Source organism: Crinia signifera, chromosome 4, assembly GCF_055691185.1.
Source record: "Crinia signifera chromosome 4, ASM5569118v1, whole genome shotgun sequence".
Classification (NCBI taxonomy): domain Eukaryota; kingdom Metazoa; phylum Chordata; class Amphibia; order Anura; family Myobatrachidae; genus Crinia; species Crinia signifera.
In genome coordinates this window covers 208,287,713-208,431,891 of record NC_139220.1, presented here as the reverse complement: position 1 = coordinate 208,431,891, position 144,179 = coordinate 208,287,713, and the positions used below count along the sequence as shown (strand labels likewise).

At 43.7% G+C, this 144,179-nt stretch overlaps 3 protein-coding genes and 1 pseudogene across 11 annotated transcripts; 2 read left to right on the top strand and 2 right to left on the bottom strand.

Annotated features, from left to right (window-relative positions):
• Positions 1 to 32,441: 32,441 nt before the first annotated feature.
• On the bottom strand, positions 32,442 to 32,648 carry LOC146076323 (U2 spliceosomal RNA; annotated as a pseudogene).
• A 1,836-nt stretch (positions 32,649 to 34,484) lies between these two features.
• ANXA2 (annexin A2) lies at positions 34,485 to 69,456 on the top strand. 4 transcript variants are annotated; one of them, XM_083183641.1, is made up of 13 exons: positions 34,485 to 34,562; positions 50,421 to 50,479; positions 51,537 to 51,639; positions 56,586 to 56,680; positions 59,892 to 60,005; positions 61,564 to 61,654; positions 62,296 to 62,375; positions 62,923 to 62,982; positions 63,553 to 63,646; positions 65,591 to 65,686; positions 67,181 to 67,239; positions 67,517 to 67,639; positions 69,247 to 69,456. In XM_083183641.1, the coding sequence occupies exons 2-13, from the start codon at positions 50,432 to 50,434 to the stop codon at positions 69,304 to 69,306; spliced, it is 1,023 nt and encodes a 340-aa protein (XP_083039767.1). In that variant the 5' UTR covers positions 34,485 to 34,562; positions 50,421 to 50,431; the 3' UTR covers positions 69,307 to 69,456. The 4 variants fall into 4 exon arrangements, with proteins under 4 accessions (XP_083039767.1, XP_083039764.1, XP_083039765.1 ...); XM_083183638.1 differs by lacking the exon at positions 34,485 to 34,562 and adding an exon at positions 41,062 to 41,208; XM_083183639.1 differs by lacking the exon at positions 34,485 to 34,562 and adding an exon at positions 41,104 to 41,227.
• A 9,896-nt stretch (positions 69,457 to 79,352) lies between these two features.
• SIN3A (SIN3 transcription regulator family member A) lies at positions 79,353 to 134,860 on the bottom strand. Of its 6 annotated transcripts, XM_083183636.1 has the most exons (23): positions 134,706 to 134,860; positions 113,370 to 113,578; positions 111,713 to 111,889; positions 111,451 to 111,557; positions 109,040 to 109,319; positions 108,308 to 108,574; positions 107,842 to 107,964; positions 106,972 to 107,124; positions 105,927 to 106,085; positions 105,459 to 105,548; positions 104,753 to 104,871; positions 104,140 to 104,350; positions 101,184 to 101,300; positions 100,808 to 101,046; positions 100,067 to 100,250; positions 99,175 to 99,757; positions 98,790 to 98,959; positions 96,353 to 96,526; positions 94,723 to 94,815; positions 87,993 to 88,087; positions 86,867 to 86,960; positions 83,466 to 83,664; positions 80,213 to 80,349 (listed from the first exon to the last, which is right to left on the bottom strand). In XM_083183636.1, exons 2-23 carry the CDS (start codon positions 113,544 to 113,546, stop codon positions 80,342 to 80,344), a joined length of 3,819 nt encoding a protein of 1,272 aa, XP_083039762.1. In that variant the 5' UTR covers positions 113,547 to 113,578; positions 134,706 to 134,860; the 3' UTR covers positions 80,213 to 80,341. The 6 variants fall into 6 exon arrangements, with proteins under 6 accessions (XP_083039757.1, XP_083039758.1, XP_083039760.1 ...); XM_083183631.1 differs by lacking the exon at positions 86,867 to 86,960 and having other exon boundaries at positions 79,353 to 80,349; XM_083183632.1 differs by lacking the exons at positions 86,867 to 86,960; positions 134,706 to 134,860 and adding an exon at positions 132,557 to 132,770 and having other exon boundaries at positions 79,353 to 80,349.
• LOC146074921 (uncharacterized) lies at positions 121,330 to 124,226 on the top strand. Its single transcript, XM_083183630.1, has 2 exons — positions 121,330 to 122,502; positions 122,870 to 124,226. Exons 1-2 carry the CDS (start codon positions 121,923 to 121,925, stop codon positions 123,241 to 123,243), a joined length of 954 nt encoding a protein of 317 aa, XP_083039756.1. The 5' UTR covers positions 121,330 to 121,922; the 3' UTR covers positions 123,244 to 124,226.
• Positions 134,861 to 144,179: the final 9,319 nt, after the last annotated feature.

Genomic DNA, 144,179 nt, shown 5'->3' with positions numbered 1-144,179 from the left:
ACCACTCATGGGTTGAAAGGATTGTAAACAATCATGCAAGGCCTGGGAGAAGATGCTGGGGCTGTCTATGAACCCCTGGGGGAGTCGTGTCCAGGTATACTGTACTCCTCTGTAAGTAAAGGCGAACAGATACTGGCTGTCAGGGTGCAAAGGGACGGAGAAGAACGCTGAACACAAATCAATGACTGTGAAATGAGTACAGTGAGGTGGGATTTGCATTAGGATGACAGCTGGGTTTGGCACTACGGGGAATTGGCTCTCAACTACTTTGTTTACCCCTCTTAAATCCTGCACTAGTCTGTAGCCCCTCCCCCCGCTCTTTTTCACAGGAAAGATGGGACTATTGGCCGTGCTGGAAGTTCTAACTAGGATTTCCTGTTGGAGCAATCGTTGGATCACTGGGAATACTCCTAGCTCAACTTCAGGTTTTAAAGGGTATTGCGGTATTTTTGGGGCTATCCTGCCTTCTTTTAAGCGGATCTCTACTGCAGCTACATTTGCCATCAGCCCAGCATCCTGTCCATCTTTAGTCCAAAGGGAACCCGGTATTTGTGCTGTAATTTCAGCTACCCTAGATGGATTTGACTCTACAACAGTGGAATACAACATTAGCCTCTGAGGACTGTCCAGCATATCTTGCACTTCTTGTGTAAGATTTTTAGGAGTGTCTAGGAATACCCCATCGGGAGTGCAATAGATGACACATCCCATTTTACATAGTAAATCTCTACCTAGGAGGTTAGTCGGGGCCGCTGCAGCCAACAGAAAAGAGTGTTTGGTATGCAGAGGCCCGATTGTAACCTCCGCTGGTTTCGTCAGTGGGTAATGTTGTATTTTTCCTGTTACCCCAATTGCCGCTACTGATTGGTTAGTGAAACCCAAGTGAAGAGGAGTGTTGAGAACAGATCTGGCCGCCCCTGTATCAACCAAAAAGGTTTGCCTTACTCCAGCTATATCAACCTTCACCTGAGGTTCCTCTCTAAGGTGTTGAGTTAATCTAACTGGCTGTAGGATACAGGTATGACCTGTTTCCTATTGTCTGACCTGGGTTGCCCTTAGCACAGTGTCAGCCATCAGATGGGGAGGAGGCATGTTGCGTGACCTGTCTGTCTCCTCCCATTGTCTAGGGGCTGGGTATCTCCGTGTCTCACCTTTGTGAGATTCCCATTCTCGCTTATGTGTCTGATAATTCCTGGGGTTTCCTAACCTACAATGAGCTGAGTAGTGACCTTCCCCATTGCAGTTGTAACAGATAATTGGTTTTCTACCTGTGTCCCTGGTGTTTCGTTGGTATGCAGCTTTGTTTGGGGCATTAGTAAGGGCTTGGATGCTAACCATCATCAGTTTGTCAGTTTGCAGTTCCCTGTGCTTCTTAATGTTGTGGTCGTGGTCCACAGCAGATTCCCGTAGGGCATCCACTGTCATTCCACGCCAATTTGGAAAAGAAGTTTGGACTCTGGCTCTCAGGTTTTCCCTAAGCCCTTCCACCAGCACAGAGACAATCATCTCCCTCAGGTGGGGGTCGTCCTTAGGCTCGGAGACACCAGTGTACTTTGATACCTCCAGTAAGGCTTTTGTAAAATAATCAGCAGCAGTTTCGCCATCTTTCTGTTTGATGGTGAAAATCTTGCTATATTCTACTGCTGCAGGAAAATACACTCCCAACTGTAAGTTAATCAGGCGTATATTCTCCTGGTTGATCTCATCATTTATCTCCTTGTCCACTTTCAATCCACTATCCTGAATGAATTTCGGGATGTCAATGTGAGTGGGGAGACAGGCCCTCAACATGATTCTCCAATCCTTGTTGGTGGGCTCATCAGAGTTTCCTAGATCCCTTACAAATTTCCGGCACAATGCCAGATCTTTCCTTGGGTCAGGGAAATCTGTAATGATGGACCGCAGCTCTAACCGTGTCCATGGGTTTAGCATGGTCATCTTTCTGGTAGGTATCACACCCTCTCTGTCTGCCTTACCATAGGGAACCTCCAGTGTGCGCATAGGATATGTTTGTACCACATTCGCATTACTGGGACCTGCTTGGGAGTCATTTGTGTCTGTGCTGTGTGGTGCATCATTACCTGAGTCCAATACTATGCTGTTGGCATCAGCCGTCTCCTCCTCCTGTGCTGGGGCCTCAACAGCGGGTTGAGCTTTTCCCTCAATCATATTAATTGCATGAGAGACGGCCAGTGCCAACAGCTGCTCGTTTTCCTCTCGGGTTTCCTTGTAAGGGGATAAGACAGGGTACAGGTTAGCAACGGATACATTATTACTTATACCTTTCTTATGAGTCATTATCCCCTTCGGCACATATGGGGGTGGGGGAGCTGATTCTATTGTGGCAGCGGTTGCATTTATATTGTGGCTGATTGCGTCTGGTATTGCCAGACCTCTGCTTCCCCATTGTTCCTGTCCTTCCTTCTGCCACAATTTAAGAATATCTATATGCTTCACTCTCTCCTTACGACTGGAGAGTAGGCATATTTCATCTTTTACTGCCGATAAGATTTCCGGATCGAAGCTACCAACACTGGGAAATTCTAACTTGCTGCCTTGTGTCATTTTTCTCCATTTATTTTGGTAAACAACTGCGAGTTCACCGTGCTTCCTGCACATAATAAAAGCAGCCGATCCTTTTGGCCGGCTTGCTTCCTCCCTAACATGCACGTTATCACAGCGTGACCCGTTATTACCCATAATTACAGGAACAAACGTTCACAGCTTAATAGATATCGGTGGGTTATTACTTATCTGAGAGCTCCCCAAACACTCACTTCTACAGCTTCCTAGAACATCCCACAGTCAAGCAGGTGCGAAGGATACGAGGTACGATACTCAATCACCAAGTCTTTCAACTAGCAGCGAACTTCTAGCCAACTTGCTTGGTGCGGCACAATTTTTCCAGGGTATAACAAACTTGTTTTCCTATACCCCCAAAAATTGGATTTCTAAAGTAGCTAATCGGAAACAAGTGCGTTCCGATGTATCTTCTTGTACCCTCCTAGCGGAATCAATTCCACTGAAGGGGCAGTTCCTATGGGCACGTCGTCACGTGAACCCTGTCCTACCTGGACTGTCCTACACTGGACTACACTGCGCTTGAGTCGTGTCGTCACACACCCGTTCGCCTCAGTTATTTTTCACACTGGGCGCTGGTTACACCTTGGTCTTATGCATATATTTGAAATATTTCTGTACAGAAAATCTTCCCAGGCTGGTAGCTTTTCACTAGATACTTATGCAGGTATAAATCCCTTATAATACGCTATAGGAATCTATTAAAATAATGCTTGAGTTGCTTGCTTATGAGAAAATGAACAAAAGAAAAAAAAAACTTATTTTCTCTTTATTAAATCACCGCCCCATCCACAGTATATTACTATACTGTTTTAAATAAGGCTAGTGGTTTAATACTGTTCACCTTTGAGTTCCTATGTGTGCTGCATGTGCAGTACCAATGAACAGCCACGTGTGTACATGCGTTGTTCACAGGCCGCCGATGAATCGGCCACCCGCGTGTTCTATAGTGTATTTGCAAGGTTGCACTCGGGTTTCGCTATACGCAGTAATTGCGCCTAAATGTGGAATAAATCCCTTAACTCCGTCCGAAAGTTACGTATCAAGATGCGAAATAAATCCCGCTCTTAATCCGTAAATCACGTACAAAGATGCGAAAATTTCCCGATATGGGCACGTGCGCGCGCACCTTGCGTATTACACAATAGACGCTTTACGTTACTGCAAAAGGCCCAGGGCTTGTCGCCACGTGGCGGAGTCTCTGGTTTTGCAGTAACTAACAATAAAAGTTATAGTTTTGCACAGAGGGGATCCTCTATGTACTATAATAAACACAGACTCCACGTGTGCGAACCTTATCGCACGTGGTACATATACTGTAATAAACAAGCAACTCAAAACACTATACCCCGTTAAACTACTTGTGGCAGGCAGAAGTACAGTTTACTAAACACTTAATATATGTTTTAAAACACGTGGCTTTCACTCATTGTACTCCGGGTTCAGCGCTAGCACTTCCCGAACCCCGCACCGCCGCGGACTCGGCCTATCCAGCAATGGAAACAAATAAATACTTCCACCCTTTTGCTGGTATAGGTCGGGTCGCACGCCTGGTACTGAGTTCTGGAATGTGGAGCGGACGGACGAGCCCTCAATTGTTAATGACGATTAAATATGACCAGAGAGACAATAAGTGAAAAGCGCTGGTTACGTAATAAGTCCGCAACCAACGTACCCTTTATACCTAACTACGTGCGAACAAAGCGTAGCGCAGCGTAGCGTACCTTTTATTGTATTATGTACACCAAGAACCAATACCTTAATCAGAGATTCCTTCGCAGTACTTTGTCTCTAATCTGCGAATATACCTTATCGGACAGTGTCCGTAATATACCTTGTCGCTATTATGCGAATAAACAGACACGACCACTGTATAGAAATAAGGAGATAAGAACTCCAGTAAAAAGGTTGTATTTAAGTCCCTAATGGACAAAAGGGGGTTACAGAAATAAGAATAAACAGGTTTAACAAGTGATACAATATACTAACAATGAATACTAAACAGGCTCAGCTAGGGGGAAAGAAAACAGATACAAGACACAATCAGCCAATCAATACAATAAGAATAAATACCGTTAATGCAACCGTTACCGTTCTCATCAAATATGCGAAGTGCAGTCCGGTCAGAGCTCACTATCGTTCAGGGATGAACTATAGTCCGGTGGTAAGTCAGGGAAAGGTAGATGTGCCGAAGAGACTTTGGCTGCTCTGGGTCGCCTATCTTATAGGGTCAGAAAGGGGAGGTCAAAGGCCGTTCTCATTGGTCAGAGGTCGAATGTCAGGTCAGCTGTGATTGGGGGGTAAGATGATACACCTGGTTTGGCTAGGTCCAGGGGAGTGAACTTTAAGAGTCCTTTGTTTGGTGGCTTCGGCGTCAGCAGTGATAAGAACCGGTTTCATCTAGATTCCTTTGTTACATACTTTCAACAGAAACTGTCCCTGGAATATGGATTATGTCCATAACTGTCGAGCCGTGTATATTGCGGAATATTCGCAATGACCGGAATACTTCGCACAATGAACGGAACGGAACGGTACTAAACATGATACAGACAGATGTATGCAGGGCTAACTAAGCTATGTGTGGCGTTCTAAACCTTTAACTATATTTTACTTAGTGTCAGTATGTATTTATGAATTTATGTGTGATAGTATGACTACTCTTCTGGTCCACTTTGTCACACATACTCGGGTATGGAAACTTTATTTGCGCAACTCTGCGAACCAAAATGGCGGCCATACTATCCTAAAATGGCGTGTGTGTAACTCGACTTCCATACATTTATTCACTGCTCTCTGGCCTTGGGCGGTGCAATGAGATCACATCGCACCTCCCGCAAAATCGCATGTGATCACATGCGATTTTATAGGGTGCGATGCCATTTAATGTACTATACACTTGTATGACATCCAATGGGATTTAGGCACCCCCCCCCCCCCCCCCCACACTATACACGCCACTGGAAGCATGGTGAGTGCAGCGGAACGCGTCCTCCCAACCTTTTCATACCCCCACTATCCACGTCGGCGTGGAGTTGATTTTATATAGTGTGGCGAGCGCATTCGGAATACATGTAACGTAATTCGCGTCTGCTTGCCACGCTTCGGGCTCGGTGGCTCGCTGTGCTTGCCACACTATATAAAATGATCTCCACGCCGACGTGGATAGTGGGGGTATGAAAAGGTCGGAAGGACGCGTTCCGCCACACTTCGGGGTGGTGTGGATAGTGGGGGGGGTGCCTAAATCCCATTGGTCATACAAGTGTATACTACATTAAATGGCTTCGCACCCTATAAAATCGCATACGATTTTGCGGGAGATGTGATCACATGCGATGCGATCTCATCGCACCGCCCAAGGCCAGAGAGCAGTGAATAAATTACATAGGAAAATCGAATTGCATGAAAAAAAATGCATGAGATGTAATGCGATTCGATTTTCTTATGCAGAATCGCCCACTAAGCTATTTGCTTAGTGGGTGCCTGGCTACTACATAAGTACCGAAAAAAATCCCCATAGCATAAAATAATTGAGGCTAATAAGATAGCCCCAAGCAAGGTTATTAGCCGCAGATGGTTATATGCAACTAATACCCCTTTCACACAAGCCTGAATTCCCGGGATGGTGTGGGGACAAAAAATGACAAGTACAGCACCAATCATTTTGATTAACTGCAATCTGCAAGGCAGCCAAGAGGGGGAGGGGGGCGGGTACTAATATCCTGGTGAAGGGGTCTGGTAGTGGCCCAGGTCCGACCCCTCCCTTTCCCCTCCGTCCCTGGTCAGCAACAGCAGCACACAGGCTCAGTATGAGCAATTCACGGACAGCGTGAGAGCTCATGCTGAGCCTGCTGTCAGCACAGCACATGATGTAGGTGTGTGCTGCTGAGTTTAGAGTATTTGGAGTTTTCTTTCACCCCCCTCTAAACATTTTGGGGGTGGCCTAAGCGAGGGAGGTGGCCACACCTCCCACACTTAGGCCACGCCCCAAAATTTTTACCAGGGCCCGGCATTCCTCTTGGCTGCCCTGGCAATCTGATGTATACAAGTGCAAGTGAAATGAATAGATCCAGATATAGTGCAACTCTGATGGTTCTGTAAACAACTACAATGGGAACTAGTAAATGGACTCCCCCTATACACGCGCACACACACATATTTGCTGGGTCACTAAAGCTCCATCCTATCCCATTATACTTCTACCATACCTGGTCCTCTTCGGTCCTGTTATTATTGTTGTGACATGCTGTGTCATGTGCTGTGCACATTAGGTGACACACGTGTTCTTCATAGCCACAATTTTGTCATCTCATCAGGTGAATTTTAGATAATTCATATAGTACCCTCTGAAAGACTGGAACATTTTTGTACAGTAAAAACAGTGTGATAGCTGCTCAATCAAATTAGTAGTGCTCCTTAGTTGCTGAAAGGGAGGTGGTGTTAACCCCAGCACACAAAAGGGCATTAGTGATAAGATTTCAAAAACCAACATAATAGGATAATTCTGAGATCTTAGTTACATATATTTTGTAAAAAATATAACAAGCCTCCAGCATACCTCCCAACTGTCCCGATTACAGTGAGGCAGTCCCGCTATTTGGAGACTGCCGATCACGGCTGCTCTGCAGATTGTTGACTGCTGAAGAGATGCCATGCACCCTGCTCACAGCATCTTTTCAGTGCAGGTTGGGAACTAGGGGCTGCCCAGCTGCAAGGGGAGTGCCGGACAGGCCACCCCGAAAATTACAAAGATGGGGATCATGGCGCTAATCCTCTCCGCCTTTTCCTGAAGCCATGCCCATCCATCCAGTAGCTCTGCCAGCATGGCAGGTCCCCTTTTCAGATCATCAAATGTTGGGTGGTATGTCCTTTGCAAGGCTTCTCTGATACATGCACCAATAAGCAGGGCCTCCATCAGGAAATTCATCCAGGCATATTGTAAAGGTAAAAGTTTTTGGCTTTGTTTTGTTTTTGTGGGGGGGGGGGGGGGTTATGTAACCGTTTCCATACTACAGATTTGGAGCTATTTTAGCATGTTCACCACTGAATTTAAATTGGTTATCATGCTGGTATCATAGGCGAATCTAGAAATATGGTAATGGGTGGTCCCAGATCTAGACATAATAGTAGGGGGACCTTTGTGCGGCGTAGCCGCGTGGTAAAAAGGGTGTGGTATTACACTTTAGACCATACACAGTAATGCCCATTACACATTTTAGCAAACTCCATAAAAACCATTACACATAAAGCCACACGCCGTAATGCCAATTACACATAAGGCCACACACCATAATGCCCATTACACATTGTGCCACACATCATGATGCCCATTACATGCTATACAACAAACCGTAATGCCCATTACATATTTGCCACATAAGTGCTGCTTACTGTACCTTCGTGCTCATTGCTAGGGGGTTCTTGCTTGATGGCACCATAGTACCCATTACACATGATGCCGCACACCATAGTACCCATTACACATGATGCCGTGCACCCAGGGCCGGCCACTGGAGGGCGGCAGCTCGCCCCTCGCCCCCCGTGCAAAGGAGGTCCATGCCGGCTTCTGACAGAAGCCTGCAGTGGTGGCCTTGCTGCGTGGGTACCTCCTGCGACGCTGAGTATAAAGCTTAAGCTGGAGGTGGTGGGGGGTCCCTTCAGTGAATAAGAAATCACTAGCGCTATGCGGCGGCGCGGGAAGCGCTTCTGTTTTGAAAACACTGGCAGCACGGCGCACGCTGATTGGCTGAGATTCAGCCAATCAGCGTGCGCCGTGCGGCCAGTGTTTTCAGAACAGAAACACTTCCCGCACCGCCGCATAGCGCTATTGATTTCTTATTCACTGAAGGGACCCCCCACCGCCGCCAGCTTTATACTCAGCGCCGCAGGAGGTACCCGTGCGGCAAGGACACCACTGCAGGCCTGGCTCTTGTCAGATTCCAGCCTGGACCCCCCCTGCCCGCTCCGCAGACGGCGCAACAGGTACCCCGGCACCGGGGCGCCCCCACCCCGACTCGCCTGGGGCGCTCCGGTGCCTTGCACCGGCCCTGCGTGCACCATAGTAACCATTACACATGATGATGCTGCACACATAATGCCCCTTACACATAATGCTGCACACCGTAATGCCCCTTACACATTAAGCCACACATTATGTGTAATGCCCCCACATACCGCCACTTGTAGCGTCCCTTAAGCAATGCCCCCAAAAGTGCCACTTACTGTAAATTTTTATATGAGCCTTCACTGATGCTGCATTGAGAGATGGAGAGCGGAGCAGCTGCTTCTATGGGGAGAGGAGCAGAGCGCAGCGCAGAGCACGCTCCCACTCCCCTCCTGGTGTCCCCTTTAGCCGAGTGGACATTTGAAATATTGTGTGTGCTGTTGTTGTGCGTGACTTCGGGGGAGCAAGCCGGGCGCCGGCACCACATGATTAAAGGGGGGGCGGGCTGAGGTGAAAGCGGGGAGAAGAATTGGAGCGGAAGCTGCAGGGGTGACAGAGAGCAGGGGGCTGCCCGGCTGTATTCAGAGCACTGCAGGTCACGGCTGTTTGAAATAATACCCCTTTCACAACAGAAAATGCAGGGATTTACCTGGAAATATGGTCCTAGGATCATGCAGGGACATTCCCAGGCTGACCCCTTATACACCAGCCTAGTCCCTGCATTTTCTGGTGTGAGGGAGAGAGACAACCACTCCTCTCTCCCTACCCCCCTTTAACCAACCAGCTATATCTTCGGAACCAACTGACCCATTTACATGAGACCAGTATCATATTGAAGAACTTTTGAGTTGGCTTCGAATGATTTTGGTCCCGTGAAACTGGGCTGTTTGGTTCCAGAGAAATCTGCCCTCAAAGAACATTTAAGAAATGAAAAAAATGGTTTAACCTCAATATCCCTGGAACCAATTAACCCATATGGATCCAGCCTGGTATCAGATTGAAGGCCCAGCGATTTGGGTTAGACTGAGATCAACCTCGAGCTTCATTGATGCCGAACTGGCAGCCGTTGAACTGGGTGGGGGTCGGAATTAGCGGGTCCCATGTTATCCTATAGGGAAAACATTCCAGCTTTGCCTGGCAGTATCTTCGGTTCCCAGGGGGCTAGAGACACGGGGCTGGGCTCATTGGAAAGCCCCATCCCTCGGCTACAATATAGCCTAATGGGTGATCCGGTGCACCCCCGGACCACCCCCTAGATTCGCCTATGGCTGGTATTGCTGGTATCTGAATGCTGCTTTAACTTTAGCAGATTGCATGAAGCACAAGAATATACTGTAGATGCATCTCATGTTGACTCTGGAGAGGGGAAATAAATGGGTACAGTAGCTTATGGAGGGTATTTTGGCATTTCAGGAATATGATATGTTTGCTCAAATAGGGGAGTATTTAGGGAATTTATGGATTTGAGGCTAGGTGAAACTCTTGTTGTGCAGGGGGGGTGTTTCCATTGAGTGGATGCATCCGGAAAAAAAGTCCTGTGATATGTAGGTAATGCTTGTAGATGATGCACAATAGGGAGGTCGAGCTGGGAAATATTTACTGATAATATATGTTGGTGCAGTACTGTGTCATTTTTTTGGAGGAGGAATCCAGTCGAAATGCTGCATTCAAAATACAGTGGATAGTTTACTGGTCTTACCCTAAATGTACCTTCTGACAGTAATAATGTGGTGCATAACTGAAGGCATACTTGCCTATTTTATTCAGGAGATGCTGCTGAAAGATTAACCATGGGGGTTATTCTCCTTGATTCTCAAGTCTGCAAATTCGCATATAGATTGAATGTGGGTACTGATAGGGAGCTCGTAGGGTATGACAGAGGAGTTTGTGGTTTAGGCTGCTGTCTTTATTACAACAGTAATATGTTATTACTACAGTTGGTGAATTTAAAGCGGCAAGATGATATTCAGGATAAAATGGTTGGTAGATATTCAGTAACATGGGCAAATGATAGTAAGAAATTTCGGTACTTATGTAGTATCTGGGCGCCCGATTTTTTGATTGTATGCCTTAACTTAAGGCATACAATCAGTGCGATGCGATGCGATATCGCATCGCATGCGATGCGATGACCCGATTTTCCCATAGGATTTAATGTTAAAATGGACTGAGTCCATTTTAACATGGAATTCAATGGGAAAAAGGGGTCCTTTTCATACCCCTACTATCCAAGTGGGCATGGAGTTGGATATAAACCTGTGGCGAGCCACCGAGCCCGAAGCGCGGCGAGCGAACGGTATTCTGTGTCCCCTCGCGGGGCTCGCTACGCTCGCCACGCTTCAGGCTCGGTGGCTCGCTACGCTCGCCACAGGTTTATATCCAACTCCATGCCCACTTGGATAGTGGGGCAAGGAACAGGACCCCTTTTTCCCATTGAATTCTATGTTAAAATGGACTCAATGGACCATTTTAACATTGAATCCTATGGAAAAATCGGGTCCATCGCATCGCATCCGATTTGGTCGCATGCGATGCGATGTGCCCGATCCGACCCGATTACTAAATCGGGCGCCCAGATACTACATAAGTACCGAAATTCCATAGGGTTGGAAAATGTATGTATTATCTGCATAGAGGAAATACTGTAACTCAAAAGCATTTTTCCAAAAGAAATTGTATAGAAAAAAAAGCAGAGGACCGGGACTGAGTCATGTTACCTGCGCAGAGAGAGTTAGATTTGGGGGAGTTATTTTGTTTCTGTGCAGGGTTAATACTGGCTGCTTTATTCTTACACTGCCATTTATATTTCAGTTTGAACACAACTCTCTCTGCCCCACCTGCAGTGCACACAGGGGCGGGCTGGGCCGAGGGGCGGGCTGGGCCAGGGGGCAGGGTGCCATGTGCCCCCCGGGCCGCTTAGCCAGTCACTGGCTGCGGGCCGCGCTGGATCACCATCCACCTTCTCCAGGCAGCCCTCCTTCGCTGGCTTCCAGAACACGGCCGCGGCTACAGGAAAATGGCCGCCGGCCTCCTGCACTGAGGACATTTTTTGCACTGTGGGGGCATATGTGTATCTATCACTGTGGGGGCATATCTGGCACTGTGGGGGCATATGTGTCTCTGGCACTGTGGGGGCATATCTGGCACTGTGGGGGCATATGTGTATCTGGCACTGTGGGTGAATATTTGGCACTGTGGGGGCATGTGTGTCTCTGGCACTGTGGGGGCATATCTGGCACTGTGGGGGCATATGTGTATTTGGCACTGTGGCGGAATATCTGGCACTGTGGGGGCAAATCTGGCACTGTGGACATCACATTGTGCGGTGTAATGGGCATCATGGTATGGGGCGTAATGGGCATTACGGTGTGGGGAGCATTGGGTAATTGCCATCACAGTATGGGGTGCAATGGGCATCAAGGTGTGCGGCATAATGTGTAATTAGCATCACAATGTGCAATCTGCAGGTACACAATACAATCAAGGTACAGGCCACGTCCCCTTATGATAGGCCACACGCCTAATTTTTCAGCGCGCGGGGGGTATGGCCCAGTGCTCTGGGCTTGCCCCCTAGGCTAAAAGTTGCCTGCCAGCCAGCCCCTGAGTGCACATGGTTTTGTCCATTTGAGAAAAAAATGTGCTTTGCGATCAAATCTGAATTAGGCCCTGGTAGAAAAGCGAGGAGGTGGTTTCAGGAAACCACAATAAATTAAATGACACAGTTATGATATATTTTGACTTCCAGTCAAGCTAAGCAAAGTGCATGTAGTCAATGAATAAACTTGTCTGGAACATTATTTATATGCCAGTCTACATCTCCGTGTCACTTCATGTGGTAGATTTATCTGTAGGCAAAAAAAAACAATTTTAACTGCCAAAAATGTCATCATGGTGCCAATGACATGTTTGTCAATATTCCAATTCATATTTCTTATTGGGCAGATTCCTATAACTGCTGCCTACATGTAAAACACACAGCACAAATGGTTGGGGTGCTTTTGTGAATGAATAGAATGGATAATGTAAGTGGTTTGTGTTATCAGAACATCACATCAGAACCCTAATTCTTTCATGTCGGTTTTAATGATGGTGCTACTAATAAAGAATTACAATTCTTATTAGCCTCCAAGGCCTCTTCTAGCATCAGACTTGCATTAAGATGCTTACGGTGCTCAAACAAGAGTTTGGGCGGGAGACTTGGGCAAAAGATAAATAAAAATGCATTATAGTCTGTAACTTCTTTACAATATTCGCAAAGTTGTAGCTATTGTGGACATTATATTCTTTGTTGATGTCTATCAGACCCAGTGCCCAAATGTGTCTTATTTGCTAGGATAGGGTCATCAGTTACTTATATATCTAATGTTCAGAAGGTAGAGTAGTGTGCATATTCTGTCCCATGGTACAGCTATGCACTTTAGTGCACAATACAACATCAGCACACTGTGTGCCAGTACCAAACTGCATATGGCCTTTGCGTTCAATTGAATCTCTTACTAACAAGGGATCCGCAGCTCCAAATAAGTAAAAAACAGTGACTTACAGTTGAATACAATAAAAAACAAGTACTGGGTATATAACCACAGCTGAAAAAAGTATCATATTGGCAAAAATAGCAGGATTTGTTGCCATCAAATGTGGTTTAACCCCTTCCCGACATTTGACGTACATTTACGCCATGGTCGGGATGTACTTCCCGACACATGACGTAAATGTACGTCATGACAGTGTCACCGCGTCTAGGGACGCGGTGACAGAGGGACGATGTCTGCTGTCCCTGACAGCAGACATCTTCCCTCATTGCCCAGGGGGGGCAGCGATGCCCCCCGCCATGGGCGATCGCTGCGATTGGCTGTTCAAAAGTGAACAGCCAAAAGCAGCGTTTACGGTGTGATGTGCATAATTTTGACTCTGCAGCCCCCTAGTGTCCAAAAAAATTAAAAGCAGGTTGAAATAATGATGCTGCCCCCTAGTGTCCAAAAAAATTAAAAGCAGGTTGAAATAATGATGTAATAATAAAGTATAGATATGGTCTTTGTTAGTTATTAACTATTTTGAGTGGTATGATTATTTGTCTCACAAGCAGAAAATGTAACATTTTGCAAATTGCAAAATGTTCATTTTTTTTACGACATTTTGGTATTTTTCACACAAAAAAAAAAACTGTATCGACCAAAATTTATCACTAACTTAAAGTACAATGTGTCACGGGAAAACAATCTCAAAATCACTGGGATAAGTAAAAGCAAAAAAAAGTTATCCCCACTTAAGTGATACCTGTCAGATTTGAAAAAAAGGCCTCTGTCAGGAAGGCAAAAACATGCTGCGTCGGTAAGGAGTTAAGTAATAAGGAAAAGCACATGAAGGAAGAGGGCCCTGCTCTTGAGAGCTTACATTCTAAAGGATGTGTGTTATGCTAGGCGTACACTGCCTGATAGTTACTGATCAGCCGACAGTAGCATCTGCACAATAATCGGAGCACTTCCCACACTGCATGAAGTTTGAAGACGATCTCTACTAACAATCTCAGGGCTTCATTACCAGATATTTATAAACATTAGTGCTTTACAGAGACATTATTTATTTATACAGTGTTTTTTTTTACATGCACACCAGCCACTGTCTGAGTGGAACAAGAACTCAGTGCTGTGAGGAAGTAATGCCGGTACTCTTTACTTAGAAGGGCGCCCACGATTTTGATCGTGGGCATCGTTAGTAAAAAATCTCGGGCATCTTGGGCATTGAATGCACTAAAAAATCGGGTGCGATCAACCGACGAGATGCCCGAGATTTCCCATAGGGAACAATGTTAAATGTCTCAATTGACCCAATTTTCCTGTTCAATGCCTCAATTGACCCGATTTTTCCATAGGAAACAATGTTAAATGGGCCACAGAGGCCAAATAGGCACCCTGAAGTGTATAATGGCCACCCGAATTGTTAACGCCACCCCACGATCAACGTCAACCCGATGCGTGGCGAGCGCAGCGAGCCCGCGAGGGGCGGCGGTACGCGTCCTACGACCTTTTCATACCCCCACTATCCACGTCGGCGTGGAGTTGAGAATAGAAAGTGTGGCGAGCGCAGCGAGGCGAGCGTAGCGAGCCCCGCGAGGGTACGCGGACAGCTCTGAAGCCCGCGAGGGGACGCGGATACCTGTGAAGGTATCCGCGTCCCCTCGCGGGGCTCGCCACGCTTCGGGCTCGGTGGCTCGCTGCGCTCGCCACACTTTCTATTCTCAACTCCACGCCGACGTGGATAGTGGGGGTATGAAAAGGTCGTAGGACGCGTACCGCCGCCCCTCGCGGGCTCGCTGCGCTCGCCACGCTTCGGGTTGACGTTGATCGTGGGGTGGCGTTAACAATTCGGGTGGCCATTATTCACTTCAGGGTGCCTATTTGGCCTCTGTGGCCCATTTAACATTGTTTCCTATGGAAAAATTGGGTCAATTGAGGCATTGAACAGGAAAATCGGGTCAATTGAGACATTTAACATTGTTCCCTATGGGAAATCTCGGGCATCTCGTCTGTCGCATCGCACCTGATTTTTTAGTGCATTCAATGCCCGAGATGGCCGAGATGGGCGCCCTTCTAAGTAAAGAGTACCGTAATGCCAACCATTACTTCAACCAGGGCTATTTTTGTGCAGGCTCCAGCAGGAACTGAGGCCCTTACCCTAGTTCACTCTTTCATACAAAATATTTCTTAGATGGACAAAACCATGTGCACTGCAGGTGAGGCAGGTGTTACTTGTGCAGAGATAATTAGATTTGGGTGGGGTTTTACACCTTCCTCACCTGCAGTGCACATGGTTTTGTCCATCTAAGAAATATTTTGTCTGAAAGAGTGAACTAGGATAAGGGCCTCAGTTCCTGCTGGAGCCTGCACAAAAATAGCCCTGACTTCAACCATTAATTAAACAGGTATGAAAACCAAACTGAATGAACCAGGTAGTTTTAAACTGTTTTAAGCTGTGAACAATCATAACTTAGTACCAATTATCATCAAATAATTATCAGGTAAACCAGCCAATCAAAAGCTGGTTTGCACTGTTATGGTGTATTGTGTGGGGAGCTTAAATTTCATTTTCTCAGAAAATGAGTTTAGCATGTACCTAAATCATGATAGTACTCCAACTACACAATGCTGGCTAAATCAGCACAAACTGTAAAGAAAACACTGTATGTTCTAAAGCAGGGGTAGGCAAGTAATTTTTAACAGAGTCTGAATATTTCCATATTCCAATAGGTCCACAAACATAGGCCAGGGTTGCCGACTTTCTTCTTCTTCTCTCCGGGAGAAGCCCGGAGAGGAGAGATTCAGTAGCCGCTCAGGGGGCGGGGCTTAAGCTTGACATCACTAAGCCCCGCCCCCATGCTGTTAAACCAGCTAATTCAGTGATCTCCGTGGAGGGGGCAGGGCTAAAATGACGCGATTGTGTCATTTTAGCTCCGCCCCCTCCTCTGAGACCCGAGGATTGCGGCATTTTAATGCCGCGATCCAGGGGACAGCGGGGGTCCCCCCTGAATCCGGGAGGGTTGCCCACCCTTCCGGGGGGCCGCGAGGGAGCCCCGATTTTCGGGAGACTCCCGGAAATTCCGGGAGGGTCGGCAACCCTGACATAGGCGTGCGCACATAGAGTGTTAGAGGTGCACAGGCACCCCCTAATGCTGTGCCCACCCTTATATACTTTAGCTTTTTAGAACTGGTATTGCGTCATCCATATATGTTTATGACTTTATTTGCATGTACTGTTACACAGAGTAATTAGAAGATTAAAACTGACTAGGCAGAAGATTATGGTGTGGCTGAGAGATGTTTTATATTGTAGCAAGTGCGAATAGCTGATGGTAGACACGTCTGATTGGTGGTGTTAGACACACCCAATGGGCATGTAAGACACCCCCTAATGAAATGTGCTGCGCACGCCTATGTCCACAAACACAAAATCAAATATCTGTTTTATATATATATATATATATTATATGGGCACAGAGCAGACAGAACTCCAACCCATTCACCTTAGATGTACTACTTTGAAGAGAAGCCCCTCCCCATTCCCCTCCCACTGCATAGCAGCCATAAAAAAAAATATATAATACTCCCATCATATATCTCATTATCTCATGCATTGATTATTGCAATAGTCTCCTTATTGGCCTTCCCCAATACAGACACTACCACTACAGTCCATCATGAATGCAGCTGCAAGGCTAATTTTCCTAGCCAGACGTTCATCGTCTGCAAATCTACTCTGTCAGTCACTTCATTGGTTACCTGTATTCTACCGTACTCAATACAAAATTATTTTACTTACACACAAAGCCATAAACCAAACTACACCAACATACATCTCTGCTCAAAATATCTTCCAACATGACCTCTATGCTCCTCCCAAGATCTGCGTCTCTCATCCACGCTCATTACTCGCTCCCAATCCCGACTGCAGGACTTTCTTCGGGCTGCACCCACTCTGTGGAATGCCCTCCCAAGCACAATAAGACTCTCCTCCAGTCTCCAAACCTATAAACGTTCCCTGAAAACTTCTTCAGGCAAGCTTATCAAATTCCAGAACCAGTCACGGAACCTTGCATTCTGGTGGAATTGATGCAATAAAGAATACAGTATCTATCCTTATGTATCAATGCCTATTTTCCTATAGATTGTAAGCTTGCGAGCAGGGCCCTCCTACCTTTTGACTGTCTGTAAATACCCTGTTTGTTGTATCACTGTCTCCTTTGTAAAGCGCAATGGAATATGCTGCGCTATATAAGAAACTGTTAATAAATAGATATATAATAAATCATTAAAACACAGGAAGTTGTCTATTATGATCCCCGCTGCACCCTCCTGCCGCAGCTGCTCGTGATGGGCCCTTTTGCTGTCACTGTTCCCTCCTGACACTGCTGCTCCCGCTGGGCCTTCAGCTTCGCCACATGGAGCCGACTGAGCTCCTTACAATCGGCGCGCAGATGCGCGGTGATGTCACCCACGCACCCGCCGCAATGAATTCCTGGGACTTCTGCAGTTTCAGGAGTGGGTAGGCGGTCTGCATCATAATTTTGCACCTTGTATCTTATCAAAAAAATGATAGTGGACAAGCAATCATTAATGGCGCTAACGCCTATTGTCCTCTTACACAATGTACTTGTGCAGTGCTACAGATGCATTATAAAGTGACAAGTTATCAGCATTGTCATACTTTCTGATGGATCTTTGTATTTACTTGAAGCTTGCTCTAGACACAATGTTATCAGAGTGTTTTATCTGAGCACAATGGCCCTTATTCAGATCTCGGCGGTACGGTCCGCGTGCGGCCGTACCGCCGATGTTTTCACTCTGCACATGCGCAGAGGTCACTCTGCGCATGTGCAGGCGAAATCGCCGCACACAAATTTTATACGCCGCAAAGGGGGCGTATAGGGGCGTGAGGGGCTTAATACCCTCATTTCCCTATGCATACGCCCCGCGTTTCATGGGCGTTCCCATGCAAACGCGGGGCGTATGCATGGTAATGAGGCTATGACGCCAGTGATGGGGGCGGAAAGCTGACATCGCCGGATGTCAGCTCTCCACCCCCATACAAGCTTTCACACGGACGATTGTCCGTGTGGTCTAAGCTTGCGTGAGCGGGGGGAGCGTGCGGCCCTGCCTTCGATGGTCGTCGACTATCGAATGCAGGGGGCAGCTCCCACCATGGTGGAGGCGTACGCCCCACCATTTTCATGCGGATCGCCAGCCGTCCGCGTACGGACGGCCGTGGCGATCCGTCTTGTAGGCGGGGATTGGTTTGTGCGGCCGGAGCAACGTATGCGGCTCCGGCCGCACAGATCAGAATAAGGGCCAATATGACAATGTATAGAGGAGTTTGTCTGGCTTATGAAACAATAGTAAAGGTTCTTGACATTAACACAGAATTATTTCTGATTTGGGATGGAATCGCCTTATCTATGAGCTCTTACTATCAAAGACAAATGAGGTAATCCTACTGTAGAAAGGTCAGTCTGCTGTGGAGGCTAAAGCTAGGTACATGCCTATACAATTGTTGTACAGCTCTTCCGATTCCCCATCTATTTGTTATCTATCTGAAAAGAGTGTGTATACACCTACATTCATGCTTAAATGGAAAGAAATGTGATTGCATCTGAAGATCTGGTTTTATGACCATTCATATACTCATCAGATGCAATGGTAAGGGTGTTGGACCAACCTAGCAATGTGTATGCACTAATCACTGTTGCACCACCCCCATTCTCTGCATGCAGCTCAATGTGACAAACAATATCGTCAGTGGTTGCATGCCCAGTGGGGGACCCAGTGACATCACTGAACAATATCATTACATGATATTGTTCAGTGGGATTCAGTATTAAATCCCGGTGGTCGGGATCCCGGCGTTCAGAATCCCGACAGCCGAAATGCCGACAAGGGGGGGACGTGGATCGCCCCCCCTTGCGGGCTCGCTGCGCTCGCCACGCAGCGGGCCCGGTGCCTCGCTACGCTCGGCACGCTAATTTATTCTCCCTCCAGGGGTGTCGTGGACACCCCAGGAGGGAGAATGTGTCGGCATTTCGGCGGTCGGGATTCCGGCGTCGGGATTCTGAACGCCGGGATCCCGACCGCCGGGATTTTAACTGCATCCCGTTCAGTGTATATGTGGTTTATCCTTGGGCATTATTGTTGTTTGTCTTCCTTTGCTTCCTAATTTATCCCCACATTGGCAATGGCTACTGCACTGTTTATTCCAGATGATGCGTTCCATCACATGTTTTGTAACCCAATCATTTGGAAACTAAAAATCTAATGAAGGCTCTAAAAATTTAGAAAAAATGTTAATACCTTTTGAAATGTTTGCAGAAATTTTCTTTCATTTTAGATTAGATTAGACCATATCGTCTGAATTTGGAATTTTTTTCTCATTTTCCTAGTTTCACTTTAAAAACTGTTTTTAATCTCTGATATTACTTTCTTTTCTGTCATCTGACCATGCATACGTGTTCTGTACACAGGGCCGGTGCAAGGCACCGGAGCGCCCCAGGCGAGTCGTGCTGGGGGCGCCCCGGTGCCGGGGGGGGGGGGGGGGTGGGTGGGTGGTGTGTGTGAGGTGTGTGTGGGGTGGTACCTGTCCTACCGGCGCTGTCTATTTCAATCTGGCGGCGGAGGCAGCGGGGGTCCCTGCAGTCTATTAAAAATCACGAGCGCTATCCGCCGGGCTATGCGGAAGCGTTTCTAGTGTGAAAACTCTGGCAGCACGCTGATTGGCTGAGATCAGCGTGCGCCGTGCTGCCAGAGTTTTCACACTAGAAGCGCTTCCGCATAGCCCGGCGGATAGCGCTCGTGATTTTTAATAGACTGCAGGGACCCCCGCTGCCTCCACCGCCAGATTGAAATAGACAGCGCCGGTAGGACAGGTACCCGGGCGGCATTTTCCGCCCTCCAGTGGCCGGCGCCCTAGGCAAATGCCTAGGTTTGCCTAGTGGTGGCGCCGGCCCTGTCTGTACACAATGATAGTCATATTAATTTAGGATTGTAACCATCACATCCATCTAATTTCTGCCATTGCTTTACAGAAACTCTTCTTCCATCTGCTGCCATCTCTGCTCACACTTCCTCCAACCCTTCCTTCGCTATTATTCTCTGCTCCTCCTACCATCTTCTCATGTACTTATCCAAACAGCCTGGCTCCTCTATAACAAACATGGATGGGGGTTGGGTTTTCAGTTGGTATTGACCAGTAATAACCCGTTTAGGATGGTTACCATCAACACCTTTAGGAAGACATTAAATTCCAGTGAGAGAGTTGTATATATATATATATATATATATATATATATATGGAGAGAAAAGGTGTAGAGGTGCGCTCAGAGATAGTTTCACCAATCCACAATTGGGAAAATATAAAACATTTATTACGAACAGTAATACAATTAAAAAACTTTCATAAAAAGCTTCTCATTTAGAGTACATTATACAGTTTCATGGTGTGTTATTGTCATCCACTATCGTTTTGATCATAGGTGTTGAAAGATCACGCAGAACCCGTATATATATATATGTGTGTAAATATAACTATATTTAAATCATACTTGCCTACTTTTGAAAACCAGTTTCAGGGATTCCTGTTGCATACCTCCCAACTTTCCAGACGCAGCCGCATTGAGAAGGGGCGGAGCTACATGGCATGTGGGTGTGGCCTCTATAATCAGAACAGTTTGGATGTATACTATAGTACTAAAAGCAGCAAAAAGAAAAAAAGGAGAATATAAGTATTGTACTGTATCCATACATAGCATCTTGAGCACAGCATCAGTGCATTACATTTTAAGGTGTGTACACAAATGGTAATATAATGAACATATCACTTATTTTGGTCTTTCTGAGTGATATCATTAATAATATATAATATTGCCCAGTGTGTACGCAATGAGCGCTCATGATAATATACTTGCAGATATTGCTGATGAAGGGAATCATCAAGTGTATTAGAGTAACACAGCAAACGACGCTCTTCCTAGCATTACACCCACTACACACAGCATACCCAGCCCTCTTCCTAGCATTATACCCACTACACACAGCATACCCAGCCCTCTTCCTAGCATTACACCCACTACACACAGCATACCCAGCCCTCTTCCTAGCATTACACCCACTACACACAGCATACCCAGCCCTCTTCCTAGCATTATACCCACTACACACAACATACCCAGCCCTCTTCCTAGCATTACACCCACTACACACGGCATACCCAGCCCTCTTCCTAGCATTACACCCACTACACACAGCATACCCAGCCCTCTTCCTAGCATTACACCCACTACACACAGCATACCCAGCCCTCTTCCTAGCATTACACCCACTACACACAGCATACCCAGCCCTCTTCCTAGCATTACACCCACTACACACAGCATACCCAGCCCTCTTCCTAGCATTACACCCACTACACACAGCATACCCAGCCCTCTTCCTAGCATTACACCCACTACACACAGCATTCCCAGCCCTCTTCCTAGCATTACACCCACTACACACAGCATACCCAGCCCTCTTCCTAGCATTACACCCACTACACATAGCATACCCAGCCCTCTTCCTAGCATTACACCCACTACACACAGCATACCCAGCCCTCTTCCTAGCATTATACCCACTACACACAGCATACCCAGCCCTCTTCCTAGCATTATACCCACTACACACAGCATACCCAGCCCTCTTCCTAGCATTATACCCACTACACACAGCATACCCAGCCCTCTTCCTAGCATTATACCCACTACACACAGCATACCCAGCCCTCTTCCTAGCATTACACCCACTTCACACAGCATACCCAGCCCTCTTCCTAGTATTACACCCACTACACACAGCATACCCAGCCCTCTTCCTAGCATTATACCCACTACACACAGCATACCCAGCCCTCTTCCTAGTATTACACACAGTACACACAGCATACCCAGCCCTCTTCCTAGCATTACACCCACTACACACAGCATACCCAGCTCTCTTCCTAGTATTACACACAGTACACACAGCATACCCAGCCCTCTTCCTAGCATTATACCTACTACACACAGCATACCCAGCCCTCTTCCTAGCATTATACCCACTACACACAGCATACCCAGCCCTCTTCCTAGCATTATACCCACTACACACAGCATACCCAGCCCTCTTCCTAGCATTACACCCACTACACACAGCATACCCAGCCCTCTTCCTAGCATTACACCCACTACACACAGCATACCCAGCCCTCTTCCTAGCATTACACCCACTACACACAGCATACCCAGCCCTCTTCCTAGCATTACACCCACTACACACAGCATACCCAGCCCTCTTCCTAGCATTACACCCACTACACACAGCATACCCAGCCCTCTTCCTAGCATTATACCCACTACACACAGCATACCCAGCCCTCTTCCTAGCATTATACCCACTACACACAGCATACCCAGCCCTCTTCCTAGCATTATACCCACTACACACAGCATACCCAGCCCTCTTCCTAGTATTACACACAGTACACACAGCATACCCAGCCCTCTTCCTAGCATTATACCCACTACACACAGCATACCCAGCCCTCTTCCTAGCATTACACCCACTACACACAGCATACCCAGCCCTCTTCCTAGTATTACACACAGTACACACAGCATACCCAGCCCTCTTCCTAGCATTACACCCACTACACACAGCATACCCAGCCCTCTTCCTAGCATTACACCCACTACACACAGCATACCCAGCCCTCTTCCTAGCATTACACCCACTACACACAGCATACCCAGCCCTCTTCCTAGCATTACACCAACTACACACAGCATACCCAGCCCTCTTCCTAGCATTACACCCACTACACACAGCATACCCAGCCCTCTTCCTAGCATTACACCCACTACACACAGCATACCCAGCCCTCTTCCTAGCATTACACCCACTACACACAGCATTCCCAGCCCTCTTCCTAGCATTATACCCACTACACACAGCATACCCAGCCCTCTTCCTAGCATTACACCCACTACACACAGCATACCCAGCCCTCTTTGTAGCATTATACCCACTACACACAGCATACCCAGCCCTCTTCCTAGCATCATACCCACTACACACAGCATACCCAGCCCTCTTCCTAGCATTACACCCACTACACACAGCATACCCAGCCCTCTTCCTAGTATTACACACAGTACACACAGCATCATAGGGCCTGATTCAGATCTTTTCGCTAAGCTTCCTGTAATCGCAGCCTAGAGAACAGATAACGCTGCCCACACGCACTTCTTGTCGCCCAAATCCCCTCTCTAGCATGTGATTTGATGTGTGCACGAACACATCCCTCACATGGGGCTGCACGGGAGAGAAATCATTCCATGGTCACTGACCATGGAATGATATCTCTCCCCTTCAGTAATAAAAGTCAGTGTAGACTGACTATTATTCCGGCCACTATACACCGAATTCGGGGTGTGCGCTGACGTCTATGTCAGCCAGTCGCCCGCCCCGAGCAGGCATCGCCACGCCTGCATTCTCAGGGGGAAGCCCAATATTTTTATGGGGACACTGGGCGTTCCTCTGCTCCAGTCCGCTACCCGCCCCCTTCCCTCTCCTGACCGTGTGAATACCTTGGTAAGTGTGATACTCACCCAAGGCGATCGCACAGGGGGTCCGCACATGTGCATATTCGCACATGCACAGACCCCCACCATCGAAATTGGTGCTGAATGCAGACCCTACCTAATGGGTCTGAATTGGCCCCATGGTGCATTATACACAGTCACCCCCATATTACACACAGAGCCATATTACATTATACACAACCCCCCATATTACATGATAAGCAACACATGTTTTGATATGATTTTATATATACAGTGACTAAATAATAGTTAATTTAAAAAAAATTAAATGTAACATATGCTGCAGGTTACAGCTGTACTGGTGAAGGGGGAAATATGTGAAAATGTTAAATCAGTGTAGATTGACCCCTATGTGCAGTGATGTAACTATAAATTTTGCTTCCCCCTGCCAAAAAAATTGTGGCGCCTCCGGTGCTCAGCCAGTGGGCAGCAGCAGGTAGCAGCATATAAGTGCTTTGAGCGGATGCCGGCGCCCACACAGACCCCACTGTGGCTCGCTCCCCCAAGCAGCAGCTGGGGCTGCCTTACAGTAGTTATGCCACTGCCTTTGTGTTCGAAACACATTATGAGACACATGAGTAGTGTGCAGTCTACAATTCATTTATACTAGTTGAATGTATTGACTGTGGGAATTGTGCAATAGTTGTTAATTGTATCCTATTTACAGACTTTTATCATGACTGGAATACAATGGCAGTATTAAAAGAATTTCTTTGAGAACTACAGGTCTTATCCCTGCTTTTGGCAAACCAAAAACCAAGTGCAAAGCCTAATCCAACAGGCCAAAGAGGGTGAAGGCTGATGAAGGATAATACTGTTTGAATTTTCACAATGCCAAGCCAGGTCAAGGGGTAACCACAGTTCTGCTTGGCCCAGGTACAGGGAGGGGATATGACCAATGGGGGGAGGTGTGGCCATATCTCCTCCTTAAAAAATATAAAAAATTATATAATTACATTGGTCGACAATTTTGAGGAGGGGGTCTCACTACACCTCTAATTATTAGCCATATCCCCTCAAAAATATGAAAAAAATATATAATGTGTTCACAAAGTGGGCACCCATGTCACACAGGGGGCCCCGGGATGTGATTTCTTTCTCAAGCAGGAGGACAGAGGACTGACTGCTTTGCATTATTCCCCAGTCCAGGGCCGGTGGACATCATTACCAACTTTCCAGAGGTGAAAGTGTGGACGTGGCGTCTTAGAAGTGCAGCACCTACGTTTACATTAAGTTCAACAATGATGCCTCTCTTGAGTCATCCTTAATTTTGTGTTGATCAGACTCAGGGGGCCCCTCAGATTCTGGAGCCCCCAGACAGCTGCCCCAGCCCATCACACAGCACTGAGCAGCATGTGGTGGGCTGCGCAACGAGGCATCAACAGCAGCAGTCAATTCTCTCCCCCTGTCTGAAGTGCAGCTCTCATTAAGGTGTAGGCAGCAAGGCCTCCAAAAGGCCTGGAAAAAGAGTATCCACTCCCCTCCCCCTCTTGAGGTCACTTATTGGGTATATTGCTTTCAGCTCAACCCGCCGTGTGTATGCCCCGGCAATGAGCGGTGAACACTGCTGCGCGCTCCCGCATCATCACCGGGAAAGCCGCTCATCTGCTGGTATTACCAGCAGATGGGCGGCTTTGTGGACAGCTTTGCATAGCGCTGCGCTATGCAAAGCCATACACCACCCCAGCGGGCGCTGATGACACCGAGCGGGGAAAAGCGGCTCAGTGTGTACGCACTGAGAGGCTTTCCCCCCATCAATGACAGTGGTCATCGCTATTCATACATGATGGGCATGTTCGCCCAGTGTGTATGGACCTTTAGTGTGCTCAGTGCATCCTCACTAATCACCTGGCCCTAGAGGCAAAATCTATGATTCTGCTTTAAGTAGTGAGTCGTTTTTTTATGGCAGGATTTTAAAACATTCACGTAAAGTGAAAAAGCTTCATTAGCCATAATCACAGCACTTGAAGTATAAGCATGTACCTACATCAAGTATTTATTAAAAACAATCACGTTCCAGATGGGACCGATGTGTGTCCTTTATACTGTACATAGATAGCATCACTTTCAGAATGAGTGTATCAACTTTTGTGGATTTGCATTTGTGTGACACTCAGGCTGGATATTCCAGTTGCGTGAGTGTCATCCCTTCCCCCAGCCCTAACTTTGTAGTCAAATTTTTGGATATGGATTGAACTATAAATGATTGTCATCTAGCAAAATCTAGCAAAGCAATTAAGTGGCCATCATCTCACTCATTGGTCGTCTTACCAATATATTGCTCACACGTTCAGCAATCTGCCAAAGCTCCCTAGAGGGAGTTGTGCTATCTGGGCCTGGGGTAAATATTTGGGGTGAGGTTGGATTTGTCAACATTTATCTTGTCTACCTGGATGCCGACATGAACGATCAACAAATTGTCCCTGTAGACTTGTATTCCCTTATCTTCTGCTGACTCTAGTGGGTGTTCCAGCTGTGATGCTGCAGCGTTTGGGTGAGTGATTTGCCTCCTATCTCTAACAATAACCCTACCCTGGTACCTAACCCTAACCTTCCCATTCCTCTGAAACTAACCTACCCCTACAGTCTTACTCTAGTGATATTTCATATATTTCTATGGGGAGGATGTCGATCTGCTGACTGTTGACAGTTTGAACCATGTTGACATGATTACTGTTGACCTTGTGACTGGAAAGTGACTTTGTTGCGAACTGATGCTGAAACAGTAGCCCATTTTGTATGGGTCTCAGAACTTCATTTACTGTATTCTGTACTTCTCTAAGCCCAAAATGTGTAATGGCCATTTTAGTATTTTTTTAAATGTAAAAAAAAACAACATCTCCTAATCTGTGGTTTGATCTCCTCTTTTTCACCTTCTTTTGAGCAATGCGTTCCTCCATGTTTATGTACCATGCACAGACCTTAAATGAATGCTTTCCACCTGTGCACACTTTGTAATTACTTATTATTGTATTTTAGTGAACCAACACAGTCCCATCCCATGTGTTTAGTTCCACTAGTTTACAGTTTTGCCATGAATCATAATGCGTATTTCACTGTGTCCTCACAGGACCTCTTACAGCTAAATTATTTTTACTAAAGACAAAAGTGTTGTGGACAGTCCCAGGCAGTGAGTAATGAGGAGGTGAAACAATACAGGAATTCAGCTATCTGGCAATAGTACAATAACTGAGTCCAGAAATCAAAAAGGTCTGAGGTTTCTTAGAGGACAGGAAAAAAGCAGAATGGGTGGGATAACGATTATTGTCTAACACAAACAAGTTCAGTCAATTTATATCATTCATTTAGAAAGCAGCACAGTAGAATATGTGTTATTCATATCAGTCCCTGCCCCATTGGAGAAAACAATTTAAATACCCTAAAACCCCTTTTTTACACCAAAAATCCCGGTTCCAACCCTGCATTTGGAACACGGATCCAAGCCAGGTCAGATCCGGGATTTGCACCATTTACACTGCAGTGCCTAATCATAGGGTAGACGGAGGCGGCGCTTGCAGATGACATCATCAGCTAGGCGTGCGCTAATGACCCTCCTTGCTTGGATTCAAAATTGGGAGGTATGATGTGTGTGTGTGTGTGTGTATATGTATGTATATATATATATATAAAGAAAAAGGGGGGATCAGAGTGCGCTCAAAGACAATATACGTCACTTATAAGGTAGTATATTTAATATAAAAAAAAAAAAAAGTACACATATACATTATGTACAATAAAACACCCTTCTTGGGGGTATTACAAACATGTACAGTACAACAAATGATGAACTTCAGTGGAAATTGCTGGTTTCAGAGAACTCGCGGATACAAGGCCCAACGCGTTTCGTCAAAACAATGACTTCATCAGGGGCAAGATATTGCAGTAGTCACTATGGAAAATCAGTATAATAAATACCATAGGAATCAAGTGTCTCAGAGACAGTCCGGTATGTTTCCAGCAATCAGAAAAAATAAATAAAGATTTTTCTTAGTTTGGTTTAACCAATCAAGGCAGAATGGCGAATGCAATGGAATCCTCCAAACAAATAAGTAAGTGTAGGAGCAGTCACACACAGCCTGGGTTCACATTGGTGAACCCAGGCTGTGTGTGACTGCTCCTACACTTACTTATTTGTTTGGAGGATTCCATTGCATTCGCCATTCTGCCTTGATTGGTTAAACCAAACTAAGAAAAATCTTTATTTATTTTTTCTGATTGCTGGAAACATACCGGACTGTCTCTGAGACACTTGATTCCTATGGTATTTATTATACTGATTTTCCATAGTAACTACTGCAATATCTTGCCCCTGATGAAGTCATTGTTTTGACGAAACGCGTTGGGCCTTGTATCCGCGAGTTCTCTGAAACCAGCAATTTCCACTGAAGTTCATCATTTGTTGTACTGTACATGTTTGTAATACCCCCAAGAAGGGTGTTTTATTGTACATAATGTATATGTGTACTTTTTTTTTTTTTTATATTAAATATACTACCTTATAAGTGACGTATATTGTCTTTGAGCGCACTCTGATCCCCCCTTTTTCTTTATGTCTATTTGATTGGGTCTTGTCTAGCAGAAGACCCTTCAGAGTTGCTGCTCTCTTTCTATAAGCGCAGGAAAGGGCCTTTCCTTTGTATATATATATATATATATTTATATATTAGGGCGGTGTGAAAAAACTGAAATTGAGAAATTCAAAATTGGCTAGTGTGGGAAAGTAGTGACTTGACCTGAATAAGAAACATGCAAAATCTGTTTGATCTGAGTCAACATCTGTTCTGGCAAGAGGCCTTAAGTTTCACTTTTTTGGTGAAAATGACGAAAACCGTAAAGCTGCTCCGATCACGTTAAAATTATGTCATGATGTCTTAGAGTGGTTTATTAATATACTTTAGCTTAGTAAAAGAGAGTACGAGCTTGTCCTAGTGCAAAGTGACTGACTTTGGCGGGAGAAAAATCCCTGATAAATTACCAATTTTCATGGTTTCAATTGTGAATATGGTGTTTTCTCCGGAACGTGTTTTTAATGTTTTTTTTTTTTTTTTTTTTTATGCTCCAGTAAATTCAGTAACAGTGCATTACACTCTGTTTTTAGGTGCATGATTTAAAACACTTCTGTTTATTGTCTTTACTTGTGGCAGTTTATTTTAAACATGAATTGGTCTGAAAAACAGTTTTTCATCACCTATGCTGGGAACATGAAAGGGCTGCATTACGGCATATAGTTATGCCAAAGATAAGTCAATATATTAACAGTTAAATACATTGAAGTGTATTATGATGTAATAAACAAATACTTCTAATGTTTAGTGAAATTTAAAATGATACATTAAACAGTTTACACTGTTACTTGTAATACTTATTGTAACAGTTACTGTTTTTCAATAACAGACTGCAACAGTTATTTCTTATTAGCAAGATCTGACAACCAGACACTCTTATTGATAAGACACAATATACCGCACTCACAGTGCTCCAAACAATGCTAAATAGTATGTTTTTTTTATTTACAGATATATATATATATATATATATATATATATATATATATATATATATATGGAAAGGAAAGATATAGATTGCGCTCAGTGATGTCCACCACCTTAGGATTGCAATTATCCGGTAGACAACAACACATAAAATTTAATAAAATTAATTATTTATTTTTCAGACACAGGTTTTGTATTGCAGGTCTTCAAAAACAGATACCCGACGCGTTTCGGGGCAGTTTGTTATTTAAAATTGCAACATTTAAAAAGTAGATGCCGTGACCATATTAGAATTGATACATACCAAATTCTTTAAAACACATGTTTAAGGAATGTATCCTGTTTTGAGGATTGACTGTATGCCAGAATGACTTTAATCTGAAAAAAACGTATAATTCGATTTAGAGGATAAGCATGACTAAAGAATAAGAAGGAATACTTATGGGTATGCCACTTATGTAAATACATACCCAGCCGGAAAGGATTTTCCAGTGAACGATAATGGAAATAAAATTTTCAATCGGTGGCAAACAGTGACCTATATAATAAATAAAAAAATCCAGTTATTATATAGGTCACTGTTTGCCACCGATTGAAAATTTTATTTCCATTATCGTTCACTGGAAAATCCTTTCTAGCTGGGTATGTATTTACATAAGTGGCATACCCATAAGTATTCCTTCTTATTCTTTAGTCATGCTCATCCTCTAAATCGAATTATACGTTTTTTTCAGATTAAAGTAATTTCTGTCATACAGTCAATCCTCAAAACAGGATACATTCCTTAAACATGTGTTTTAAAGAATTTGGTATGTATCAATTCTAATATGGTCATGGCATCTACTTTTTAAATGTTGCAATTTTAAATAACAAGTTGCTACATGTCTGTATATACTTCTTTTAATTATTTAGAAACTGTCCCCTGATGAAGTCGTATAAGACGAAACGCGTCGGATTTCTGTTTTTTTGAAGACCTGCAATACAAAACCTGTGTCTGAAAAATAAATCATTTATTTTATTAAATTTTATGTGTTGTTGTCTACCGGATAATTGCAATCCTATCAGCCTATCAGGCACGCAACGTCAAGCCGTGCAGATCATCGCACATTGCACAGCCATCATGTGGAAACACAGTTTTATGCTGCAATTTTCACTAAACAGCAGCCCTAAATGATGCATTGTACATCTCTTAATATATGTCTGTTATTGTGTTTTTAGATTGTACATCATTCTTTCTGCACGGGAGGCAGGACCTCTCGGTATCCCGGCTGAGCAGACTCCAGTGACGTCATCATTGGACGTCCCGGGGACGCTGAGCGGAGAGGACCGACGGGTGTCTGAAGGGATTTATTCTTATTATGTTGTTGGTTTGCTTTGCACTTTGATAAAGGGGCAGCACTGCTCCGAAACGTTAGTGAGAAGAAGTGTCTCCTGTGGTTTTTCATGCGAGTGCCGCCGTCCCCCACAACCCCTACATGAGTGACAGAACACTCTGTCAGTCACCGGAGGGCACCGCAAATATCGTCAGGATAAAGTACAATCATTTACAAGCTCACCTTATACCTCCACCGTGTGTAAGAGGTCCGCCTCCCGCTGGCAGCCCATCCGGGTACAGCACACCCACACTGCTGAACCCACAGGAACCTTGCGCACTGCTGACACAGCTGGTAACCCCTGGCCCTGAGGACACAGACAGCACTCCTTCACAGCCGACACAGCTGGCACTCCTGCAATGCAAGCACCTCCCGCACTACCAGGACCTCCTGCACTGCCCAGAAGCATATCTGCAGTAGTGACGTCTGCACGTCTACTGATGGAATCATGCACAGAGAGTACCACACAAGATCACCCACTTTACTTTTTAAAGAAAAAAATAACACTTTTATCACCATCCGACACCCAGGTGAATAAAATGATGAGAAAATGACCTAGTTTAGACGAATATTAAAAGGCGTGAAACTTATCACCAAACATTTGAATACGAAGACCATTGAAAATGACTGTTCAATAAACTGTCAACTTTTAAAAGATGGGGAAGAACTGAATACCAAGCTAATATCACGACACATAAATGTTGTGGGAAAAAAGGGTGAATAGGCGTGAAAAAAAGAACAGACCAACATTTGAATACCCCCCTGAGTATCACAGCCTTACAGACTGCTGCAGGATCTTTCACACTCTGAGATGTTTGTTTTTGTTCATGAGTTTGAAAAAAACTCAGGAACCCGAGGTGTGCTACCTACCACCAGTGCTGTGCCTAAACACGTGCAAAGGGGGCCGTGCGATCGAATGGGCTTATCTCCCAAAGGAGAAGGGCCCCGTTTTTCCCCTAACCCCTCTCAACCATAAGGCCGAAGAGGGGAAAATAGGGAACGGTGGGTCCTCTTCGCCGAAGCTTAGAGAGACCCTCATTCCTCAACCCCCAGAAGGGTTAGGACGGTGGGTCCTCCGCACCCGAAGGTTTGGAGAGACCCTCAGTGGACTTCCCTCCGCCTTGCGGCTCAGGGTCATCCTCGGGGGACCGAAGCTCTCCCCGAAAGGCGAGAGCTTCGGCATATTGGTGAAATGGAAGGCCCGAAAGGGTCGACCACACTACCCAAAAAAATGTGACAAACTACAAAAAAAACAGAAAACGTGAAAAGTGACGAACGTGAGAAGGAAAACAAATAAATAATAAAGAAGACCCCAGCCAGAAGGCCGGGGTGGGGGGGTGAAAAATTGTCCTACCCCCATCCAAAAAGACGAGGTAAGGACGTGAAGCGCTAACCTAGAGGGAAGTGCGCAGTGCTAGTGCATGGTGATTTTGGGATCACCCGTGCATGTTCGGCACCCCCGAGTTTCCCCGGGGGCACAGTGCAGCCTCGGACTCCAAGCAGCCGACCGATCAGCGTCCGACCAAGTGTTTCTCTGCTCCCATCATAGGGCACTTTCCAGCCCCTGGCATGGGAATGGGTACTCCACTGGGCTTTTCGACTGACTTCCTTAGGGGCTGCGCCCCCCTCGGAAGAGCAATCTACTCAGTCTCAGTGTTTCTCCGATCCCAATGTTAAGGTACTAAGCTGGGCCTTTTGAGGTCTCCCCATCAGAGGCTACGAACCTCTGGAACAGGAGCCATCTACTCAGTCCCAGCCTTTCTCCGCTCCTTGGGAATGGATACTAGACTGAGCCTTTCGCTGTCTCATCCTTCGGGGGCTACGAACCCAGTCATGAGAGCCAAACTACTAGGCCCAGTGTTTGTCCCCCCCTCTCACCAGTGGGTTTATGGAAACAACACCTCCTACCACTGGCAGAGGTGAAGGTACTCAGCCAGACTTTTCACCACTCCCAGGCAAAAAAGAGGGGTCGCACACCCTCCGCCCATCAGAGCAGCTACTCAGTCCAGCCTTTCTCTATTCTCTGCCAGAGGCCAGTCCATACCCACTGATAAGAACAGATACTACACTTGATCTTAGCCAAAAGGCCGAGACACCATGTTTTGTTCATATGTTTGTAAATCCAGTCATAAGGGCACAGAGACATGTGTGAGTTCACTGCTGTGCTGTTTTATTCCATCCAACTCCAGACACACTGCTTCAGGAACACCCACTTCCCAGCATTCCCCTGGTCCTAGGGACCATCACCAAAGATTCAGGCTTACACATATTAGTAAGGGAGTGTCTACAAATATTAAGCATTCTAATACACTAACATCACACCAAGGACTTGTTTTCATGATTTCAGTAATGAGCTGCCCAATGTTTGTTTTCTTTAAAGAGATGTTAATTCAGATTGACAAACAGTACATCTATTGTGCTTTAGTTACCTGCAGATCCTCTGTAAAAATAATTCCACAAACATACCCTGTGTGCAATATAACTTTGCAGGAGGCCGTTTACGGATGTCTTCAGACGTTGTTGATAAGTAATCGTAAAGCAAACTTTGTTAAAAACCAATGTTGCTTTATCTGAAATTTATGAGTGTGTGCTGTACTGTGTGAGTCACAGTACGTTTGGTGTCATTCTACAGCTAAAGTATAATTTTCCAGGTTATTATTTACTTAACTTACTAATGTCACTACCCACCTTGACATCAATAACATCTAAGCACTTACAAGACTGTTTGGTTGATTAACTCCTGGGACAATGAGCAATCATGCATTGCTTCTTCTATTTGCACAAATGGTATGTCTAGTGCATTCATATGTGCACAGCCACATCCATGAAACTATTCATATGACATATTCAAGTTCATTTACTACAACTTTTTAATGGCGACTGGCAATATATAGAGTGAAAAAAAGCAGATTACTAGGTTTATTTTAAACAGTTTTATTTTTTTATTATATACACCTTTGTATAACCTCATTTATGCCCTATGTTAATTATGATAGTAAAGGGGGGGAATTTAATTAGTGGAAATAAACATCCCAATGTTTCTCCTATATTTTTGGGGGGCTATCATATTATGCAGATGACGGGGCAGACCTGTTAGATCACAGAAATAAGAACATTGTGCATTTGTGTTACTTGATGTTTCAGTTTTGAGAGTAGTTGGCACAATGCACATGTGACAGTTCAAGCATACAAATAGTTGCTGGAATAAACAGGCTCACAAACATGAGATAGAAACAAAAGGAAATACATTTCAAACAGAAGTATCCCATACTCGAGTACTGAAGGATCATGGCAGTAAACATATTTTTATTGTGGAGGAAAGAACAGCAGAATACGAAAACAAGAAGAGATGGGATTGTGAACATTCTAAAGCTGGCCATACACTAATGCGATTTGGACACTTTTCATCCGATTCTGAAGGAAGGGGCCAAGAAATCAGATGGAAAGTGGCAAATCGGATGTGTTTTTTCTCTGATTCCAATCAGATGTGCTGCCCCGTGTTTATAGGATCGGAGGTGCTGCACGTAAGATCTGTCGTATTGGACAGCCTCCGAGAGTGGTGAATGGGATTGCATACGATATATCATATGCAAAAGGGTGGCATATGATATATATCATCTGCGATCCAGCTGTTGGTGAGCTCAGAGGCGTTTAAGTTGAGTTGTTGTCTCTCTCGCCAGGCAACCTCTCCCTCTGCGACTCCTCCCCTCAGAGAAATTGCAATTCTCCTCAGGCAACCGACTCTCCGCTTTCTCTGTACCCTGCTAGGTTGAAGGAGCAAGCCCCCCCCCCTTCCCCTTGGCAGCTGTCTCAGGACCCTGTCACTCCCAGAAAAGTCGGTGTAGCAAGCCCACCCTTTTCTTCTGCTCAGCCAGTCCCCACTTCCCATCATCCATGCCCTGTCTACCCAGCTCTCTCCTGGGTGCCCTGCCTTCTCCTTACAATCTAACATGTGACAGGGTCCCATTATTCTGCTCTGAAACTCCTTAGGACAGATAGAAAACTTCACCATGGTAACTAAGTTCATGTGGAGGGTGGAACAAACAAGTATGTGCTATTGTGGTGATTGTAGTCCAGTTATGTAATTCAACATATAGGTGGGATGTAGTGTTGTAGTGCGGAGTATAGGGTGGATGTAGTGTAGTAATGGAGAGCGCAGTATAGGGTGGATGTAGTATAGTGAAGTGCTGCATATAGGGGATATGTAGTGTGGAGTATAGGGTGTATGCAGTGTAGTGATGCAGTGTGGAGTATAGGTTGGATGTAGAGTAGTATTATACTGTAGTGCTGCGTATAGGGTGGATGTAGTATATTGATGTAGTGCTGCGTATAGGGGATATGTAATGATGAAGTGCAGAGTATAGGGTGGATGCAGTGTAGTCATGTAGTGCTGCATATAGGGGATATGTAGTGATGTAGTGCGAAGTATAGGGTGGATTAAGTATAGTGATGTAGTGTGGAGTATAGGGTGGATGCAGTATAGTGATGTAGTGTGGCATATAGGGGATATGTAGTGATGTAGTGCGAGTATAGGGTGGATGCAGTGTAGTCATGTAGTGCTGCATATAGGGGATATGTAGTGATTTAGTGCAGAGTATATGGTGGATGCAGTATAGTGATGTAGTGCGGAGTATAGGGTGGATGCAGTATACTGATGTAGTGCTGCATATAGGGGTTATGTAGTGATGTAGTGTGGAGTATAGGGTGGATGCAGTATAGTGATGTAGTGTGGAATATAGGGGATATGTAGTGATGTAGTGCGAGTATAGGGTGGATGCAGTGTAGTCATGTAGTGCTGCATATAAGGGATATGTAGTGATGTAGTGCGAAGTATAGGGTTATTTAAGTATAGTGATGTAGTGCAGAGTTTAGGGTGGATATAGTATAGTGATGTAGTTCTGCCTATAGGGGGATATGTAGTGATGTAGTGCATATAGTATATAGGGGATATATAGTGCAGAGTATAGGGTGGATGTAGTATAGTGATGTAGTGTAGAGTATAGGGGATATATAGTGATGTAGTGTGGAGTATAGGGTGGATGCAGTATAGTGATGTAGAGCGGAATATAGGGGATATGTAGTGATGTAGTGCGAGTAAAGGGTGGATGCAGTGTAGTCATGTAGTGCTGCATATAGTGGATATGTAGTGATGTAGGGCGAAGTATAGAGTGGATTAAGTATAGTGATGTAGTGCGGAGTATAGGGTGGATGCAGTATAGTGATGTAGTGCGGCATATAGGGGATATGTAGTGATATAGTGCAGAATATAAGGTGGATGCAGTATAGTGATGTAGTGCAGAGTATAGGGGATATGTAGTGGGGAGTATAGGGTGGATGCAGTATAGTGATGTAGTGCTGCATATAGGGGATATGTAGTGATGTAGCGTGGAGTATAGGGTGGATGCAGTATAGTGATGTTGTGCAGAGTATGTGGGATATGTAGTGATGTAGTGCAGAGTATATAGTGGATGCAGTATAGTGATGTAGTGCGGGGTATGTAGTGCTGAGTTTAGGGTGAAAGTAGTGTAGATATGTGCTGCTGCATATAGTGTTGTGTATAGAGGGGTGTAGTGTAGTGATGTACTGTGGCATATAAAAGGGAATGTACTGTAGTGTATTGATTTAGTGCAGCGTGTAGTGAGGTTGTGCAGAATATAAAAGGAGATACAGTACAGTGATGTGTAGTTGTTGAAAAGAGCATGTCAGGGAGACTGGGGGCATTTTGGACACCCCCTTGTAATTAGACCACACCCCCTTTTGACATGCACCTTCTGCATGCACAATTTCTTCAATTCCAAATTGTGTGTGTGTGTGTGTGTGTGTGTGCGTGCCTGGGGGGGGGGCATTTTCAAGTATTCACACGGGAGACAAATTGTCTAGAAACACCCCTGCCCATGTCTAGTTTGTACACTGATCTCAATCTTTTGGTGCTTTACCGCTTCCTATGAGTTTACTACCTATCTGGATAAAAATGATTTGCACAGTCTGATGAGAAATGGATTGGATTAGAGCAGCTAAATCTTGATTCACGATCCAACTAATTACAGGGTTGCCAGTTATTTTGAGGCAGGGGGGCAGTGGCAGCTGACGGGGTAGGAAAGGGGTTGGTTGAGTGCGGTACTAGAAAGTTATGATGTGTTTGGGGCATGGCTAGCGTGATTGCGTCCTTGTAGTCACGCCCCTACCGTGCAATGCCAGTATCTCAGGCATTGCACATCAGGGGGTGGGGCTACAATGACACGTTATGCGTCATTTGGTCCCACGGACCTCCTAGCCGACGGGTGGGTCATGGAGGACGGGCACAATTCCAGGAGACTTGCCTACCTTCTGGGGGGCCGGGAGGGGGATCCGATTTCCGGGAGGGTAGGCAACCATGACTAATTATCTTGTACTTTCTCCAAGTGTATCATTTACTTTAAAGCCCTGTGTAATATGGTATTTCAGAGCAACACAGACCACCCTAAGCTTTTAAAGTGTTAACGTAGAATGTGATATCGCACCAGCCAACCACCTCCTGTCAAGTTATGGAATGGGTTTGAAATAATGACAGTTAGGTTGTTGCATTATCCCCTTCCACTTCATTACTTGACCAGGCTTTATGTGCACTGCTGAGGGCTGTGGCTTCTGGTATCTGCTGTGGGTGTGTGCTGATGGCTCATTTATATCGTCTGAGGGTGCATACATTGTACTATATTTACTGCTCTGCACTTATGACTTTCACAGTCTGAGGATCTGGGGGGACTTAGGGGCCTGTCTTGGGCCCTGTGCCCTTATTCATAGATGTTCATTGTTTTTGGTTTTTCTTCTAAATATATATATATTTTTTTTACAGTTTCTTATATAGCGCAGCAGATTCTTTTACGCTTTACAATTGTAGACAGTGATAAAACAAACTGGGTAACAACAGACAGACATGGAGGTAGGAGGGCCCTGCTGTAAGCTCACAATCTATAGGGACATAGAAAGGAAACACAAGGACAGGCACCAGTAATAGCGGATTCAGTACTGAATCCCGGCGGTCGGGATCCCGGCGTTCAGAATCCCGATGCCGGAATCCCGACAGCCGAAATGCCGACAAGGGGGGGACGTGGATCGCCCCCCCTTGCGGGCTCGCTGCGCTCGCCACGCAGCGGGCCCGGTGCCTCGCTACGCTCGGCACACTAATTTATTCTCCCTACAGGGGTGTCGTGGACACCCACGGAGGTAGAATATGTCGGTATTTCGGCGGTCGGGATTCTGAACGCCGGGATCCCGACCGCCGGTATATTAACTGCATCCCGTAATAGCATAGCAGTCCCACCAAGTTGCAAGTCCAGAAAGGAAGCTATATAATACATAAGTGCCTCAGAGGGTTATGCATGTGGAACTTAAATATGATAGGCTTGCCTGAAGAGAAGAGCTTTCAGGGGACGCTTGAAAGTTTGGTCTCTAGTGCAGAATCTTATTGTAGGTGGAAGGATGAAAGTTCTGTAATAGTTAATGGGAGCTAGTGAGAACACAGACGCAGATCTTGTCAATATTGTACTTGCTTACTCCACTCGCCAAATGCTGAAAAGGCTGTTGGTGGTGTGTCAATGGATTGATAAGCCTAGGGATGGACATCCGAGATTGAGGAGCTATTGAAAGGTTCGCTTTTCATGTCTGATAAAGGATAATTACATTAATAAAAGAATAGGTTAAATAGCACACACCAAAGTGTAGTGTGATAGGGTAATTGATGTTCAGCTAATTAATATAGTGTCTGTCGAAAGTAGGAAGACAGAACATGCAGATGGGGAATGAAAAACATTGGTATAATACAAATTAACTGGATTATATACCAGAGTGGTCCCTAAAACAGAGGTTCCCAGACACAATCCTCATGCACCCTAATGGTACAGGTTTTAAGGATAGCAATGGTTGAGCACAGATTGTTAAATCAAATTGACTGAGGTACTTGTTAAGTCTCCTGTGATGTGCCCAAGCTTGGTTATTCTTATAACCAGGACTGTTAAACTCGGTGCACACCTAAAGATTTGTCTGTCCAATTTGGGAACAAAAATCTGGTAATGAATGGGAGCATATAAGAATTTGATAATTTTCTCCCCATCACTGGAAAACAGTCTATGGTCATTGAGATGAAGTGGTTATATCTATTTAAGATGGTAATGGAACAAATCAATTCTGCTGCACCCCCCTTCCCCCATATTTCCCTAACCTTCCTTTACCTACCTATAGTTATTAGACATAAATTAAGAGAAAGGAACGGACAAAAATGCATTAGTTTTTTAGTTGTTCCCTAATTAATGGTACAATATATTGTAAACAATATTAATTGCCAGAAGAAACATGACCGTTTTCTACTTTTAGGTTTGAATATGTTCCAAACAAAAAATGTATAAAATATCTGTCATTTCTTGGAATTTTCAATTATAATTTGTCATAGTTGTTACCGTATGTTTTGATACTGCAATAATGTATTGGTCTGTTTCTTTCTCTGTGAAAACCCAATAAATATCATTGAAAAAAATCAAACATTTAAGTTAACAAATTTATAGAGACAATTGTTTTTGTAAATTTTCAAGGTTAATATTGTTCTCCCGTGGCACCGCCAATATAGTTATTTATCGCAGGCCGTGGGAATTGTCTAGTGTGTACCGGTATAAGATATTAGAAATATCCATTACCTGGAGCCAAATCAATACAAATGTATTTATAGTACTGGGGAGTAAAAGCCCCTATCCACTAGGGCGAGGTATCGCATGCGGTACACCGACATCTCAACCGGTGGCTCCCGAGGGACAGGAACGTATACGATATACATTGTATGCAGTCCTTTTGCATACAAAGGGGCAGATGTATTAACCAGCGTTAAGTGCAAAAATGCACTTAACGCTGGTTAACTGGGGGGGATTACGTCTGTCACTAATGTATTACTAGCGCACCTAACGTGCGCTAGTGACAGTCCGCCGAGTTACGCTCGGCGGGGCTGTCCCTGCAATCCCCCCCAGGGATTAACGGCCGGGGCGATGTATTAACAGCCTTCAAGGCGTTAATTCACCCCGGCCGCTTCGCCAGCTCAGGGCTAGCGTTGTCCTATCCCCCACTATAGGGACAACGCTAGCCCTGCGTCTGGCTTGGGCTGCGCTGGAGATCTCGCGGTTTTTGCGAGATCTTGCGCATGCCCAGTAAGCCGGGCAGGGGGGGCGACGGGGAGTGCGCATGTGCGGGGCGGCGAGGGAGCCGATAAGGAGAGCCGTTAACGCTGGGCATAACGGCTCTCCTTATCGGCTTGGGGGATGTTAATACATCTCCCCATAACGAGTGCCCGCTTCTCCTCGTTATGCAGGAGAAGCGGGACTCGTTATTTCACAAACGTAAAACGCTTAATGATACATCTGCCCCAATGTATTATACGTGATCTTAGCAGAGGCTACAGGCTGCAACAAATATTCATGGCAGCCCGTAGGATCTGCGACAGGACCGCGCCTCACAGCGCAATAGCAGGTAAATGACATGCAATGTGTCACTTTTTATGCGATCCATCGCAGCAATGCATCGGAATCGCATAAATACCGCACTAGTAGATGGGGGGGGGGGGCCTTAAGGTGTTATGGGCCAGGAGCTGAATAGGTTTTCATAGGTGACGAAGTTTGAGTAATATCCCCCACCCCCCTTGTTGTGAATGAAAGTCCAGAAGACAGTGGGAGCATTTTGGAAAGCTGTATTTCATCTATCGGGGGTGGGGTACAGGTGTTACAGAATGGATTGTCCCGACAGCAGATTGGGGCCACTTGCATACACCCCTCCTGTCCTCGGGCCACAATACAGCCTTTGTAGTGGGTATGGGTAAAACCCGGACCAGGACAAAACCCCCGGACTGCCGGACCAGATATCAAACTCTAAATTTTGGAGCTTGTAGCGTCCGGTCCGGGGGGTGTCCTGTCCGGGAGGCTGCCTGTGACACCTGTCACCACTCACCAGGTAGAGGAGGGGGGTAGAATAAAGCCTCCCTGTATGGTCCGGGCATGTATCAAAAACCGGACGGTCCGGACCACACCGGGAGGCTGTTAATCTCCCCTCCCCCATGACCCTGGTGATAGCTATCATAGGGACCCCCTGGACAAGACACCCCCGAACAGGACACCCCCCGGACCGGACCCTTCAAGCTCCGGACTGCAGATTTTGATGTCCTGTCCGGCGGTCTGGAGTTTGGTCCGGGTCCGGTTTTTACATAGTCCCCTTTGTAGTGACTATTGCAGACCGTTATGCATTAACACATCCATGGCTTACATGTGGAGTACATGGGTATTTAATATATAATAAAATTAACGATGTTTCTCGTTAACTGCTTGCTTACTCCTTTCCCTGTACCGCTACAGCTTGCTTTGTCTGTCCATGCGGGTGCCCACACAGGAAATACTCATCGCTGTACCACTCCGGATGGGTACTGATGCCTCTTTCCCAAGAACAGAGGAGTCACCCTGGGATGTGGCCGCGCTGCAGGCAGGGGAAGGGGGATCAGCAGCAGTCGGGGGCGTTCTCAGGAGCTGGGCTTGGTTTCCACGTGTCCGCCTGATAAATGCCACGCCCGGGTTGCGGCTCTCACACTACTCTCTGGTCTCCGGCTGCTGCTCGTCCTGCTCTCCCTCTGCTCCTCCTCCGGCTGCAGCGGCTCAGGTACAGTGACAACGCACAGGTACATACACAGGCGCATCCTTGCATACACCCAGGTAGCCCAGCGCTGCTTACACTGATACTGGAACTAAGCTGCAACTGTTCTAACTTTTACCTACAGAAGCAGTGACTAGTACACACAGCGACACCACCAGTGCCCTACACACTGACACAGAGATCACCGGGACATAAGCAGTGCACTACTTGCTTGTACAGAATACAGGCTGTTACTTGTATGATGCTGCAATCCAGTCACCCCATTTCTACAGACAGTGGGCTTGTTCTCACAATGAATCTCTGGGATGTCCAATATCTGTTCTAAATACTATTTCTAGATCGCCTTTGAAATATTTTTTAGCAGGGCGTAGGTAGTTCATGTAGCATATGGCACTACATCGCTGCCCTGCATATGACACCTACTGGTACTCTATATGCATGCCCTTTATATGACACCTATATGCATCCCTGTCCTGTATATGATGCCTACTATATATGCATTTTTGCCCTTCATATGACATCTATATGCATCACTGCCCTGTATATGACACCTACACTATATATATATATATATATATATATATATATATATATATATACGCATCCCTGCCCTGTATATGACACCTACTGTATATGCATCCCTGCTCTGTACATGACACCTTTATGCATCCCTGGTCTGTATATGACACACATGCAACATGCATCCTTGCTATGTGTCTTACACCTACTGTATATGCATCCCTGCTCGGTATATGACATGTGATGACCTGGCATCTTTTGGGTAGAGCTAACGTCTGTGTCTATATTGTACATACTGTGTTACAGTACACAGCATTGGAAGACTATGGATGAGCAAGGACCACACACTTGTGGATTGGGGGCAGTACAGTATAATTTAAGATTTTCACAGTTAAATGGATTGCTACTATTCTTCTCCTGTTGTTGCTTTTCCTTAATATATATATATATATATATATATATATATATATATATATATATATATATTATTACTTATGGTCTTTAATGGTTCATTAAATCATTTCGAAAGGACTGCATAAAGGTTATGAGGACACACTTGAATGTTTCTGCAAAGCGCCAGCTTTTTTCATTTGTCCAGCACTGGGTGACTTAAACCATGGACTCTCCCATACACACCCACAGTACCCAGTCTGATGCATTCAAACACCCAGCACCTTATTGTTATTGGACACATGTGAAATGCCGTAAATGCTTAACTCTGCATACTGCCTCATCTGTACATTCTATACCTATTGGAATTATATATTTTAAATACAATTTTGAAATCCTTTCTCTTATATACGGCATATGTTCACAAATTATATAACTTGGTGGTGTGAAAAGACACTAACATATGTGAACCAGTAAAGCTAAATATTTTCCATCTATGTCGCCTTACTATTGCTAGAAGTCATGTGACCTGTATGTCGAGCCATGTCAAATTTTGGTCCAGGTCACTGATGTTCACAGACAGGAAGTGTGACGTCTATAGGTATAACTGCTTCTCCCTCATAGATGGCTTTATCGCTATTTAGTTTGCTTTTCTTGATTTACTTAAGTTGTGTGTGTTGCTAATGTATTTTGTATGAAAAGTGTATTTTGAAATATATTAATCCTTTAAATACAGCCTATGCTTGCCTGTAGTGTTTGTTTCAGTACACTTCACAGGCCTTGCAAAATGACTGGGAAAAAAAAAAAATAGACCGTGGTTTAGAAAGATAGGTGTGGCAGAATGATTAATAACTTGGGTGGAGTAAAAGCTGGCAGAGAGCCTGGGTGTTGTAGGCTCTGGCTTCTTCTCTAGCCTGCGGAATGGGAGACTTGGACCTGCAGCCAAAATCTATATTTTGTGGGAGGCTTGCAGTAAACTGGTAAAGATTGCTGTTGCTTAAAATGTCATTTGCAGTGCAAAGATTACAGTAAATACAATATTTTTGTATAATATATATACCTTTTGAAAGGTGTAGCTGTAGCATTAGGTGTGTGCCCATATGTTATCTTTCTGTTATGTGGTTTATATCACTGTGTTACAACTGAGGTGATGGAGTTGATTCCCACCTCGGCCGTTTGGAGTTTTGAATGTTCTCTCCATGCTTGCATGGGTTTCCTCTCACAATTCAAAAATATGCTGTTAGTGTTACTGGCTTAAAAACCTTAACCCTTGTGTGTGTGTGTGTTTGTGTCAATCTCATGGCCCTCCAGCTGTTGTGGAACTACACATCCTAGCATGTCATTAGGCCAACAGTTAAAAGGTTGACATGGGGTTTCTCACTTTTTTGGGCCGACAGGCGGTATTTCATACCCTACTATCCACTAGGACGTGGTGGGAGAATAAAATAGTGTGCCCAAAGCATGGCGAGCGCAGCAGTGCACCAATACGGTGTCCATATGAACTGTGTCAACATTCGGGTCAAAAAAAGTGAAATACCCCATGTTGACATGTCGACGTAATGCTTGTGTCGACCTAAGCCAAGGTTTCCCATGTGTCAACCTTGGCTCATGTCGACCTTCAGTGGTCAACTGTGTCGACATTCGGGTCAAAAAAGTGAAATACCCCATGTTGACATGTCGACGTAATGCTTGTGTCGACCTAAGCCAAGGTTTCCCATGTGTCAACCTTGGCTCATGTCGACCTTCAGTGGTCTACCCTATGGCCCATACCTTTTCAGATGGGCAGATTAGGCTGGTTCTTATCTGCCAGCAAAAACTCTGTTTCAATGTAAATTGAGCTTGCTGTAATGTGGAATGGAGGAAATCCTTCTCTTCACTAGAGCGTAACTAAGAATGTTATGCTGCATATAATTCTGTGTGTGTGTTCCTGTGCTTTTTCTATTTCTTACAATGCAGAACATGTTTGATCAGCACGTATGCAGTAGAACTGGCTGTGGTGGTATTGTGTGGACCACACCCAAGTGTTAAGACTGTGTGTGGCAGCTAAGGCACCTCATTTTCTGTTCTGCATTTTTCTGATTTTATAATTCTGTACACTATGTAATAGTTACGCAAAGTAAAACACAATTATCAAGTTGGAATTTCCTTTAGATCTTTTCTTTATTCCGAATACATAAAAATTATTTCCTCTGATGTTAAGTGAAAAGCATCTGTGTCTCATCATCTATCTATCTAATACTGCCCATACATATGTGAGATATTGCATGCAATCATTCGATTTCGGCCACATCTGGCCAATAAATCGAATGATTGCATTCTTTTTTAAGGGGACATTCGACACGATGCGCAGGCACGCCATGGAATGTCCCATCGATAGACATTATATGCTGCACATAATATTTATCGAATTGCATGAGCAATCGAATGTGGTTTTTAACCACATGCGATTGCTCGAATGCAATCAGCGGCGGGTTCGGGGAGCGAGGCCGGGTTGGGGACCGGAGCGCTGGCAGGGAGCGGGTATCTGACCGCTGGCTGCTGTGGAGCTGGAGACTGGAGTGCTGGGGACCGAAAAAGTGGAGCCTGTGAAGAAGCACTTTCAGGCATCGGGACTTGGCAGTGGCAGCAGATGACTTTGCAACATTGGACGGCACTCTGATTGGCTGAGGCCGCTAAGAGAGAGAGCTCTCTCAGCCAATCAGAGGCCGCCTGAATGTAAGGCTGCTGATTGGCTGAGAGAGCTCTCTCTCAGCTGCCTCAGCCAATCAGAGGGCCGTCCAATGTTGCACCCCTGTTCCAGCACCCGATGTCCATCGCAGATGGCATGCGAGATCGGGTGCTGCACTGGGCACCACTTGATGCGATCAGATGTGATGGGATATCGCATTGCAATGTCCCATCGCATCTGATCGCATAAGTGTATGGACACCATATCTATCTATCTATGTATCTATCTCTATTGTCAATTTGCGTGTCTCGGAAACACTGCCATCTGTTGGCGGGGATTGAAACTACATTTTTTTTTCTCTCACATGCACAAACACAGAGGCAATCACAAGGTAGCAGACTATCTTTCCAAGCATTAGCTTCGAGCGGGCTTACTAGTACTATATTTCTGGCTAAGGTACCATCAGTTTCTCCACAATCTGCCTTTCTTTAACAATATGTTTTGAAGAAGCTAAAAATAAACCCTTCACCACTTAATACATTTACCCCTAAATTCATTAGCCCTGTACAAACTAGATGACTTGCGCCAAAACTGATATCGGCGTCAGCGTTTGTATGATATAATGCATACACACTGAACGATATTGTTCATTAATGTCACCTTCACCCTGCTCCTGATGCATGGTTTTTAAGCCAATGGCCCTTCTGAGTGATATATTTTTAAATCTCATCTAGTGTGTACAGGTCTTTAGTAAGGTTCAGTGATTCATACAATGCGGCTCCAAAGGTAAAGGCTTGGTGTGCATTTCTCAGTTGTGCTACCCACTGCATCACAACAGCAAAATTTAGAAAGTAATTTGTGAGATACAGTACTCGTACTGAGACTTTCCATTCATAATATAGATTTACAGGGCAACTGGGTCTGGCATTTTCACACTAAACCTAATTAGCCCATTATAACGAAGGTGACCCGGGTTTAACCCTTCTTATAACCCGGGTCAAATTGACTGGTTGTTTGACCTATCTTATTAGGTGTGGTGCTTTTACACGGCATTATATTGACTCTACCACAATTCTATATTGTTGCCTGATCTCCAATGTGAATACAGTAGTTTTTCCATATAAATAAACGGTACTTGTTTAGTTTCACGGTGGCCGATATAGCGGATGCTATATCGGCCGATCCGATCCAATTTTTTACCTGTTCATAACCCACTATCCATTACGCATGGAGTTGATTTTATATAGTGTGGCGAGTGCAGCGAGGGGACGTGGATTACTGCGCTCGCCACACTATATATCGGCCGATATCGCATCCGATATATCGGCCGCCATGAATCTAAACAAGTACCAAATAAACACCTTTATGCTCCAATTAGTTGGTGTGATCTCTGTAGTCAGAGCATGTCACTTGTGCACCAGGTGAAACGAGCTAACCTGACATGGACAATGTGACTGTAAATCACAAATAATTTCTACATTGTTATGAGCTCATTGTAATCCTGAAATCTCTATTAATGTATATTTCAGCTATTGCCGACATTTCAAGGGGAAATCGCATAGTGAAAATCTCACTGTGTGTATGCCCCTTCAAATGAAGACAGGGTAACTGTGTACTCATGTCTCAGTCTTCATTTGAAGGGGCATACACACAGTAAGATTTTCACTATGCGATTTCCCCTTGAAGTGCATGGAACTGATTTTTAATACGTGCACATGCATTTTTGACTATGTGTGATTGGCCTATGACCAAATACACTGTATGCAACCTGACCTCGCGGGGATGCACATCGGTATCGGAAGCAATACAAATACTGTGAGATTTTGGCTAAATTTTCTTAAAGTTTTGACTAAATAATCAAAATCCTAAGCCAAAAATCACACCGTTGATTAAGATTTCCTAAAACTGCTTTTGATATAATAATTGTCGGCAATAGCTGAAATATACAGTAATAGAGATTTCAGGATTACAATGAGCTCATAACAATGTAGAAATTATTTGTGATTTACAGTCACATTGGGGCAGATGTATTAAGCCTGGTGAAGAGATAAACTGGAGATAAAGTGGAGATAAAGTGGAAGGAGATAATGCACCAGCCAATCAACTCCCAACTGTCCTATTTCAAACACAGCTGATTGGCTGGTGCGTTATCTCCTTCCACTTTATCTCCAGTTTATCTCTTCGCCAGGCTTAATACATCTGCCCCATTGTCTGTCAGGTTAGCTTGTTTCACCTGGTGCACAAGTGACACCATATTGATATTGGCTAATGGACAATTTTGACTTTGCAATTTTGTCTAGATGCACTGGAAATTTTGACTAAGGAATTTTGTCTTATTAATAATAAATGGTGTATCAGCTACTCAAAATTGCATTGCCTGCACAGTCTATCGATGCTAGGAGATACTAATTTCAGGTGCATACACGCTGCCCGATATATTTCGTTTGAGCACCTTAGTCGTTCAGATATATCACATTGGCTCTGCAACTACGCCGATGCCCGATATATTGGCGCATTGTGCTGTGTGTACATACGATGTGCCAATATATCGGGCATCAGCTGTGTTGCAGAGCCAATGCGATATATCTGAACGACTAAGGTGCTCAAAAGAAAGGACGATATATCGGGCAGCGTGTACGCACCCGAAATTAGTATTAGATTGACATCTCAGTGGCATGCGCCTGCTCATTTGTTGTCAGTTCTGATGGATAGGGCAGTGAGAATGGAGAACACACTGCCTGATCTGTCTGCAGATATATCTACCAGTGTGTACCCATCTTTAGTGTCGGTCAACAATGAGAAACACTGGGAGATTTTTGCTAACCTTCTGAGATTTTAACTATCTAGTCAAAATATCCTGCCAAATCTCACTGTGTGTACAACCCAGGATCGACCCCTTTTTTTTTTTTGCGATGTGAAAGGGTATTATCTGGTCAGTGCAGCGCGATCAGTGAGCACTTCTGCTTCAGTTACCTTTATATCCAGCTGTGTAAGAGAGTGTTACCGTCTCCTCCTATTTATTAAAGCCATCAGCCAAAGAAGAAACACTGTCTAAAAACTACACTTAGATTAAAGTATTTATGAGTTGCTGTTGATGTGTGGGAAGATTTTAGAAATTCCAATAGGTTTGAAGAAGTGAATAAATCAGTTTAAGGTGATGTCTAAATCTTTAAGATGGATAATATAGGCACATTAGCGATCTCATTGTGCATATCGTTAAGTGTGTACGGGGAAAAGGATCACATACACTGGGTAAAAAAAATCTGGTTTATTTATTTGTAGCCGGTAGACATCTTAGCAGGCAATACAGAGGCTTCACATGTGGGTACAAAAGCCCAAAGATCCCTAGTGTAGTCCGAACACTCGCCCAGCCACTAACTGGCATATAGTACTCTCCTCAAAACAGATATTTAACAGCAGACCACAGGTGTTGTTAATTAGCCAAACAATGATTTCCATCAGATCTCAGGAAAAACCTGGACTAATCCTGCTGTTCCATATTAACCCTGTGTGAAACTATGCTGTCCCTACCGCAGTACCCACTATATCATTATTAATGCACACTCCTGCAGATCATTAATGATCACCCCTATCGTCTGAACATGCAGTCAGATCTGGCGATTAAGGGCAGTATTCAATGACAAAAATTCGCTGTGTTTCATGGCGAGTTTGTGCTTTTCACGACGTGGAGAGAGGTTTTTTTTCTCCAAAGGCGAGCCACCCTATTCAATGTGAAATATTCTCCGTCTTTCTAAGTGATTCTCGCCGTCTCTCTCCGTGTAGAAATTCTCCATCTTTTGATGGAGAGCAGGAATGTGAACTTTTAAACTAAAAGGGTGTTTTTTTTAATTTTGGTGTCAAAAAATCAGGTTTTTTTTTCTGTGAAGGGCCATGTTATTTTTATTCATGTGCCTATAGCACATGAATATATATTTAATTTTTTAAAAAATATTTCTTTACATTTTTTTTTTTTTTTTTTACACAGTGCAGCCAGCAGGGGGCCGGAGCGCTCGAGCCGCTCATTAGATATTCATATATTCACTGCACCCGAAGCACGTTCGGGTACAGTGAATACTGAGTCCCCCGCTGGCTATAGGGGGGGCAGCCTGTGCTGCCTGGGTCCAGGGGAGCCCTGCTCCCCACCCCATATCCCCTGCAGCAGCCAAGAGAGACTTTAATCTCTCTTGGCTGCTACGTCCCCCGGCTCCCTGACAGCTCCCTGCCGCGGACGCTCGTCCGCTGCAGGGGTTAAGACTCGCCGCGAGTGGCGGCGAGTCTTTAACACGTTGAATAGGGGGAGCAGGAGTGGCAGCGAGCCCTCCGGAACACGGAGAGTGCACGGCGAGCAAAAAAAAATGCTCGCCGTGCACGGAGAATATTTCCATTGAATACTGCCCATAGTCAGTGGGCAGTATTCAATGGAGATATTCTCCGTGCACGGCGAGCATTTTTTTTTGCTCGCCGTGCACTCTCCGTGTTCCGGAGGGCTCGTTGCCTCTCCTGCTGCCACTATTCAATGTTTATAAGACTCGCCGCCACTCGCGGCGAGTCTTAACCCCTGCAGCGGACGAGCGTCCGCAGCAGGGAGCTGACAGGGACGTGGCATCCAGGGAGATTAAAGTCTCCCTGGATGCCACAGAACATATGTGAGGGTAGGGGGCCCCCCTGGGACCCAGGCAGCACAGGCTGCCCCCCTCTATAGCCAGCGGGGGACCCAGTATTCACTGTACCCGAACGTGCTTCGGGTGCAGTGAATATATGAATATCTAATGAGCGGCTCGAGCGCTCCGGCCCCCTGCTGGCTGCACTGTGTAAAAAAAAGAAAGAAAAAAAAATGTAAAAAAATATTTTTTTAAAAATTAAATATATATTCATGTGCTATAGGCACATGAATAAAAATAACATGGCCCTCCACAGAAAAAAAACCTGATTTTTTGACACCAAAATTAAAAAAAACACCCTTTTAGTTTAAAAGTTCACATTCCTGCTCTCCATCAAAAGATGGAGAATTTCTTCACGGAGAGAGACGGCGAGAATCACTAAGAAAGACGGAGAATATTTCACATTGAATAGGGTGGCTCGCCTTTGGAGAAAAAAACCCTCTCTCCACGGCGAAAAAAGCACAAGTTCTCCACAAAACACGGAGAACTTTTGTCATTGAATACTGCCCAGTGACTGCTTGTCGGGCAGGGGTCCCAGTGACAACACTTAATGATATCGCTCAGTGTATCACCCGCAGATCTTTTGTTTTGCTGCACCGCTGATATAGCTAACAAAATCCTCTGTACTGCATATGGTATAGTGTGTGCAGGGAATTACACTGTAATTAGATACGCTTGCCGTCATAAAATTCGAATTCAGCTTATTAAAACTATGTTCACCTAATACAATATATGCGCTCCCTCCCTTTCTTTGATCTTTATATGGTGTACTTGGGTCCATTAGTTGCTGAGCGCTCTATATTTTTCTTTGAAGTTATTATTTGGAAGCCATTGCAGACTGGTTTACAGTAATGTAGTAGGAGTGCCTAATTTAGGGGTATGTATGTACCCTTATGTCTGTATACAATGTATGTATATATTAATATGTATTCACACATGTGCAGCCACAATATTATATTTTTCAAATCTTTTCATTACAGAAGCCAGAACAATGTCGTGTATTCATGAAATTCTAGGCAAGCTGAAACTGGAAGGAAGTGTAAGTAAAGCTGAGTGTTTGTATAGAGTGACAGCCGCACTCTCCTTCTCTCCCAGTATGTTTGGGAGACTCTGGATTGTCACGTATCTCCTGCATGCTGCTCGCTGGTGCCCGTCACTCCAGGTGGCGTGATGAAATAATGTGCCTAGAATAATGTTATTATGACCCTGCCCCTTACTTTAATGCAAGAATGTGCCCCTTTGTGTAGTTGGCAGGGGACCCACAATGACATGATCACGGTGCTACATTCCCCCACATCACTTACCTGGATGCACCTTTAAATATTGGCTTAATCTATATGTTTTTGAAATGTCCGTGTCACATATCGTTAGACAATGCATCCTTTTTTTTTTTTTTTGTTCATAGCACAGAATCATCTGTACAGCTTCTTTAAAATGATGGTTTCACTGTGTTTTTGAATTGTGCATTTTGTACCTATTGGAATGGGTCATGTCAGAGGGTATGAACATGTTTAAAATAGCTGTACTTTGGACATAGCTCCCAACATGACCCATTCCAAGAGGGACACAATGCTCTGTTTTTGAATTTCCTTCTAATGTATGATTACCATCACTTGTTTTATACAGGTTACTTGATAACAAAGGTGTTTCACCACAGGTGATCTTAAATTAAGAGGGAAGTCCAGAAAGAGAGCATTGTGTCCCTCCTGGAAAGGGTCCTGTTGGGGTGTAGTATAGGGGTCCGGCAGTCAGGATCCTGACAGTCATTAGCCCGACGTCGGGATCCCAACTGGCCGGACCCAGACAGCATGGTGAGCGCAACTAAACCCCTTGCGGGCTCGCTGTGCTCGCCACGCTGCACCACGCTCCCTCTATGGGGGTCGTGGACCCCCACGAGGGAAAATAACAGGTGACAGTCAGGAACCCGGCTGTCAGTGTTTTGACAGTTGGGATCCTGACGTCGGGTAAATACCTGTCGGGACCCCGTTCGGCACCCCCTGTTGGGAGGTATGCTTTGGATACTGATTCCACTTAATGAACTACATCAGATGTTATGCCCACCTGCTAGACTCCTGAATGTACTCTCTCCCATACAGCAAACCAGTTCCAGTCAGTCAACTTGTGGTACTGTCAGGCCGAGCACAAACTTCGATGCAGAGAAGGATGCAGCGGCCATTGAAACTGCAATTAAGACAAAAGGTAAGTACGTTTCATTAGAGTCCATATTGCCAAAGAGATCAGTTCTTCAGGTCACTATTCATTGGAGGCATTGTGGTCCCCCTGGGTTGCTGTGTAACTGATCTTGATATGGTACTTGTGCTCCTGAAAACCAATAGTCTCCTCCCAAACTAGAATGCATGACTTTACTGGAAAACAAAATAGTAATACCTCCTGTGACAGGATAACTAGTGATATTATAGCTAATAACAGGCTGGTTTATTTAAATATCTTCCAGCTGGTAACAATTTAACTGCCATTTGTTTTCATGATGCAAAAAAACTTTTTATCCACTTTGGTCTTCCTGTGTTATGGCTAAAAATGGTATGGAAAACTATTCAGAACATAGGAGAATTAGACAAGACCACGGCTTGAAACACAAAACTATAATGAGTAGAATACAGCTCAAAACTGAAAGTCCATTTTAAGTTGAACCATATTCCAGAAATGTGATGTCCAGCAATCCTATGTTTGTCATGAGTGTGCCCAATCCTGCTTTCTCTGACAGTTGGTGGTCAGCATTCATACCCTGCCTGTATGGGAAAAAACCATGCGCTAGAAGGGCCACCAAGCGCACAGCAGACAGCGTATTAATTTAACAAACTAACATCTATTTTGGCTGTCATTTATACCTAAGGGCAAATGATATGTGAGCATGCGTGATCAAAAGTATTCTGACAAACAATGCTACAATTGTTCATTGGTATTGTTGTTACCACAGAGCATGTTCAAAAACTCCATTTGCTTGACCAAACAATCACATGGCAGCTGCCCTCTTGTGGGCAGTAACACATTATATTTGTGAGGCCATCAGAAAAGCAAGTTACTGGATTGGTCAATTACACTGCATAGAAATGATACCTAATAAAAGTGTGTGCTGATCATTCAAAACCATTTGAGTTTTAAACAGTTGGTGCCCCACCATCTCCCCCCCCCCCCCCCCCCCCCCCCACCGCAACCACCACCCATAAAAGGTGTATATGGGATATTTTAGAATTAAACTTCACTCTTTCTGAATTTTTACATTACAATTGGATTGGGGAATCTTTTGCTGCATCCCACTTTATTTGTTATTGCAGTAACCGGAGCTGTAGGAATTGATGGTAAAAGAAGCTGAGATAATACGTTTAAATGGTGAATCTGGTCACTGGGTGAAAGGGTTTAAGGGTCTTATCACAGGTGTGACAAATATGTATTGTCCTGATTGAAGTGGGTGTAGTTTCCATTGTTCCATGTATAATTTCCCTGCACACATTTCTGTTACATTTCCCTCCTTACTATAGATTCCAGGTGTTCACTATAATGGGAAATGGTTAGATGTCCTGGGAGACCCATTTCCAAACAGATTCTCTCTCTGATTCGCTGCGCTGACCCCCGCCCCCTTGTACAGAGCCAGGAACAACCTGAGCAAATCAACACATGCTTCAGGAATTGAGGAAACGGGACAGATTTCCTCTTGGCTGTGCCTCTACTTATAATGGAACATTCCTGAATAAGAAGTGTGTAGGAGCTATGCTGTGCTACCCTCTGTTCTCTGCACACTTCACTGTCCTTGTCTGGCTTTTATGGCTGTAGCATTAAACCTAATTATAAGTAGTTCCTGTATCTGCTGTAATCAATATTCATAAATGTATTAGGATAATGTTTTGCCTTGTACAAGTGAGTGCAGAGTGCAATTTTCTGGCTAAAAATACTCCCCATTACTGTGCAAGCCATGATGTCTATGCACTTACTGCTCCGTTCCACGTCAGACCCCCATAACCCATCCCTATTCCTCATGGGTAATAACCAGAACAACCATAGTCTGCTTGGCACCGAAAAAAACACGAGTAGCACTGGTAATAATCCATTACATCAATTGGGCAGTAAACGTATTATAGTCATTAACATATATAATCTGGCTAAAAAGCAAAGTTAGAAATACAGTTTGGTTACAGAATGTATGAAATGTATATTACTGTAACTGACACAAAGGGATGTATTCAGTTCAGCCGGCGAGGGAGGTTTGTATGGTGAGGATGGCTTGTTTTTGGGGAGGATTGCCGAAAACAAGCCATCCTTGCCGTTTAACCCTTTCACCGGCCGCTAGCCCTATTCTATTTTCTGGGGAAATCGTCGACATCAGAGGAGGGCGAGGTTTGCCGGTAATGCAGCAAGCCCGCTGCTAGCCTTGCTGTTTTGAAGGCCGTACTCGCTGTTTCCACCGCGCTTTTAAGAAACTGCGGGGTGGAACCAGTGAGTGCAGAGGGGTGGGTTGCATACGGAGGGCGGACTATGGCGGAAAGCAATAATCACTGCTTGCTGTCATAGCTCGCCAAAACTGCATTGAATATTCTCCAAAATGGTCATTATAACATATTATGTATTCATCTTATTAACGAGTTTATTGTATGTCTAGCTATATTTGGTTTGCATTGGAGGTTGACACCCTCATTTAATCTAGCTGCTTTGGATTGACCACACCAATCTAGCCACCTTTTATTTTTTATATATATACTAGTCTGCTGAAATGAACCATGGTTGTAGTCCATATATTTTATCACAAAATATTACATACATATTTTGAAAATGAAAGAATTGAATAAATAAAACAAAATAGGACTACATGTCCAAAAGCTCTGTTCACCAAATTTATTTGTTTAATATCTCTTTACAAAATCTTGGGCATTAATATGATGTTATCCCACTATTCTGGGAAGGAACCTCTCTCCAGGGATCTGCTTCAGCTACGGGCAGGGCTAGAAGTCTTGGCTCAAAGGTGTTTGGTGGAGCTGCAGGCCAGTCATGTCCTGACACCCCAAGCTTTGGCTGACTATTTTTTTATTTTATTTAATTATCCTCACTTTACGCATGGAGCCATTGCTGTGCCAAAACAGGGCATACAATTCCCAAACTGTTGCCACAATGGTAAAAGCAAACCATTGTCTATAGATTAGCATTGTATGCTCAAGCATACAGATTACCCTACACTGGGAAGAAGGGGCCCAGGCCACACCATTATTCCTCCTCCACCAGAATTTACAGTTGGTACTAGTGTACATTCTGTCAGGAAAGCTTTCCCTGGGACCCACCACTGCCATATTAGTCTGCAAGATTGTGATGTGTGATCCACTGCTCCAGACTCCCAAATGTAATTTACTTCCCAGCACTCCAGACAAAGCTTGCCATTGAGCATGGTGATGATGTGAGGTTTGTGCACTGCTGGCATTGCTTCCTGAGGCAGTTTGTGCTGTGATACAGGACAGACTATATTCAGGTCTCCTCACTGCATTGCCCCATTCTGTAAGCTACTGTTTTTTAGCTGAGCTGCTGCTGCTCCCGGGTGTAGGACAGAGCAGCTCTGACAGGGCAGAAATTGTGTGGGAATGACTTGTATAAAGTTGTCATCCAATGACAGAGCTATTGCCTATGGACGGTGCGTTGCTGTATGCTAGATTTTATACACCTATTACCAGTTGGTGTGGCTGAAATGGCCACACACTATTTAGAAGGATGTTTACATACCTTTGTCCACTTAACATAAGTTACATATATTCTATAAAATATCCATTCAATATTCACGGTATTGTCTATAGTTGACTAGATCTCCTCCTGTTCTTTTAATGCTGCTGAAGCGGCATGCATGGGCAACTATTCAGACCTGATTGCACTGCTGCAAATTTCCATAGCGGACAATTATCGATGTTCTGCATATGGGCCACAATGCACGTTCACGATGCCTACCAGCAATGAACTCCTGCTACTACTTCTATTAGCAAGGCGAGTGACAGAAAGTATGCACCCGGCGGTGGTAACTGACTGTTTTATGGGAGTGTCCGGAAAAAATGCAGGCATTATCAAGCGTTAAGGGAAGGTTGTGTGACGTGTCAGAAGACACTTATCCTTCTGGCACCAAGGCACCACCCCACCTTGATTTAATTAATGTTGATTGAGTAATTATAGAAACAAATATGGATTTTAGTGAGGATCTAGTTAATTTGTGTGGGATCCTCTGGGTAGCCCCACTGAAAGTGCTCAGTGGGATTGGCCATCCCAATAGTAATTCAAAATGGAGAAAAAAACAACTTGAAAATGACGTTCAGCATTTGTGTTAACTTTTACTTCAAAATGATATTAAACATTTAAAATTCAAAACACAGCACACAATGTAGTTAATGGGTGAAACACACATTAATTGGGACCACTGCTGCTTTGTGCGCTCTGTTGTAATGTCTGTGCGCACGCTCATCGAGTTGTGTGCGCACCGTTAAAACAGCCTAGCGGGAACACTAGATGGTAACTTTACACCATATAATCGGTAGGTTCAATCTATCTAAAGATTAAAGGTTGTGTGATGTCAGCAACAGGCCGGATATGGCTGCATTCATCACAGCCGTCGAGTAAGTATCTGGCTACTGAGCCTGTGATAAGTGGTAAACAGTGGAAAAATCATTCCTTGGTGAGCCTTTTACGAAGGGTTCTTGACATTTGTTCGGCTGCGAACCCTTTACCAGGTGTACACTTCCATTCCCACTGCGTGCACATGAATTTGCAAGACGGGATTTCACCATAGCAGGGAGGCATCTACCTGATTACTGGCCACTACACATTCATGGCTGTGCAATCAGGTCTGAATTACCCTCATGGTGTGGATCCGTGCCCATGGTGCATAGAGTTTTAGGTACATTCAACAAAGGTCTGAATTAAGGGCCTGATTCAGACCTTATCACTGCTGTGCAAATTTGCATGTGACCGATTATCAATAGACTATGAATGCATATGGGTCCTAGTACACATACGCATGAAATACTGCTACTTATTTTCATCACTGTCATGTGATCAGGCATAAATCAGGCCCAGAGCTCATACTGGCAGTTGAATATGACCAGTTATGTGTTATGGAGATTACCAGTTGAAGATCCCATTTACTAAGATCCTGTTTTTTTCAGGGGTGGACGAACTTACAATCATCAGCATTTTAACAAACCGAAGCTGGGAGCAAAGACAAGACATAGCATTTGCCTTTCAGAGGAGGACCAAGAAGGTAAATTGCTGTTCATATAAGATAACACTTTAATATCCTTATTTACAATAAAGCATTAATTCACACACTCACATCTGGAACACATTGCTTGTTCATACTGGACCTTATTCTCAGGGGGAGTCATCTATTTTTGCCATATCCAGCACCATATGTAAAAGTTGACAGAGGGTGGGGTAGGTGTACACTAGGATGCTGCTTTCTACACCACGTGTTATGCAACCTTTTGTCATTTACCTGGCCTGACCTGTAACAAACTAATTAATAGCAGCTGGAAGACAGATGAAATTAATCATCTAACGCCAACAGATCAGCGTGAATTTTTTGTTTCTTTTAAGCCACTGGTGAACAGTGGGTATGGTGTGGATGGAGCTTCAGTGGCAGGCACAAGGAGTTAAACTTCTTGAGTGCAGCCCAGTCCCCTCTCCCCCCATACCCCACCTCCAGGCCATACTTTTTTTTTTTTTTTTTACAGGTTATACTAAGGAAGGGCTGCATTCAGCCCTGCATGATTTATTTTTTATATATATATATATATATATATTTTTGGTACTTGTGTAGAATCACGGTGGCCATCGCATAGCAAAAAAATCGCATGCGATGCGATGGCATGCGATTTTTAACAGAAATGCATCCAAATGCATTGAAATTAGTATCAAACATGTTCAATGGCCCCCAAATGTCATTTTTCAGGCTGTACCACCCCCCACTATCAACGCGAACCCGAAGCGTGGCGAGCGCAACAAGCCCGCGAGGGGCGGCGGTTTGCGTCCTACGGCCTTTTCATACCCCCACTATCCACGTCGGTGTGGAGTTGAGAATAGAAAGTGTGGCGAGCGCAGCGAGCCACCGAGCCCGAAGCATGGCGAGCGCAGCAAGGGGACACTGATACCTTCACAGGTATACGCGTCCCCTCGCGGGCTTCACAGGTGTCCGCGTCCCCTCGCGGGGCTCGCTGCGCTCGCCACACTTTCTATTCTCAACTCCACGCCGACGTGGATAGTGGGGGTATGAAAAGGTCGTAGGATGCGTACTGCTGCGCTCGCCACGCTTCGGGTTCGCGTTGATAGTGGGGGTAGTACAGCCTGAAAAATGACATTTGGGGGCCACTGAACATGTTTGATACTAATTTCAATGCATTTGGATGCATTTCTGTAAAAAATCGCATGCGATCGCATCGCATGCGATTTAAAAAAAAAATGCTTAAAAACTGCAAAAATCTCATCCCATCGCATGCCATCTCATATGGCATGCGATGGGAGCCGTGATACTACACAAGTACCATATTTTTTTTCTTCTTTCTTTTACATGGAGCTGGCCTGCGAGCTACCGCTAGGCTGCTCCACTGGACTGGGGCCGGCACACTGACCTTCATGTCAGAGGATATGCACATCTTGCACAGCAGTTCAAATGGTGCCGTGGACTGCAGCACTGGTGAATAGGTTGGTGACGTTCATTGCGGACCTCCATTGCAGCCGCACAGAGTCCAGCTAGCTGGGAACAACCATCAGGCGGGATTACAGAGCAGTACTCAACACTTGCTTGGGCTTCCTGCTTAAGGTTGTCTCTTGCTTTCATCTAAATCAGGAGATCGTTGTTCCATCTATGTGTGATTGGCCTCCGTGGGGAGGCTTCCTTGGATGTGGTGCAGGCTCTCTGTATGTGTGTTAACCGTATTAAGGATATCTGTACATGTAAATTCTTGTTTGTTTTGGTGGATACTTCCAAGCGGTGCTAGCTGACTTCTAAGCAAACCTTGGCCAGGTGGCTCCGTTGAGCAGTTCACCATGCCTACTCCGTGGTGAACATCTCTACTCCTCTAGGGGTAACGGCTCATTCTTCTAAAGCCGTTGGTACTTCCCAGGGGGGTCTCTGCTCAACAACTTTGTAATGCGGCCACTTGGTCTTCTGCCCAGACCTTTTATTACGGTTTTTTTTCTTGACACCTTTTCCTTGTCTGACGCAGCCTTAGCGCAGTCCAGGAGCATCCCCATCCAGCTTTAGGATGTCCCACTGTAATGTCTTCTGTGCCCATAAAAAGAAAACAGGATTTATGGTCTTACCTTAGTAACTACTCCTCTTTGAATTCATATGGGCACATACCTATGTTGCAGGAATATTTCCTGGGTTAGGTGTGTGTGTGTGTGTGTGTGTGTGTATATGTGTCAGTTTCCTCTGCCAGTATGCTGGAAGTTATTGTATGAAGCATTCTTCCGTCTTCTGCCCACTCCTGCCTTGGGCTTGCTACTAAATCTGGTGGAGCATAGGGGACTGGGAGCCTAGGCATTGTGGGAATTTCAAATGAACTCTTTTGGTGCCTGCCTAACCAGCCATTTTCTACCCACTGATGCCCACTGGAGCCTTCCCAGCTGCCCACAACTGTGTACACATTCACAGCATCTATGCAGCCCTATGAAATATATACTCCTCAAGTTAATCTATGGTCATACAGAATGGCAACAGTAACATAGACTTCAGTGATGTGATTCCTACATATAGTTTCACAGCAACGGCTGAATCCATCCCGAAAACAGTCCCGACATGCACACTTTTTTGCCATCACTCCCCATAACCTCCCACAAAACATCCACTTCCTGTCACTCGGTAATCCTCACTACCAGTGTAATCGAAAACCAATAGATACTCATTATAGTGACGCATGCGCAGTTTACAAATTGCTCAATTGCAAAAAGATCAGCATCACTGTATTCCTTACACTGGTACCGCAATAATGACCGGTATGTAAAGGGGTGTACACACGGACTATAGGATGGGTGATTTTCGCTGTGATTTCGCTTCGTCAAAATCGCGATGTTGCTGCCAGAAATAAGCCAGCGGCCATCCCCAGCAGCAGCGCACGTGTACAGCCAAGTAGACCCTGCAGGTCTTGTCAAAATATTCTTGCCTATTGTGTATTTGGCCTGGTGATAGCGACACTGCGGGACCGCACATCGCTATCGCCCACCTGTGTGCACATGGGCCGATCCAGGGAACCCTTCTAAGCAGTTTTGATGATATAGTCAAAATCACTTAGAAGAATCTCCCTGTGTGTACACTGCTTAAGTTGTGTTTGTGCTATTGTACATGCTGCATCCAGCATAAATTATGTTTTCTAACTCTTTACACTGTTTTGCGTTGTCTTTATTGGGGGGTTTGTTTCTGTATGCAAGCAGTTATTTTACCCTCAACCAAATATCTCATTCCTCACCTGTAGGACTTGGCATCAGCACTAAAAGGTGCCCTTTCTGGTAATCTGGAGACGGTGATGCTTGCACTGGTTAAGACACCACCCCAGTATGATGCATCAGAACTAAAAGGCGCAATGAAGGTAAGTCATGTTTGACAGGAAGAGTGAAGTTAGCTTTGATGTAGACTACAAAACTATGTCAAAAGTGGTGATTTTAAACTCACACAAGAATTAAGATTACCTAAAAACATCTGTCATTGAAAATTAACATTTAATTTTAAATTTTATTCTTTTAAAACCCACATTGGGCTGTTGGGGGTGTGCAGTAACTTTGTGCTGATTTGTCCGCCCTTCCTGCTTCCTGTACTGCAGCTGTTGCTAGGTGACGACAAAGCTCAAAAGAAATCACTCATTAATCTAAAAATCTATATGTATGTATATATGCCTGCAACTTACATGTGGCAACATCTCGTAATTTAAACTGAAGCATCAGTCCACTGCATACCTCCCAACTGTCACGATTTTAGAGGGACAGTCCCGATTTTCGGGTCCTGTCCCGCTGTCCCACCCGCGGCAGGCATTGTCCCGCTGCGGGGGGTGGCAGTTGGGAGACCCCCTAATCTAGTAGAATAGACGCTGTGCGTATGAAAATGAGGTTGCGGCTAATTAGCATAAGCCGTGCCCTCATTTGCATACGCCCCACCCCCTTTTCGGGCACTCGCGCGGCTTCGCCGCGTGAGTGTCCCTATTTCTTTTAATCAGAAGTTGGGAGGTATGCCACTGTTTCTTCATACAGTGAGGAACAATTAGCACTTTTTTTTTGCTTTGGAAAGGATTGTTACACCTGTTTTTAAAGTATAATGGGGCATACACATGGGGCTATTCCATGGCTATTTGTGAAGTGCTAAGTGATTGCTTCAAAAGTGAGCACGGATGTGTCCGCGTGTATACCCCTGTGCATCGGCCACCGCCTGTCTAAATTTATACTGCATACAGTATAAATGGGTCGGGGATCGTTCGGTCTACAGCAACTAGGTCGACACAAGCATTAGGTCGACATGGTTTTTTTTTTTTACCCGAATGTCGACATGGATTCAGTTTGAAGTGCTCACGATGCTTCGGGCACACTCTTTTATTCTCCCCCCCCACACCCTAGTGGATGGAAGGGCATGAAATACCGCCTGTCGGCGCAAAAAAACTGAGAAACCGAATGCTTGTGCCGACCTTGACCCATGTCTACCTAGTGGTGTCGACCCTATGCTTGTCGACCTAGTTACTGTAGACCCAATGACCGTATCCCGTATAAATATAGTTTTCCAGTGTTCTCATTGTGATATCACTCAGCAGCACACATCGCTGGTGCATCCCATGTGTGCTGAGCAATCTGTGCTAACCTACATTGCTTAGCACGGAGCTGAAGTCTCCCCCCGTGTATGCTGCATAACCATGTAATGTCTACAGCAGTCAGTTGGTTGGTTGTTGCTGGTTATAATTATCATCCTCCTCTTTAGGAATTGGTCTTTTTTTTTGGGGGGGGGGGGGGGGGTAGTTAAGCAAAGACATTTTAATGACAAAACCATTTGGGTTTCTCCTTTACATTTTATATAGTCATTTACATTTCCAGTAAATTGTATCTTGAGTCCAGCAGCCCTGACGTGTGCCCGTCTGAGCTTGGCTAGTAACGTTATTCTTCTTCCAGGGCCTTGGGACAGATGAAGACACTCTTATTGAAATTATCTGCTCAAGAAGCAGCGGGGAACTACAGGCAATCCAGGCTGCATACAGAGAATGTGAGTGCTGCTGAGTCTTGTGTTTGCCTTTCTGTGGCCTTGTTTTACACCAAATGCCATTCTGTCTTACATTACATAACTGGCACTGTCATATTGTACAGTGATGCCTGAAATGAAGGATATTGCAGTCCCCCTAGTGGAATGAAAGTCTAAATACAATGTCGTCCTCGGTATGTTAACTTTACAATGCAGCTCTTAAGTGTTTGTGTATGTAGAATGTGAAGAACACACCAGCAGGCATTCAGGTACCCTAAGGATGGGTCCTTTATATTCTTTGCAGCACAGGCCTTAATATCACCTGGGTTAAGGCTTCCCATAGAGTATAATTGGGAACCTACTTCAGAGGCAGGGTCATGTGGAGGCATCACATAGCTGACGACCCAATACTAGCCAAAGACCAGCTATTAAGGACCATCTTGTGACTAGGGGCCAGATGTACGGTATCAAGCTTCAAAAAGTGATAAACAACCAACCTATCAGCTCCTAACTGTCATTTTTCAAACCCAGTCTGACAGGTAGGAGCTGATTGGCTGGATGTTTTATCACTTTTTGAAGCTTGATAACTAGACGTGAACATTGTAAAACTACAACTGCAAGCTCTAGTGTGAAGTTTACTGTACAGAAATCATTTTCTATTCCAGTATACAAGACAGAATTAGAAAAAGACATTGTATCGGACACATCAGGAGAATTCAGGAAATTAATGGTGGCCCTTGCTAAGGTGAGTGGCAGCGTAGTGAACAAAAATTGAAATTATACTTCTGAATACAACTTCAGCAATAGTAATAAGGGATGTAGTATCAGATAATGTGCCAGATGCACTAAGCTTCAAAAGTGATAAAATGATAAACAGCCAGCCAATCAGCTCCTGCCTGATATTTTTCAAACAATCTGTGACATGGCAGGTAGGAGCTGATTGGCTGGCTGTTTATCACTCTCCATTTTATCACTTTTGAAGCTTAGTGCATCTGGCCCAATATGTCAAACATTAATTGTGTTAATGTAGTAGCTTTTTCCTTTTCTTTTGATGGTGTACCATCTACACGTAATGCATCTATTTAAATATGTTCTGAATGATTCAAAATTAGTGTGTGCAAATGGGGTTCTTAACTTTTATTTCAGTTGCAACTACAGTATCGCAGAGTAACACTTGCTGCTAAATACTACTCACTATTTCCTAACCTTGTAACAGACTTGTGATTGCGTTGCTCTGCCCCTGAGTGTCAGTACTGTATTACCGCATTTATGGTTTCATGGTTTGTCTGTAGGGCAAGCGACCAGAAGAGTCTTCTGTGGTGGACTATGAGAAGATTGATCAGGATGCCAGAGTAAGTAGGTGCATGCCATACCATGATACATACAGTACATTGTGTGTGTGTGTGTGTGTGTGTGTGTGTATCTTATAGCTGAGCTCAAATGTTTGGGTAAATAATGGGCCGAATTTCCCATTAGGCACGTGAGGCACCGGCCTAGGGGCGGCACTTGGATGCCTGTGATAGTACTGTCAGCCCAAAATGTACCAATAACTGCAAAATATCCACTGTACTGTACTATATTCCATCTTAAATAGAGTGTAAATGGATAGGACATGCAGATACTGCCCCTATAAACTGTCCTACTTAGTAAACATTATTGTTGTGCCTAGGGGCGCCCTCATCCCTAAATCCGCCCCTGGCTGTGTGCTTTGGGAATTAATAAGTAATTAAACCACTTTTCATACTATTCCGTACGTTCAGTTAGACAGAGCTGTTCCTAATGAAGATACATATACTATATATGTGTATTATTAGCATTAAAGCTGTGTAGTTTGCAATACTTGATTATGAAGAAAACCCCAGAAGATGGAACAAAGTGGTTGATGGGCTTCACTTGATAATCAAACCCCTTCTGCGTCATAGGAGCTGTACGAGGCTGGAGTAAAAAGGAAGGGAACAGATGTGGGCAAGTGGATTACAATCATGACTGAAAGAAGCATTCCCCACCTACAGAAAGGTAAGAGGTTCTTGTGAAATGACAGTTTTGTCATAGGAAAATATTAGAGTAAGTGTTGGAGGCACTGCCGTTTTAGACTATTAAAAAACAAACGTTCTGTTAAATTATTATGCCCTATTTATAAAATACAGACCTATTACTCAGTATTTTATGTCTAGGGGCATAATATGCAAATAAATTCCATACAATGGCTGGGAACAGGCAATAGTAGTAGTGGACAGTAACATTTTTACGGATTCAGTATGAAATCCCGGCGGTCGGGATCCCGCCGCCGGAATCCCGACCGCCGGAATCCAGACAAGGGGGGACGTGGATCGCCCCCCCTTGCGGGCTCGCTGCGCTCGCCACGCAGTGGGCCCGGTGCCTCGCAACGCTCGGCACGCTAATTTATTCTCCCTCCAGGGGTGTTGTGGACACCCACGGAGGGAGAAAGTGTCGGGATTTCGGCGGTCGGGATTCTGAACGCCGGGATCCCGACCGCCGGGATTTTAACTGCATCCCACTTTTACCATGTCAATATTGGGTTCATACGTTGATCCATGGATATATAAGGGTATATTCAGTGTCTTAGGTGATAGCTGTTAGCTCGCCGTCACCCCCCCTTCACTCACTGGTTCTTCTCAGCGAGGTGGAACCGGCGAGTGCGGCTGTAAAACGGCTAGGCTCGCTGCTATTTGCAGCGGACACACTGCATTTGCAGCGAACCTTGACGTTCTGGGGAATCGGGGGTTTCCCCTCAGAATCTTGCATATGGCGAGGGGGTTGAACAGTGAGGATGGTTTTTCCTCGCCAAAAAAGCCTTCCTCACCGTACAAACTCCCCTCACTGGGACCATTGAATACTGCCCATAGCCTAATTGGGTCAAGTACACATCCCAACATTAATACAGGTTCAGTATCCCTTACCCGAAATGCTCGGGACCATAGCATTTTGGATAAAGGATCATTTCATATTTGGGAATATTAATTATTAAACCACAGTTAGCCTATATTACATTAGGTATGTAGTGAGTATAAGGTTACATATGCATGTGCACTGTACTATCCATGTGGGATTAACATTAAGCTGACTGGTTACATGGACACCCATACATTATCAACTGAGGGTAGGTTGATATCTGATTCTTCTTCTTCATTACACTAAATGCCTTTTAAATAAACAGCATTTTTCCATATTATTCATTTATTTTATCATTAAACAGTACAGAGTTACTCCAGTGGAATACAGAAACTTTCTGTTTATTCCTGTAATAAATATCTAATCCACTTTTATGGTGTGATACAATATGTGCATAGAAAGGAATCTGTATCTGATTCACTATCGTCAAGGCAACCCTTTTATGCCTGTAGTCCCTGAGGAGAGCTTATAGGCCCCTACAGACAGCCCCCTCCATGCCCTGACCTGCCTTCCATGAGCTATGCAAGCTGCTGATCATTCATCAAACAGGAAAACCACAGTGTTACTTCAATATGCTTACCATAGACATGCCCAACTCCACCAAAACTAAAAATATTTTGGGTTAAAAGAACCTTAACAAAGGTAGAAATCTGATGCCACAGCATTATCAAGTTTCTAGAACTCTCAGAATATTAAATTAACAAATTCTAGAATGCCATCTTTACACGGTATATACTGTAACTAGATACTAGTCCGTTACTAGCTGCATTAAAACCTATAGCTGAACACTGAACTGAGACTTTCTCCAGCAGGACTAGTCTCCATGCTGCCCTGCCACAGTTTGGGCATTCCCGAATCGCAAAATATATGGCAGAGCATGCTGCAATGTATAGTTCCACAATATCTGGAGGGATGCTTGTTGATATGCCTGTACATGATGCTGCTTTCTCATGCCACCATTTTGTTAGCATGGGTTTGACTTGCTAAATAACCAGTGTGTTACTATTGCGGATTCCAATACTAAACATGGCTGTTTTTCATATCCAGTCTTTGAAAGGTACAAGAGTTACAGCCCATATGACATGCAGGAGAGCATCAAGAAGGAAGTGAAGGGGGACCTGGAAAATGCATTCCTCAATCTTGGTGAGTGTGATTAAATGTGACTTTGCTTAGAATATATATTCAGGTGTGGCGTGATATGGGCAGTCATGTTGACATTCATCATCTAGACCAGTGGTAGCCAACCCTAGCCCTCAAGAGCTACAAACAGTTCACATTTTCCAGACAACCTAGCTGCTGCACAGCTGCACTCATTAATCATTGACACATTTTAAAAGATACACAGATGGAGCTAATTAGCTCACTTGTGATTCGAATCTATGAGGAGACCTGCAAAACATGCACTGTTGGTAGCTCTCGAGGACTAGGGTTGGCTACCCCAGATCTAGACCATGTCCGCGTCGACCTATAGTCCTTGGTGGCCAAGCAGTCACTTAATTGCCCCTGACAGCTGCAGCAGCTTCCGGGTAGAGACGGTCATGTGACCCTAACTTTTGGGTCATAGCTTTGTCTCTCCAGCTGCCTGAGGAGCATTCCTCCACTAATCCTAATCCCTACACCTAACACTAACTCTGGTGCTGACCCTATGTTGACATTTCATTTTAAAATTCTGAGAATGTCAGCCTGTTGCCTGTTGACATTTTAAACTATTGACATTAATTATTTTGCATTAGGAATGACTACTGTCTACAGTATAGAAACTATATTGTGATGGGTCTCCGCAGCAACATCTGGGTATTTGTCACAAAAAAAATTACCCTGATGCTGTACTGTGCGCATGCAACACAATCGCCGCTGGAATTACCCTGATGCTGTACTGCACGTGCAACACCATCGCCGCTGGAATTACCCTGATGCTGTACTGCGCGTGCAACACCATCGCCGCTGGAACTCCCTCTGTTGTGACCCCCCCCCCCCCCCCCCACAGCTGGTATACTCACCAACCCCCTGGGATTGGCTCCTGTAGCTTTGTCGCTCTTTGGAGCTGCCTTCTCCTGGCGCCCCCGGTGCTGTAAAGTGACCAGCCGCTTTGCAGTGTCACTTTACTGCACCAGGAATCCCCAGACCCTGGGGAGGCAAGTGTGTTTTTATTTTTTTTTATTTACACTGTGATCAGCCACACATAGCGGATTAGTGGCCTGGTTCCTGCGCAGCTTTCTCTAAATATAAGCAGCGCTAGCGGTGCACAAGCCCAGATTTCGCACCTGAAGCTGGCGGGCGTTTTTAATCACAGGGCCAAAAGCATTTTTTTTTTTATAATCACGTTTCTCATTAGAAGTATGGGAAATGCAATCTGCTTTTTTGGAGCAGTTTTTCAAGAAAACTGCTCCAAGAGGCCTTTAGTACATTCAGGTGAAACTAAAATAATGTAAAATGGTGTGAAAACACCCCTTTCCACATTATGTTAGTAAAAATAATGTTAGTTAATGGGCCCCTTAAAAATATTTCTGTATATCAAAACTGCTAACGCCAGTGTTGTGACACATCTTCTCCCTTTTTGTGCACATTTATAAAAGTAAGAATCCAGCTTTAAGCCTCATGATTAATTGAATGTGTTGATTGCTGTTTTTATTCCAGTCCAGTGTATTGAGAACAAGCCACTGTATTTTGCTGAGCGGTTGTACGAATCCATGAAGGTAACATTTTGATAATAACTTATGCCTCTATCTCTATCTATCTCAAGTTTTTTTTTTCCCACTGTTGCCAATGGTATGTCCACCATTGAATGTGCCATTTATACAAAGCTCCAAAATATAGTCAATGGGTTTTTTTTTCTGATTCCCGTATTTCCCTGCCTTTTTATTTTTTTTATTTACTACAATTTTTTAACATTTTTCTATCTATAACTTTATTGTGGTTATACAGTATATATAGGTACTTGTCCAATAGTGAATTTTAATTTATTTCTATAAGGGCAAAGGAACAAAAGATAAAGTGTTAATCCGGAATATGGTCTCTCGAAGTGAAGTGGACATGCTAAAAATTAGAGCAGAGTTCAAGAAAAAATATGGCAAATCTCTGTCCTACTACATTGGGGTAAGTGTGTCATAATATCTGTCTTTTAGTCATCACAAAAGCATGGGGCATTACAGATGGGTCTTCCATAATTGCTGTTAAAGTCACATTATACAGCCATTCTAGTCATGCCTAGTCCTGAGCGCATATACTAAAGCTGAGCATCTCATACATTTTTCACCTGAAAATAAGTCTAAAGGTGGCCATACATCAGAAAGACCGGTCTTCCAATCATGATTGTGTCCAATTTCCCTTCAACTCCCCCAGCAGTCCTTGATGGTTTTGGATGCACAATGTACTCACAATCTGTTATACAATCCATCTGCTGCATGACTGTATGATTAAAGCTACATTTAAATAGGGGCTGGCCTACCGAAATTCCTATTTTTTAATTTACAGGTTGCAGGAATTACCAATCTGCTCACATCTGCTGTGTTATGCCATTATTAAATAGCCCAAATGCAGCAATCCTCTGAAAACTGTTTTCAGAGTAGTGACAGAATTGTGCAAAAGTGTCTGCATACAATCCATGTTACAATCCATTGAGATTGTATGATTTGGTGCAATGTCTTTCTGATGTATGGCCACCTTTACTCACATCACAAAGTGAATAAGATGCATTTTTGGGTGAAAAAAAAAAGACACTCCTCTTGACATCACATATTTGGTTTGTATGTTTATTTCATGTTTTATATAATTCAATAAAATACACTTGATGATATTATTATTTTTTTTTTTTTTTTTAAAGACTCCATACTGGCCAAGGTGCACAGGATTTGGGAGGCTTTTTAATTTTCTGTATCTTAAAAGTAATTATTACACCAGCAGCTCCCAAACTTTGTTGAATCATGGTACCATATAGAGTAGTATCAGGGTAGAACAGAGAAAGTCAGCAAAAATATTAAATGAATGAACTTATTCTTACCTGTTAAGGTGGCCATACACACACAGATTTATCTTCAGATCTCTCTGGTTGGAACAAAAACATGGTTATGGATAAGAGCAAATGACAGTTTACCATTTGCTTGGAAATGCTGAAAAACTGGCAAAAACTGTCACTCATCCATAACCAGGTTTTTGTTCCAACCAGGCAGATCTGAAGAGAAATCTTACTAGTGTATGAGCACCTTTAGCGTGTAGTCCAGTTCTGCTACAAAGGACATTGTTGCACTACTGTTTGTCCACAGTTGTGATTGGCAGACACTAGCACTGGTTGTATCTATCACTTTGAACATAAACAAATTGATTTGGTCCTTGACCAGTAACCTATGGCACCCTATGAGTGGCAACGTTACTGTGAGAAATACCCGCTAAAATGCATAGTCGGACTAGGAATCGCATAACTAAATTGATTCATATTCCTGGACCACGCCCTGGCATTTGTAGTGAATATTGTGCACATCTCTCACAGAAATGCTGGCACTCACAGCGTCAAAGCTGTAATCTTTTCTTGCTGCAATTGCGTGAAAACCTATAGTAAGGTCTGGTTCAACATCTCTAAAATATTGTTAATGCACTTTAGCAAGAGTACATATGGCGGCTTTAATAAACTTTTTGAGACTCTTCTACATTTTGTTTAAAAAATGGCTTCTCCTTAATTCCGGTTATTACTTTCTTCCACATTACAGCAAGACACAAAAGGGGATTATCAACGCGCCCTGCTAAACCTGTGTGCTGGCGATGACTGAGCCTCGTCTACATCATTCCTGCTGCCCGATGCCTTATTGCTTGTCCTGAACATGTCTGCAGAGCTCCCCAGCCTGTAATGTGTGACCTGCCTGCTTCCTCCCAGTTACTGACCAATACAACTTCCCAAATACAGATTGTTTTTGTGTAAATGGACTTGTGTGGTTATTTTCTATGATTGTCTAAACAACTGTAACACACCCTTTAGTCACTATTATACTTGTCTTTACCTTCACTGTTAGATATATATTTATGTACAACAATTTCATTATTTATTTCCCTCCCCCTTCAAACTCCTAGAAATAATACTCAAGTAAAGGTGCCCATACACGTTACAATTATTGTATACAATATCGCATCTCAGTTTTGCGATGAGATCTAGTACAAAAAGTATGTACTGCACATACTTTTTGTACTAGATCTCATCGCAAAACCGAGATGAGATGCAATATTGTATACAATAATTGTAACGTGTATGGGCACCTTTAGCCTGATAGAAAATAAGAAAATTCTGTTTAGCAAATAATTTCATTTATTTCAAGTATTCCATCTCCGATCAATAAGGGGCAGATTTATTAACAATAGATTTGTGAAAATAATTTTTTTTACATCCATTTAGTGGCACCTGAATGCATTAAATGCCTTTATGGAGCAGTTTTTAAGAAAAGCTGCTCCCTATACTTTAATTAGCATTTTTTTAAGTAACCAGATGGCATTTCCATTACTTATAATAGGAAATGCGACCTGGCCAAATGTACTAAAAACAAACAAAAAACCTGTAAAAAGACCCATAGTGAGCCGTGGTGGTATAGTCCTAGGTCTCATTGCAATATGCCTGTCTATGCAGAGCAGGTAGAGAAAGCTGTGTGGGGACTGCTATGTGTGTCTGATGCTTAAGGTGCCCTCGCACCCATTATGGGCTGGATTGCATCACAACGCATGCGATTTGCATGCAATAGCAGTACAAAAAGTATGTGCAGCACATACTTTTTGTACTGTGCGATGCAGCACGCATCACACCGCGCCGTGTATGGGCACCATTACACAAGCTGATCGCTGTGTAAACAAAATAAATTAAATAAAGAAAATTCATACCTACCCAGGGACCGGTGATGGTGCACGTGTGGGTTGCTGATCTTAGTTGCTCCCTGTTCACTTGTGACTGTAGAAATTAGTGCCCAGGCTTTGGATGTAGATTTGAACCACGTGACCAGTGGAACATGCCATGTGACCCACAACAGGATGGCAGCAAGGTCAGTGAAACGCCAATTGACTATCCAGGGCACCATCTATTCTTTCTAGTAAAGGGTGGCAAGCAAAGGCACACTTTGGGTGTACTGTTGGAAACATTCATACTCCTCATGGCTCATATGGTATGTCACCTCAGTCGAAACATCAACTGCAAGGGCTCTATATCGAACTTCTGGTTTTTGACCAGGATGTGACTTTAGGTGAGGGAGGAAGCTATTGGATGCTCTCACAGCGTTTTTTTTATCTGTACTTTACATAGGTGTAGGTTATGTTATTTCAGCTGAATTGTATGCTCGCCACAGACTTATATTCCCCTCCAGGTACATGATGGAAAAAGTAAAAAAAACAGGTGGTTCTAGCTGCAACCACATTAAACCCTTCTGTGACCCCCTGTGCAGTAACGTACACCACCGGTGTTCACAGGAGAAGCCCCGATGACCATCAGGAGCTCCGTTTACAGATACCCCGTGTACGTGAGTATTATCAGGGTGGAAGGGGGTTGCAAATGGCCAGGAAATGTCATCAGCACAAACTCAAGAAACCGAGCTTTCGCGCAAGCTCTGTCCCTGTATGCGATAATTAATACATCCGTGCTATGTAAGAAATCCCATTGCAGATTGACACAAGCTTCTAGTCGATATAGACATGGTTGACACAAATAAGGTCAACATGAGTCTGTCGGCACAGGCATCGTATAAGTGTACGGTGTTCATTTGCTGTACTTGGCACACCACTATCCAAGTGGACATAGAGTGGGAACATAATAAAGCATTAAAAAATAAAAATGTGAAAAAACACATGTCGACTTTTTGTCAGTCAACCTACTCACTGTTGGCCATTAGTGGTCTTTCTGGACATTGTCTACCAAGTGACCGCATACCCTTCATAGAACAGAATAGAAAGAGCTGGGAAATCAGTCTGGTACTTGTGTAGTTTCACGGCACCACCGCATGCACAGTCTGTGTCTGAAACTTGTCAGCCTGCCAGATGCTCTGTTTAACTGTGCGCGTGCCACTCTAGCTGTTCTCAGCGCAGCGCGTGGCTGCTTTCCTTATATAAGCTACATTATCAGCATAGCACTGGGCAGCAGCGCACGCTGCCCAGCGCTGACAGGTCACTGTGGTACTTGTAGTTCCACAGTGAAATAGGCAGTCCTGCTCACCGCTGACAACCCGTCAATTTAGCCGCTAAATCCAGACTCCTGCGCACCGCTGATAACCCGGCAATAAATCCAGACTCCCTGAACTGGACACCCCGGCAATTTAGACGTCTAAATCCAGACTCCCTGCAAACCGCTAAGATGGGTCATCTAAATGTAGACGCTAAAGTGTCTAAATTTAGTAGGGTCTAGGGGTACACTATTAAACCTGTTCACAATGACACTAGTCGACGTAACAGCTGTCGACCTTGTTAATTCCACTATCCACGCCAACCCGAAGTGTGGCGCGCTCGCGAGGGGCGGCGGTACGCGTCCTACGATCTTTTCATACCCCCACTATCCAAGTTGGCGTGGAGTTGATTTTATAAAGTGTGGCGAGCGGACGCGGATACCTTCACAGGTATCCGCATCCCCTCGCGGGCTTCATCGGTATCCGCGTGCCCTTGCCACACTTTATAAAATCAACTCCACGCCGACGTGGATAATGGGGGTATGAAAAGGTCGTAGGACGCGTACCGCCGCCACGGTTCGGGTTGGCGTGGATAGTGGAATTAACAAGGTCAACAGCTGTTACGTCGACTAGTGTCATTGTGAACAGGTTTAATAGTGTACCCCTAGACCCTTCTAAATTTAGACGCTTTAGCGTCTAAATTTAGATGCCCCCATCTTAGCAGCTTGCAGAGAGTCTGGATTTAGAAGACTAAATCTAGACGTCTAAATTGCCGGGGTGTCCAGTTCAGGGAGTCTGGACGCTTTAGCGGGTTGTCAGCGGTGCGCAGGACTGCCTATTTCACTGTGGAACTACAAGTACCACAGTGACCTGTCAGCGCTGGGCAGCGTGCGCTGCTGCAGCCAAGTGCTACGCTGATAACGTAGCTTACATAAGGAAAGCAGCCACGCGCTGCGCTGAGAACAGCTAGAGAGGCACGCGCACAGTAAACACAGAGTCTGGCAGACTGCCAAGTTTCAAAGTTTCACTGTGCGCGCGGTGGCGCCGTGAAACTACACAAGTACCATCAGTCTTGATAGATATCCGCTGAAGCCCCTGATCCAAGCAAACCTGCAAAGGTTGTGATGAATAAACCCTTGTTTGTGCAATTAGGATAACATGAGTCACCTAAAACTGATTTAGCACCCAATGGAGAGAGAAAAATAAGGAAAAACACATCCCAGTTGAAACAATCACCTGGCAGTCATCACATTTCCAAATAAGCTCAAGGATCCGCCATACAGACTTTACCAAAAGATAGCTTCATATTCAGCTGAGATGCCATGGGGTCAACGTCTGACATTCATCATTAGCCCAATATCATGCAGAAGATCTCCTGATGTGACAACCATTCCTACCAATGAACCATGTGATCCCCCAGGTATGCATAGAGTGCTATGTAGCACACAGGAGTTCACACATGCTTGCCTACCTGACCCTCTCTATGAGGGAGAAAATGCTCTGTTCCTGCACTTCCCTGGTAATGTACGATTGCCATCACCTGTGGTGAAACACCTTATCAATTACCTAGCTCCCCACAGGTGATGGCAATCATACATGTCCAACAACAGAGCATTTTCTCCCTGAAGGAGAGGGTCGGGTAGGCAACCATGAGTTAGCATAAACCTTGACCCACACTTTCTAACCCTGCCCCAGTACTCCCATTGTCTGGTTTTACAGTAGTGTGGGGGAAGTCTCCATGTATGTTATGAATTATGTCAATTCCAAGTGAATCCATCCAGTGCATATATTACATACATTATAACTTTAAGGTCTTTGTAAGATTACACCAGCTGATTGCTAGAAGATATTGCTTTTAGTATTTTTATTTTATGAAATTACCTGTGAAAGTGTATAGGTTATGCTGTTGCATAGACAACAGTAGTTTTCACTTGAAAGTCTTGGCTGTAGGAAACAGCTGTGATGACTTGTGTTCCTCATGAGGCCAGTATAGGATCCATAACCTTTGTGAACACCCAAGAGGCATGGAGAGTTAACTGGAAAGGTATAGTTCTAACTGCAAATCTGAGTAATGCACAATAAGCCTTTCAAATAAGGACATGAAGAGTCTGATTTCCAAAGGTATGAAACTCCTCTTTTTCATGAGTGGCTGAATCTTCTATCTTGAAATGGCTCCACATACAAGTGGTTGCTTAGCAATTTAATGTTCAGGCTTGGCATGACTCAAACTAGAAAAAACACCATAGTAGAAACCTAAACCTTGCTCTACATCTAGGGGCAAAACTATGATGCAGTCTCCTGGAAAAGGGTGGGTAAAAAAAAGGTCTACCCAAAATGTCATGCAGAGTGCTTGCCCTTGGTTTGAGGCTAGGACATCTGCCTACAGATGACTGGTGACAACAGTAGTGACCTATTCTTTGAACATAGAATGCCTCTAGAGATAAATGAAGGAACTGAAATTTATAATGACATTTTGGCTTACAAGCAGAAATTGGGATTTAATGGTTCTTAACATACATAGGGGGGAATTTACTAAGATGGAATGGGTACGAATACACCCATTCTATGTCAAATACAGTCATTCATGGTGTAATACTGTGTACACATGGGTGCAATCCAGCATGAGATTTTGACTATATAATCAAAATAACATGCAGATCGCACAGGTTTTTTACCTTGCACTCCCGTGACAGTACAAATCGAAACCCAGATAGACAGGGCTGCAATCACTATATAATGCAAATTGAATGTAGATAGTATGAATTGAATGTAAATAGTACAGAGTTAGCAAAGATTGGATACTTGTTTCCTAATAGGGCGCCCAATTTCAGTACGTACGGTACTGAAATCGCATTGCATTCTTTTTCATGGCTTTCAGTTATTCGTTAACACATGTCGTCATTACTGTAGCAGATGTATGATATTGCAGGTGTGAATGTGTTCCTAAAACAACACCACTATCCACACCACCCCAAAGCGTGGCAAGCGGCGGCGGAATGCGTCCTCCAACCATTTAATACCCCACTATCCACGTCGGCGTGGAGTTGATTTTATATAGTGCAGCGAGCCACCGAGCCAGAAAGGGTGTCAAGCGCAGTGGACTACATGTAAAGTTATCCACGTCCACTCGCCACACTAAATAAAATCAACTCCACGCCAACGTGGATAGTGGGGGTATGAAAAGGTCGGAGGACACGTTCCGCTTCGGGGTAGAAGTGACACAAAAAAATGCCATACGTGCTTTCAATAGCAAGCACCCACCACATCTCATAGTAAGCACACATCACATCTCATCGCATGGGTGCCTGTACAATGAAATATCGCATCGGATCGCACCCTGTCTATGGTGCCCTCTGATCCCATGCGATACTTCATTGTATAAGCACTCCTGTGCACTTAATATGGACATCGCATGGCACGGCACTATACATGCTGTGCGATCCGATTTCACTACAGAGAATAGCCCAGTATGCTAAATGCATACTGGGCGCCCTGCTAGGAAACAAGTACCAAAGATTCTATAGCAAGTCGAATCTTAAGTTGAATAGCAAGGGAATCTCACCGTGTGTATACACCATATGACTAATTTACTATCAATTTGCTAAATTCAGCTACAAATTCAGCAGAAAATACAAAAGAAAAAAAAATTATGTTTCCAGGCGTATTGGCTGAAGCCTGCATGGATCAGTCAGATCTGTACAGCCTCCTCTGTGGAAAAAGTAGAAAAATAAATAACTAAAAAGCATGGTTCCCCAAAGCTGGTTATAAAAAATATGGGGAACCCCTCATTTTTTGGTAAATCAGAACCGTTCCAAGAGCCCAGTGCTGATTCTAGAAATACAGGGGGACCCAAATAACGCTATAATTTCAGCCACAAGTGTGGTAGTCCCTACCACGGACATGATTGGTTTGTTAAAGTGTGAATGTCCAGTATATACAACATACGGGTGGGTGGGCTGCCCAAGGATAATTCCATCTTACGCCTCCTTTTCTTTGCATTATGCGCTCTTAGGATCAGCTTTATAAATTATGTTAAAAAAAATGTTCCAGTGCGTCACCCTCGTGTCCCTTAGCTTTGTCATGCAACTACCGCAACCTTTCAGCCTAAAAACATTATTGTGAGCTGCTCAGAATATACTGTAGGAAGAAGACAAAACAAAAAAAAATTCAACATTCTGTGGTGTTAGCTGTTTTTAGGATGTAAAATAAATAAAGATCCAAAACTCAAAAGGGTGGTTTTGACAAAACCAATCCAGATCCAAAACGTTTCAGGTGCGCTTCTCTAATTTAAAATGCATGCCATTGTGCGTTGAATCATCCTTTTAGATATACAGCAAGCCTGACCGGACGACCCTGGAAATGATACACAGGACCACATAATCACAGTGACACACTAAGCAAGGTGGCCACTCTACCATTCGAATCTGCGTTAGGACAATGCATCATCCATCTAATCACTTATTGTATACCCGGCTTTATAGTTCCTGTATTGGCTGTGGGAAGAACTGTAAGCATACAGTAGGTTAGTCCTATGAAGTGAGTTCTCCTACCTTAGTTTCAACCTGCAAACAAGTAGGTGCACCAGTACCTGTAGGCTTAAAATACAAGTTTTAGCCAAGCTTCTCATGACACATCTGCAAAAAAAAAAACTTGGGTACTTGTTTCTTATCACGGCCACAATCGCCGGCATCGTGTGCCTTAACTTTAAGGCACATGATGCGACGCGATGCCCACGATTTCCCCATAGGCTTCAATGTTAAAATATTTAACATTGAAGCCTATGCGATGGACCCGATTTGTCCATAGGCTTCAATGTTAAATTATTTTAACATTGAAACTGAGTCCATTTAACATAGTAAAAAATGGGAAAAGGCCGAATAAGGGCCATTTCTCATTGGCTATGGCCCCGTCATGTGTGTAAAAATTAATGGCCCCCCATTGTGGCCGCCACCTCCACGATTAACGCGAACCCGAAGCGCGGCGAGCGCAGCGAGCCCGCGAGGGGCGGCGGTGCGCGTCCTCCGACCTTTTCATTCCCTTACTATCCACGTCGGCGTGGAGTTGAGATTAGTGTGGCGAGCGCAGCGAGCCGACGCTGATACCTGTGAAGCCCGCGAGGGGACGCAGGGATCTGTGAAGGTATCAGCGTGCGCTCGCCACACTAATCTATTCTCAACTCCACGCCGACGTGGATAGTAGGGGAATGAAAAGGTCGGAGGACGCGCACCGCCACCGCTCGCCACGCTTCGGGTTCGCGTCAATCGTGGGGGGGGGGGCGGCCACAATGGGGGGCCATTATTTTTTACACACATGCCGGGGCCATACCCAATGAGAAATGGCCCATATTGGCCCTTTTACCATTTTTTACTATGTTAAATGGACTCAGTTTCAATGTTAAAAATATTTAACATTGAAGCCTATGGACACGATGTACCCGATTTCTCCATAGGCTTCAATGTTAAAATAATTTAACATTGAAGCCTATGGACACGATGTACCCGATTTCTCCATAGGCTTCAATGTTAAATTATTTTAACATTGAAGCCTATGGAGAAATCGGGTACATCGCGTCGGTCGCATCGTGTGCGTTTTGGTATGCACCCGACGCGACCGACACAATTTTTTCCGACACGACCACCACGATAGAAATCGTGGTGGCCGTGCTAGGAAACAAGTACCAAAACTTGCAAAGGAAATGAACTTAAGGACCCGATTCCCTCTTCTTATTAAAAAGACTCACACATATCACCAATGGAGCATGGAGTTCATCCTGCTAGGTTTAAAAGTCAGATAGCTGGCTAGAATGAGGTCATAGACTCATAGGCTATTAATAGTGCATAAAGCCACCCAGTTCTGGCCAACATGTCTCCCTTCAACTCAGAGGAACCAGCGAACTGCCCCTCACTCTGAAAATGTATGCCCAGCGGAACCTGGTGCTTACAGAAACAGGAGGGACTCAACAATTGGATGAAACAGACTATGCAACTGTTGAGCCATTCCGGGATCTACAGTGGCCGCTGCTGTTAGGTACACAGGTAGTGAAGATTTTAGGGGCAGTGTCAGCTGAGGGCCAATAGAAATATTCACCTCCAAGTGTTGCCAGTATTACATACCTCATTGACCAGGGCCACGACCTTCACTTGGTAGAACCTTCTCAGGCAATGAATCCTCATGCAGGCACTGAGTGAATTACACAAGATGCAGAGGATCTTGCTTGTTGCCATCCTGCAGGAGTTTAGAAGAACAAGTGTAGTGCACCAGCTATACTGACCCCTGCTTTGATTTAGAAAATCTCCCTTTGCAGACATACTTAAGGGTTCCTGTAATAGGGACAACCATTGCTTTTGCATGCAAAGAATTAAGGACCCTTCAGTTCTAGAAAAGGATGAGTATACTGGAAAATCAGCAGAACCGTTAAGTCAGGAATGACCAAACTATGGCACTTGAGCTGTTGTGAAACTACAAGACCCATCATGCCTTGCCACAGTTTTGCTATTAGGGAATGCTGGGATGTGTAGTTTCACAACAGCTGGAGGGCCACAGTTTGGACACGCCTGTTTAAGTTTATCAGCTTTTAGCCCAGCCTCTGCCTGGACATAGGAAAGGTAAAAACAATACTTGGGGCCCGATTCAGACCCACTCAGAGGGCTGTGAATCTGTAGCCCTGACGATTATTGAAAGACCCCATATGCGCACGATACGCTGCTCGCATGCACTAGGTCCCTTTTTCGAATGTACCAGGCAAAGGGTAGCCTTCAGTGGCCGCTCCCTAGGTGATTGACAGTGAATGTTATGCTTGCATTCACAGGCCATTAGGATGGAAGGCCGCTGATGTCAGCAAAGGTCTCCTATCCACAGCGCCGGGTGAGTCCAGACTTACTCAGTGCTATGCGCAGGGGAACAATCGTTAGATGGTGAATGATTTTCCCGATGTGTATGGCTGCGAATGCAGGGAGGCAATTACCTGCTCGCTAGACTCCATATAATCGCAGCCCAGCAGGTCTGAATCAGGCCCAATGTGTGCGCGCACACCATATTAGTAATGGCTAATAAAAAGGTACAAGAGTTATCTGCAAGGTGATAAACATTTTCATGCAATATAGAACAGAATTAAATTGTATCCTAAAGCCCCATTTCAACATGGTCACACTGTCAGCAGGGACTCCATGTCAACAACGACATGATGACACATTCAACATTATTCATGTCAATGCTATGTTCATATTGTAGACATGCATCATTTCATCATTCAGAAACATTTGACATTCTGAAGGTCAACAATATAGGGGTTTGTTTGCCAAAGGATATTTAGAGTAGGCCCTTTGTGCAACACACGGCCCAGTTCTATTCCTTAACCAGAAGAATGGCGCAGCATTAGCTTATAAGTCAATCAAAGTCCTGAGCATCAGACTGTTCCGCAACATTCAGTCAGAAGAGTATAAGACTTGCTGGTAATTGAATGAAGGCCCTCTTCTAAATGTAACCATTGTCAATACATATGTAATACAGGTGTAAGTGCGCAGAAACTTTCCTTTCAACTTAATATACCAAAATCGTATACATACTGTCTACTTGAAGTGGACTGGCGAGACACAAAAGCAAATGTACACCCTTCCAAGAGACCAAATATGTACACACAGTCTATGTATATACATACCTCAAAACAAGACAGATGGCAGAAACTGAGGTAATATAATAGTGATCATATAATACGCGTTCAGCAACTGGGCATGGTACAAACCAGTTCGGAAAACAAAAAAGCACCTGAAATATTATTGCATCATCTGTCATCAGAAACTTTGTCATACCAAACCTTTTCTTTATTTACAGTGTTTAAAAAAAAAAATAATAATAATGAAAAGAAAGGGGGGGGGGGGGGGGGGGGGGGAGTGGTAGTAAGGATAGAAGATAAAATAGAACACTCACACTGACAGATACAGCAATGACAGGCTGGGGCGAGTGTTTAGACATATATAATGTAGTTCTATATATAAACCACTCTCAATAGACTCCCTTTGGTAGAAACAGTAATAAAGGTGGTTGTGGTTTCCGGATGCGCCCCTACCCCCCATATTACTATGTTACAAAGATGGGTAACAGAAGGTTAAACTAAGACGGCGCTTGCTATAAAATAAGAGATGGGGACAGGAGATGTATAGGAGGACCTTTGTTTACGTTATTTACACGCTTGTATTTACACACCAGGGTGAAAGAAGGTCTGCTAAGACTAACTGGTGGGGAGGTTGGCAGGAGGAGATTTCAGTAACACTAAACCACTTTTTCTGTCAGGTGGGGCTTGCAGCAACTCCTCTGGCAGCAGAAGAGATTAATAAACCTCGAAGTGAGGCTTAGGCCCAGTCAGTACTCTGTAAATGATCCTGCTGGTTTAGACAAAAGATCAAGAGCTTCAAAAAAAAGTCAGATCAGCACGGAAAGGCTGGATGTCTTTCATCTTTATGGGGTTTTAAAAGCAGGTCCATATTTTACTCGGTACTTGTAGATATCCACAAAGTGTAGGGTCTCAGAGTCCCGGGTAGTGGCACAGGGTACCATTCCCTCCACTCCCTCTCCCATTAGCCACTTTCTGGTATCCGTTGCCATCTCCCGGCTCACATGCTCCACATTCCATTTGCTCAGCCACGATTGGAAGCGCTGGTGTAGTCGTTTGCTGACCCGCTCATGGGACTAGAAGAAAAATGCAAAACAGTCATTATTAGGTTAAAGGGAAACAAACAGCAGCCGATTGTTATCTTTATTGCTGTTCAAATGCCTCAAGTATTCATTCTCCAACCTAACCATTCTATGGGCCTAAATCAGACCTGATTGCAGGACTCAGTTTGTTTGCAAGTAAACATAACTATGCTGCACTGCAGGTGGGGCAGATGTAACATGTGCAGAGAGAATTAGATTTTAGAGAGTTAGATTGTTTCTGTGAAGGGTAAATACTGGCTGCTTTATTCTTATACTGCAAAGTAGATTCCAGTTTAAACACCCCTAACCAAACTGAACTCTGCACATTTTATATCAGCCCCAGACATTGTCCATTTACAAATAAAATGTGCCATGCAATCAGGTCTGAAATAGGCCACATGCGCACACATTTCCACAGGACCAAAACTACAGTTTCAGAAAGACATAGGTATCAATGAACAATCTATTAGATGACTGTTTATGTTCATTGTGCAGCTCCTTTATAATAAAATATGGAGGAGTAGTGGTCGTACCTTTCTTATACACAACAAATCAGGCTTCAGTTTCTTCCATGTGTTCTGTGTAGACTACCAACCATTAACTATAAACAAATATGCTGTAAACCGGTTTCCCATTAACTATTAGGATAGGCATTTGTCCTACTTTTGAAGCTGGGTACACCCTATAGTACATGTGTACCCTGCAAGATCGGTCCAGCGGGCTTCTTAGACAAAAGATTTAATGTGCAAAAAACACAATGTTTCGGGGCAACAAGGTGTGCAAAACATTGTTTCTTGAACAAATCAAATATATTTGTGTGTATTTCATGTGTTTGATGTGCTTATACAACATATCAAGATACCTCTTTAAATATTCAAAAATACGGAATAATCCGTTAACCAAAATGCTTCTGGTCACAAGCATTTTGGATAAGGTATACTGAACCGATCTATATAAAATTACTTGTTTATACTCTATGTAATGCATGATTCACTTTTCAACGTATGTGCGCCAATGCTTGATGAGTCAGGCAAACCCGTCTGAGAAGAAAGCTGGTGGTTGTTTTCGACACCAGGACCGAACGTCAGCTTTCACCTCGTCATCACAGTTGAAGTGGTGACCCTTAAGGTGCTCCCTTATCTTTGGGAAGAGATTAAAGTTGCAGCGTGCAAGGTCGGGGCTGTACGACAGGTGTGGCAGAACCTCCTTGAACTGCAGGCGCTGTAACCCTCTTCCCAAAGATGAAAGAGTACCTTAAGGGTAAACACTGACAACGAGGTTAAAGCTGCCATTCGGTCCTGGTGTAGACAACCACCAGCTTTCTTCGACGGGTTTGCCCGTCCAGTCATGCATTGGCTCATGTGTGGAAAGGGATGGGGACTATGTTGAAAAGTGAATAGTGCATTACATAAGGGATAAACTGAGAAACACACACACACACAAAAAAGTTCAAATGTGTTCACAAATAAACTTCTAGCCCATGGGTCCTCAAACTGCGGCCCTCCAGATGTTGTGAAACTACAAATCCCAGCATGCCTTGCCACAGTTTTAATACTCCCTTATAGCAAAACTGTGGCAAGGCATGCTGGGATTTGTAGTTTCACAACATCTGGAGGGCCGCAGTTTGAGGACCATGTTCTAGCCATTCCTCGATTCACTTCATCTAAGGGCATGTTCAGTGGACAAGTTGAGTGGAGAGGTCCTTCTCTCTAACATGCTCCATCATTAACAGCACAAGGAAGCTTGGGCTCTGCTCTAATAAATATTTTTCTCTATTTAAGAATATGGCGATTAAGCAAATTCTAGTATTATTATTCCGTATGTTTATATTTTTAATTAAAACTGTTAATCTGCACTAAATAACGAAGCCACGTATGTGAATAAAAATGGAGACCGGGCACGACAACGAGGCTTGGTTGCCGTACAAAAGGAGTAAAATTTGTTGTGACTACTATGATAACGAGGCTTGGCTCTCTCCAACAGTCAAACTTTGTGTGAAAACGAGGCTTGGTTAGAAACATACGGAGCTGCCGCGCAATGAATCTGATTACAGCTGAATACACGCCCATCTGGGTGGCGCGAGCATATACAAATAGACGGAGCTGCACTGTGACAAATCATCTGATGAAGCCGCTGACCAGGAGAAGGCGGGGAAACGCGTCATCGAGCGTCACTTACTTCCGCAAACAAGCAAGACCACGTGAGCCAGGGAGAATTGCCGGAGCTGGGAGTCCCAGAGAAGAGCTGCAATATTGGGAAGACCAGCAGCCGGGGACCCGCTTCAGGCCAGCGAACTCTCACCCTATAGTGGGCATTAAAGTGCTGCACTCCCTTGGAAACCTAAGTATCAATATTACTTTTATTCATGCTGCTTTGCTTGAATGATTGAGCACCTGCAGTCCTTTATAAGTATGGAGCAATTCTAAGGGCTGTTATACAACTAAGCCTAAATTGTGTGACTGACTAACACGCTTGCAAATACATATAACATCAACGTATATCAATGTGTCTTACAAGATTTCTGGGACTGTTTCACTGATAAGTGGAGAGATATATATATATATATATATATATATATATAAAAAAAGCTACCAAGCCTCAGATCCACTATATGCTTTAGCTTAATCAGGCAATCCTAGATTTATCATAATGGAACATTGATCCTATGTCACACGCTGCAGCCTAGGGAAAGAAGCTCTCTTTCTTTTCTAAATTTATTTTTTATGGCCAGAAATTATTGTGCACATTTTTGATAGCTCTACCGGCCGGTGGCATTGTTAAAATTGTATTATTGTGTATTTTTTAATATATATTTTTTAATAAATTTATACCTTTTGGAATACTAATTAGTGTGGTCCATTAGAGCCGTTTACCTGGTGTGTATGTTTTTTGTATTTTCTGAGGGCTGAGTATCCCTTATAAACGGAAGCTGGGACCATTACTAGTGCCCTGCGCTTGGTTATACCTGTTTGGTTTCTGCTCTAATAAACCAGATCAGTTACCATAGTACAGAAACCCTAATACATACCAAAAACACATCTTGCACCACTTTCCCTTGCATTTCTGGCTGCTTTATCTTTTACTATACCCCACTGTATACCCACACCTACCTCCTGTGCCCTCAGTAAGGCAGTGCGGCGGTACATGTAGTCCTCTGATTTGATGACATACACCATCTTGTAAGAGTTCAGCTTGAATTTGCACTGCAGCTTGTCCAGACTCTCTAGATTCTCCAGAGTCCTCTTCCCATTCCCTTCTTTCTCCTGTTGTTCTCGGCCTCTCTGGCACTTCCGGATTCTGCGCAGATTCCTGTTTAGACACAATAAGATAATGGATAATATATTTATCTGCGACACAAAGGCTACAACCAGTTTCCCCAATGTGTGAATGCCACAGTAAAGTAGTATAGGTAATCATGATTAGAAATCATACATGCTAGGATACGGATCCAATATGTTTCCTGACAAACCTGGAAGCAGCGTTCACACACGTATCCCTTTAATGAAGGTGCAGAACGGTCGTTTTCAAAACAATATAAATTGCTGTCTTTGGTGAGCCATTATTCAGACGCATCCAATTACTACTTAACCCCTCCTTTTTTTTGTTTATTACAGTGATAAGACTAAGGGCAGTATTCAATGAGAAAAATTCTCTGTGTTTTATGGAGAATTTTTGCTTTTCGCCTTGGACGGAGTATTTTGCTCTCCAAAAGTGAACCACCCTATTCAATGTGAAATATTCGCCGTCTTTCTAAGTGATTTTCACCGTCTCTCTCCGTGTAGAAATTCTCCATCTTTTGATGGAGAGCTGGAATGTGAACTTTTAAACTAAAAGGGTTTTTTTTTTTTTTTTTGGTGTGTCAAAAAATCTGGGTTTTTTTCTGTGAAGGGGCATGTTATTTGTATTCATGTGCTTATAGCACATGAATATATATTGAATTTTACAAAAAATATTTTTTTTTTTTTTTTTTACACATTGCAGCCAGCAGGGGGCCGGAGCGCTAGAGCCGCTCATTAGATATTCATATATTCACTGCACCCGATCGTTACTATGCACGATCGGGTGCAGTGAATACTGGGTCCCCCGCTGGCTATAGGGGGGGGGGGCAGCCTGTGCTGCCTGGGTCCCGGGGAGCCCTCCTCCCCTCCACATTCCTCTGGAGCAGCCAGGGAGACTTTAATCTCTCTGGCTGCTTCCGTCCCCCGGCTCCCTGAAAGCTCCCTGCCGCGGACGCTCGTCCGCTGCAGGGGTTAAGACTCGCCGCGAGTGGCGGCGAGTCTTAAATACATTGAATAGTGGGAGCAGGAGGCTCCGGAACAGGGAGAGTGCATGCTGAGAGAAAAAATCTCTCGCCATGCACAGAGAATTTTTTTCATTGACTACTGCCCTAATAATATTTTTCCAAAGCACACTTGTATATGTAGAATTTTTTTTTAACCTGGATGTCAAGTCTGCACATGTGACTAGTGCCTGATGCGAATATAGTGAGAAAATAGAATAGATTTGTTATTTTGATAAATCTTTTTCACTCAGATCATTGGTGAGGTATTGGTGTATAAGGGTTTCACATAGGAGGGTTGGGGAAAAACACCCCACACACCACCAAGCACTGATCCTTCTAGATCCCCAGTGGCTGCTTGGTAGCTCATAATCCCTCTTACTAAGCTTACAGCAGTGGTCCCCAAACTCTACCCTCAAGGAACCCCAACAGATCACATATTCCAGGTCACCCAGAATTTGCACATTTTTAAAATATCCACAGGTGAAGATGTCACACCGTTCACAAACTCCCATGCAATTCTCAAGCCCAGAAAACGAAGGTTGCCATCTGTCTCTGGAGATTTATCCTGGTCTAAGGCCGCCACCGCCACCATATTTGTGTAAAATAGCTTAGGGGTAAAAGTTTATGTTGCCCATAGCAACTAATCAGATTCTATAATTTCTCTATTGCACCATAGCAACTAATCAGATTTTGTATCATTTTCTATGGTGCAATAGAGAAATGATAGAATCCGATTAGTTGCTATGGGCAACATGGCCTCTTTTTCAATGTTAGAAGCTTCAGTAAATTTAGCCCTTAGACCTTCCTTCGCTGCTCAAAGTGGACTCTGTTTCTTAAGACCAGCCCCATCTTTATGGAAGACAAACAGAAAAAAAAAAAACTCTCCTTGCTCTGAAGACAAGCAAAGGGGCTAACTTTCAGCTAAGCAACGTCATCACCATGGAATCTTAATATTGAAACATGGATGCTGTAAGACTATTAGGGGCGTAGAGTCTGCACATTTACCCATGTCCAACAAAAAGAGAAAGTTTTCTCTGCAAGAAACCAGAGATGGTGGAGACCTGAAACATTTAAAAGCAGACTTGAAAAATCTTTACTACCCATCAAAAGATATGAACATTCTTAATCCAGTGGAAACAATTGGCTTAAAAAGTAACTTTCTAGCCCTAAGCATAATCTAAAGTCATACTTTCAACAAGCCATAAACTCAAAAATATGCCAGCTGGTGAAACAGGGCCAGACTTAAGTAATCGAGATATGGGGACAGGCACTATGGTGGGCCCTCTGGAATGCCAAGAATATCTGCTTCTAAACAGGCACCGCACATGGCCTGGTAAATAGAAGGAAGATTGTAAGTGATCCTATAAAGTCTAATCCTTAATCCAGAATAGACTGTAGCGTGGAAGAGCTTGCCTTGATTAGAGCCTCTCAGGGACAAATCTCAGCCATACTGTATCTGCGAAGGGCAGCCATCTGGACTGCAAGACTTGCTCAGCACTGAAGTTAGGCCACAACTGAAAATGAGGCATTGACTGAAGACACTGGTATCCCTTTACATACAAACCTTACAGATGTGTGTCCATGATGTCCACTCACCTCTTAAACTATTCAAGTTCAAGAGTTTCTGTGTCTAGCATAAGTCAAAAGGATGCACCCCAGAAGAGATTGGAGCAAACAAACGTCAGGCCTGATTCGAAGTTGCACATAATGCAAAGTTCTAATTACTGCACATGCATTCCTATTGATAACACGCATAGATGCACAACATTATGTAGGTTACGTCATTGAAGTGCTGCACATGTACCCAGATTGTTATCACACACACAGAAGAGCGAATTACTGCACATGCGTCCCGATTGATGCAACACCGATGGAGAAAAACATTGGGGGCGCAGGGAGTGTGGATTTCAGTGAGAGATAACAAGAAGCTATTTGGTAGACGTATTGCTGATGGCTACGCCTGATGCCACTCACATAGGAGTCCATAACTGACAAATAGCACATATCCCAAAGCTGGGGTTTCGATGGTGTGTCTTAAATTGCAGAGATGGATTTTCACAGGAGCAAGGCGCTGCAAGTTTATTTCACAGACTTGGCTGCGGTAAAAGTTGCAGACCAAGGTTATATTTACTAATGCTTCTAAAACAGACCATATTCTAGCTATCAAGAAAATGATTGCTTGCTATGGGCAACACCCCTTATGAGTTTTAGAAGCTTTAGTCAATTTACCCGAAACTCTCCATGAGACATTCCATGCTTAGCACTTGTTTGAAGCCATGTTTCCTTTCTGCTCATCTCAGGACAATCCAACTTCTCATCTAACCTGCGGGACCAAATTAATTAATTTCAAAGGTCCTGATGGGCACCTAGAAAAATAAAATTCCCCATGCTAAAAAAAAACCTCCCGTTTGGCTTTATTCACATTAGGATTCCACTAGAGAAGCCACCATGCAAGCTAAAAGTCAAAGCACATGGTATTCAATTGTTTCCTCTTATTGTGCTGATCGTACCGATACATGCCGGTTTTAATAGATTAAAATTGATCAAACCAACTAAAGTGCTGGACTCAACCCGAAAAAAGTGCCATCTGGGTGCTCAAATTGGTTATGGCACATTTCAGGCCGCCAGCTACAAGTTTAAATGGGTCTCCCCACAGCTTTGTCCGCCCGAACAGAGAAGCAATTAAGCGCCATGTAGAGCCAGTCGCATGGAGCAATGACTGAATTACCACCATTGTGTGAGGAAAGCATACATGTATACTTTCCTAAGAAGGTCATCACTAAATCATAGTACCACTCTCTCTATAAAATATGTGTGTTTTGTTACTTCTAACAAACTTCTATTCAATATGACACATTAGTTTTAAATTTGTTCAGGCTGATCGAAAATAATCTGAACTATTGAAGAACATAGTTATCCACCTGAAGTACCAGTACACATATAATATCATGGTCATCAAGCAGTATTTGACCTGCTGAAAGAGCAATATTTGTACTGTGGAAAATATGGCATCATAATACACTTACTACGCATGTCACAATGAACCCAGAACCTATAAAGCTGAGGGGGGGGAAGAGACAAAATTCAAATTATTAGTAGAACGTTTTACAAGGGAATGACCTGTACTACATAACATGGAACAATATCTCAGAAGCTCAAGCTGAAGAGTGGAGTGGTCAGACTAAATGTGAAGATAGGTTAACCGGAATAGCTTCCCAGCAGAGGTGGAAGAGGCTAACAGCTAAAAAATGGATCTTAAGGGGAAAAAAAAAAAAAAAAAAACCTTGGCAAATGTTTTTATTCACTAAATGTTAGTGACAGTATACCTGGCACAGGCATCAGATGATGAGCTCACCTGGGTAAGAAAACAGGTTTCTGTGCGAGATGCTCTCTCAGCTCTGGGGAAGTAGAGTCACAGTTCATGTATCTTTCCACATAGTCCGACCAGCGCTTAAAGAAAGAAGACAATGGGTTGAGGATTAGTGCTAGAGCCCAGAATGCCAGGAACCATGACAGGAAAGCAGAGGATAGAAGAGTGGAACTGCACAGTGAAGAAGCGGAAGGAAGGAAGGCAGGCAAAGTGGCTTAGACTTCATTATAGACTCTGTACTGTAAGGACAGGTGCCATCTAACATACAGTAACACTTAACTGTATGAGGACTTACTCTAAAATCAATGTATAGCTCATCACTCGGAGATTATTAGCAGCATTCTCTGTGTGTATTACCATTTCCCATATAAGCTCAGCTTCTCCCCCATGTATGAAGGCACCGCTGTTCAGTGAATGAACCTGCCATCTAAAAGATAACAGGGCACTATGCAGGGCAAATGTATGACCGGTCAGCAGCGCCTCCTGCAGCTATTGACTTCAAAAGCTGCAGGGTGGTGATGCCCTATCCTAACAGCAGGGACAGCGCTGTCCCTGCTGCCATCTCCGGGCTGTGCAGGAGATCTGGCATGAGGCAGAGACACTAGCCAGCAGGCAGACACATCTGGCCAGCAGGCAGAGACACACTGTCCACTGCCGCGCTGATTAAGGGGACATTACCGGATGGGGGAGTTTTCACTCACCCACTTCAGCAGACAAGATGTTAATACACCTTGTCGTGTTCACTCCTACTTCACCTTGGTCATGAGGTGACACCAGAAGGGTTATGGTGGCACTATAATCGCCGCTCTAATACATCTGCCCCATGGTGTAGTACAGTGGTCTCAAAACCTTTATGAACTACGGCACCCTAGAATAGCAGAATATTTTTTACGGCACCCCCAGGTCAAAAGTTTCTTGTTGACAAATTCAGAAAAATTATTAAGGAAATTGTGTTTAAAAGGTCATCTTTAGGATCAATTCTGTAGTGAGGAACCAGATAAGCTTTTGTTTGCCCATATATATTTCATGATTTGCGGCCACAAACTCTGGTTTTGCCTATTGCTTTACTCATAAAAATTATGAATTTGTCCTAGAACAACAATCCAAGGCACCCCTTGGGGCAAGTGTCCAGAGGTACACCATCCAGAGCATGTTGTGTTGCAATCAATGCAACAGTAACCAAGCTAACATATGAATCATTACCAGCTTACATACGAACATACTAAACGGCAACTCTTTAAAAATTAAGAATCATAGTTATGCTGGCACAGACATGTGTGCATCCAATACGGAGCAACACTTGAATCACTCCATTAGACACCATCCAGAAATGTATATGCATGGTAAATGGTATAATAACCAAATATTCCATAACCTGATTGGATACATTAGATCACATGACTATATATGTACCACGGGCCACACAATTCCCAGCGTAACTGCACAATTTCAACTGTCACATGACCAACTGTAAACACACCTGACTACACAGCAGCATCATGCACAGGTAGAGTACTGACTGCACAGCAGTCACTTATTTTATTCACTTACTCAGTTAACCAGGTTTATTACACACATTTTGGGTGGTCGCAACCATTTAAGGTGTGCATATACCAGAGCGTGACCATACACTCAAGACAGACCATACACACACCTGTAGATAAGGAACTTTAAGTTTATGAAAGCAACAGCTAATACGCACAGCTATAGTTTCCTACAATTATAGCGATCATGGCAGTAAGAAGAGACTAAAATAATAAGGGGCAACATCATAAGAGACTTCACATTACAAATATTTCACTAGCTCTGAATATCGACCCCCATCACTTTAAACAGATCAATCACGATAAACAACTTAATCGCCTCCTCTAAATAACCAGAGCAGATTACAATAGTGCATAATGCATTCACACATTGTAATTCTTACAAATTTAGTGGTGCAAATGACAGCCTGCAATGGACTACCAGTCAGTAAATAATCAAATAACTGTCCCTGACAAAAAAAAAGAGGGCACACTTTTCGCCAGCCTAAAGGTGGCCATACACCTACAGATTTATTGTCCAATCTTGCTGGTTGGAACAAAAATATTGTTATGGATGAGAGCAAATGACCGTTGACCATTTGCTTGGAAATGCTGAAAACTGACAAATGGTCTCTCAAAAATTACCAGAGTTTTGTTCCAACCTGACAATAAATCTGTAGGTGTATGGCCACCTTAAGGAACATTACAGCAGAGTAACGGTTTCCAACTGCTAAGTATTGCAGCGGTTATAAAGACAGTTTAGGTAAGGTCATTATTTAAGGAAAAACCACTATTTCAAAAAAGGTGCTTATCAAATTTAACCCATGTTAGAGCATTTATTTTCCAAAAGTGCAGGGTATATTCCATTAGGGGGAAAAATACGAGCATCCATACAGACCACACATGGCGCCCTATAATGCAAATATAGATTGACCTTTTCATATTTTTGTCATCTACCTGCTACAGACTTTCATGGAAACCAGATAGTAAGTTGTAACTGGAAGACTGTCATAACTCAGAACTGGTGTACTGAAAAGATATGCTACACTTCCCATAGTAATGGCAATGGGTATCTACAAAGCGATAAAGTCTAACCAGCTATAAAGGCCATTCTTCAAAAATCTACCTACAGAATGCATTATACAATGCCCATGTCTTCTCCAACATTAAACATTGCCTAAATCATTAAGTCATTAATAAAAACAAATTGCACGGGATGCAAGAGTGAGAGCTGTTTGAGGGAGTCACCATCACAAGTAATAAACCCAACACATTATTAATAAGGAGCATTACAATGCATCATGGGAATAGTAATGGGTCTAATGTCATCATCCTGATGTGTGGAAAAGTATTTCCGGAGGGTGTGCTCAGGCATTTATTGGGAAAAACAGAAAAAAAACTAATATTTGTCACCAGGTGGCATACAAGTCACTTTGAAAGCAACAATTGTCCATGTGTCCTCCATTGTGAGCAACAATATCATCCCTAAGGAGCATTGTATACAGCAGAACATTACATGTCCGGTAGACTATTCATCACATGAAATGCAATGCGTATTCCAGATGTATGACAGTGCATGGCATACTTCCCAATACACCTGGTTCTTCAGAACTGCGGCTTAATAAAATAGGTTACAAATTCATGCAATTTTTGATTCATACATCTAGGGCAGGGGTGCTCAACATACAGTCATCCAGCTGATCTGACACTGTGATAACATTACCAAATAGAAAAGCTGTGGCAGGGCATACCAAGATGTGGAGATATTTCTTTGTAGGGATGGTATGTTGTGAACCAGACTAGAGCATCCTCTGAAACAACTTATTTTCTACGCAATCTGTCCAAATCATTTAGTAATTAAGCAAACATTGCCCCATGTGTTCACTGCATATAGATGGCTATGTGCAGTCCCGCATGTCGCTCAGATCTGTAGCACATGCAGTCAAGATCTAAATGGATATCTACTACATGTACATAAAGAATACAGTGGTTAGCACAGATGCCTCAGCACAGATCTCTATGTGTGTATGGGAAGCTCAAGGAGATTTGCCTAGCCTACATTGCTCAGCATGTAGGCGAAGCAGAAATCACCCCATGTGTATGGAGCTTTATAACGGTCTCTGGAACGTTCTAAGATAACATCCGTATATACCCCCGGGTGTTGATATGACTTTGTAATAAACACACCCACACATAGTTAATATGGGAAAGGGTGCCGTCACCAAATAAAATAAAAGATTACAGAATTATTGAAAAAAAAAAAAAAAAATCAACCATGTCACAGACAATAGGAACCACAGAGATGCGATACTTCTTTTTACCCCTCGAGCATTCTGTGTCAATGTCTGGTAACACAACCTGATGAAAACAGTGTCATTGTACATTTCCCATCATTGCACCTTCACCCGGCAATCATGTTTTCAGATTTTGAAACCTGCGTGAAAAATACCATCCTCTTCACATTAAACAGAGCGAGCTACACACTGCTGAATCTAGTGTCCTCATTCTGCTACCTGTCAAACAATAGCAAGTTCACTTTTACATATAACAAGCTTCTCTAGCTTGAAAAGTGCAGGGCTTGTGATATAATACAGGAACCTTACCCTGGGGGCCAGTAACCTTTATCATAAGCAGAACGAATCTCCATGTAGTGCATTCAAATTAATTTACTGGAATTACACCTATCGTACACATTTAAATGATAAAACTTGTAAAAATGATTGTGCTATTATTGGCTTTAAAAATAGCAAGCCATTTAAATACTGACAAAAATATATTTCTAAACATTGACATGAAATTTTGCAGATTTTGAAAATGAACCCATTGTGGAACACGTCCTAAGCTTTATGCAATGGTCTCAGTGGTTAATTTCCAAGAACCAATGACACAAGTCTTATGTGAATATTGGCAATATACCAGCATGGCATACCATCAAAGCAATTTGCTAATTGTCTTCAGGACATCATAAAGAACACACCATCCTGCTAGAATGTAGGCTCTTAAATTGGTATTCCCAATTATTTGCTGTAGAGGACAGTCTGTAGTAGCATTTAAGTTTCGCTAAAGGTGATCACGCCAACCTGGGTGCTGCAATAAGCACCAGGTTTTCAGGAATTGCTCTACAGTTTGTATAGACATGAATTTAGATGGTCAGAATACTCCTGAAATAACTAATTAACAGTCAAATGTTTGTTCTTTACAGTACTCCGTAAGAGAAAGAAAATCAGTTTGATCAAATAAGAGATCTTAGGCCACTCAGCAATACAGTAAGTCCATGCTTTCTTGGAGGACAGATATTTCAAGTTCACCAATTGGGAGATGGCTAACAAGTCACCTATACCATCGTCTTTATTGGATTTAGTAAACTATGATACAAGAACATTCTCTTTCCTTTAAAAATGGTTTGGATTTGCATTTCTACTGACTTCGTTGCATAGGGTCCGGTACAGGAATACTTCATTTTACAACATAGTAAAACCCTTATTCTTTTGATCACAATATGTAATCGAAAGTTTGTGCTGCAAGAACCTTTTCATATTTGTGTTTTGGATTTAATAGCCACTTATCATCCACTCTAACATGACAAGTGTTAGACCCAAACTGATAAAAATAACATTTAAGAAAACACTCTCATTAACGCGTTTCTGCCACTCAGAAAACTAGACATTGACTTTAATGCAAACTATGGGCTTATGATAAAACTATTCTCACACTACAGCTCTCCTCCTAAAAGTGGATGCCGAGCGTTTACTCATTGTGGAGTTGAGCATGGTTGACCGTAACAATGGTCCGCTCTCATCTGTAACAGGTAGAAACTGTTTGCGTCATTACTTGTTTTCAGACAGTATTACAGTGTTACATCATACCATTGTATCATATGTGGAGTTTTTGCTGCAAGTAAACAATAGTAGAGGCAGTTTTTTTTTTGGGGGGGGGGGGGGGGGGGGGGGGCGCGTAAATCAGTGAATGATAAATAAAAAGGGATCTCATACAATTTCCAATTTATTAATTGATTTATCTTTTCAACATGAATCTACATCATATATTTGGCCCATGAGGATTGTCATGTGGTGCTAAAAAAAAAAAAAAAACAATCATTGCCTCCTATTAAGTCTTCCCCTAGTAGTGACCCTCATTAGGGTTGGCTTGGGGTTCGCAACATTTCAGACTGCTTTGATCAAGATAAAAATATAAATAAAAATTTCTAAAGCTGGACCGGAAAGATATTTAAAGTTTACCAAGTTTGTGCACTTCTCAGCATCTCTCGTAGCTCCTAAATCTACTCCAGGTTTACACGCAACATTTGAGTGGTTGGATAAAAAAAAAAAAAAGGGTATGAAAGGCAACACCCAAGACTATTTGGGTAGAAGTGGAGATTTCGCCCATAACAACCAATCAGATTCTACTTATTTATCTAGCAAATTTTAGAAGATTATAGCTAGAAGCAAAATCTCCCTTTCTATAAGCTCGCACTTTAGTAATTGTGCCCCTAATTTACCATATGTAAGACCAAATCCACAAGAGACTACAAATTGCTGCTGGCCACATTCTAAAGTGACTTTTTTGTTGCCTGCAGCTTTCCAAGGTGCGGAATAGAACATAGAATGACACTTTGTGCTTACACATGGGTGAAAGAAAAGCAGTGATCTTCTTGGAAATACTCAAAACATGGCCTTAAGGTATTTCCACTGGTACAAAACTTATATACCCACATTTGCCATAAAGAAATAATTCAGGAGTGGGAGGGTAGGGGCGGAAAAAAAATAATAAACCATATATTTAGTTATTCAGCAGGAGGGTGAATTTGAAGAGGGAAAAGAGAAGAAAAAAAATTACAGGAAAAAAAAAAAACACAGAACAAATCACTGAGTCAACCCTGGATCGTTAAAACAAGTTTATTATATTACAATTTGATTGTGTCCCAAAATTTTGGAAATTTTTGGTAGTCTGTCTTTCTGGATTCTGTAACAAACCACAGATGGGTAACATTATGTACAGGTATATAAAAATCACACAGTATACAACACTGCAGGTTTTTTATGACCGGGGTGGGCTGTGATTTGATCTCAGAAGGTGGGAATTCTAGGCCTCACAAATCCCCCCCATGACCCTTTCCCCAGTAGGTCCTGGAGGTCAGGGTCCTGCCTGGGCTGGCGGCAACCGAGAGCCCCTCAGGCACGAGTTGGGCTTACCTCGGTCTCCGCTGGGTCATCTGAGTTTTCTTCCTCAGTGTCCAGCAGTTCAATTGTTAAATGCACCTGGCCACAACTCTGGGAGAACAGCAACTGCAAGAAAATATATACATTTATTTTTTTTAAATCGTTCAAGAATGGAATGTTACATTTGTCTGTAGGAAACAAAATGAAAGAGTGCACAGTATATACTGGAAAACCGTTAGCCCTCAACTACAGATCGCAACAAGAAACAGTTTCAATCTATCGCCTCACTACACTGTACAGTTGATTGATTTCAAATTGTGTTTTGGTGTATCCAGGCAGAGGTAACCAAGAGCTATAAACTAAACTACATCTATTTAAACTGCTTAAGATATGTAGTTATACCATTAATCAACTGGACCAGAAGATCCCAAGAAAGCTTTCAGTTGTATTTAAAAAGGATAAGAATGCTTTTATATAAATTGTGCATTCACTGGATTTATCCCATGGTATCAAATTTACGGTTTCATATGACTAATGCTGTGTACACACTTGTACAATCTGAATGAGATCCAGATAAGATTTTGACTATGTATACAATTTAGACTATCTGCATACATTTTAGACTATATAGTCTACGTAGCCAAGACTTTCTGCATGAGATCCGGATAAGATTTTGACTATGTATACAATTTAGACTATCTGCATACCTTTTAGACTATATAGTGCAGTTCTGCACTATATGGTCTATGTCAAAATCTCATCCAGATCTCATGCAGATTGTACAAGTGTGTACACAGCATTAGATAAAGAAGGGACATTTTTGTTCATAATTTGAAAACACATAACAGTTGGTTGCAGCTAAAGGGTCCCAGATCCCTGACCATTCATATTCCTGGTGACAATTACTGGCACCTTACACTAAAGGTGCTCAGATTTTCAATTACATCTCACATGTTTTACGGAGCTGCCATTTATTTACATTTAATAAATCTTGACATGGGGCATATTTACACTATGGTCAATTGATGGATTTAATGTATGTTATTTAGGTACTACTTATGGTTCCAGATTTATGAAGCCTGGTGAAGTGATAAAGTGGAAGGTGATATTGCAGCAGACAATCAGTTCCTATCCTTTTTCAGTCTGTAACTTGACAGTTAGGAGCTGATTGGCTGCTGTGTTATCACCTTCCATTTTGTTACTTCTCCTGGTTCTCCCAATATACGGTGTATTGTCTTTCTGCTGTTGTACTTGGTTTACAGGCGACTTTACCTTATGGATGGTCAGCATTGCTTTAATTCTGTCACGAGACACCATCTGCATACTGAAACTTGTTACGTAATTATTTATACTACTCCTCATTTTACAATTCTCCCTACACACTTGGACTGGGCTATGTGCAGTGCCTAGGGCAATAAGCAGCCCTCCAGCTGTTGATGAACTACGCATCCCAGCATGCCTTGCCCTATTTGATGATGCTGAAACTGATGCAAGGCATGCTGGGAGGTGTAGTTCATCAATACTTTCATTTGTTGTTATATATTATTGTTCAGGCTTAATTGATTACACAAAATACTGTTCATATGAATAAAAAGACAAAATGATCACTTTCCCTGCTGTCCCACAATCCCAATAAGAAATATACAGAAGATGTGCTACTCACCTTAAAACAATTCTCATCAGCCATCAGCTGTTCAGCCTTCCGCTGGTAGTTGGCCTCAGCCAAGCTGCGGGATGCTTGGGTACCCAGCAGCCCCCCTGTAGCATTACAGCTGCTCTCAGAGAGGTAGAGATCGGTCACCTGCACACAGATTTCATCGCTGACTATGTGCTGGAGCTAAGGGAGTCAAGAAGAATTGGTCTGAATAAGAAACAAATTAAACCAACACTTGATAAAGCCACATTTTCTAGTCACTCAGCTCACAGTTGTACTGGTCAATAGAGAACAGACATCTGATAAGAAATCCATGGTCAGTTTGTGAACTGTAGGTCTTGTCAGGCAAATGTGCCCTTTTATTAGAACATACTTTTGTCATTTAAAATCATGAATTATGTATACATACAGCTTCTAGTGTCTGGTCAGTATGTGAGACATTAATAAAGTAGACAACGAGAAGATTTCTGTCAAACACAGAATTGTAGCTACTGCCATACCTTTTTTGGTCACTGAACATTTTTTTTTTTTAAAGTTTCCGGAAAGACAGCTAGACTAATCAATAGTGGAGCATTTCTCTTTGCATGAGGCTTAACTACTAATGAGGGACAGTGCAAGAACTGCATATATGAGCCGCAGACAATTACTCATGGATTTCAATGCCAAAACAAAAAACTCCTCAGCAAGAGTATATATGAATAATAATTTGTTTCCTTTCAGCCCATGGTGGATGCTGTAAATATGGTATGATGAGGTCTAGAAGGACCCGGGCACCAAGGAGTTAACATGTAACCCCTTAAAACCTAAGGGGAAAAAAATAATAATAATTCTTGCATTGAATAATTACTGTCACTAGGTGGCACTGCTACTGAACACTTTCTTTGCTCCGTTTGCTATAAACAGTAGTATATTGTCAAAACTACAAAAATATGGGCAAATTGTTACTTTTCTACTTGATAAATATTAGACATTTTCCAATATTGCATATGGATGCCCATACTATTACTATATGTTATTAGAGGGCATACTGAGATATGCATTCAAAGTTTATAGTAAATAGAAATGTGTCAGTGTGAAAGATTGTTATGTACATCATTTTCTTAAATGCACAAAAGGGTCCACATAACAAAATACAAGTAGCTAGATCCAACAGTAACACTAATCAATGTAGATATCATAAGAAAAGTCTAAAAACTGGCATGGCATTCACCCACACACTCCTCGCCCCGAGAATACCGCTTCTACCTTTGATTTATCTTGGAAGGTATTACTGTATGTCAATCTTTGGCTGATTCCACCTTCCTAAAGTTTTGAAAGACATCAGGGTAGATCTGTTTTCTGGGAAGCAGAAGCATTAGTCTTCCACCCCCCAATATTAATAAAGTATCCCCAGATGATTCTACTGGTTTCATGAAGGTCTAATTCTATATTATTATCAGGATTTCCCCTCATCAACTAGCCCCTTTGTAAGCCATTTAGCATTGCCATCATCATTTATTGGAAAACTAGCTCTCCCTAGGTCCACAGACTGAGATAGAAGATCAATCCCCAACCCTGACGACTGGAGTTTAAGATCACAATCACCCAGTTCTAAAATGACAACTGGATAACACTTATCCATGTTATCGGCCCACAGCCATAAAAGCAGCAACTAGGCATAAGAGTAGGCAAGTTCCCACTACAATTTCAGAGGTTAGACTTGATGTCAAGCAGCCTCTGACTGAAGGCTAGGTTCTGTTATCAGTCCAAGAATATTTACAGCTAGGTTCCACAGGAAGTTTATCACTGGCACATTGGGATCTTTCCATTGCATTCAGTATGAAAGGAATGAAACTACCATAACCCACTTTTGGACAAAATACTTTAGCTAGGTTCGTGGCACTTAACATCCAACAAAAAGGATAGTGGGGGAGGAAAGAAAAGGTGGAAGGGAAAAGGGATAACCTTACAACAGCTACTCCATGGTATGTTGTAAATTGTTTTGAACATTATGTCACAATTTTAAACAAAGAATTATCTTAACGGCAGGTACCTGGTAAATCAAAAGAAAGCAATAGGTCAATAAAAAATAAAAAAATACATAAAAATTATATAACATTTCATTCCATGGAATGTACATATGGAAAGACCATTTGAAACCAGGAACCCAGCAGTGCTCCTCATTGCCACATTGGTCGAGAAGGCTTGCACCAATTGATATTCCAGCCGTTGTGAGGGCAGAAGCTCCACTGCCATCTGAATATGCCAAAAGGTTCCGGTGACTGGGTTAGGAGCAGGTGGTCATCCAAATAAGGAATGCTTGCGCTTCCCAGTCTAATGGAGTCCCTCTCAGCCAACGCTTGCCAACGTGGACATTCTGGCGAGCGCTGTTGAACGAGAGGGGCTCCATCTGTATATCCACTACACTTACACCTGTTGCTGGCACAAATATTGCGGAACTACCCACCTGTCTGACTATGCTTTGTACCAGCTTGTCCATAGTAAAGGCAATAAAGGCATGGATGGTGAACATCTCCCGCAAGGAGTCTTCATATTGGTTGGAGTCCATATTCCCGTCCAGCAGGTTACGAACCATATCTAGGAATGCTGGATAGTAATCTACAGCTTCAATGTCCACTGTAAAAGAGGAACTGCATTAATCTCACAGCGGCATAGAAAGAACAGCTTCTTCGTGATGAGCCTGTAGCGTACATTAATAGGACAACAAAATGTTAAACCAATATAGGGAGGGGGAAGACAACCATAACACATTGTGACAATATGAGCATGACCAACTCACTATCACAGGACAGAAACCACATCCCCCGTTCAGCCCAGAACCCTATACTTACTTGGCTCTTTGAGCCGCAGCTGGATGGCAGGACTGTCATTCTTATCCCTCTTCAGACCCAGCACCTCTCTTTCCCACTCTCTTTCTCGCATCTCCTCCTCAACTTGCTTTTCTGCTTGATTGTAAATGCGTAGGAGGCGTGAGCAGAGTACCTGGTGCAAGCGCAGGAAGATGTACCAGTTATTGTTAACGTAGAACATGTTGTACGCATCCTCGATGGCCCTAAACTTTTGCGCTGCAGTGTTTCCAAACATTAGCTTGGCTTTTGGTGGGCTGCTGCCACCACCTCCCCCCACACCATTGTGTTTCTTGGTAATCCCATCTTCTGTTTCAACAGTCTCCTCCTCTTCCTCTTCTTCAATGTCAGACAACTCCCCTCTCTGGGAGAAGAGCAAGTCTGGGATAAAATGGTAAACAATTTGTTTGATCTTGTACTTGTCCTCTTTTTGGATACCAGTCTGTCGCTTCACATGGTGAATAATAAGAGAAGCTGCATCCTCCAGTATCTGTCTGTCCTCATAGGTCAGTGTGAGGTGAGGGCCTGTGGGGACTCCAGAATTGTCTTCTGATGCTTGCTCTTGTCTCTGCAGAAAAGCAGACAGATACTATAAGAAACTGGTGGCCCTCACATATAAGGCTGTATAAAATGTACAATGCCACAAAACAGACATGTACATTTACTAAAGCTTCTACAAAATCAAAAGTGGTGACGTTGCAACTGATTGTCTATCATTTTTTAGGATGCAATAAAGAAATAAGACCTAAGCTAATTGGTTGCAATGGGAAAAATCCCCTCTCCATTTTTTAACAGCTTTAGTAAATGTACCCCTTAGAGACTACATTATGTACTCTAACTTCTAGACAGACCAATTTGTAGAATAGGGTACACTCACCTCATCATAAATGCTCTCAATTTCATTGAGCAGACTCTTTGAGCGAAGAATCTTTGTGTCAATCTGTTTATAGTTTATACCCTGGTGGTCTAGCGATTTCAGGTAGTACTTTTCATTCTGCTCTCGCCATATCTTATTGAAGCCTCGCTGAGCTTCCCTCCATTCTTCTTCCTTCATTTTCAACCTTAAAATTGGCAGATGGAAAATCATACGTTTCATATGAACTTGAGAACATGGGTCAAAAATTAAAGTGTTTAAAAACTTCCAGAGTAAGGTCTACTCTATGTCATGATATAAAAGTATTTCACAATATATGTAGATCATCATATTGGCAATCCCCCTGGTCACCAAAGCGTACACAGGATTGGTCTACATCAGGCATTCCCAACCATGGTCCTCAAGGCACACCAACAGTGCAGGTTTTGTAGATATCCAGGCTTCAGCACAGGTGACTTAATTAGTATCTGAGTGATTCTGATGGAACCATCTGTGCTGAAGCCTGGATATCAATAAATACTGCCCTGTTGGTGTGCCTTGAGGACCGTGGTTGGGAAAGCCTGGTCTACATGTTTGGAATCTGCTAAAGAGGGATTAGATGCCAATGTGCTACATCATTAACAAGCTTTGCATCCACAGCGGTAGCAATGCTATAAAATGCAAGATTAGAAGCATAAACTCACAATTTCTAAACACTAGAAAGATTAAAAAGAGTTGTAAAAACAAACAAAACCCCCCACTAACCTTTTCAACACAATTGGTACAGCAACAGCTGGGTTTTTCTTCAAGCCATCTATAATATCAGCGGCCTTGTCGGCATATATCCTTTGAAGAGCCTTCCGATGAATGACTTCTGAGGTTCCTCCTAAGGTGTTGTCCAAACGAAATTTGGCCTGGTCCTCTGCAGATAGCCGTGAAAGCTTCTTCTGAATAGACTCTAGCACACGGATAGTTGCTAGATTGGTCTCTAGCACAACATCCAGCTGAAGACATAAACCAAAAATACCCAACAGGTACCATGTTTAGTGCATTTATAGAAAATAAAAACCAAAATCCTCCCACATATACAGAACTTAAGGAAGTATGATGGGAGATTAAAAAAAAAATTGTTCACACACACCTCAAACCGCTCATCTTCACAACGATAAATGTGCTCTTCATATTGGGTCTTTTTAGAACTGACAAAGGTGGAGTCCTCTGACCATGATGGAAAAGAAACCCATGTATCATTCAAGACCTGTGGGTTGAGAAAAAAATAGCCAATGAACAATGCTATAATAGACTCCTTTAATAGACAATAATAAATAAAAAAACAGGTTTGGGCTATTCCTAGGGTTTCTGCGTATTGCAGGAGTTGCTATTAGAGATCCTTCCCTCCCACTCAAATTTCCTTTCTCCATTCAGGTGCCTTTAAGCTCCAATGCTGCTACACCAAAGAACCAGCTTGGGGCTTAGGATCACGGAAGGTTGATACAGGGTCTGATGGAGGCACTCTCTTCTTTGGAGAGTTATTTGGAATAAGTCTCATCATCTAAATGTAGTAGACGTTTTAGACGGTCTTTCAAACTTCAAAAAGATAACTATTCTAATTTTGACACCAAGGGAGTTAGGAGTGCGAGTTGAAACCGCAAACACTGAGGTTTTTGTATGCCCAAATAAAGGAAGCAGCGTGTGGTGGAATTTGTGATGGGCATCCGATAGCCACCAAATCTGGAAGACTGAAGAACGCAGAAAAATCATTACTACACTGGAAACTGACAGAATCAAACAGTGAGCAACAGAGACCTCCAAGACAGAGCACTGATGTCTGAAACTCTTAGCTGTCTACACAACTTCCCAAAGAGCTTCCTCAGTCTTTTGACAATAGCTGCAATGACTGAAACGTCATTGTTTGTAGTATTTTCAGTAGCCAGGGCACCAGAATGCTAACCAACTACTAGCCCTGGCCTTGTCTAAGTGTATCTTTATTGCTCATACGTTCCAAAATTACTTCTGGAGAAGAAAGCATGGAAACGTGAATGTCAGCTAGCTAGAAGTTTACCAATAATTCGAAAGCAATAGAGCAACCCCAGTATCTGCTAAAATCTTTCAGACATAGGTGGAGAATAAGAGATGCCTGCACAACCAGTAGAGTTCGAGACAACCAAATACAGTTTAAAAAGCGCTCTTCTTGGAAGACACCAAGGCCAATTCTGATAACATGAAAATCTGGAACATCCTCAAGTAAGATCAGGCAGAATTCAATGCCTCATAGAAGAAACAAGATTACTACGACAGGAATGCAAGTGAAAACTGTATTTACTGTAGGTAAAGAACACATTCCGTTGCTTAACATGGTATGGGACAAAAGCATGATCCTCCACTTGGAAAGCGAAGGTGGATCATAGGAGTCAATGAGACTATGAAGTCTGAGCTGGCTCAAAAACGAAGCATTGTAGATAAGCCTGGAGCTTGATTATAGGGCACACTAACGACAACTCAAATAAGGAAATTAAAAATGGTCTGGTCTAATAAGACATCTCTCTGATCTGAAGACTTGTAGGATAACTTGTTAGAGAATTAAACTGTTTGGGCCTTTTTTTTTTTTTTTTTTTAAAGGCCCAGTCGTCCTCCTTGCTTTCACACTGGAATGACACCTCAGTTAGACCTACCAAGATTAAAATGCAGCTGGAGTCCAACATCTGTCAACAGGCTACATAGGTGGATACAAATATGTTCAATAGAGGAGACTGGGTACTTGTTTCCTAGCACGGCGCCCATCGCATACCATAAGGCAATGTTACGCGATGGCAGCCGATGTTATACAATTTTAAATTGTATACCATTGCATTGTATGGCATATACAATGGTATACAATTTAAATGGGTGTTTTCAATGTTAAATGTGCCCCCTATAAGATAATTAATTGTATAAGCACCATAAGGGGTGCTTACAATGTTAAATGCATCCCCACATCACCCCCACTATCAACGGCAAACCGAAGCATGGCGAGTGTAGCGACCGCGTCCTCCAACCTTTTCAAACCCCCTCTATCCACGTCGGCTTGGAGTTGATTTTATATAGTGCGGCGAGCGCAGTGAGCCACCGAGCCCTGCGAGGGGACGCGGAATACATGTAAAGTAATACGCGTCCGCTCGCCACACTATATAAAATCAACTCCACGCCGACGTGGATAGTGGGGGTATGAAAAGGTCAGACACGTACCGCTGCGCTCGCCACGCTTAGTGTTGGCGGTGATAGTGGGGGTCCATTTAACATTGTAAGCACCAATTAGGGTGCTTAAACAATTAAAAATCGTATAGGGGCTTAAACAATTTAATGTAATTTTAGAAGCAATGTCATACAACTTAATATCGTGGGCGCCGTGCTAGGAGACCGGAGACTGTACCCAAAGATTAAACTGGCTACTTTGGCGATGGTGCACCTACTCAGAGTTAAAAAGAATTCCCATTAAGTGCAGACTGCAGGCTGTCTTTGGGCTAATTGAATAGCCCAAGGGAATCAATTAGCCCTAAGTGTATAACCACTGCTAATTAAATTTTCCCTCCACAATTTGACATGACAATGGGTTCCATGTTTATTCCTACAACTTATACCAAAATACATTGCTTCCGTTTCAGTATTCCTACAGCCATTTTATGTCATGACTTTATATTAAGAAGATTAAACACCCCCTATACTTACTGCACTGGAGGTAAAAGTATAACGAGGAAAAAAAAAAAATCCTGATATAAGGGCATGACAAGGATTAGACCGCAGGTGTCCAAAAACTTTGATTAGTTACTGGCTGCTAAAACAGTAAAGCTTTTGGGTTTAGAATTAACACCCACTACAATAGCCCCTAGTATTAAGCGGAATACTAAATGTATACTCTTAAGAAAAATGTACATTAACCATAAAAGTTTGACTAAAAGGTCAGCTGTCCATCAGGGACGATTATGTGTTTCTATAGGAGAATTTCAAACTATGAAGTACAGCAACTGTATTGCACGTAGTAGTATTATCGTTTCAATTTGAAAAGCGACCGTTTCGTTAATAAACTCTATAGTTTACACTTTGTCACAGCTTCTTCTCACCTCTTTGCAGAGTGGGGTTCTTCCTGTACACTTGGGCTGCTGGAAACTTTTGGGTAGTGCTCGGTAACTGGATCCCAAACGTTTGCATGAAGCATAATCAATTTCCATAGCAATGCCTTCCGTATTCCGCTCTTTTGGGAAACTTTCCATGTGCGAAGACTCTTTGTAACCCAAGAAGTTTTTAAACCAGGTAAAAAGCTCTGGAAACTTTCTGTTTATGAAAAAGTACAGAAAAAGGGTTGTAATTAAAATTTAATTTTGGAGGCTAAGGGGGATTTTCAATCTCTGCCAATATTTCTGAGAGTGAAAATATCAGCAGTTCAGTATTCAATCTCAGCCGGGACTTGCTACAGACCTGCCTCCCTATGGAGGAGAGTCTGTATGGTCAGAAATGGCCGTTGATTGTTGAATCTGCTGCCTTTTTTCGACAAAATGGACGCATTTTCGCCAATCCACAGGCATTCTGTCACCCGGAACAATGAATTCCGGCTGTCGGGTTACGGTCATAAAAACCGAAAACGGCCTGGTATTCCAACTGTCGGGATGTTCAAACAGTCAAAATCCAGTATTGAATACCCCCCTAAATGAAGTCTGACAAACATTAGACACTTACGCAAGAAAAGGAGAAACCAACTGAACAAGTTCTGGCCGGGATATGACCTCCTGATTAAAGATCACTAAACATCGCAGGAAATTGTCATATGCTTCTGCACTTCTCAGTGCTTTGCGGACCTATGGAAAGCAAATACAAAAAAATAAATAGTTAATTCAACAGAGAAGGGAACACATGCATAACTAAAGCTTTATTATTCAGAGCTGTCTGTAGCTATAATAGGTGGAATGCCACCAAATTAGGCAAGTATACAATTAAAAGCACAAGGGTAGGAGGATTCCGAGAAAAAAAAAAAAAAAACAGTCTTCCAGTCTATTGCACCCCTGCAAGTGCCCAAAAACACCACAGAGTTCCATGCTACTTGGAACTACTTGTGTTTTCCCTATACTGAAAAGATGCAGTATAAGAATGCTACAGGAAATAAACAGTGAGGAGAGCAGCCATGCTTTAATATGTAAACATCACACAATAAGGGGAGGGGGCGTGTTAGGAGGTGTAGTGTAATACCCACCCAAACATGACACAACCAAGCTATAGAGACAGAATTACTCTTTATAGAGTGAGAATTGACCCCTCTGACCAAAGGCTTTCAACAAAACTGCATTCTAAAAAGCAAACCCTAAGGAATCTTAATATGCCATTAAAATATGGAAAGCTGTACACTTATTTCGCAGAACATTTTTAAATTAAGTACATAAAGCCTCACCTTATCAAAGAACTGAGACTCTGCGCCAGCACCATGTTTGTTTGCATCAGCCAAGGATTGATCCTTCGGGATGAGTATCTTGGGTTTCTTCTACATGACAGAATGCAAAAAGGAAAAAAATAAAATATAAAAAAAAGTCACTGCTCTGAAGCAGAATCTACTTTTACGCTGTCAATTATAGTTACCTATTCAAAAAAAAAAAAAAAAAAATCAGAATCCTATTCTTGTGTAAACCCAGTTTAGCTGGATCAAAAAAATCATTAAATCCCAGCAAGGTATGTATTTGGATTTAAAAGTAACAAGTTAAACGCGACTACTTAAAAGTAGGCTGAAATATGATAACAGATTGCACATATTCAAATATTTTTAATGGCTTTACCACTATTTCGCTAAGAAACTAGTTTTCACCAGACTATTTTAAAGTAGTCCCTTTGTATCTGTGTAACATAAAAAGGAATGCATGCTCACCTTAACAGGTGGTGTGGCCCCAGGTCCTGAGTGCCGACGGATTTGACAACCATTCTGACTGGGTCTCTGCTGCTTATTATTTAGCTGAGGTTTTTTCACAGTGCCTCCGTGGTCATTCCTCACAGACTCAACCTTTTCTGCTGTGGTTTTGCTTAAAAGCTAGATGGAAACAAGAGGATAATGAACTGTTCATAAATGTTGGCCAATTTTTACTTTCAAATTCATATAAAAAAAAAAAAAAGAAAAAGAAAAATCTATCCTCCCCAATTGCAAAAGTTGATGAATTTTATTACTGTAAGAAATGAATGAGAGACGTAGCATCCTGACTAGACTACATGTTTGATCTAATTGATAAAAACTGAATGGGCTCTAAGTTTCAGTTGTGTGCTGTTGCCAAAGTGAATGAGTATACTGAAAATGTATTTTCCAATGAAAAAATAAAAAATAAATATAAATATAAATATAAATATAAATATAAATATAAATATAAATATAAATATAAATATATATATATATATATATATATATATATATATATATATAGCAGTGTGGGTGGGCGTCACTCGTGTCAATCTCAAATAAAGTACTGACTCAAAGAGTACAGATAATATTTATTATCTGTACTCTTTGAGTCAGTACTTTATTTGAGATTGACACGAGTGACGCCCACCCACACTGCTGTATTTTGGTTAACCAACCGGGGAAGGCACTGTGCATGCTGTTTATACGTTTATTGGAGTGCCGACCAACACCATATTGCTATATATATATATATATATATATATATATATATATATATATATATATATATATATATATATATATATATATATATATATATATATATATATATATATATATATATATATATATAGTATTTAAAACAAATTGCTTAGGACATGTTTAGAAACGTAAGTAGGTAACAGTTGAGAAGGCAAGGACATCACTTGTTAATGGGCACTTTGTAAAGGAAGATGTCGCTGGTACTGTAATCAAAGCCTACCAGCTTACAGAGACAAATCATGCAGAATTGGAGACATCTTACCACAGAGCTGTTGGCATCAGGCAGGAATTGTCCAAATTCTGACAAAAGATCTTCCTGGTTCTTAAAGAGCCGAGCAACTTGGGCATACACCTCCTGCTCTGTCAAGGCTGGGGTGTAGTTTCCCCCGGCTTCCTTAGCATTACGCTGTTCCTTCTAGGAAAACAAAAAATCACAGACCAATTATAGTCAAAATGTAACTATTTCACTAAACAAAATTAAACAAAAATGTCCACAAGTCAAATAAAACTGTAAATGAACAAGATTTCTACTGTTAACACTCACACTAGTTTGTTTAATTATGGCCCCTGAAATGACTATGTGAATGGTTTGAGTACAAGCACATTATAGAAGTACTAAACAGGCCATGTGTTCTGATTTTAAAATATGCACAGGTGTGTTAATTATTTCCCTGGGTGAGTAACTATAGAATTTGTGTCCACATATAGAAATCCTGAAAACATAACCTGCTGGGGGTAGTTGAGAACCACTGGTATGGCCTATAATCTTTTGACCAGTACTGGTTTACTGAAATAAACTAGAATGTAAAGTAAGAAGTTTTCAGGTGGAAAGGAATGGTCCTTTAAATACAAATTTCTGAATACTAATCAGTATATACCTAAGCCTGCTGCGTCACTCCATGTTTCCTTCAGAAGTCATTTATAGGCTGGGCTTATTTCTGCTGATACTACACTACAATAGTCAATCAAAAGATATAAAGATATCAATTTTAAGTCGGGCCTTCCGTCTCCAATAAAATGTAAAGGAAATAAATACATCTGTACTCTGTACACTACTTCACCATTAGCCTCCACACCTAATAACGGACAAAAGGGAGCACACAGGGTAAGAGGTCTCAGACTGAATGGTCACCTTGACATTTGGGAGACAGAGACTCGATAAGCCGTAATTGTCTGGGTCACTGAATTTTGAAGCGTCATGGATCATACGCATCTTCCGTGACCAGTGTGTGCTTGAAGAGAGCTTTTTTGCTGTCTGCATAGTGAAAGAGATTGGTCACAGATTTATTTTGTGACAAAGCTTTATACCCAACAGGTGAGCAGGACCAAAGGAAGGTGCATTTCTACTCCACTAATATATACACCAGAAAGTTGTGCACACCACTGGTGGTCCCACCTTTAAGCCTTTACTACCTGTGACATTAAACAAAACAGATGTGCATGATTTTGAATAGAATTCTTTGTCATCAACAGGATAATTACACTCATAACCTTCAAAATGATATACATCCAACACCACTCATGTGACCGGTGAGAATATTTATCTGCTATCCAGCCACCTCTCTGTGCGATTAATAGTTCAGGGCACACAAACTGACCTGGTAAGTGTGCAGGATCTCCAAAAAGGCCTTGTAAATGTCTGGCTGGCCCTGGAAACGATTCTTTATTTTATTCACATAATTGATGGCATGATTAAACTCAACAGGCTGGTTATTTTGCATGGTAGGAGTTGCAGCCGTCGCTGTAGGGGTGGTATGTGCTAGCGGTCCTGGTGTGTGTGGCTGTGCTGGTGGGGAGCGGGGAGACGGGTACTGAATTGGTGTGCTCGGTTGGTTTGTTGGCGTATGTGCCTGTGAAGGCACCGGCTGGAAACAAAACAAAGAAAGAAGAAAAAAAAAAAAAATTAAAAACTTGACCTAGGTCAAATATTGCACATGAAATATGACAAATCAGGAAAGCGCAAGCACAAAATTCCTATAACAAAAATGCATTACCTTACAACAAAATTAACTTGTGAACACTAATAAAAGGAAGACCTAGAATAGCAATACAATATATTGAGAATGTAGAAAAAAAATGTATTAGAACACATTCTGCAGATTTGTAAAGCTATGGAGAAATGGAGAATGAAACCATAAAAGGTTACTTCTGGTCTGGGAGTGGCATACATTTAACAGCATGGACCAAAGGATCATTTCAGCATCTTATGCAGACTAATTGCAGTTCTATGAACTCCTCAAATAAGCAGTCAGACAAATATATTAGAGGGCTAATACAGCTATACATACTCACATAAAATTACTATTTATCATTTGACAACTATCTCTTACCTTACTAATCTTTGCTGGGGCTGGAGGAGGGGTTGGGTGGACTGGTGGAGGGGCTGGTTGGGTGGACGGTTGAGAAGGCGGAGGAACCGGTGGTACTGGGGGCTGTAGTCCGTGGGTTGTGATTTGGTGAACCTGTCCAGGTGTTGTGACATTTACTAGGTCATTTGTTTGCACCTCTATTTTATATCCAGGGGGTAAAAAGGTATTAAAACCCATGATTAGATCCGGATGGCCTTTGAAAAGCTGGGAAACCCGACTGATGACTCCTGGAGTATCAATACTATGAGTACAAAGTATAAAAAAGAAAGAACAACAGTATGGATCATGAAAAATATTTTGTGGTTAACAAAAAAAAAAAAAAAATAATAATAATAATAATCTACCCCAACAAACTTTCGGGTTACATAATAGTTTGATTTTAATCATTAAAACAGATAAAGTAATCACAGTAAAACTACTAAAAGTGATCATACTAAGGGAAGTATCCAATTAGTGTAAAGAAACTGCCGTTTGGGCAATTCTATGAGGAATCCCCCACAGTGAAACGCGTGTCTCCCAGCTGCAGACCCATTATCGCACAAAAACAAGGCTGCTTTCAGGGATTTGGTTTTGCCTGCCTGAGGCAGGTGAAACAAAATCCCTGATAAAGGTGCGTTTTTTTGGATGCGATGCGCACATCACACTTCACAGAAAGTCTGTGCTGTCCGTGCTACTAGTACTAGATTGCATCATACCAAGTGGTGGTGTTTGGACACAGGAGAGCACACACCTCTAGGAGCCAGAAATGTCTTTATCCATTTATTATAGACCACATCCATACTCCTGTGTTCTTCAAGGAGATCGCATTTTGGATATTGGAGACTATCCCTGATTATATTATAAGGGGACTACACTTCAACATTAAAAAAATTCACCACCGATTTTGAGCTAATTATCTCACCTAACGATTATTAGGTATTTAAATACCCGAACCATTCTAATAGAAGTTCTACTAATCCCAAATCGGGCACTGCCCATTGCCCGAAGATTTTTGTTCATATTAAAGATAACTGAGTTTACGCCAAGGAGATCGCATATTGGAAATTGGAGTTTATCCCTGATTATATTATAAGGGGACCACACTTCAATACTTAAAAACCTATGATCGATTTAGAGCTAATTATCTCAATTAACGGTATTTTAATACCCGAATTTTCAAATAGAAGTTTTACAAATCCCATATCAGGCACCGCTTATTGCACAAAGATCATTTTTTCAAACTAAAGATATTTGGGTTCAATTCCACTACAGCCAAAAAGCTTGAACTTATACTACTAATCAACAAATGTATTGGTATTAAAGGACTTAATAAGTAAACTATTTGAGTCTATAACCGGACCATCTACCACTACAATTGTACAAAACTGTTGATTAGAGACCTAAGAAGATCTACTACAATACTATTTTCACCCCTGATGAAGTCTCATAAAGAGACGAAACGCGTTGGGTAACCATTGACCACTATTGTGATCCATAAACCAAGGAATACACCTGTATTAGAAAAACCTTCTATAAGATATTATGAGGTTTTTGTTTTAAATGTTTTAAATAAATGTTTTCTACTTTAAAATTGTTTATGGTCCATCTGATATTGTAAAGGAAAGACAGGAAATATCCTGACTAATATACAGGGCGCTATATAACACTTTTGGTTTGAATATTGGCTTTTCGATCTCTCTAGTAGGGGATCAAGTGTTATCAAGCGACCGACACGGCATAGCGCAAATTCTGGAGATAGAGATATATATATATATATGCATAATTTTGCCCTTTAAAATTAAAGTGTGCCTTCCTGACTGAAAAATGTGCCCTCACGATTGAAAAATGTGCCCTCCCCGTGGTCAGCACCCTGCCCTAAAAAAATTTCTAGAGTGAACACTATGGTCTGCTTTTTTTAGACTAGATTCAATGCAATCTAGTACTAAAAAGCACAGTGTTCATCGCTCCGCACCTTTTAGTCATGTATCACAACAGCTTTTTAGGGACAATAGGATAGGCCTGGGCAATTCAGTTACCCACAGTAAATTAAATTACTGTAGGCAATAGGATACTTACTTAAAAACATTGCTCTGAATACAAAATAGCTAAAAATGCCCACAACTTAGGTTGTGTTTAATAGAATACATACACATTCTATAAGAAAAATTATAATCCACACACATTATATATACATTCATAGACCACTCTATTGCGCTGGAATATAGTTTTTATTAGCTTTATTTGTACTCTCATGTACACTGCATGTAAACTATCAGTTGCTTACATCACAGCCCAACGTGCTTCCCACAGGGCAGAAGAAATAAAAGCATCTGCATTAACTATGCTAAAGATCAGGGTCACCAGGGAGAACTTGTGGGTCTGTCCCCAATTACCTTTGAGATTTGAACTCCTTCATAATGTCAAGGAAATCATTGTACACCTGGGGTTGGCTGCCAAATTGCAGCTTTACCTGATCCAGGTAAGAAAGTGCATCTTCCACCTGAAGGGAGCACAAAGACAAATACTCAGATATGTTAAAATGACAACACAAACCAGGAACATACACGGTCTAATGTAAAAAAATGTAATTCAAATAATAAAAAAAAAAAAGTGTTTAAAACCCTTGTAAAGGTAGAAGTGTATCATTCAATTTACCTTTAATCTCTGGAATTGTTGGCCCTGGGCAGGTGCAGCAGGTGAAGTTGAATGTGCATGACTTTGCACACTAGGAGCACCGTGGCTTGGCACAGGGGTGCTGTGATGGTGAGCCCCATGTACTGCAGCAAGAGCCGCTTGCCCATGACTGCCAGAGCTTTGAGGCACGGCTGACACCTAACAGGAAAGTAAGCAGCTTTTTAATGACATACCGTCTGCAACTTGAATCATATGTTCCACATTGCAATAAGTCAATAAATGTCTCCAATACAACCCAACATATATGAGAGAGAGAGAGAGAGAGAGAGAGAGAGAGAGAGAGAGAGAGAGAGAGAGAGAGAGAGAGAGAGAGAGAGAGAGAGAGAGAGAGAGAGAGAGAGAGAGAGAGAGAGAGAGAGACTACGCATTTCTACACTTACATGTCTACAGAATGTTTATACTTCGTTTGGTTAGTATATAAACTAAAAAAAACACAACAGCTTTATCAAATGAGGGGGTCCATTTTAGTGTTCCTTCTAGGAACCGGGGTGGGCAGGGCGCCATAAGGGGGGTGGATCGGGCACCCCTAAGTCACTTTTGTGGGCGGTCCTGGGCCACCAACAGCACAAAAGAGGCGTGGCCGCAAACACACAAAAGGGGTGGGCCCAGCAGGCCCGGCCCCTCCAAAGGCTATGCACTGCCGGGCATCGCCAACTACGGTGGCGCTGGGCTTCCCCGGCCACACGGGCGGGGTTGGAGGCATGCTCTTTTAGCGGGGTGCTGCTAGAGGGGCAGGGCGCAATTTGCCCTTAAAAATTCTGCAGGGCGCAGCGCCCCGCTAAAACAGCCTAACGGGAACACTACATTTGATAATGCTCCTGTTGCCTGCAGGGTAAAACCAGCAGTCCTATGGGCTAATCTCAACATTCAAAACAATACAGCTCATCAATGCATAAGAGAATGTTCATAGAGGAGCACCAATTCCCTATGTATTCAGAACAATAACCATTAACTGTACAAAGACCAGAGGCAATATCATCCCTTTTAGGCTTCCGTAAAATAGTGCAATATCACGCACTTACCCTGTACAGATGTGGATCTACATAAAGTTTAAAATCATTTCAGTAAAATAGTCACTTATGTAAAAATCGACAAAGCCCTAAAAACTACACAATATTGTACAATCTCAAGATATGCTTATAGCACTAATCAGATACACAGCACTACTAATTAATAACCTCCTAAAAAGAAACCGTGAAACACATAATAAAAAGCAGATATAAAAAAAAAGTGAGCATGAAGTGCCAGAAAGCCAGCACCACAGATAACGATTCATCGGGGAAATTCACTACTTCTATTAACCTTATAACGCCTACTCCTGCATCAACCCCACTGTAGTGTAATGTCCCCCAGATCAGATGCATGAGGATGTAACACTTCACCAAGGTTTCCATTCATAGAGCTAAATTTATCCCATGATACATGGCGGATGATGGGGAACACAACTACTTCATTCAACTGTTGCTAAACTTCATAACTTCAATGTTATCAACATGGGAGATAGCTTTGCATAATTGAATAATCACAATTTGCTCAAATAATTCATGTGGTTCAATCAAATATTATTAGACAAGTTCTTACAAAGTTATATGGGCACACACAGTAAATAATCAATTACCTGATATCCAGGGGTTACCGAGTACTGGATGCCCGCTGCGGGCTGCATGGCATCAGACTGTGGTTCATATGCAGGAGGTGCTGGGGCAAGTACACGGTGTTGATGGGTGAATGTTTCAGTGATTCTGCGAGGCTGGGGATAGGCCGCTACCTCTGGTTCATCCAGTCGGCGCTTCATCCTAAAAACATAGTCAGGCGCCAGTGATGTACCTAAGGATAAGTATGAGAGGTTAAGAACTAGAAAGCTGTAGTTCAATAAGTAGCACAGAAAAAAGCAATACACTTTCACACATTGAAATGCATGGTGATTTTTTTTAGAGAACACAATACTTGGGTGCACAAGTAAGCAAGGTTCGGAATTTCTGGAATATTGCACACACACACACAAAAAAAGTTACTTGTTAGGGGATATTTTCTTGCAAACACTAGTAAGTGTGGCTATGTACTGCCATACCTGCTGCCTTATTGTTTGCAACCCCATGAGGACTGGTCCAAGGCCAAGCCAAGAGCGGGGTGCAGTTCCTTACTGCTATACCAAGTCACAACGGAAAATGCCCCCCCCCCCCCCAACATGTGGGGTGAGTTAAGGGAACATTCACTCTGCAAAAACACGTAGCTGCCAAGATAAAACCCTTAAATATTTGGCATATAGATTCTTCTCATTAGATGGAATAATATGAAAAGTGCTAGTGGCCCACACAAGTGTACTGCAGATGAATTAGAAAGATGCAATGATTTTTTTTTCCACTACATCAATTTAAAGTAACTAAAATCACCAATGTCAAGTGGTTTATTTTTCTCTCTCAAATTAGTTCTTGGTTCCAATCTGCACATGTATGCGCAAACCTGCTAGCACAACACAGTTAATAATGCTCCTAATACAGTTGAAACTCTTCATCAGCCACTACAATTACTTTCTCTTTTTTGGGAGGTGTTTTAGGGGAATCAATTCATACCAGATTTTAAAATAAAAAAATATATATAAAAAAAAAGATGTAATGGATTTCCAATCATTTGTCAAAAAAATAAAAAAACAAACAAACAAAAAAAACGTATCAATGTTTGGCTACTACAATTTAAGAAGTGCTAGTAACAAATTATTATGTGGCTTGAGTTCATTTCTTTAAGCTAAAGAGTAAAATTAGTGTTTTACCCATTATAAAGTATAGCATTTATAGAAAACGCCAATAATTCTACTGTTTTTACATAGCATTTTCAAAACAGGATGCAAATGGTAATTGTTTCAAACTCTAAAATGTGTCCACACTAGAACAATTTTTTTGGGCGATCAGCCAATTTTCAGAAATCAGAAGATGCGCGCTCCCGTGGATCTTTTGCTAAATCTTCTGACCTTAAGGCCCCCCAAACACTAGAACGATTTTTTGTCCGATTGTCTGATTTCCGACCGATCGTCCAATTTTTTTTACCGATAATCGGCAATAACCGGGTGAATTTTGCCAATTATCGATAAAAAAAAGGCAGATATATCGGTCAGAAATCTGACAATCGGACAAATAAATCGCTCTACTGTGTGGGGGCCTTTACATGCTGCATGAAAGATCAGAACATTTAGAAAAAGATAAACAGGAACGCACATGAGATCTTAAAATAAATCATTGGTGAAAATGTGCGCTTGCCTGAAATCTTTTGTTAAGGATGGACAAAAGATTTCAAGGCAAATTTATGTGCACATCTTAAAGATCGCTGATATTTCTAGTGTGTGGGCACCTTAAGTACCAGCAAAGCAATAACACTTCCCCCTCAGTAGTACTAAGTGGTATCTAACCTCCAGCAAGAGGTTTAGAAAAGTGTTAGAAGATGCAGTTAGCCAGTAGATACATAAACCTCTTACCTCTATATATCTGTTACTACCCAGTTTGTTTTATCACTGTTTCCAATGGTAAATATGCTGAGCTATATGAGAAGTTTTGGTACTCTTTACCTAGAACGGCGCCCACGATTGAAATCGCGGGATCGCGGGTAAAATCGCGGCAATCGCGGTAATCGCGGGTAAATCGCGGGTACATCAAAATCGGGTACCCGCGATTACCGCGATTTTCCCATAGGGAACAATGTTAAAAAGGCAGATTGACCGCGATTTTAGCGTTAAATGCCTCAATGCCCGCGATTTTTACATAGGAAACAATGTTAAATGGTCCACAGAGCCCTAATAGTCCCCCTGAATTGTTAAATGGCCCCCACAATTTTTAACGCCACCCCACGATCAACGTGAACCCGAAGCGTGGCGAGCGCAGCGAGCCCGCGAGGGGCGGCGGTACGCGTCCTACGACCTTTTCATGCCCTACTATCCACGTCGGCGTGGAGTTGAGAATAGAATAGTGTGGCGAGCGCAGCGAGCCACCGAGCCCGAAGCGTGGCGAGCGCAGCGAGCCCCGCGAGGGGACGCGGATACCTTCACAGGTAAACGCGTCCCTTCGCGGGCTTCACAGGTGTCCGCGTCGCCACGGACACCTGTGAAGCCCGCGAGGGGACGCGTTTACCTGTGAAGGTATCCGCGTGCGCTCGCCACGCTTCGGGCTCGGTGGCTCGCTGCGCTCGCCACACTATTCTATTCTCAACTCCACGCCGACGTGGATAGTAGGGCATGAAAAGGTCGTAGGACGCGTACCGCCGCCCCTCGCGGGGCTCGCTGCGCTCGCCACGCTTCGGGTTCACGTTGATCGTGGGGTGGCGTTAAAAATTTTGGGGGCCATTTAAGACTTCAGGGGGACTATTTGGGCTCTGTGGCCCATTTAACATTGTTTCCTATGTCAAAATCGCGGTCATTGAGGCATTTAACGGTAAAATCGCGGTCAATCTGCCTTTTAACATTGTTCCCTATGGGAAATCGCGGGCATCGCGTCGCGGGCATCGCGGGTACATTTATGGCCGGCCGCGACGCGATTTTTCAGGTTTAACATGGTTTTCAATGGGAAAATCGCGGGCATCGCGTCGGTCGCGTCGCGGGTAGCCATAAATGTACCCGCGATGCCCGCGACGGGCGCCGTTCTAGGTAAAGAGTACCGAAGTTTTAAATAAATAAAATAGATAAATGAGTAACGTTGGTCATACACATAGGATTTTGCCCTATAATTCCATGATATTTTATACAGCAGTAGCACATGTCCTATGAGTCTTATTTCCTTGTCTGTTTAATACTGGTCTCTAAAGCTGGGCATACACTAGGCCAGTGGTTCCCAACCCTGGTCCTCAAGTACCCCCAACAGGGCACATTTTCCAGGTCTCCACACAGAATCACATGCAAAATAATTAGCCCCACCTGTGGGCACCTGCTGGGTGACCTGGAAACCGTGCACTGTTGGGGGTACTTGAGGACCAGGGTTGGGAACCACTGCACTAGGCGACTTCTCCCCCAGGAGAATTCACCCAAGATCGGAAATTGATCTGTCCGGGACCTTCTTGGGCGGCAGAACATTATGTAGTGTTCCCTCTAAGCTTCTTTTGCAGGGTGTCGCATCCTGCTAGTTTTTAAAACCTCAAAATGCACCCTGCCCTTTTTGTGTGTGGCACATGCCGCTGAGAACTTCTGGTGTGTGGTATAATGTGTAAGAGGAGTTACAGTGTGTGCAACAATGTATTACACAATGTAATGTCATTACGCCTATGTAATAGGCACAGCAGCATATGACAATGTTTAATGGACGTAATCCTAGTGCAGTGTGATATATATATATATATATATATATATATATATATATATATATATATATATATATATATATAGCAAAAGAAGAAATCCGGCACTCCACCAAAGTATAAGCTGTACTTGCTCCGGTGCCTTCCCAGGTACTAGGACCCAATGTAGAAGAATGGCAATAAGGCGTCACTCGGAGACTGCGTGAAGGTTCAAAGCTTTATTGTGGTGACCGACACCAGTGTTTCGAGCTTTACGCTCGTCCTTGAGGACGTACCCTGAGGACGAGCGTAAAGCTCGAAACACTGGTGTCGGTCACCACAATAAAGCTTTGAACCTTCACGCAGTCTCCGAGTGACGCCTTATTGCTATAATATATATGTATATATATACACACATATATATACACATACATACATACATACGCAGTATGTTGTAGTGCACAAAATATAGCTCCATGGTATACAAGTCATGGGCTTAGTACACACCACAACAATATATGGAGAGCATATCGGCAGGTGTATATATTTTTTTACTTCTATACCCAATAGGTCTGAACCACGACAATCATAGACCTATTGTGTCTGCCTGCAGCACAGACACAAATATATTGTTCTATCTAGCCATGTGTACTGGAGAACCGGCAGTACACAAGCTGAGGAGACGTAGGCCACAGCCGAGAAGGCAAACCTCAGACACCAATTGGTATGTGGGTATGCTTAACTAATGGCTCACTCAGTCTGCGGATGTATCCGTGTAGTGTGTACCCAGCTATAGACTTGCAATGCTCGAAAAATAAGAACATAGAACACAAACTATAGGTCATTGCAATTTTGGGTGAGTAAATAGTGGGGTTGATGCAAAGGTGCCCATACGCCAGACACAAATCACGGCAATTCCCTGTTCTGCTGACACAGTGTGTTTGGTGAATCCAGCACGTTGGATTTTCCTAATTTACCGATTTAAACCAAAATAATGGTCATGATCGGCAAGTAAAAGCCATAGATATATGTCTGACATAAGTCCATATATTTTTAATCAGTAACTTTCAAAAGCATGATGCTTTTATTATTATAATTTTATTTATAAAGGCGCCACAAGTGTTTCGCAGCGCCGTACAAAGGAACAATACAGGGAGACAAAGCTTGGCATTACATTGAATAAATAACAAAAATACAGTACAAATAAAGAGCGCCACAGTTCAATACACATTACAGCTTGGATATAAGTAGTGAGGACTCCATCAACATACAACTAGAGGCTTAATGCCAATGATGGAGAGGAGTATGCGGACAAAGATGGTCACTGAGTGTTGGAGTATAGGAGAGCTGTGAGTGAAATGTGAAGAGAAGTGGGCTTTGACAACAGGAGGGAAGAGGGCCCTACTCGGAGGAGCTTACAATCTAGTAGGAAGGGGAGACAGACAGATTACAAGAGGTGCAAGCGAGTGGGTGGTAGTTAGTGGAATGTAAATAGTAGTGTTCCTTCTAGGAACCAAATGAGGCAGGGCGCTGGAGGGGCGGACCGGGCACGCCGACGTCACTAGAGGGGGCGTGCCCGGGCCGCCGCATCACCAAAGGAGGCGTGCCCGGGCCGCCGCATCGCACATGGGGGCGTGCCCAGGCCGCCGCATCGCTGAAGGTGGCGTGCCCGGCCATGACTACGTGGGACGTAGCCATGGCCGGGCAAGCCCCCTTCAGGCGACGGCCCGGGCACTCCGGCGGGACAGACTGCAGGCTGATTTAGCGGGGTGCTGCTAGAGGGGCAGGGCGCATTTTGCCCTTTAAAAATCGGGCAGGGCGGGAACACTAAAACAGGCAAGGGGTCGGAGAACCATCTGGTTTATGCAGTGGAAGGGTATGCTTTGATGAATAGGTTTTCAGTGCCCTTTATGTCTTGATAAACGGCTTTGCCCGAAACGTTGACACAAGTTATTGGTGTTTGACTGTTTATTTGTGTGAATCTGCCGCCGTGCAGTATTGACAAATCTTGGGAGTGCCATCCTGCCTTTTCTGCTCTATCTATCTATCTATCTATCTATCTATGTGAGCAGCTTTTAGTTTGTAATAGTAGTGTAAAAAGGAAACAGACTAAAGTGCTCTTCTCTGACCACTTTCTAGAAGCAAAAATAATGGTACTTGTTTCCTAGAAGGGCGCCCACGATTTTGATCTTAGGCATCGCAAGGAAAAAAATCGGAACACCCTCCTGAAGCGTGGCGAGGGCAGCGAGCCCCGTGAGGGGACACTGATTACTTAACATGTATTCCGCGTTCGCTTGCCACGCTTCGGGCTCGTATTCTGCGTCCGCTCGCCACACTTTCTATACTCAACTCCACGCCGACGTGGATAGTGGGGGTATGAAAAGGTCGGAGAACGCGTACCGCTGCGCTCGCCACGCTTCGGGTTGGCGTTGATCGTGGGGTGGAGTTAACAATTGGGGGGGCCATTTCACACTTCAGGGTGGCTATTTGGGGTCTGTGGGCAATTTAACATTGTTCCCTATGTAAAATCGGGTCAATTGGGCCATTTAACATTTGGGCAGATGTATGATCCGTCGATATGGGGGAGAAGGGGTATCAGCGCACGTTAAGTGCACTGATACCGCTTCTCCCCCATGTATGAAGCAGGTGAGATGCGGTAAAGGACAGGGGCGCTATGCGCCCCTGTCCATATCGGCGCTGCTATCAAAATGATAGCAGGCCGAATGTATGAACGGTCAGCATCGCTGACCGTTCCGCACGAAGCCTGCTTTGGCTTCGCCAGCATCAGGCTGGCGAAGCCCTATCTAAACAGCAGGGACAGCGCTGTCTCTGCTGTTAGGTCTGGGCTGCGCTGGGGATCTCGCGTGAACAGCGAGATCCCGCTGCTATGATACATCTGCCCCATTGTTCCCTATGTAACATCGGTAATTGCGTCGGTTGCATCGCATGTGATTTTTTGGCGGCATGCGATGCAACCGACGCAATTTACATTTTAACATGCATTTCTATGTAAAATCACGGACATCGGTCGCATCGCATGCTATTATTATGGGATGCGATGTACATGCGATGCCCGCCGTTCTAGGAAACAAGTACCAAAATAATTCACTCACACACACACCTGTTTGTTTTTTTGTTTTTTTTAAATGCACGTTGTGTCTCCCATATCCAAAATGCTTGTTTCTATGGAGGGATACCACATTTTTCTATATGGAGCAATTCCATGAAAACATGGATGTAGCTAAAATGCAAAAGTCAATACAGGTGCCAAACTGGCTATTTTCAATCTTGCTGGATCTTCCTCAGTGCATGGCAGGGCTGCTGAAGATCCAGCAGGATTGAAACATGTTGGCACTTTAAAGATCTATTGCCCAGTCATTGGATGATTTTAGATTGACCACCCAGGGACAGATCAAGGAGTTTCATTCTCCAGTGCTGGTCACAATTGTGCTCCCCTCATTTTAATGCAATTTTTTTTTATTGTATTTTTGTTGGATACATGAGGTTTCCTATTTCTACTTGTATTTTACCACTTAGATTAAAAATAATTTTTCCAAAACGATACCTTGATATGCTTTGATCCTTCTAGTAGATTGTGAGAAGTGGTACCCCTTCCATCCACCCATGTACTATATATGTTGTCTCTAATGGTGTGTACACACGGTAAGATTTGGCTTCCGATGTTCTCGATATAGAGAACATCGGAAGCCAAATCGCATGCTTTTTTAGGGCTTGCGAGCCCGATGCGCTGCCGATGCACGCTCCTGTGTGAGCGCAAATCGGCAGCCAGATAGAGAGCACAGGCAACACTATATAGTGCAGATCTGCACTATATAGTGTAAATTGTTCCCCTCTTGCAGATCTGCACTATATAGTGTAAATTGTTCCCCTCTAGCATGCCATGAGATGCGAGTCCCGATGCGATCTGATCGCATCTCACGGCATATCCTGCCATGTGTACACACCATAAGTGGTATCTTTTCATGTGAGTGACAGACATAATTTTAAAAGAAACCTTAACGTGATTATTTCAATTTCTTTTATTGTAAGTTCGGGTAAGCGAGACTCCTTATTTCTTGTGAAAGATATACTTGTATGTACTTCCACTATCCATCTATCATATTCCAGTGGTGGTGGCGACTCTCAAGCAACATCTGAAACCCTGTTTTTGAAAGGAACCACTTGGGGACTCTGAGTTTCATATTACCATAGAACATACTACACATTGGTTTCTGTTTTATTATTGTTTTACATGTCTCAATATCGTGAGGAGGCCCTGAATGAAACATTGGACCATCTGCAGGGAAGTTAATTGTTTCTTATACCCCTTTTCCACTAGCAAATTCTACCCGGGTTTTTGCTCGAGGACGCGCACCGACACGGGTTTTTTGTCAGTGTGAACGTGTCCTTTACACAAAACACGGGTAGAGAGACCAGGGAATTCTACCCTGGTATCTACCAGGGTAAAACACGGCAATGACACGGGTCTGTGCGCAGTGTAAATGCACATTACCCGTGTTTTAGATCCGGGTAACACGCTGAGGCCGGTAATTGGTTCTTCAGGGGCACCAGAAGATGATGTCATCTGCTGGAGACGCGCCGGAAGACGCTGGGAGACGCTGACCACGAGGAGGCTTCCCAGCAGCAGCTCCTCCGGCGCTGGCCACAAGCAGCCATCGCAGCACATTGCCTACGCTGGGCACAAGCAGCCATCGCAGCACATTGGCCACGCTGGGCACAAGCAGCCATCGCAGCACATTGGCCACGCTGGGCACAAGTAGCCATTGCAGCACATTGCCTCCTACCTACGCTGGGCACAAGCAGCCATCACAGCCACAATCCCTGCGACGCTGGGCCCAAGCAGCCATCACAGCATTACCTACAACGCTGGGCACAGCAGGTATTTGGACAGCAAACCATGTCTAGCCATAGTTGGACAGACAGTGAGATAAGAGAGCTGCTTAATATTAGGGGAGAGGAAGAAATAAGAAGACAGATGACGGGTACAGTAAAGGATACCTTTGTCTACAAGAACATATCCCTTATACTGGCCGACAGAGGCATAAAAAAAACACAGCAGCAAGTGGTGAACAAATTAAAGGCACTACGAAAGCAATTTATGAAAACACACGACCATAATCGTAAGAAAAGTGGCGTAGGACGTATTGATTGGCCATATTATGAGCTATGCTACAGTGTCTTTGGCAAAAGTGCCCTAACTAATCCCATCGCACTATCATCATCCAGCTGTGCCAATAGTCAGATGTCAGTAGAGGAGGACCATGCCGAAACACAGCACAGCCTCCCCAGCTCACAATGTGGACCATCATCCCCACTGCTCGTATCAGACTGCAGTTTGGAAGAGTCAAGCATGAAGGATGATTCCGTCAGCGCTGTCATAAATGAGGAGGTAGAGGCTTCTCAGCCGGAGACTTCACAGGCACCCAAGTCGACGGAGATTTCCCAGGCACCCAAGCCCACAACTTTGCGCTCCAATAGTAAGTATTAAATTTGCACAGAGACAAGCACATACACAAACATTATGTAGTGGTGTCAAAACTATCATACTTCAAGCTCCTTTGGTACTACACATCCTAGCATGCTGTGTCATAGTTGCTGCAGTAGTCCATACGTAAGACCAAAACTTATGTTAACACATGGTGGGATATGTGGATACTTGAATGGCAACCTCGAACAATATTACACCGCAATACCTTTAAACTATCTTTGAAAAAGGATTGAAAACATAATGGGCAATGGATAGGTAGTGTGTATGTGCCGGAAGGCCGCAAACATGTGTTGGATAAACTATGCAAAGTTTATATATCATCAGTGTGTAACAAATCATTTTTTATCCCTACACAGTCTATAACGTTCCCAAAAGGAAGCCGAAACCAAACAGAACAGAACAATCTGTGAGAGCAATGACAACGATTATTCTGGAACATCTACGTGAGGCGGATAGCGATTTGAATGCTCATGAAGATGCAAGAATTGCCCGTTTTTTAGCATCTGAAAAAGAAATGCATGATTCTTTTATGTCACAAATAGCGGATATGCATGAGAGGCAGATGACATTGTTTGAGCGTATGTTTAGCCGTATCCCTCCCAATACCCAAGCACCACAAAAAGACCACACACAAGTGGCATATGGCCAGTACAACTATGACCATGCTCAGTATCCTAACACATCAACCCCACAACCCGAACAATATCGGGTTTATAGGCAATTGAGTTAGGCCTGTTGTTGCTACAGCAATGTTTGTATGTATCTTTTCAGGTTGTTAGGTTTCTGCACAATGTAGGTTGAGAAGCCAAAGTTGGGCCAGTTGGTACACATTTTTTATATATAATTATTTATATACATAGAAGGGCAAGTAAAGGTCGCAGTACTAGGGTGCTCTTTTTTTTTTTTTTTAAATATATAGTATATCTAGATATACATTTTCCTACCTCAAGGATGTACGTTCTTAGGCCTGAAATAATTAGGTCCACGTGATAACTATAGAATGGCCATAGCAGAGGGGAAGATGTATGGATCAGTGATAGTGCTTTAGGCCCTCCTATCAGCTCCAAACTGTTAAGTGTATGAAGGGTTTCTGAAGGGACAGTTTGGAGCTGATAGGATTGCCAATTTATGACTTCTTTCACCCCCCCCCCCATCACTGCGTCATACATCTTCCTCCCTCTTGTGTTCTCTTTGCACTTATATTTTTGCACTCATAAATGTTTACCAAGCCATTTTGTACCTGCAAGTAAAGGTCGCAGTACTAGGGTGCTCATTTTTTTTTTGTTTTAAATATATAGTATATCTAGATATACATTTTCCTACCTCAAGGATGAACGTTCTTAGGCCTGAAATAATTAGGTCCACGTGATAACTGGAATGGCCATAGCAGAGGGGAAGATGTATGGAGCAGTGATAGTGCTTTAGGCCCTCCTATCAGCTCCAAACTGTTAAGTGTATGAAGGGTTTCTGAAGGGACAGTTTGGAGCTGATAGGATTGCCAATTTATGACTTCTTTCCCCCCCCCCCATCACTGCGTCATACATCTTCCTCCCTCTTGTGTTCTCTTTGCACTTAGATTTTTGCACTCATAAATGTTTACCAAGCCATTTTGTACCTGTATGTCAAGTTTTGAAAACATACAAGAAAGTTTTTTGACATGTTTTATAATTATACTTCAAGTATACAAAAAATGAATAAACACAAACTGTTCAACCAGCAATATTTCTCTGTGTCCCTTACTGCAACATTGATGTAAGGTTTTGAGTTATTGTGGCTCTTATCCGCTCTGCGGCAACGCTATGCACCCCCTCATAGCCTGCTGCATCATGTACGTTTCCCAACAACTCCTGGTCCAGCACATTCCACTCAGGAAGAAAGTTTTCCTTTTGCAGCTCACATATATTGTGCAGAATGCAGCAAGCTGCGACAATATCTGGCATGATTTTTAAGTCCACATCATTCCTCTTCATGAGGCAACGCCAGCGTCCTTTTAATCGGCCAAAAGCATTTTCAACTGCCATACGGGCAGAACTGAGGGCATGGGTATATGCAATCTGTTGTGGCGACAGTTGAACATGCTGGGTGTAGCCCTTCATCAACCAGTGCTGCAAGGGGTAGGCTGCATCACCAATGAGGTGGACCGGAATTTCCACACCATCAACAGTCACCGATTTCTGTAAAAATAATTATATTTATTCCTGGTTCAAAACATAAATATTGGTTTATGGGTGAACATAAACTGTAGGGTACAAATTTCTTACCTCTCTAGGGAACAGACATCCACCTAGCTGGTCCTCCGCAATACTGTACAGATCTGAATTGGCTAGCACCCTCGCATCATGTGACCTACCGGGCCAACCTATGAACACATCTGTGAAACTAAAAAGAATGGTATATTACATATTGTTCCTCCAAATAAAATGCCCATCCTTACAAAAAAAAATAGTAAACTATTGCTTACCAGTATTTATGGTCCACTACAGCTTGCAGGACAATAGAATGCCACCCCTTGCGGTTATAGTAGTCTGCGGGGTTATCACGGGGGGCAATGATGGGAATGTGGGTACCATCGATTGCTCCACCACACTGAGGATATCCACGCCTCTTGAATCCCTTGACAGTGTCCTCTAGCCGCTGTCCTTGCGGCAAGGATATAAAGCGCTGGTATAGGGTTTTCAGCAATGCCCGTGTGACTTGGTATACAATCTTGCACACTGTGCCAATTCCTACACCAAATAGACAAGAGAGTGTTCTATACTCTCCAGGGGTAGCGTACCACCAAATAGCAATTGCTAACCTCCTGCTGGGCTCAATAGGCTTCCTGAACTTGGTGGTCTGTTTCGTGATGGCAGGGGACAGTAGTTCCAAAATATAGAAAAATGTAGCACGGGACATTCTGAAATGTGCCATCCACTGTTCATCCTGGAAACTTAGAACTGTCTGCATGAAAGCCTCCCCATGTCTGCGATCTCTCATCCACATTCTTCTGGTTGGTGCAGTGCTCATTTGCAGGATGGTGGAAACACTCGCTGATAACAGCACTCTCCTCCTCCTCAAATAATGGCGACGAGCACTCTCCCTCTCCGCAAAGAATTGGGTCCTCCTCCTCCAGCGCAGCAGTAGGTAGCAGAGTGTTATAAGCTGCATCAAGCTGTCCATGGCAGAATAGTACAGCAAAATACTGCAAAATGTCTGCAAGCCCAGCATAGACACAGCTACTCTCTCTGACTCCATTGCTGCAATGCTGCAAGAAGTAACCACCCACCACCCCTCCCCTTTGTCCCCTTTGTCCCCTTTGTGACTTCAAACTGGTTTGGACTGGAAAAAAGCTATGTCTTGTGGGCATTCTTGGGATTTTTCAAAGTTTACCCGGGTTTAGTGTAAAAGGCTCCGACACGGGTATAACACGGGTCTGTGCGCAGTGTGAACAGTGTTTTTACCCGTGTCTTACACGGGTATGATCCGTGTTCAAAAACCCGTGTTTAACACGGGTTGCAGATGGAAAAGGGGTATTAGTGCTTGTTGTCGGACAGATCATACCTTTTTGTATTACCCATAGTAACATGTCTCAAGAATGGTGATTAATTTTCTGCCTTTAAAAAGTACCCAGATTTATCAAGGAAAAAACTTATGCAGCCCACACACGTGCCGATGCCGGCGGTGCGATGCTGTACGATGGGGTGCGCGCTCCCGCGGCACCTCATCGTATAGTACAAAAAGTATGTGCTGCACATACTTTACTAGCTTTTTCTAGCACAGCATCGCATCGCATGCACAAGGCATGCGATGCTGTGTGTGCTAGTTAAGCCCACAACGCACGCTGGAATCGGTGCGTGTGTGGGCTGCATTACACAAGATAGAACTTAAGCTATTTTAGATCATATTTATTGGGGGCTATTGGTATATAAGAATTTGTTCTCATTAATGGTAGCGTTTGTATAATGAATCGAGTATCACTGTAAAAAGCGATTAATTTAATGGTGGAATTGCCCTAATATTGTATTTCGGAATATTTCATATATATATTTTCAGATCTGGTAGACGCAACCGGTATATACAATTAAAATTTGAACGGACATTGACATTTGTTACAATGGTTATGAACAATCACAAAGCTGCTGTAAGTATCAAAGCAGATCCCTTTACAACCCTGATACATAGGGGGAGAATTCAGCTTGGGATACATATACCTCTTTCACATGGCTATGCCGAGTCAGACACGTTTACATTAAACCTGGGTTGCCGATTATACATAGGGGTTATAACCTGGGTCCAATTGCTGAGTTGGTCAACCCGGGTTATTCAGTGTGGTGCTTTTAGGCAGCAACCTGGCAAATACCCAGGTTTTCTGTGCGATGTCGTAGGGGTAATAGGGAGATATTCAGTTTGTTTAACTGAATGTAATCTGCTATTGCTAATCAGCAAATGGTGTCCATATATAATGGTTTTGCCTCTGAAGCCATACAGCTGAGCAGGAAAACCTGCAACGGTGGCATCAACATAAACGGATCACCATCAGCAATTCATAATCAACCATATCACCCCCACATTTAAAATTCTACAGGTATAGATTACATGAACAATCACCCCTGATTAATTTAAACTAGAACAATATATTACAATTATATATAATCTTTTACAATCATTGTTTATTTTACCATTTATAATACACATGCTGTTGGCATGGGTCTTTCGAAATACATAATATAGGAAGTGTGAAATACTGGTGTTTACTTACACAGAATGAGTAATGCGGATGTCAACAAACAATACTTAAGCGTCATACAAAAGAATGGGTTTTCAAGGCACAACTGTTGTGCAGCCAGTTGTACACAAAAATGTGAACCACAAAATATTTTAGCAGGACATACAGCTACACAAATATGCGGGGGAAAAAGGATGGCCCAAATCTAGTCAGGCCAATGAGTGCAATCCAGGCCAGGATAATTTATCTCTAGCTCTATTTCTGCTCAATTCCATATTTAAATAAATGAGGCACAAATATTAGTGGAAGGTAAACCACCACATACTGTGCTCACAGATAACTTTAAGCCACTGAAGTTAAGGGAATAGCATTTGTCGAAAAATAGTGATACTACCCTTTATTAATTGAATCTGTACACAAACTTAAGAAGTTTAGAATCAACAATGCAGGGGACGGCAATAAGTGGTGCTTAAACTGCTGTAGAACTACAGATTCCAGCATGCCCTGCTATTTGTCCATGCTAAATCTGTAAACGGTAGCAGGGAGCCACATATTGCCAGACTTAAGGATTTCTTTTATTAGGCATATGATATTTACCCTCGGGTCATAGGCCATTCAATTTTAGGGTAAATAAAGATGTATCAAAAGAAACATCTGATTATATCTAGTACATACATCTTAAACACATCACTATTTGACCTTATGGTCTTTAAAAGAAATTGCAGAGTCCTTAATTAGTGATAATCCCTTCCTTCCAGGCAATCGATGACAGACAGTATATCATGGTTTCGACTGCAGATGTAAATTTGCGTCTACCATGCACTGGGGAAAATAATAATAATAAAACTGATGCATGTCCAGGTAGGACAACACCCACTTCATCTTAAAAAGTGGGAGTTCTGGCTCCAAAGCACACTAGACTACGATTCCATCTGCTTTCAATTCAGAATAGGAGATTCACTATTTTCAGCCAATCCTGTTCACTACCTTCAGTGGCTTAATCCTGTTGGAAGCACAATATTCCTATTCATGCACACAGGGTATGCTGGCTTTCTGTACAGTTTCAAATTATTACTTGATTTTGGTTTCATTTTTTTATGAAATTGAGACGAGAATATACATAGACCTGACCTGGACTGCACTCATTGGGCCAACTAAATTTAGGAAATTTTTTGAGTGATTATTTCTAAACATTTATTGGTAAGCACTTCAGCTTCATTAACAATTTGCATATTCAAATTCAGAATGAGACATACTGATAATTATAGCAATAACAAAGAATAAAAGTTCCTGCAATTTCTTCTTCAAAAAAGAATTTGAGAGTACAATGTAGCCAATAAGGAGATATTTAACAAAGTAGTTACTGTAATTCTGCATTTTTACAAAAAAAAAAGTTAAATCTGCATTAGAATAGTAGTACTGGTTAAAAACTTTTAAACAATGTGTGGTCGATTTTATTTCATAGTGAAAATTTGAAAATAAGTTGTGATAAAGCTTTACATCAATTCAATTTGGGACAAACAGTCATTGCAACAGCAGCACCATCTCATGGCCTGATCCCACTCCGGGACTCACTGATTTTTGCACGCAGCCTTATATTGCATGCAAAAATATGCTAATTTAGTGGTACCATAAGTGCAGCACACAGACTCATGGGGATGAGAACTTTGCTTACAATTGAATACTAAGAATTAAGTTTTAGTTAGACTTCTCAATGTTTTAAATTAGATGTATGTAAATGCATATTTTTGTTCAGAAAAATATAATAGACCAGACAAGTATTCCTTCATTGGAAAAGTTGGCTTTCCATGGTTATCCTAATATGGGGCAGTACGGATGGTGTAATGGTTAGCAATACTGCCTTACAGCGCTGAGGTCATGGGTTCAGTTCCCACAATGGCTCTAACTGTGTGGAGTTTGTATATTCTCCCGTACTTGTAAGCTCCACTGGGGCAGGGACTGATGTGAATGTTCAAATATTCTCTGTAAAGCGCTGCGTAATATGTATGCGCTATATAAGAATGCGCTATGTATGCTATATAAGAAACTGTTAAGGTACTTGTTTCCTAGCACGGCCACAACGATCATGATCGTGGCCATCGCATGCACTAAAAAATCGGGTGTGATGCCCGCGATTTCCCCATAGGGAACAATGTTAAATGCATCAATTTACCCGCGATGCCCCCGATTTTCCATAGGAATCAATGTTAAATGGCTCAATTGACCCAATTCATCATAGGGAACACTGATAAATGGGCCAGAAACCCAAAAAACACTGCTGAACAGTGAAACGCCACCCCACGATCAACGCGAACCCGAAGCGTGGCGAGCGCAGCGGTACGTGTCCTCCGACCTTTTCATACCCCCACTATCCACGTCGGCGTGGAGTTGAGAATAGAATAGTGTGGTGAGCGCCGTGAGGGGACGCGGATACCTGTGAAGCCCGCGAAGGGACGCGTTTACCTGTGAAGGTATCCGCGTCCCCTTGCGGGGCTCGCCACGCTTCGGGCTCGGTGGCTCGCCACACTATTCTATTCTCAACTCCACGCCGACGTGGATAGTGGGGGTATGAAAAGGTCGGAGGACGCGTACCGCTGCGCTAACCATGCTTCGGGTTCGCGTTGATCGTGGGGTTGCGTCAACTACTTTTGGGGGGACATTTCACTGTTCAGGGGTGTTTTTTGTGTTTTCTGGCCCATTTACCATTGTTCCCTATGATGATTTGTGTCAATTGAGCCATTTAACATTGATTCCTATGGGAAATCGGGGGCATCGCGAGTAAATTGAGGCATTTAACATTGTTCCCTATGGAGAAATCGGGGGCATCGTGTCTGGACCATTTAAGCCTTTTTTAGCCGCATACGACGCGATATTGACTTTTTACAATGCATTTCAATGGGAAAATCGGGGGCATCGCGTCGTATACCACTAAAAATGACACCCGATGCCCGCGATTGTGGCTGTGCTAGGAAACAAGTACCACTGTTAATAATAATAATAATAATAATAATAATAATAATATACTGTCATTCTAGAACTTTGCCTGCATTTTCAGCAGGATTAAACCCTCTAAATGTTAGTATATGGAAAGAAATGCATTTTATGAATTTATGTCTTTTTTTTAATACTGAAGGTGCATACACACAGAGCAATATGATCGCTGGCAATATATTGCTCAGCAATCATATTGCTCAGTGTCCAGTTTTCATCTGCAACCAGAGATGGTCGCTGATGAAAATGACACACTGCCAGGGGAAGAGGCGGGGGAAGTCGCTGGTCGGAGGAGCATGCTCCTCCGACCAGCGACCATTAGGGGACTGAAAACGGGAGCACGCACCCGGCGATTTATCTCGGGTGCACACTCCAATCACTGGCAATATGGCCGCTCAGCTACCATATTGCCAGCGATAAGTGTACAGTATGTACACACAGAGCAATAAGATTGCTGGCAATATATTGCTCAGTGTCCCGTTTTCATCCGCAACCAGAGATGGTCGCTGATGAAAATGGCACACTGCCAGGAGAAGAGGCGGGGGAAGTCGCTGGTCGGAGGAGCATGCTCCTCCGACCAGTGACCATTAGGGGACTGAAAACTGGAGCGCGCACCCGGCGATTTATCTCCGGTGCACACTCCAATAACTGGCAATATTGCCGCACAGCTACCATATTGCCAGCGATAAGTGTACAGTGTGTACACAGCTTTAAGGTGTGTACACACGGAGCAATATGATCGCTGGCAATATATTACTAGCAATATACAATAGCCCACTTCCACAGGCAACTCTTCCCACCCCCTACTGCGTTTACTGTTACCACTTGTATTCCTCTTTGGGGGTGTAACATGAAATAGCCCTTACATACTGCATACAGTATTTACTAGTCAGCTTTTCTCACTATGCCTTTGACATCTAAAATGCCTACTAACTGTGATACAAAGATTGGTTCCCAGCAATTCGTAGTTAAGATTGTAATTTACAGCTCTGTTAATACTTAATAGACTACTGCTGGTCTTGTTAAATCTGATTGATACCCTACATTTGTTTACAGGTTTAATATTCATACACATTTGAAACTTATCTTACATCCTTTATTATATAAACGTTAACTTCATAGACATACTCATTGCTGACTTTATGGAAAGAAAAATGGAAAATGTATTCATTATATAATGTTGTTCACGGATAAATTTTGTTACTGCACTCCATAATATGCAATAAAAACAATTTTGAAAAAAAAAAAAAAAAGTATCCAAACAATCATTTTTAACCATTTCCCAAATGTTTGGGATTTGTTTACAGGCATTGCCAGATTTTTTGCCCCCCACCAGATAGATTGGACAGACAAATCTGTACCTAGCTTAAAGTTGTGGACGCAAGCAACAAAAAAACTATAATGAGACACTTTTCAAGCAGTCACAGAAAACTACAGGTAGCACACATATCACCACAACAACACAAGGACCAGGGCTGGTTTCAGTGTCACAAATAATTGTGCAGTAGTTAAACACAATTACCAATATCTCCCCACCACTATACAGTAATATCTGCCCAGGATACAAATGTATGTTCCCTGTACAATTGTATGGAGCATTCACAAATGCACATGGTTGTTGGAAAGTATTAAAAGCAGGAACATGCTCATAGACAACAGTTATCCATGTGGCAGGAAGTGTAGCAGCAGTGTCATTCCAAAAAAAAGATACATCAACAAACAAAACGGAAACTTGCTTGGTACCAATACTGGAAGTAATGACCTCTGACTGGTAACATTACAGCTGTCCTTAACAGTGTGGTGACATTACTAGGCATTGGCAACACTAATCACACCATTGCAGGAGCCCTGGCATTTCTCACAGTGCCAGGCTACCTGAATCACCAAGTGCTGCCAGGCACCCCTACCCACCCAGTGCTGCCACTTCCAGCCCCCACCCAGTTCTGCGATTGACAGGGCCCCCTACCTACCCCCAATTTCTGGTTCTTCCAAATTGTGTCGGGCTGTCTCACTGACCAGTACTACTGGCTGCTAGGTGGCATCGTGCAGGGGTAGAGCTGGCTCACCTTCTCCGCTGCCATCTGTATGACTTCCTCTAGCTCACCCGCAACACCACCCCCTTTACAATACACCCCAGATCATTACGTTCCCCGGTCCTGATACCTGCTCCCTGATAACTCGCACATCAAGCTTCTCTCCAGCATTTGTCTTCCACCGTACGGCACCTCTGCCCGGGCATCTACCACCTTGCAGACCCCCTAAGTACAGCGCAGCGCTCAGCGTATACTAAGCACACCCTAAACAAGAGCCTTCCCACGCCGCCGTGCCCCTGCCCTTCCCCCACTACCTGGGTCCTGCGTTCCGGGCTCGGTTCCGGTCTCCGGTAAGCGTCCACCCGCTCCTCTCTGTCACAGGGGAAATCCCGCCTCCAACACCCCGCACAGAGCGCGACAGCTTATTGGCTAAGGTCATACGCCCATCATGGACGTAAACCAATTAACTACCGAGATCAACCATAGCAAGGAGGAGCAATGGGCGGAGCATTGCGCCACGCCCCCGATCCTAGGCTCCAACAGGCAGGCGCGAGCGGAAAATGGCCGTCAATGGAATCAGAAGAGAGATCCCGCCCATTATTCTGCTTCAATCACCAATAATACCCCGCCCTCCTTTATCGCTATTGGCTACCAGCCGGAGATGGGCGTGTAGCACCAACACGAAGACCACCCTTATACCACGCCCCTATATGAGGGCACGCCCCTTCGAGTGGTGTTTACATGGGAAGAAAGGAGCACAGGCCTGAACGGCGCCGGCGGGTTATGGTGGCGGGTGACGGGGTCTCGGGGAGCCAACCAACTCACTGCGGAAGGGACCGGGGCGGGAAGTTGCTCAGAGTTACACGAGAAGGGGAGTGTAAAGGGCGGTGACCACTTATCCCTGGTGCCTCTGTACGTGTGCGATGAGCTGGGCAGGCAGAGTGTCCGGAGGAGGAGGGGGGGGGTAACAGCGGCGGCTCACACCAGCCGAGACTAGGACACTCGCCCCACATGGCCTGGTCTGTAGAGCAGTCCCGCACTGGCTACACGGCCCGGCGGTTCTATACACAGGCGGTACAGTGCCTGTGTGTAGTGTGGGGAGAACCGCAAAATGACACACACCGGCGGCAATACATGTACCCCTACCGCGCTCTGCATCAGCGGCCCCTGGGCGCCGGCAGCTATGGGGAAGGCATTGCCTGCATGCTCGCAAAAGGGGATGCGTAGGTGAATTAAACGCACAGGCTCCATAGCAACGAGCACATGTCCGGCCAGCACCATTCCCCCCCCAACCCCACGTTATTGTTATTCGTCCCATTAGGCAGCTCCTGGTGCAGTGGGAGCCCGGCACCCCCCAGCCCTGCACACGGTGACAGACAGCGCTCCCATGCGGCATCAGCAGTGATCTGGGTACGGGAATTCAAACCGAGATCCTGGACACCCAGGCCCGCCTTACTCATACAAGCCACTGACCGGGGCTGCTTTCTCAGCGTAATATGGCAGTGAGGCTGACAAGTGGGGACAGGCATTAATGCAGAGGCATGCCCCCAGTATAAGCTCTCCATGCCAGATGTCAGCTGGAGATGGGCATGCGCTGTGTGGTGCAAGCTGTACTGCTGGGACCTGACCTCACCACACACACAGGGGTGCACTGTACCAGGGGGAGTGTGACAGCAATATACCCATAAATTCCCCTATGGGGTCTCGGTGCGGTTATCAACAGATTGCTGCCCGTTTCCATGCATTACACCGCCGTGTGCTGAATGCAGCCGCTAGGAGCAAGCACTACACCACCGTGTGCGCGATGGTGAGTGAGTAGGGCCGGTGTAACCTGTAATACTAGCGGGGAAGGGACCGATGATGCTCCCAGATCAGAGCCTGCCAGCGGCTCCCCGTTGCCAACATATGGACGACACTACCTCCGACTGTGCCAGCGATGGCTGCAAACTTGCGCCCGGGCTCAGCTCTGACATTTCTCCGCTTTCTTAGCCTCATGGATCAGTATACACAGGAGCCCGACATGCCCTACACCCCACAACCCGCCGCTGATCGGCGGCGGACGCCGGCCAGTGGATTACACAGGCAGCGGCAGAGTTACAGGGGTGGCCCCGGCTCACGTTACCCACACATCTCTAAGCAAATGTTTTATCCTGATCCACATTATGAGCCGCCGCCGCATCCTCCTCCCCCTCCTGCACACTGCCGCCCCCTCCGTTACACCGGGTATCAGCTCGTTGCCCGGTACTGCTCCTGCCTCTCTTCCCTCCCCCGTCCCCCCACCACCACATATCCCAGATCAGGCATCTCTACGGCATTTATCCTCCGCTTACCCCGTACAGCGCCTCCCTCGTCACATTTACCACCTTGCACACCCCGGAGTACAGCCCAGCGTACCACGCTCATTACACCCCCCCCGGGAACTCGTCCCATCCCGCTGTACCGTGCTCCTGCCCTTCCCCCTACCTTGGCTTTGGGTTATGCGCTCGGTTCCGGTCTCCGGTAAGCGTCCACCCGTTCCTCTCTGTCACAGGGGAAATCCCGCCTCCGACACCCCGCACAGGGCGCCACCGTGCGCGACAGCTCATTGGCTAAGTTAAAACGCCCATCATAGACGGGAACCAATGCCTCAATAGTTGAAAATGACAAAGGCGGAGTAATGGGCGGAGTCGTAAGCCACGCCCCATGTCCTAAGCTCCAACAGGCAGGCGCGAGCGGAAAATGGCCGTCAATGGAATGAGAGGAGATATTCCGCCCAGCATTCTACTTCAATCACACGCATGCCCCGCCCCTTCCATCGCCATTGGTTTACTGTTGGAGAGCTGGGCGTGGCATACTAGAACTTTAGAGGCCATAGGCACGCCCCTTCGTTTCGTGTTTACATGAGAAAGGAACACAGCAGGCCGGAGTGACCCGGCCGGGAGGCGGCTATAGTGAGTGCAGGGCCCGTTCCAATACGCGGTTTCTCCACGCCCTGGTACAGGGGAGGTGGTAGTCCCGGGCTATACTAGCCACAGTGACATGATCAGGGAGGGTGTGACGGCGCAAGCTTATTTCTGGGTCTCCGGTGCGCTGCGCTGTGCAAGGTGACCGGGGGAGTGTCCACTGGCGGCTCCGCCCCACTCTGGCTGGCTGATTACCTCAGGCGGAGAGTGAGAGAGCAGATGCAGCTACAACTGGCTGATTGGCCTTTCGCGTCATCACACACCGCCTCTCTCTCTCCATATAGCGCCCTCCCTCCAACCCGGCGGCTGATCCCAGCTGCTTGCAGCAGTGTAGGGGCTTCTATGGGAACACCCAGCGTGCTGTTGGAACGCTGGTAACGCCATTAGACGATCTCCTCTAAATAGGGGTGCACGCTCACTGAAACGAACCCATAACGTATGTGAAGGAGGAGCAGCTGCTCCTGCTGCAGGCGGGGTGATGTGGGCCGAGTGCCACTGGATTTGCACAACATTGTAGAAATAAGATTTCATTTTGCCAAACAAGGTTATTGCACTGAGGTAGCGTGGCAGGACTGCATGGTGTATTTTTAGGGCTGTCCTCTCGTTCATGATGAGGCGGTGCACCGCTATCTCCTCGCTGCCGGAGCTGCTGGCCAGGTGCTCTTCACTGCTCATCTTTAAAAATCAACGGCATTAAGCTGAGTAGCTCACGCACAGTGTTGCCCTGTGTGATCCTTAAGGTGCCCATACACTAGTAAGATTTATCTTCAGATCTGGCTGGTTGGAACAAAACCATGGTTATGGATGAGTGACATTTTGGCAGTTTTCCAGCATTTCCAAGCAAATGGTCAACTGTCATTTGCTCTCATCCATAACCATGTTTTTGTTCCAACCAGCCAGATCTGAAGATAAATCTGCATGTGTATGGCCACCTTAACATTTTTAAATCGTATGTTGAAGGGTTTAATATTTTAATTTCCGCCTGTCCCGGACTTTTATTTTGCAGGAAGCTGTCACCAAATTGTGGTAGTTGTGCTAAAAGGATCGTCACCAAATCTGGTAGTGGGAACACACTATGCTGAACTTCAGAGCATAAGTAGATGTGGCACTTCCCTCATTTACCCCATTCACATAAAACACTGGCTTTAACCCAGGTTACCGAATATCAGAGGTGCCGATTTATGTTTTTGCTGGTGGGTGCTCAAGCTTGTTAAAAGGCTCAACAAGCAAATACAGTGGCCCGGCATTGGGACTCTGGAGTACGGGCACGTGGGTGCTCATTAATTCCTGTGGGTGCTCGGGCCCTTGAGCACCCACAGAATCGGTACCTATGCCCAATATGGCTTACAATTAGAGATGGGCGCTGGGGCCGAAGATTTGGATTTGTCGCCGGGATTTGGATTGGTCAAGCGGCGGTGAAAGGATTTGGATTTTTTTCAAAAATGGTCAAATGCCCAAATCACACACTTTTTGCCGTTTTTTTTTTGTCCCTAGAGTAATATTAACCTCAATAACATTAAGTTCCTGCCCTTTCCAGACAATTTTGATCACTTTGCAGCTCACAATGTTATTTCCATTCAATTTAGGCAGCAAACTGGCTGGTTATTAATATACTAGGTGACAGAGCCTTGGCACAAACAGATGGTAGTTTGTTACATATCTACCTCCCAGCAGTGGTATTAATGATTGGTGATGCAAGATGGAATTGTCCCTGGAAACAACCGACCCCACCCACCCTTAGCTTGTAAAAAAAGGACATGCACATTGCGCACTTGGACAAACCAATTATTTCAGTCAGAGGGACTGTCAAACCTGTGACAAATGACTGGTTCGTTTGGGACTGAAATGACTGGTTCGTTTTGGCCCCTACAATAAAATAAGTAATGCTCAAAATAGCGCATAATAATTAATAAGAAGACAATCACACGTAACTTCTGACAGTATCTCACTATGGTGTATTGGGGTGCAGCGCACACAAACAAACGATTTATAGAGGTTTGTGCGGCACGGCACTCTCCGCTGCTGGTCACCTCTGACAGAGTATCATACTATGGTATATTGGGGTGCAGTGCAGCACACCAGACACAATATTACACTGAATGACACAGCCTCTGTGCATTATACATTATAGACACACTGACTGACACAGCCTGCCTTTACACCAGACATGTCCAACGTTGGCCCTCCAGATGTTGTGAAACTACACATCCCAGCATGCTTTGCAATAGTTTTAGCATTCTCTTATTGCAAAACTGTGGCAAAGCATGCTGGGATGTGTAGTTTCACAACATCTGGAGGGTCAACGTTGGACATGTCTGCTGTCTGCTTTATACTATATACTACACTGACTGACACAGCCTCTGCCCAGCACAGTCTGTCTGACACACAATACACTGTACACTACTAGTGATGCAGAATATATATATAGTCTATAATAATTTATGCCTGGGCCCTTAAAAGGACACCACGCTAGCATAAGACCCTGCAGAGCTGTACGCTGTTCGGCAGCGTGGGAGAAATAGCACCAGAGACGCAGAGCCTTTAAAGACTCAAAGTCTAGCGAGAATCCGACGTGGGACTATGCCGTTTGCCCGCACTCGGGTTTCCGAACAAAGGGGGGGGGGGGGGCTGTGTTCGGAGCAGTTTGGAATGCTTAAATTCCGAACCGCTCATTTCAAGTTACTACCAGGGCTTCAGTACAGACCCCATTTCCAGACATGGCAACAAGATCCGCATGATTCCCACCAGGCCCAGGCCCTGTTATCATGGTTTTTACCACATTGCCATATGCTCTAATGACACTCTGTTGGGGCACCGCTATGGAGGGAATCGCCAGCTTTTGCTGGCGATTCCCTATAGAACATGGAAAACAAAAAGATAAGCAGCGCTAAAACAATTTAAGACTGGTTGATCTTTTACAACACATTTATTTAGTACGCTAAATATAAATAAAAAGCCAGCATGAATAATTAAAATAAGGGAGGGAGAATTGATAAAGGCACAGATTTTGCCAGGAGTGGCCCAAGATGGCACAAATAACCAACTCCTACAATCTACAATCCACAATCCAACCTTTGATAAAGCTACCAGGCGTAGTGAAACGCGTAAGAGGATATTGCTACCCCACCTACCACAGCTGTTCCTGGATTGTAGATTGGATTTCACAAAGGAACTGCAATAGGAGTTGGTTATTTGTGCCATCTTGGGCCACTCCTGGCAAAATCTGCACCTTTATCAATTCTCCCTCCGGATGACCATTTGGGATCCAATTCACCATCTATGGGCCCTTAAAAACGGACTCTCCAGGACACTCCATGCTCTACGGTTGGTGGGGATTATGAAAATGTGATTTTACTTACCTTCATTTAATTCTTCATGCTGGCTTTTTATTTATATTTAGCGTACTAAATAAATATGTTTGTAATAGATCAACCAGTCTTAAATTGTTTTAGCGCTGCTTATCTTTTGGTTTTCCATGTTCTAATATACAGGACTGACCATCCTGTTGTAAAGCAGCATCCCGCCCTATTACAGTGGGTATTTTGAGATGATGCAGTCTCCAAGCGCTACTGTGCCTGCCACTCGGATCCTTTTAGGCATGATCCAGGTCATCATGATAAGAGTTAAAACCCTGAACACATGGGGTGATTTTAGCCAGTATCGCAGGCTAAATGGTTGCTGAGCAACCATATCGCCTGTGTTTTTTGTGTGTTGTGGGCGATAAATCGCAAGGAGTGTGTTCCTGCAGCCAGCTCTTAATGGCTGCTGGTTGCAGGAACATGCCCCTTCGATTGTGGCTAAAAATTGCGAGATATTAAGCCAAAATTGCTGAGCAACCAAATTGCACCATGCACATTATTCCTTTCACACTACTCGCAACCTGGGTCAGTCCCAGGAATAACTCTAGTGCCAAGCAGGGTTGTTTCTGTTCAAACATAGCCAAGTCCCAGGTTGATGCACATGCCCTGGAAAAAAAAAAAAAAACTGTGTTTTGCCTTAAGTGTAAAAGGGGTTTTACTTATCTGCTTAAATAAAGCTACATATAACAAAGGGGATATTTATCAATAACTGCTGAGTGTTAGAGAGAAATACAGCATTAGTTCCTAAACTGTCATGTTACAGGCTGTGGTCCTCATTCAGGTTAAAACATAAATGTATTTATTTATTACCAGTTATTATATAGAGCACACATATTCCGCAGTGCTTTACAGAGAATGTTTGAGCGTTTACATTCCATGCCCCAGTGGAGCTTACAATCTATATTCCCTACCATATGTAACCACACACACAGACACTCTAGGGTTCATTTTTTTGGGAGCAAATTAACCTACTTTTGGATTGGGAGGAAACCGGAGTACAGGGGAAGAATATACAAACTCTGCACAGTTAGGGCAATGGTGGGAATCCAACCCATGACCTCAGCGCTGTGAAGCAGTAACACTAACCATTACACCATCCGTGCTGCCATGCTAAGCTTCCCGCAGTAGCTTAGCATATGTGATCCTTAGCTATGCAGATGGAGGGGTATACCCTCTCCTTCCTGAAGTTGCGATTGCAAAAACTGATGCGATCCCAGATCCAAGCGCCAATTTAACATGGCTAATAGGATAGCCCCCGGTGGCTAATTACCCACGATCACTGAAAAAAATAGGGAAAAACATTTTTCATTCCCAATGTTTTACCGTAAGTAATTGGACCACCCAATGGTATTAAAAGCACTGGCACAAATACAGATCCTAGAGCAGGGTGGCCAATTATGTCATCGAGATCTACCAACAGTTCATGTTTTCAGGCAACCTGTGGATCTGTAGTAGGAATGAATGCAGCATGTTTGAAAATGTGACAATAATGACTACAGCTGTGCACCAGCTAGGTGGAAAACATGGACCGTTGGTAGAACTTGAGCACCAATTTGGACACCCATGTCCTAGGGCAGTGATGGCTAACCTTGACACTCTAGCTGTTGTTGAATTGAACATCCCAGCATGCCCTGCTTCAGTTTTACTATTTGGCCATACTAAAACTGATGCAGAGCATGCTGGGATGTGTAGTTCAACAACAGCTAGAGTGTCCTAGGGTAAACTAGAGTTAAATAGTAACCTTTCCCTCCTGTGAATATACTCCGCTTACTACAACTCTCTGTTTCCTCTCCTGCAACAAAGATCTTATTCATGTAATAGTCATAGGGGTATATTTATTATGTTGTGGTGTATATGGTCGACACAGGAAAAGGTTGTCCAGTTTTTCATGTTTTTGGTGTCTATGTTGACATGGAAGCCGTATAAGTGACCCCATCCCCTCGCATAACTCACTATGCTTGTGGCACGGTGCCTCGTGTGCTCGGCACACTACTATATTTTCCCTCTATGCCCACTGCGTTAGTAAAGTCAGTTTAAAAAAAAATCACAAAGAACATGTGTCGACCTTGTAATGTGTCGATCATATCAACCTTTTCTTTGTGTTGACCTGTCAATGTGGACCTAGTGTGAGTTGGCCATTCTTCGGTGTTGACCTAATCACTGTCCCCCTAGTGATTGTTGACCTAGACATTGTCGGCCAGATACCTATTTACTAAAGTACAGGATTTTAGAAGTGAAGATGTTGCCCATAGCAACCATTGAGATTCTATTTCTCTTTTATTTAAGACCTAGAAAATATTAGGTAGAATCTCATTGGTTGTAAGGGGCAACATCCCCATGTCTAAAAACACGCACTCGAGTGAATATATACCCCATGGAATCCAATCCTAAGCTTCCCAGTTTGTATAGCAGTCTGCAATTCAGGACTGTGGGCCTAATTTAGACCTGATTGCATGACTGTGAATTTGCAGGCCATGCGGTTACCGTTAGACTGCACATGTGTACAGCCTTAGTAAGCATGCAGAAGGCCGTCGCTAGCCATAGGCAACGTGATTGACAGAAAGCCAGTGTTGGAGGGGGGGGGGGGACCGGACGTTTTCTTGGAGTGTCTAGGAAAACCCAAGTATTTGAGGGGAAGGTGTGTGACGTCAGCTCTGGCCCCGTACATCCTGTTTCTAATGCAACCATCGGGTCGCCCTGAGCAACACACAGATTACGCATCAGATTTGATAGTTGAGCGAGGAAAACATTCCACAAGGGAAAGGAATCAGGTGCTATGACAGTAGCTGTGATTCTAGGTAAAAGCTGCTGCTCAAAATGGGGGGGGGGGGGGGGGGGGGGGGGGGGGGGTAGTCAATCCCCACCTACAAAGAAAAAGCACACAACCAATCACGCACAAGGCATGTGAGCAGCGCTTAAAGAATTTAAACCAATATGGTGGGAAAATTGGTATTACTTTACTAGGTATAAAAATAATAATAATAAATATAACAATATAAAAACAGAGATGCACAGTATTAATACATAATATAAAATTAAAAATAAGCCACAGGAAAATATATAGGAGTGGATGGCCCAGGGGAACAAGGGATAAAGAGTATGTGGTAGGTCACAGGTAAGTTCACTTTACCAATTGTCGGGTGACCTTTTGATCCAGGGGAGTCCACTTTTTTCCACAAAATAAGCAATATTGGTCCTCACTATTTGTCACGGTGTTTGTTGGCCATTGGAGGATTGTAAACGTAGGCTTCCACTGTTTTCTGGTATTTTTGTCCTAGTGGTCTATATTGGACTATAGCCACCAGGAGAGTCCAGAATGCGGTGTCCGCCACGGGTGTGTTATCGCTGGAATGAAGGCTTCTGCTCATAGAGTCCTCTCACAGTAATAGCTGGATGGAATGAGTCACTGGGGGTCTCGGGAGCAGTGTCCGCCACAAGGTTTGCAGTTTGTAAGCAATGGGGTGTCTAATATCCAAAGGTCCACACTGGGCAAGATGATCCACACTAATTGGGTCCTGGGCAAGAGAGCTTTGATGTCCAGCTAACGCGCTTCACTGCCAACTGCAGCTTTATCAAAGGTGATGGTTGAGCGGCTTGCAAATGGATTTGCAGCTAATTGCTGATGCAGCTAAGTTTCGCAAGCCCTGCTAAGCAATTTACAGGTTTGCATACTTCCCAACATGACCCTCTCCAGGAGGGACATAATGCTCTGCTCCTCATACCTCCCAACTTTGGAGGAGTCCGAGGAGGGACGCAGCTTCCGCGCGCCGTAGACGCACCAGAAAATTCAGGGGCGTGGCCTATACTCGCGGCCCCATTTTGCCGCTATGGGGGCATGACCCAGAGGCTCTGTGAGCCTCTAGCCATGCCCCCAGCCCCCTGGCTACGGGAATAGACACTGTGCGCATGCGCACAGTGTTTATTCCCGCTGCTTAGCAGCCGACGGGGGACTCCCAACAGCCCCCCCTCACCGCGGGACACTGCCGAACGTGGGAGGGACAGGCCCTGATAATCGGGACTGTCCCGCTGTAATCGGGACTGTTGGGAGGTATGGCTCCTGGACTTTCTTAATGCATGCTTACCCTCATCTGTGTTGAGCAGGTTAATTGATAAGAAAGGTGCTTCAACACAGGTGATGGCAATCATACATTAAGAGAGAAGTGCAGGAACAGAATAATGTGTCCCTCCTGGAGAGGGTTATGTTGGGAGGTATGGGTTTGCAGGAGTCAGATTAAACTCTTCACTTTTTTGACTTTCCCCCTTTCCGTATATACCTTCGGAGGGTACTGTGCGTTGAGAGATACTTTTTGATAACTGTCACTCATTTATCTGAATAATATTGCCCTGATTTCCCCTACTATGGTGTTAGTGGAAGTTTTTGAAGTAAAACTTCTTGAATGACGACATCCCTAACAGGAAGTATTATTAAAAGTATAAGGGAAGTGTAGTTCATGGGAAACAACCACCAGAGGGAGTGCTAACAATTTTCTAATCTATATAGATAGACCAAGCATATTCCCAGCTAAATGCAATGAAATGTTCTTCAAAACAAATCACCACACACCACGTCATTCCCTAATATAGTATTTCTCATTGGCAGTAGTTGTCATATGTTGGCAACAACTATTCTAGAAGGGCATCTGCTTCATTGTGTGTGCACCATGTTGCTTCATCAAATACATGTAATTCCCTACACACCTTCTGCACACATTAACCATGTCACTGCTTGACAGTAGTAAAGACAATGAATTATGAAGGAATTTCTGCTGTAGTGTTTCCACTTCAATGTCTGATCCTTCAATTTTAGGACAGGCAGCATTAGATGAGTACCCTGGGTTACAGGTTAATTATGCAGACAAGTTTCAGAATCGGATGCTGCTTTGTTTGCATTGTGAGAACCCTCATCTTGACTGACAGGCAGCAAAGTGGAGGAGCATATAAAATGCATGCATATTGATGACATTTAGGGGCATGTGAAGCCAGTAACTGCCACTGGCCTCAGCAGCTTCATATTCTGAGCAATTTTAGGGTTACGTAGATGTCCAATAGCCCATTCCATGGTCGCAATGGTTATCCGATCCATCTTCGGACATAGACAACAGATATGAGAAGGTGGCAGAGTACATCTTCTTACAAGAGACGCCATCCGCTGCTACCAAAGGCTCAACACCAATCACTACTGTATCCAGCATTGAAGCAGGCCCCATGTCAGACAAGAACTTAAATTTGCAACAGTGGACAAATATCTCACAGTTCATTCTCTGCATGGTCTTCCACAGTCTTGAATGTTCCCTGTGCTCATGGCCACACCCATGGTTGGTAGCATGGTACATCTACCTTTCTGGAAGCAGATAGATGTGTACTTGAATGCAGCTTCCCTAGCTTCAGCAGCATGCATTTCCTGCCCATCCTCGGTAATCTGAGGGTTAAATGTAGAAAAGAAAATGGAGGTGCACACTCTAGGGCATACTTGCCGACTTTGGAGCTGCCCTAGCTGCCAGCTCTGTTAGGCAGGGGACGGGGCCATCGCTGTGAGGAAAAAGAGCCGGCTTGGGGACGGAGCCACAGACGGGTTATCCTGTTGGGGGGGGGGGGGGGGGCATGCCGTGCAATGCTGGTATTTCAGGCATTGCATG

What these genes read in the sequence shown, in the direction of transcription:
- ANXA2 (XM_083183641.1), top strand. Translation starts at nt 50,432, where the DNA reads ATGTCGTGTATTCATGAAATTCTAGGCAAGCTGAAACTGGAAGGAAGT. An exon ending in AACTGCAATTAAGACAAAAG is followed by an intron (nt 51,640 to 56,585) that starts GTAAGTACGTTT and finishes TGTTTTTTTCAG; the next exon opens with GGGTGGACGAACTTACAATC. An exon ending in CATTCCCCACCTACAGAAAG is followed by an intron (nt 63,647 to 65,590) that starts GTAAGAGGTTCT and finishes TTTCATATCCAG; the next exon opens with TCTTTGAAAGGTACAAGAGT.
- LOC146074921 (XM_083183630.1), top strand. Translation starts at nt 121,923, where the DNA reads ATGTCTAGCCATAGTTGGACAGACAGTGAGATAAGAGAGCTGCTTAAT. An exon ending in CACAACTTTGCGCTCCAATA is followed by an intron (nt 122,503 to 122,869) that starts GTAAGTATTAAA and finishes ATCCCTACACAG; the next exon opens with TCTATAACGTTCCCAAAAGG.
- SIN3A (XM_083183631.1), bottom strand. Translation starts at nt 113,546, where the DNA reads ATGAAGCGCCGACTGGATGAACCAGAGGTAGCGGCCTATCCCCAGCCT. An exon ending in AACAATTCCAGAGATTAAAG is followed by an intron (nt 111,558 to 111,712) that starts GTAAATTGAATG and finishes TGCTCCCTTCAG; the next exon opens with GTGGAAGATGCACTTTCTTA. An exon ending in AGTCTCAGTTCTTTGATAAG is followed by an intron (nt 104,872 to 105,458) that starts GTGAGGCTTTAT and finishes TGCTTTCCATAG; the next exon opens with GTCCGCAAAGCACTGAGAAG.